Raw genomic sequence first — 106,963 nt, forward strand, 5'->3', positions numbered from 1 at the left:
CCGAAAGTTGTGATAATTCAAATTTTTACAATTTTACCACTACGCCCCTTTCAAAGGGATATGGGGGTCAGAATCCATTAAATTGCATGTAGGTACATTCATTGTGGGGAAACTAGCCTATTAAAAAAAATATATATTTTCCTCCAAAATCCTGAACCACCCCGGCCCTTACCATTTCGCCCTGAAAATGGTGTTTATTCAAATTATCACAATATTTGCCCCTACGCCCCTTTCAAAGGGATATGGGGGTCAGGATCCATCTAATGGCATGTATGGACATTCATTGTGGGGAACGCTCCTATTAAAAAAAAAATATATTTTCCTCCAAAATGCTGAACCACCCCGGCCCTTACAATTTCGGCCGAAAGTTGTGATATTCAAATTTTTACAATATTTGCCCCTACAACCCCTTTCAAAGGGATATAGGGGTCAGGATCCATCTAATGGCATGTATGTACATTATTGTTGGAAACTAGCCATTAAAAAATATATATTTTCCTCCAAAATGCTGAACCACCCCGGCCTTACAATTTCGGCACGAAAGTTGTGATAATTCAAATGTTTACAATATTTGCCCCTACAACTCCTTCAAAGGGATATGGGGGTCAGGATCCATCTAATGGCATGTATGTACATTCATTGTGGGGAAACTAGCCTATTCAAAAAATATAATATTTTCCTCCAAAATGCTGAACCACCCCGGCCCTTACAATTTCGGCCCGAAAGTTGTGATAATTCAAATTTTTTACAATATTTGCCACTACGCCCCTTTCAAAGGGATATGAGGGTCAGGATCCATCTAATGGCATGTATGTACATTCATTGTGGGGAAACTAGCCTATTCAAAAAAATATAATATTTTCCTCAAAATGCTGAACCACCCCGCCCTTACCATTTCGGCCTGAAATTGGTGTTTATTCAAATATCACAATATTTGCCCCTACGCCCCTTTCAAAGGGATATGGGGGTCAGATCCATCTAATGGCATGTATGGACATTCATTGTGGGAAACGCTCCCTATTAAAAAAAAAAAATATTTTCCTCCAAAATGCTGAACCACCCCGCCCTTACAATTTCGGCCCGAAAGTTGTGATAATTCAAATTTTTACAATATTTGCCCTACAACCCTTCAAAGGGATATGGGGGTCAGGATCCATCTAATGGCATGTATGTACATTATTGTGGGGAAACTAGCCCATTAAAAAAAATATATATTTTCCTCCAAAATGCTGAACCACCCCGGCCCTTACAATTTCGGCACGAAAGTTGTGATAATTCAAATGTTTACAATATTTGCCCCTACACTCCTTTCAAAGGGATATGGGGTTCAGGATCCATCTAATGGCATGTATGTACATTCATTGTGGGGAAACTAGCCTATTCATAAAATATATTTTTTTCCTCCAAAATGCTGAACCACCCCGCCCTTACAATTTCGGCCCGAAAGTTGTGATAATTCAAATTTTTACAATATTTGCCACTACGCCCCTTTCAAAGGGATATGGGGGTCAGGATCCATCTAATGGCATGTATGTACATTCATTGTGGGGAAACTAGCCTATTAAAAAAAATATATATTTTTCCTCCAAATGCTGAACCACCCCGGCCCTTACCATTTCGGCCCGAAATTGTTGTTTAATTCAAATTTCACAATATTTGCCCCTACGCCCTTTCAAAGGGATATGGGGTCAGGATCCATCTAATGCATGTATGTACATTATTGTGGGGGAAACTAGCCTATTAAAAAAATATATATTTTCCTCCAAAATGCTGAACCACCCCCCGGCCCTTACAATTTCGCCTGAAATTTGGTGTTTATTAAAATTATACATATTTTGCCCCTACGCCCTTTCAAAGGGATATGGGGGTCAGGATCCATCTAATGGCATGTATGTACATTCATTGTGGGGAAACTAGCCTATTCAAAAAATTAATATTTTCCTCCAAAATGCTGAACCACCCCGGCCCTTACAATTTCGGCCCGAAAGTTGTGATAATTCAAATTTTTACAATATTTGCCCCTACGCCCTTTCAAAGGGATATGGGGGCAGGATCCATCTAATGGCATGTATGTACATTATTGTTGGGAAACTAGCCCATTAAAAAAAATATATATTTTCCTCAAAATGCTGAACCACCCCGGCCCTTACAATTTCGGCACGAAAGTTGTGATAATTCAAATGTTTACAATATTTGCCCCTACACCCCTTTCAAAGGGATATGGGGGTCAGGATCCATCTAATGGCATGTATGTACATTCATTGTGGGGAAACTAGCCTATTCAAAAAAATTAAATATTTTCCTCCAAATGCTGAACCACCCCGCCCTTACCATTTCGACCCGAAATTGGTGTTTATTCAAATTATCACAATATTTGCCCCTACGCCCCTTTCAAAGGGATATGGGGGTCAGGATCCATCTAATGGCATGTATGGACATTCATTGTGGGGAAACTAACCTATTAAAAAAAAATAACATTTTCCTCCAAAATGCTGAACCCCCGGCCCTTACAATTTCGGCCCGAAAGTTGTGATAATTCAAATGTTTACAATATTTGCCCCTACACTCCCTTCAAAGGGATATGGGGGTCAGGATCCATCTAATGCATGTATGTACATTCATTGTGGGGAAACTAGCCTATTCAAAAAAAAATTTTTTTTTCCTTCAAAATACTGAACCCCCCGGCCCTTACAATTTCGGCCCGAAAGTTGTGATAATTCAAATTTTTACAATATTTGCCACTACGCCCCTTTCAAAGGGATATGTGGGGTCAGAATCCATTTAATGCATGTAGGTACATTCATTGTGGGGAAACTAGCCTATTAAAAAATATATATTTTCCTCCAAAATGCTGAACCACCCCGGCCCTTACCATTTCGGCCTGAAAGTTGGTGTTTATTCAAATATCACAATATTTGCCCCTACGCCCCTTTCAAAGGGATATGGGGGTCGGATCCATCTAATGGCATGTATGTACATTCATTGTGGGGAAACTAGCCCATTAAAAAAAATATATATTTTCCTCCAAAATGCTGAACCACCCGGCCCTTACAATTTCGGCCTGAAATTGGTGTTTATTAAAATTATCACAATATTTGCCCCTTCGCCCCTTTCAAAGGGATATGGGGGTCAAGATCCATCTAATGGCATGTATGTACATTCATTGTGGGGAAACTAGCCTATTCAAAAAAATTAATTTTTCCTCCAAAATGCTGAACCACCCCGGCCCTTACAATTTCGGCCCGAAAGTTGTGATAATTCAAATTTTTACAATATTTGCCACTACGCCCCTTTCAAGGGATATGAGGGGCAGGATCCATCTAATGGCATGTATGTGTACATTATTGTTGGGAAACTAGCCCATTAAAAAAATATATATTTTCCTCCAAAATGCTGAACCACCCCGGCCCTTTCAATTTCGGCCGAAAGTTGTGATAATTCAAATGTTTACAATATTTGCCCCTACACCCTTTCAAAGGGATATGGGGGTCAGGATCCATCTAATGGCATGTATGTACATTCATTGTGGGGAAACTAGCCTATTCAAAAAAATTAATATTTCCTCCAAAATGCTGAACCACCCCGGCCCTTACCATTTCGACCTGAAATTGGTGTTTATTCAAATTATCACAATATTTGCCCCTACGCCCCTTTCAAAGGGATATGGGGGTCAGGATCCATCTAATGGCATGTATGGACATTCATTGTGGGGAAACTAGCCTATTCAAAAAAATTTATTTTTCCTCCAAAATGCTGAACCACCCCGGCCCTTACAATTTCGGCCCGAAAGTTGTGATAATTCAAATTTTACAATATTTGCCACTACGCCCCTTTCAAAGGGATATGAGGGCAGGATCCATCTAATGGCATGTATGTACATTCATTGTGGGGAACTAGCCTATTCAAAAAATATAATATTTTCCTCCAAAAATGCTGAACACCCCGGCCCTTACCATTTCGGCCTGAAATTGGTGTTTATTCAAATATCACAATTTCGGCACGAAAGTTGTGATAATTCAAATGTTTACAATATTTGCCCCTACACTCCTTTCAAAGGGATATGGGGTCAGGATCCATCTAATGGCATGTATGTACATTCATTGTGGGGAAACTAGCCTATTCAAAAAAAAATTTTTTCCTTCAAAATACTGAACCACCCCGGCCCTTACAATTTCGGCCCGAAAGTTGTGATAATTCAAATTTTTACAATATTTGCCACTACGCCCTTTCAAAGGGATATGAGGGCAGGATCCATCTAATGGCATGTATGTACATTCATTGTTGGGAAACTAGCCTATTAAAAAAATATATATTTTCCTCCAAAATGCTGAACCACCCCGCCCTTACAATTTCGGCACGAAAGTTGTGATAATTCAAATTTTTACATATTTGCCCCTACACTCCTTTCAAAGGGATATGGGGGTCAGGATCCATCTAATGGCATGTATGTACATTCATTGTGGGAAACTAGCCTATTCAAAAAATTAATATTTTCCTCCAAAATGCTGAACCACCCCGGCCCTTACCATTTCGACCTGAAATTGGTGTTTATTCAAATTATCACAATATTTGCCCCTACGCCCCTTTCAAAGGGATATGGGGGTCAGGATCCATCTAATGGCATGTATGGACATTCATTGTGGGGGAAACTAACCTATTAAAAAAAAATAATATTTTCCTCCAAAATGCTGAACCACCCCGGCCCTTACAATTTCGGCCCGAAAGTTGTGATAATTCAAATGTTTTACAATATTTGCCCCTACACTCCTTTCAAAGGATATGGGGGTCAGGATCCATCTAATGGCATGTATGTACATTCATTGTGGGAAACTAGCCTATTCAAAAAAAATATATATTTTCCTCAAAAATGCTGAACCACCCCGGCCTTACCATTTCGGCCTGAAATTGGTGTTTATTCAAAATATCACAATTTCGGCACGAAAGTTGTGATAATTCAAATGTTTACAATATTTGCCCCTACACTCCTTTCAAAGGGATATGGGGGTCAGGATCCATCTAATGGCATGTATGTACATTCATTGTGGGGAAACTAGCCTATTCAAAAAATTTTTTTTTTCCTTCAAAATACTGAACCACCCCGGCCCTTACAATTTCGGCCCGAAAGTTGTGACAATTCAAATTTTTACAATATTGCCACTACGCCCCTTTCAAAGGGATATGGGGTCAGATCCATTTAATGGCATGTAGGTACATTCATTGTGGGAAACTAGCCTATTAAAAAAATATATATTTTCCTCCAAAATCCTGAACCACCCCGGCCCTTACCATTTCGGCCTGAAATTGGTGTTTATTTCAAAATATACAATATTTGCCCCTACGCCCCTTTCAAAGGGATATGGGGGTCAGGATCCATCTAATGGCATGTATGTACATTATTTGGGGGAAACTAGCCCATTAAAAAAAAAATATATTTTCCTCCAAAATGCTGAACCACCCCGCCCTTACAATTTCGGCCTGAAATTGGTGTTTATTAAAATTATCACAATATTTGCCCCTACGCCCCTTTCAAAGGGATAGGGGGTCAAGATCCATCTAATGGCATGTATGTACATTCATTGTGGGGAAACTAGCCTATTCAAAAAAATAATATTTTCCTCCAAAATGCTGAACCACCCCGGCCCTTACAATTTCGGCCCGAAAGTTGTGATAATTCAAATTTTTACAATATTTGCCACTACGCCCCTTTCAAAGGGATATGAGGGGCAGGATCCATCTAATGGCATGTATGTACATTCATTGTGGGGAACTAGCCTATTCAAAAAAATATAATATTTTCCTCAAAATGCTGAACCACCCCGGCCCTTACCATTTCGGCCTGAAATTGGTGTTTATTCAAAATATCACAATATTTGCCCCTACGCCCCTTTCAAAGGGATATGGGGGTCAGGATCCATATAATGGCATGTATTGACATTCATTGTGGGAAACTAACCTATTAAATGAAAAAAAATATTTCCTTCAAAATGCTGAACCACCCGGCCCTTACAATTTCGACCCGAAAGTTGTGATAATTCAAATTTTTACAATATTTGCCACTACGCCCCTTTCAAAGGGATATGGGGGTCAGAATCCATTAATGGCATGTAGGTACATTCATTGTGGGGAACTAGCCTATTAAAAAAATATATATTTTCCTCCAAAATCCTGAACCACCCCGCCCTTACCATTTCGGCCTGAATTGGTGTTTATTCAAATTATCACAATTTTGCCACTACGCCCCTTTCAAAGGGATATGAGGGGCAGGATCCATCTAATGGCATGTATGTACATTATTGTTGGGAAACTAGCCCATTAAAAAAAATATTATTTTTCCTCCAAAATGCTGAACCACCCCGCCCTTACAATTTCGGCACGAAAGTTTGATAATTCAAATGTTACAATATTTGCCCCTACACTCCTTTCAAAGGGATATGGGGGTCAGGATCCATCTAATGGCATGTATGTACATTCATTGTGGGGAAACTAGCCTATTCAAAAAATTAATATTTTCCTCCAAAATGCTGAACCACCCCGGCCCTTACCATTTCGACCTCAAATTGGTGTTTATTCAATTATCACAATATTTGCCCCTACGCCCCTTTCAAAGGGATATGGGGGTCAGGATCCATCTAATGGCATGTATGTACATTCATTGTGGGGAAACTAACCTATTAAAAAAAATAATATATTTTCCTCCAAAATGCTGAACCACCCCGGCCCTTACAATTTCGGCCGAAAGTTGTGATAATTCAAATGTTTTACAATATTTGCCCCTACACTCCTTTCAAAGGGATATGGGGGTCAGGATCCATCTAATGGCATGTATGTACATTCATTGTGGGAAACTAGCCTATTCAAAAAATATAATATTTTCCTCAAAATGCTGAACCACCCCGGCCCTTACCATTTCGGCCTGAAATTGGTGTTTATTCAAAATATCACAATTTCGGCACGAAAGTTGTGATAATTCAAATGTTTACAATATTTGCCCCTACACTCCTTTCAAAGGGATATGGGGGTCAGGATCCATCTAATGGCATGTATGTACATTCATTGTGGGGAAACTAGCCTATTCAAAAAATATTTTTTTTTCTTCAAAATACTGAACCACCCCGGCCCTTACAATTTCGGCCCGAAAGTTGTGACAATTCAAATTTTTACAATATTTGCCACTACGCCCCTTTCAAAGGGATATGGGGGTCAGAATCCATTTAATTGCATGTAGGTACATTCATTGTGGGGAAACTAGCCTATTAAAAAAATATATATTTTCCTCCAAAATCCTGAACCACCCCGCCCTTACCATTTCGGCCTGAAATTGGTGTTTATTCAAAATATCACAATATTTGCCCCTACCCCCTTTCAAAGGGATATGGGGGTCAGGATCCATCTAATGGCATGTATGTACATTATTGTGGGGAAACTAGCCCATTAAAAAAATATATATTTTCCTCCAAAATGCTGAACCACCCGGCCCTTACAATTTCGGCCTGAAATTGGTGTTATTAAATTATCACAATATTTGCCCCTTCGCCCCTTTCAAAGGGATATGGGGGTCAAGATCCATCTAATGGCATGTATGTACATTCATTGTGGGGAAACTAGCCTATTCAAAAAATTAATATTTTCCTCCAAAATGCTGAACCACCCCGGCCCTTACAATTTCGGCCCGAAAGTTGTGATAATTCAAATTTTTACAATATTTGCCACTACGCCCCTTTCAAAGGGATATGGGGGCAGGATCCATCTAATGGCATGTATGTACATTCATTGTGGGGAAACTAGCCTATTCAAAAAAATATAATATTTTCCTCAAAAATGCTGAACCACCCCGGCCCTTACCATTTCGGCCTGAAATTGGTGTTTATTCAAAATATCACAATATTTGCCCCTACGCCCCTTTCAAAGGGATATGGGGGTCAGGATCCATATAATGGCATGTATTGACATTCATTGTGGGAAAACTAACCTATTAAAAAAAAAAAATATTTCCTTCAAAATGCTGAACCACCCCGGCCCTTACAATTTCGACCCGAAAGTTGTGATAATTCAAATTTTTACAATATTTGCCACTACGCCCCTTTCAAAGGGATATGGGGGTCAGAATCCATTAATTGCATGTAGGTACATTCATTGTGGGGAAACTAGCCTATTAAAAAAAATATATTTTCCTCCAAAATCCTGAACCACCCCGGCCCTTACCATTTCGGCCTGAAATTGGTGTTTATTCAAATTATCACAATATTTGCCCCTACGCCCCTTTCAAAGGGATATAGGGGTCAGGATCCATCTAATGGCATGTATGGACATTCATTGTGGGGAAACTAACCTATTAAAAAAAATATATTTTCCTCCAAAATGCTGAACCACCCCGGCCCTTACAATTTCGGCCCGAAAGTTGTGATAATTCAAATGTTTACAATATTTGCCCCTACACTCCTTTCAAAGGGATATGGGGGTCAGGATCCATCTAATGGCATGTATGTACATTCATTGTGGGGAAACTACTAGCCTATTCAAAAAAATATAATATTTTCCTCAAAAATGCTGAACCACCCCGGCCCTTACCATTTCGGCCTGAAATTGGTGTTTATTCAAATTATCACAATATTTGCCACTACGCCCCTTTCAAAGGGATATGGGGGTCAGAATCCATTAATTGCATGTAGGTACATTCATTGTGGGGAAACTAGCCTATTCAAAAAAATTAATATTTTCCTCCAAAATGCTGAACCACCCCGGCCCTTACAATTTCGGCCCGAAAGTTGTGATAATTCAATTTTTACAATATTTGCCACTACGCCCCTTTCAAAGGGATATGGGGGTCAGAATCCATTAAATTTCATGTAGGTACATTCATTGTGGGAAACTAGCCTATTAAAAAAATATATATTTTCCTCCAAAATCCTGAACCACCCCGGCCCTTACCATTTCGGCCTGAAATTGGTGTTTATTCAAATTATCACAATATTTGCCCCTACGCCCCTTTCAAAGGGATATGGGGGTCAGGATCCATCTAATGGCATGTATGGACATTCATTGTGGGGAACGCTCCTATTAAAAAAATATATATTTTCCTCCAAAATGCTGAACCACCCCGGCCCTTACAATTTCGGCCCGAAAGTTGTGATAATTCAAATTTTTACAATATTTGCCCCTACACCCCTTTCAAAGGGATATAGGGGTCAGGATCCATCTAATGGCATGTATGTACATTATTGTTGGGAAACTAGCCTATTAAAAAAAATATATATTTTCCTCCAAAATGCTGAACCACCCCGGCCCTTACAATTTCGGCACGAAAGTTGTGATAATTCAAATGTTTACAATATTTGCCCCTACACTCCTTTCAAAGGGATATGGGGGTCAGGATCCATCTAATGGCATGTATGTACATTCATTGTGGGGAAACTAGCCTATTCAAAAAAATTAATATTTTCCTCCAAAATGCTGAACCACCCCGGCCCTTACCATTTCGACCTGAAATTGGTGTTTATTCAAATTATCACAATATTTGCCCCTACGCCCCTTTCAAAGGGATATGGGGGTCAGGATCCATCTAATGGCATGTATGGACATTCATTGTGGGGAAACTAACCTATTAAAAAAAAAAAATATTTTCCTCCAAAATGCTGAACCACCCCGGCCCTTACAATTTCGGCCAAAAAGTTGTGATAATTCAAATGTTTACAATATTTGCCCCTACACTCCTTTCAAAGGGATATGGGGGTCAGGATCCATCTAATGGCATGTATGTACATTCATTGTGGGGAAACTAGCCTATTCAAAAAATATAATTTTTTCCTTCAAAATACTGAACCACCCCGGCCCTTACAATTTCGGCCCGAAAGTTGTGATAATTCAAATTTTTACAATATTTGCCACTACGCCCTTTCAAAGGGATATGGGGGTCAGAATCCATTTAATTGCATGTAGGTACATTCATTGTGGGGAAACTAGCCTATTAAAAAATATATATATTTTCCTCCAAAATCCTGAACCACCCCGGCCCTTACCATTTCGGCCTGAAATTGGTGTTTATTAAAATTATCACAATATTTGCCCCTTCGCCCCTTTCAAAGGGATATGGGGGTCAAGATCCATCTAATGGCATGTATGTACATTCATTGTGGGGAAACTAGCCTATTCAAAAAATTAATATTTTCCTCCAAAATGCTGAACCACCCCGGCCCTTACAATTTCGGCCCGAAAGTTGTGATAATTCAAATTTTTACAATATTTGCCACTACGCCCCTTTCAAAGGGATATGGGGGCAGGATCCATCTAATGGCATGTATGTACATTCATTGTGGGGAAACTAGCCTATTCAAAAAAATATAATATTTTCCTCAAAAATGCTGAACCACCCCGGCCCTTACCATTTCGGCCTGAAATTGGTGTTTATTCAAAATATCACAATATTTGCCCCTACGCCCCTTTCAAAGGGATATGGGGGTCAGGATCCATCTAATGGCATGTATTGACATTCATTGTGGGGAAACTAACCTATTAAATGAAAAAAAAATATTTTCCTTCAAAATGCTGAACCACCCCGGCCCTTACCATTTCGGCCTGAAATTGGTGTTTATTCAAATTATCACAATATTTGCCCCTACGCCCCTTTCAAAGGGATATGGGGGTCAGGATCCATCTAATGGCATGTATGGACATTCATTGTGGGGAAACGCTCCTATTAAAAAAAATATATATTTTCCTCCAAAATGCTGAACCACCCCGGCCCTTACAATTTCGGCCCGAAAGTTGTGATAATTCAAATTTTTACAATATTTGCCCCTACACCCCTTTCAAAGGGATATAGGGGTCAGGATCCATCTAATGGCATGTATGTACATTATTGTGGGGAAACTAGCCCATTAAAAAAAATACATATTTTCCTCCAAAATGCTGAACCACCCCCGCCCTTACAATTTCGGCACGAAAGTTGTGATAATTCAAATGTTTACAATATTTGCCCCTACACTCCTTTCAAAGGGATATGGGGGTCAGGATCCATCTAATGGCATGTATGTACATTCATTGTGGGGAAACTAGCCTATTCAAAAATAATTTTTTCCTTCAAAATACTGAACCACCCCGGCCCTTACAATTTCGGCCCGAAAGTTGTGACAATTCAAATTTTTACAATATTTGCCACTACGCCCCTTTCAAAGGGATATGGGGGTCAGAATCCATTCAATTGCATGTAGGTACATTCATTGTGGGGAAACTAGCCTATTAAAAAAAAATATATTTTTCCTCCAAAATCCTGAACCACCCCGGCCCTTACCATTTCGGCCTGAAATTGTGTTTATTCAAAATATCACAATATTTGCCCCTACGCCCCTTTCAAAGGGATATGGGGGTCAGGATCCATCTAATGGCATGTATTGACATTCATTGTGGGGAAACTAACCTATTAAAAAAAAAAAAAAATTTCCTTCAAAATGCTGAACCACCCCGGCCCTTACAATTTCGGCCCGAAAGTTGTGATAATTCAAATTTTTACAATATTTACCACTACGCCCCTTTCAAAGGGATATGGGGGTCAGAATCCATTAAATTGCATGTAGGTACATTCATTGTGGGGAAACTAGCCTATTAAAAAAAAAAAATATTTTCCTCCAAAATCCTGAACCACCCCGGCGGCCTTACCATTTCGGCCTGAAAGTGGTGTTCATTCAAATTATTACAATATTTGCCCCTACGCCCCTTTCAAAGGGATATGGGGGTCAGGATCCATCTAATGGCATGTATGGACATTCATTGTTAGAAACGCTCCTATTAAAAAAAATATATATTTTCCTCCAAAATGCTGAACCCATCGGCCCTTACAATTTCGGCCCGAAAGTTGTGATAATTCAAATGTTTACAATATTTGCCCCTACACTCCTTTCAAAGGGATATGGGGGTCAGGATCCATCTAATGGCATGTATGTACATTCATTGTGGGGAAACTAGCCTATTCAAAAAAATTAATATTTTCCTCCAAAATGCTGAACCACCCCGGCCCTTACCATTTCGACCTGAAATTGGTGTTTATTCAAATTATCACAATATTTGCCCCTACGCCCCTTTCAAAGGGATATGGGGGTCAGGATCCATCTAATGGCATGTATGGACATTCATTGTGGGGAAACTAACCTATTAAAAAAAATAATATTTTCCTCCAAATGCTGAACCACCCCGGCCCTTACAATTTCGGCCCGAAAGTTGTGATAATTCAAATGTTTACAATATTTGCCCCTACACTCCTTTCAAAGGGATATGGGGGTCAGGATCCATCTAATGGCATGTATGTACATTCATTGTGGGGAAACTAGCCTATTCAAAAAAATAATTTTTTCCTTCAAAATACTGAACCACCCCGGCCCTTACAATTTCGGCCCGAAAGTTGTGATAATTCAAATTTTTACAATATTTGCCACTACGCCCCTTTCAAAGGGATATGAGGGGCAGGATCCATCTAATGGCATGTATGGACATTCATTGTGGGGAAACGCTCCTATTAAAAAAAATATATATTTTCCTCCAAAATGCTGAACCACCCCGGCCCTTACAATTTCGGCCCGAAAGTTGTGATAATTCAAATTTTTACAATATTTGCCCCTACACCCCTTTCAAAGGGATATAGGGGTCAGGATCCATCTAATGGCATGTATGTACATTATTGTGGGGAAACTAGCCCATTAAAAAAAATATATATTTTCCTCCAAAATGCTGAACCACCCCGGCCCTTACAATTTCGGCACGAAAGTTGTGATAATTCAAATGTTTACAATATTTGCCCCTACACTCCTTTCAAAGGGATATGGGGGTCAGGATCCATCTAATGGCATGTATGTACATTCATTGTGGGGAAACTAGCCTATTCAAAAATATATTTTTTTCCTTCAAAATACTGAACCACCCCGGCCCTTACAATTTCGGCCCGAAAGTTGTGACAATTCAAATTTTTACAATATTTGCCACTACGCCCCTTTCAAAGGGATATGGGGGTCAGAATCCATTTAATTGCATGTAGGTACATTCATTGTGGGGAAACTAGCCTATTAAAAAAAAATATATTTTCCTCCAAAATCCTGAACCACCCCGGCCCTTACCATTTCGGCCTGAAATTGGTGTTTATTCAAAATATCACAATATTTGCCCCTACGCCCCTTTCAAAGGGATATGGGGGTCAGGATCCATCTAATGACATGTATGTACATTATTGTGGGGAAACTAGCCCATTAAAAAAAATATATATTTTCCTCCAAAATGCTGAACCACCCCGGCCCTTACAATTTCGGCCTGAAATTGGTGTTTATTAAAATTATCACAATATTTGCCCCTTCGCCCCTTTCAAAGAGATATGGGGGTCAAGATCCATCTAATGGCATGTATGTACATTCATTGTGGGGAAACTAGCCTATTCAAAAATTAATATTTTCCTCCAAAATGCTGAACCACCCCGGCCCTTACAATTTCGGCCCGAAAGTTGTGATAATTCAAATTTTTACAATATTTGCCACTACGCCCCTTTCAAAGGGATATGAGGGGCAGGATCCATCTAATGGCATGTATGTACATTATTGTTGGGAAACTAGCCCATTAAAAAAAAATATATTTTCCTCCAAAATGCTGAACCACCCGGCCCTTACAATTTCGGCACGAAAGTTGTGATAATTCAAATGTTTACAATATTTGCCCCTACACTCCTTTCAAAGGGATATGGGGGTCAGGATCCATCTAATGGCATGTATGTACATTCATTGTGGGGAAACTAGCCTATTCAAAAAAATTAATATTTTCCTCCAAAATGCTGAACCACCCCGGCCCTTACCATTTCGACCTGAAATTGTGTTTATTCAAATTATCACAATATTTGCCCCTACGCCCCTTTCAAAGGGATATGGGGGTCAGGATCCATCTAATGGCATGTATGGACATTCATTGTGGGGAAACTAACCTATTAAAAAAAATATATATTTTCCTCCAAAATGCTGAACCACCCCGGCCCTTACAATTTCGGCCCGAAAGTTGTGATAATTCAAATGTTTACAATATTTGCCCCTACACTCCTTTCAAAGGGATATGGGGGTCAGGATCCATCTAATGGCATGTATGTACATTCATTGTGGGGAAACTAGCCTATTCAAAAAAATTAATATTTTCCTCCAAAATGCTGAACCACCCCGGCCCTTACCATTTCGACCTGAAATTGGTGTTTATTCAAATTATCACAATATTTGCCCCTACGCCCCTTTCAAAGGGATATGGGGGTCAGGATCCATCTAATGGCATGTATGGACATTCATTGTGGGGAAACTAACCTATTAAAAAAAAATAATATTTTCCTCCAAAATGCTGAACTACCCCGGCCCTTACAATTTCGGCCCGAAAGTTGTGATAATTCAAATGTTTACAATATTTGCCCCTACACTCCTTTCAAAGGGATATGGGGGTCAGGATCCATCTAATGGCATTTATGTACATTCATTGTGGGGAAACTAGCCTATTCAAAAAATATAATTTTTTCCTTCAAAATACTGAACCACCCCGGCCCTTACAATTTCGGCCCGAAAGTTGTGATAATTCAAATTTTTACAATATTTGCCACTACGCCCCTTTCAAAGGGATATGAGGGGCAGGATCCATCTAATGGCATGTATGGACATTCATTGTGGGGGAACGCTCCTATTAAAAAAAAAAAATATTTTCCTCCAAAATGCTGAACCACCCCGGCCCTTACAATTTCGGCCCGAAAGTTGTGATAATTCAAATTTTTACAATATTTGCCCCTACACCCCTTTCAAAGGGATATAGGGGTCAGGATCCATCTAATGGCATGTATGTACATTATTGTGGGGAAACTAGCCCATTAAAAAAAATATATATTTTCCTCCAAAATGCTGAACCACCCCGGCCCTTACAATTTCGGCACGAAAGTTGTGATAATTCAAATGTTTACAATATTTGCCCCTACACTCCTTTCAAAGGGATATGGGGGTCAGGATCCATCTAATGGCATGTATGTACATTCATTGTGGGGAAACTAGCCTATTCAAAAAATATATTTTTTTCCTTCAAAATACTGAACCACCCCGGCCCTTACAATTTCGGCCCGAAAGTTGTGACAATTCAAATTTTTACAATATTTGCCACTACGCCCCTTTCAAAGGGATATGGGGGTCAGAATCCATTTAATTGCATGTAGGTACATTCATTGTGGGGAAACTAGCCTATTAAAAAAAAAATATATTTTCCTCCAAAATCCTGAACCACCCCGGCCCTTACCATTTCGGCCTGAAATTGGTGTTTATTCAAAATATCACAATATTTGCCCCTACGCCCCTTTCAAAGGGATATGGGGGTCAGGATCCATCTAATGGCATGTATGTACATTATTGTGGGGAAACTAGCCCATTAAAAAAAATATATATTTTCCTCCAAAATGCTGAACCACCCCGGCCCTTACAATTTCGGCCTGAAATTGGTGTTTATTAAAATTATCACAATATTTGCCCCTTCGCCCCTTTCAAAGAGATATGGGGGTCAAGATCCATCTAATGGCATGTATGTACATTCATTGTGGGGAAACTAGCCTATTCAAAAAAATTAATATTTTCCTCCAAAATGCTGAACCACCCCGGCCCTTACAATTTCGGCCCGAAAGTTGTGATAATTCAAATTTTTACAATATTTGCCACTACGCCCCTTTCAAAGGGATATGAGGGGCAGGATCCATCTAATGGCATGTATGTACATTATTGTTGGGAAACTAGCCCATTAAAAAAAAAATATATTTTCCTCCAAAATGCTGAACCACCCCGGCCCTTACAATTTCGGCACGAAAGTTGTGATAATTCAAATGTTTACAATATTTGCCCCTACACTCCTTTCAAAGGGATATGGGGGTCAGGATCCATCTAATGGCATGTATGTACATTCATTGTGGGGAAACTAGCCTATTCAAAAAAATATATATTTTCCTCCAAAATCCTGAACCACCCCGGCCCTTACCATTTCGGCCTGAAAGTTGTGATAATTCAAACTTTTACAATATTTGCCCCTACACCCCTTTCAAAGGGATATGGGGGTCAGGATCCATCTAATGGCATGTATGTACATTATTGTGGGGAAACTAGCCCATTAAAAAAAAATATATTTTCCTCCAAAATGCTGAACCACCCCGGCCCTTACAATTTCGGCACGAAAGTTGTGATAATTCAAATGTTTACAATATTTGCCCCTACACTCCTTTCAAAGGGATATGGGGGTCAGGATCCATCTAATGGCATGTATGTACATTCATTGTGGGGAAACTAGCCTATTCAAAAAAATATAATATTTTCCTCAAAAATGCTGAACCACCCCGGCCCTTACCATTTCGGCCTGAAATTGGTGTTTATTCAAATTATCACAATATTTGCCACTACGCCCCTTTCAAAGGGATATGGGGGTCAGAATCCATTAAATTGCATGTAGGTACATTCATTGTGGGGAAACTAGCCTATTAAAAAAAATATATATTTTCCTCCAAAATCCTGAACCACCCCGGCCCTTACCATTTCGGCCTGAAAGTTGTGATAATTCAAATTTTTACAATATTTGCCCCTACACCCCTTTCAAAGGGATATGGGGGTCAGGATCCATCTAATGGCATGTATGTACATTATTGTGGGGAAACTAGCCCATTAAAAAAAATATATATTTTCCTCCAAAATCCTGAACCACCCCGGCCCTTACCATTTCGGCCTGAAATTGGTGTTTATTCAAATTATCACAATATTTGCCCCTACGCCCCTTTCAAAGGGATATGGGGGTCAGGATCCATCTAATAGCATGTATGGACATTCATTGTGGGGAAACTAACCTATTCAAAAAAAAAAAAATTTCCTCAAAATGCTGAACCACCCCGGCCCTTACAATTTCGGCCCGAAAGTTGTGATAATTCAAATTTTTACAATATTTGCCACTATGCCCCTTTCAAAGGGATATGGGGGTCAGAATCCATTTAATTGCATGTAGGTACATTCATTGTGGGGAAATTAGCCTATTAAAAAAAATATATATTTTCCTCCAAAATCCTGAACCACCCCGGCCCTTACCATTTCGGCCTGAAATTGGTGTTTATTCAAATTATCACAATATTTGCCCCTACGACCCTTTCAAAGGGATATGGGGGTTAGGATCCATCTAATGGCATGTATGGACATTCATTGTGGGGAAACTAACCTATCAAAAAAAATATATATTTTCCTCCAAAATTCTGAACCACCCCGGCCCTTACAATTTTGGCCCGAAAGTTGTGATAATTCAAACTTTTACAATATTTGCCCCTACACCCCTTTCAAAGGGATATGGGGGTCAGAATCCATTAAATTGCATATAGGTACATTCATTGTGGGGAAACTAGCCTATTAAAAAAAATATATATTTTCCTCCAAAATCCTGAACCACCCCGGCCCTTACCATTTCGGCCTGAAAGTTGTGATAATTCAAATTTTTACAATATTTGCCCCTACACCCCTTTCAAAGGGATATGGGGGTCAGGATCCATCTAATGGCATGTATGTACATTATTGTGGGGAAACTAGCCCATTAAAAAAAATATATATTTTCCTCCAAAATGCTGAACCACCCCGGCCCTTACAATTTCGGCACGAAAGTTGTGATAATTCAAATGTTTACAATATTTGCCCCTACACTCCTTTCAAAGGGATATGGGGGTCAGGATCCATCTAATGGCATGTATGTACATTCATTGTGGGGAAACTAGCCTATTCAAAAAAATATAATATTTTCCTCAAAAATGCTGAACCACCCCGGCCCTTACCATTTCGGCCTGAAATTGGTGTTTATTCAAATTATCACAATATTTGCCACTACGCCCCTTTCAAAGGGATATGGGGGTCAGAATCCATTAAATTGCATGTAGGTACATTCATTGTGGGGAAACTAGCCTATTAAAAAAAATATATATTTTCCTCCAAAATCCTGAACCACCCCGGCCCTTACCATTTCGGCCTGAAAGTTGTGATAATTCAAATTTTTACAATATTTGCCCCTACACCCCTTTCAAAGGGATATGGGGGTCAGGATCCATCTAATGGCATGTATGTACATTATTGTGGGGAAACTAGCCCATTAAAAAAAATATATATTTTCCTCCAAAATCCTGAACCACCCCGGCCCTTACCATTTCGGCCTGAAATTGGTGTTTATTCAAATTATCACAATATTTGCCCCTACGCCCCTTTCAAAGGGATATGGGGGTCAGGATCCATCTAATGGCATGTATGGACATTCATTGTGGGGAAACTAACCTATTCAAAAAAAAAAAAATTTCCTCAAAAATGCTGAACCACCCCGGCCCTTACAATTTCGGCCCGAAAGTTGTGATAATTCAAATTTTTACAATATTTGCCACTATGCCCCTTTCAAAGGGATATGGGGGTCAGAATCCATTTAATTGCATGTAGGTACATTCATTGTGGGGAAACTAGCCTATTAAAAAAAATATATATTTTCCTCCAAAATCCTGAACCACCCCGGCCCTTACCATTTCGGCCTGAAATTGGTGTTTATTCAAATTATCACAATATTTGCCCCTACGACCCTTTCAAAGGGATATGGGGGTTAGGATCCATCTAATGGCATGTATGGACATTCATTGTGGGGAAACTAACCTATTAAAAAAAATATATATTTTCCTCCAAAATTCTGAACCACCCCGGCCCTTACAATTTTGGCCCGAAAGTTGTGATAATTCAAACTTTTACAATATTTGCCCCTACACCCCTTTCAAAGGGATATGGGGGTCAGAATCCATTAAATTGCATATAGGTACATTCATTGTGGGGAAACTAGCCTATTAAAAAAAATATATATTTTCCTCCAAAATCCTGAACCACCCCGGCCCTTACCATTTCGGCCTGAAAGTTGTGATAATTCAAATTTTTACAATATTTGCCCCTACATCCCTTTCAAAGGGATATGGGGGTCAGGATCCATCTAATGGCATGTATGTACATTATTGTGGGGAAACTAGCCCATTAAAAAAAAAAAATATTTTCCTCCAAAATGCTGAACCACCCCGACCCTTACAATTTCGGCACGAAAGTTGTGATAATTCAAATGTTTACAATATTTGCCCCTACACTCCTTTCAAAGGGATATGGGGGTCAGGATCCATCTAATGGCATGTATGTACATTCATTGTGGGGAAACTAGCCTATTCAAAAAAATTAATATTTTCCTCCAAAATGCTGAACCACCCCGGCCCTTACCATTTCGACCTGAAATTGGTGTTTATTCAAATTATCACAATATTTGCCCCTACGCCCCTTTCAAAGGGATATGGGGGTCAGGATCCATCTAATGGCATGTATGGACATTCATTGTGGGGAAACTAACCTATTAAAAAAAAAAAATATTTTCCTCCAAAATGCTGAACCACCCCGGCCCTTACAATTTCGGCCCGAAAGTTGTGATAATTCAAATGTTTACAATATTTGCCCCTACACTCCTTTCAAAGGGATATGTGGGTCAGGATCCATCTAATGGCATGTATGTACATTGATTGTGGGGAAACTAGCCTATTCAAAAAAATATAATATTTTCCTCAAAAAGGCTGAACCACCCCGGCCCTTACCATTTCGGCCTGAAATTGGTGTTTATTCAAATTATCACAATATTTGCCCCTACGCCCCTTTCAAAGGGATATGGGGGTCAGGATCCATTTAATGGCATGTATGGACATTCATTGTGGGGAAACGCTCCTATTAAAAAAATATATATTTTCCTCCAAAATGCTGAACCACCCCGGCCCTTACAATTTCGGCCCGAAAGTTGTGATAATTCAAACTTTTACAATATTTGCCCCTACACCCCTTTCAAAGGGATATGGGGGTCAGAATCCATTAAATTGCATATAGGTACATTCATTGTGGGGAAACTAGCCTATTAAAAAAATATATATTTTCCTCCAAAATCCTGAACCACCCCGGCCCTTACCATTTCGGCCTGAAAGTTGTGATAATTCAAATTTTTACAATATTTGCCCCTACACCCCTTTCAAAGGGATATGGGGGTCAGGATCCATCTAATGGCATGTATGTACATTATTGTGGGGAAACTAGCCCATTAAAAAAAATATATATTTTCCTCCAAAATGCTGAACCACCCCGGCCCTTACAATTTCGGCACGAAAGTTGTGATAATTCAAATGTTTACAATATTTGCCCCTACACTCCTTTCAAAGGGATATGGGGGTCAGGATCCATCTAATGGCATGTATGTACATTCATTGTGGGGAAACTAGCCTATTCAAAAAAATTAATATTTTCCTCCAAAATGCTGAACCACCCCGGCCCTTACCATTTCGACCTGAAATTGGTGTTTATTCAAATTATCACAATATTTGCCCCTACGCCCCTTTCAAAGGGATATGGGGGTCAGGATCCATCTAATGGCATGTATGGACATTCATTGTGGGGAAACTAACCTATTAAAAAAAAAAATATTTTCCTCCAAAATGCTGAACCACCCCGGCCCTTACAATTTCGGCCCGAAAGTTGTGATAATTCAAATGTTTACAATATTTGCCCCTACACTCCTTTCAAAGGGATATGTGGGTCAGGATCCATCTAATGGCATGTATGTACATTGATTGTGGGGAAACTAGCCTATTCAAAAAAATATAATATTTTCCTCAAAAAGGCTGAACCACCCCGGCCCTTACCATTTCGGCCTGAAATTGGTGTTTATTCAAATTATCACAATATTTGCCCCTACGCCCCTTTCAAAGGGATATGGGGGTCAGGATCCATTTAATGGCATGTATGGACATTCATTGTGGGGAAACGCTCCTATTAAAAAAAATATATATTTTCCTCCAAAATGCTGAACCACCCCGGCCCTTACAATTTCGGCCTGAAAGTTGTGATAATTCAAATTTTTACAATATTTGCCCCTACACCCCTTTCAAAGGGATATGGGGGTCAGGATCCATCTAATGGCATGTATGTACATTATTGTGGGGAAACTAGCCCATTAAAAAAAATATATATTTTCCTCCAAAATGCTGAACCACCCCGGCCCTTACAATTTCGGCACGAAAGTTGTGATAATTCAAATGTTTACAATATTTGCCCCTACACTCCTTTCAAAGGGATATGGGGGTCAGGATCCATCTAATGGCATGTATGGACATTCATTGTGGGGAAACTAACCTATTCAAAAAAAAATATTTTCCTCAAAAATGCTGAACCACCCCGGCCCTTACAATTTCGGCCCGAAAGTTGTGATAATTCAAATTTTTACAATATTTGCCACTACGCCCCTTTCAAAGGGATATGGGGGTCAGAATCCATTTAATTGCATGTAGGTACATTCATTGTGGGGAAACTAGCCTATTAAAAAAAATATATATTTTCCTCCAAAATCCTGAACCACCCCGGCCCTTACCATTTCGGCCTGAAAGTTGTGATAATTCAAATTTTTACAATATTTGCCCCTACACCCCTTTCAAAGGGATATGGGGGTCAGGATCCATCTAATGGCATGTATGTACATTATTGTGGGGAAACTAGCCCATTAAAAAAATATATATTTTCCCCCAAAATGCTGAACCACCCCGGCCCTTACAATTTCGGCACGAAAGTTGTGATAATTCAAATGTTTACAATATTTGCCCCTACACTCCTTTCAAAGGGATATGGGGGTCAGGATCCATCTAATGGCATGTATGTACATTCATTGTGGGGAAACTAGCCTATTCAAAAAAATTAATATTTTCCTCCAAAATGCTGAACCACCCCGGCCCTTACCATTTCGGCCTGAAATTGGTGTTTATTCAAATTATCACAATATTTGCCACTACGCCCCTTTCAAAGGGATATGGGGGTCAGAATCCATTAAATTGCATGTAGGTACATTCATTGTGGGGAAACTAGCCTATTAAAAAAAATATATATTTTCCTCCAAAATCCTGAACCACCCCGGCCCTTACCATTTCGGCCTGAAAGTTGTGATAATTCAAATTTTTACAATATTTGCCCCTACACCCCTTTCAAAGGGATATGGGGGTCAGGATCCATCTAATGGCATGTATGTACATTATTGTGGGGAAACTAGCCCATTAAAAAAAATATATATTTTCCCCCAAAATGCTGAACCACCCCGGCCCTTACAATTTCGGCACGAAAGTTGTGATAATTCAAATGTTTACAATATTTGCCCCTACACTCCTTTCAAAGGGATATGGGGGTCAGGATCCATCTAATGGCATGTATGTACATTCATTGTGGGGAAACTAGCCTATTCAAAAAAATTAATATTTTCCTCCAAAATGCTGAACCACCCCGGCCCTTACCATTTCGACCTGAAATTGGTGTTTATTCAAATTATCACAATATTTGCCCCTACGCCCCTTTCAAAGGGATATGGGGGTCAGGATCCATCTAATGGCATGTATGGACATTCATTGTGGGGAAACTAACCTATTAAAAAAAATATATATTTTCCTCCAAAATGCTGAACCACCCCGGCCCTTACAATTTCGGCCCGAAAGTTGTGATAATTCAAATGTTTACAATATTTGCCCCTACACTCCTTTCAAAGGGATATGGGGGTCAGGATCCATCTAATGGCATGTATGTACATTCATTGTGGGGAAACTAGCCTATTCAAAAAAATATATATTTTCCTCCAAAATCCTGAACCACCCCGGCCCTTACCATTTCGGCCTGAAAGTTGTGATAATTCAAATTTTTACAATATTTGCCCCTACACCCCTTTCAAAGGGATATGGGGGTCAGGATCCATCTAATGGCATGTATGTACATTATTGTGGGGAAACTAGCCCATTAAAAAAAATATATATTTTCCTCCAAAATCCTGAACCACCCCGGCCCTTACCATTTCGGCCTGAAATTGGTGTTTATTCAAATTATCACAATATTTGCCCCTACGCCCCTTTCAAAGGGATATGGGGGTCAGGATCCATCTAATGGCATGTATGTACATTCATTGTGGGGAAACTAGCCTATTCAAAAAATATAATTTTTTCCTTCAAAATACTGAACCACCCCGGCCCTTACAATTTCGGCCCGAAAGTTGTGACAATTCAAATTTTTACAATATTTGCCACTACGCACCTTTCAAAGGGATATGGGGGTCAGAATCCATTTAATTGCATGTAGGTACATTCATTGTGGGGAAACTAGCCTATTAAAAAAAATATATATTTTCCTCCAAAATCCTGAACCACCCCGGCCCTTACCATTTCGCCCTGAAATTGGTGTTTATTCAAAATATCACAATATTTGCCCCTACGCCCCTTTCAAAGGGATATGGGGGTCAGGATCCATCTAATGGCATGTATGGACATTCATTGTGGGGAAACTAACCTATTAAAAAAAATATATATTTTCCTCCAAAATGCTGAACCACCCCGGCCCTTACCATTTCGGCCCGAAAGTTGTGATAATTCAAATTTTTACAATATTTGCCCCTACACCCCTTTCAAAGGGATATGGGGGTCAGGATCCATCTAATGGCATGTATGTACATTATTGTGGGGAAACTAGCCCATTAAAAAAAATATATATTTTCCTCCAAAATGCTGAACCACCCCGGCCCTTACAATTTCGGCACGAAAGTTGTGATAATTCAAATGTTTACAATATTTGCCCCTACACTCCTTTCAAAGGGATATGGGGGTCAGGATCCATCTAATGGCATGTATGTACATTCATTGTGGGGAAACTAGCCTATTCAAAAAAATTAATATTTTCCTCCAAAATGCTGAACCACCCCGGCCCTTACCATTTCGACCTGAAATTGGTGTTTATTCAAATTATCACAATATTTGCCCCTACGCCCCTTTCAAAGGGATATGGGGGTCAGGATCCATCTAATGGCATGTATGTACATTATTGTGGGGAAACTAGCCCATTAAAAAACTAGATGGAACTTTGACTGCGCGCAGTCGAAAATGATGCCTCCGTCATAGAGCAAGTTTACAAACCAAAACAGATTTTTTTTTTAAAATCAAGTTTCATTGAAATCCATTAACAGGTTCTCAGAATATTGTTATTACAAGCAATTACTCATATACATATATGACCCTTTGATCTTTGACCTCATGGCCCTAAAATCTACTCAGTTCATTGGCTCTGCAAGATGTCCTGAGTTAAAGAGTAATCCAGCTGTCAGTTCTAATGAGAATGCGATTACAAGCTGTTTTTGCATACATAATGAGCCCTGTGACCTTTGACCTCGTGACCCCAAAATCTATTCAGTTCATCGGCTCTGCAAGATACATACATGACCAAAGTTTGGCAGAAATCCATCAATCGGTTCTTGAGATAACGCGATCACGAGCTGTTTTTGCATACATAATGAGCCCTGTGACCTTTGACCTTTGACCTCGTGACCCCAAAATCTAATCAGTTCATCGGCTCTGCAAGATACATACATGACCAAAGTTTGGCAGGAATCCATCAATCGGTTCTTCAGATAACGCGATCACGAGAACGGGACGTACGGACGTACGGACGGACGGACGGACAACCCGAAAACATAATGCCTCCGGCTACTTCGTAACGGAGGCATAAAAATAGTCAAATCTGATACCAACTAAATTTAAACTTAATGAAAACTGCTCATGAACAGATGACTTTTCAGTCTGTTTTAGAATTGGTCAACTGTGATTGCCTCCTTAACAACATCAGGTATTCTGTTCCATATGTAGTCAAGTCTTTCATGAACCATACATGTACATATATACAGGATGTCTTTGGCATAAATGTTATCATTATTATTTTGCTCCTCAATTCAAATTCATTCAATACGTATTCATTCACAATGAAAGAGGAGTCTTGACAATCTTTCAAAACCATAAATATCTCTATTTTCATCATGTAAAATTAAAACTTCTTGAGTTTCAGATAAAATAAGTATCACAGTTGGAATGCCATCTCACCTGGTATGCTATGCCTCTGCCCTTGTCTTCCTCTGGCTCCTATGGCAGGGGATTGGTCTCCCGCACCTATACACAAAAAAGGAAAATAAAGGTAAAGGAAATCTTGAGTACTTCAAGTGATATACAGATAACTTCACTCAGAGAAAACTTGTTCAAAGTGCTTCTGAATTGTCTATCCTTCAAAAGTGGACTGTTTAGACCAGCACAATATATAAAGAAACTAACAAACGGGCCCTCTTCGGATCTGTCAAACTCATACCTCAGTCACACTACCAAACCCACTCTAGCGGCTTTTGATAGCTACAAAGTGGTAGGCTATTTGGGGTTGCCCATCCAATTGATTGAACTTTTTTAGTTTGGTCTATTCACTATGAACACGACGGACAAAATATACAGTTCCTCAGGTAGACAAAGGAACATCCCTTCACTGCTATTATGTAAAAAGGTGAATATGCATGTGACACGTGTTCTACACATTTTTACATAATAGCAGTGAAGGGATGTTCCTTTGTGTACCTGAGGAACTGTATATTTTGTCCGCTTTCTTTGTCAGTCATGTTCATAGTGATTGTCATTTTGGTGCGACAAGTTTATCAAAATTAAACTGCTCATTTCACTCAAATGCCTTCTTCACTTACCTGCATGAGTTGCCACATGTCTCTTTTTGATTGGTCCTCTCTGGATCTGTCTAGCTCTAGACCCAAAGCCCAAGCACTGCAGAGTCTCTGTTAGGAAACGATGGGTTGGAGATACACAGCATACCACCAGGAGCTTAGCATCTCCACCTGTATGAGTGGATAATGGCTCAGTGATTAAAGGTACCGTAATGCATCGATAATGGCTTAGTAGTTTATAGGGTAGGGGTCTTAGAAGTAACAGATCGTTGGTCAGAGACACAGAGCATACTTCAAACCACAAGATCATGGGTTGGTAATCTAGGGTAGGGGTCTTAGAAGTAACAGATCGTTGGTCAGAGACACACAGCACACCACCAGCAGCTTAGCATCTCCACCTGTATGAGTGGATGATGGCTTAGTGGTTAGGGTAGTAGACTTCAAACCACAAAATCATGGGTTGGGAATCATGCATGGATATGGCTTAAAAGTAACAGATCGTTGGTCAGAGACCCAAAGCCCAAGCACTGCAGAGTCTCAGTCAGGAAACGATGGGTGGGAGATACACAGCGTACCACCAGGAGCTTAGCATCTCCACCTGTATGAGTGGATAATGGCTTAGTGATTAAAGGTACCATAATGCAAAGTTTTGGGAAATTTCGAAAATTGGATGGATAGTAATTCTTCAAAATTTTGATATATTTGGATGCCCCTGTGGATGTATTATAATCGCTAGAAAATTTAGCCCCTAAAACACTTCTACTTTCGAGAGATTGAATATTAAAAAATTTACGGGTGTTCCAGGTAAATTTCAAATATTTCAAATAGCGCCTAAGGCCATTCCTTGGTAGCTGCGACCATGAAAATCTCAGTATATGCAGTTCTGATACATAATTTCCAAATGGGAATAGCATATCGGCCGATCGTAGTCAAGAAACATTGTTTTAAAGCTTAAGTAATATCAGTCTTGAGAGGGTGCTATACAACAAAAAGAGTTTATCATTTACAATTTTATCACTTTAGACTCAATTTCAACCGCAACAACGATCACTGAATATTGTAGGATCGCATATATGCTTCCAATATGTTCATTTGATCCTAATTTATCACCCCATACCAAAACTTTGTATTACCTTTAAGGTAGTAGACTTCAAACCACAAGATCATGTGTTGGGAATGATGCATGGATATGGCTTAGACATAACAGATCGTTGGTCAGAGACACACAGCACACCACCAGGAGCTTGGCATCTCCATCCGTATGCATCGATAGTGGCTAGTGGTTAGTGTAGGGGTCTTAGAACTATAAGGTCATGGGTTCAACTGAATCCTTTATTGTCACACTTGAAGGTCATACAGGTTCTGGTAGGTTATCACCACAGCTCTCTTTCTCTCTTTATTTATTTGGGGAGGGGGAAGAGGAGACCAATCAGCTTTCTCTCCAGGTACTACAGCATATACTTGTAAAATCACATGAATAATGACAATTACCTTACTTTATAAAATATATCTCTACATGCAACATTAATTTCTTTGATTTTTTCCAAAAATCTACTGACCAACAAGTACCCTGGACAGCATAATGCTCTCTTAACAAGGGAATCGCTATTAAGGCTGCAGTAACTCAGTTTTCAAACTTAATACTGGAAATGCAAGCCAAGGGACAATGGCATTGTTTGCACCTGGCTAACAACAATAGAAGAGTTGAATTCCAAAAGGAGTTTAATCCACTTTTGATGAAAATTAAGTTATTGATATCAGAACATGGTTTACTTCAGTACCCACCTTTCAACAAAAGTATTTACAAATTTAGTATTTGAGCAATTATGAAAAAAATGCACCTTCTGTTATCACTTTTCCATAGATGCCTGTACAAAATCTGGTAAACAAATACATTTTTTCTCTCAAGTTACAAAGATGGATTTAGCTCCTTTTGGAATTAACCTCTTCATTTGTTTAACATACATGTACCTATAGAGTCTTTCATAAGGTGTGTGAGTCTTGAGTTCCTGTAAGGCACATGACCTCTGCCTTCAGCCAAAGCTCCTAAGACATCAGCCAACGCTGACAGACTTCTGTTGATGTGAGATGTCTCTCGCAGCGCAGACCCTGTAACACCAGACATACCTGCAAGGGAGTGCAGTAGACATACGGGTAAAGCATCTACCACCTTGAATAATAAGTCAAACATTATATTGGAGAAGATCCAATGCAATGCAAATGCATTTTAAAGGGGAGAAATCACTCAAAATTATTTTCTGTTTGTCTGGGATCCATGCCATTGTTTTATTCAAAATGTCAACTTTGAATATATGAAGAGAAATTAAGAGATCTTAATTTTGGTGATTGGTTCATGAACTTTGAAGTAAACTGTCCAAAAGGGATTGGCATTCACTGTTAGCTAGATCTACTAGCTATTCTGAATGTTTTTCCTTTGCCATGAATACAAAAATAAAATGTGGAAAAATTCTCAAATAAAATCACATCAAGTTATGGAGATTTCTAAAGATCCTTACCAACACATTCACTGCCAGCTAGGTCGACCAGTTGTAGCTTAGTTCTAATGACCTCCTGCTCATCTCTCATAGACGATGAACGAGACGGGGACTGACTTCTAGCCCTGGATGAAGGCCTGCAGGAAAACAGAGAACAACAATGAGGATTATAATAAAACCACAAGTTATTCATAAAGTAGAAAGCCCAAGATACACTTTGGATGAAAAACATAACACACATATCTCTAGAACACTCGACTGGTTCAATACATTATTGAAATGAAAGCTCATATGAAATGGAAAAGATGGAAAGTTATTTTTTTTATTATATGTGCAGCAAACTGTGAGGAAATTGTGAAACACTTTATTACAGTTAGGAAAAAGTATTTAAATTTTTTCTTTCATGGTTAAAGTATTCAATGTCACATGAGCCATTCGTGGCCAATCCTTGCACTGGAATTTTTCGACATGGGATATAAAATATACTAATGAATAATTGAAAAAAATTCTATTTATACACATCTACAAGTAACTCCACTTCACAGATCTTTTCACTGGTTACAGGCAAAGAAATTTCAAAGTTATTTCATCTCTTCTGGCAGCCATCAGACTGCACCATCTCCTCCTTCTACTCGCCGGAATGTATACTCATAGGCTCGACAGTAAAAATCATACTTTTCTACCATAAATTCTTACATCTAATTAATGCTATGCCTAAGAGGATATAAATACATGTCTACACAATTACTTGTGAGATGGAGACTGGATGAGAGTGACAGTTAATGTAACAACGAGATGTGAACGACTGGAGTGGGCGTGAACCTGGGTCGCATCCTCATGGCGATAGGTCATTCCATGGCGCACAAGGTCAACGATCTCTACAGCGGTCGTTACAGCTCTACAAGAAAGAACCAAGGAATGATTCAATGTGAGTCAATTTCAGATGCAGTTTGAGTGCTTTAGAAAATAAGTCATTCCATTCACAAAATAGGGTTAAAGAAACTATAGATCATAGTGTAAGTCAGCCAAAGTACCAGATTATTGTGAAATGGCTTAAAATCATGAGTTTGACTCTCATGTCTAGTATCATTCAGTATCATACAACCCTTCCCTGAGTTGTTGTACATGAATTCTAGGATTTAAATCTTACCCTACAACACGTTTTAGACAACAAGAGAGTGACTGCCAGCCACTATTCCCTAAAAAACGGAACATTTATCTTAGTTGTAAAGACTGGTCAGAGAGCAAGAATAATGATAATGATTATGAAGATAACAATGGTCTATGTTAAATTGTATTGGATCACAGATTTAAGTGCTGAAGGGTCATTAGCATAAATTGGTGATTTGGACTATCATTCGTTTTGTGTGTGTGCTACGAATGTCCCCTGATAAGATCTAAATCACTGCTGTGTATACTTACCTCTGAGTTAAAGAAGTGACCTCCATTGACCCGTCATCCCCTGTGAAGATGTCATGGCGAGATGTGGCAGGATTCAAGGTCAAAAGGTCACGGATCTCGTTATTGTAGACTTCAACAACAGACACTTCCACGGTGTGTGTGTTGGGCTTTTCTCTCAGCAACCTATCAAAACACACACACAAAAATTCTAATTCTGTAAAGTTTTATACAGTAGGCTTAGGGTTGCACCATGTGAGAGAGAGGGGGTAGGATTGAAAAGGACCGTCAGTAATCTTTCTTTCTTGAATGTGTGTGTGTGTAGTCTTGAAAAAGACTGTTGGTAATGAAGTAGTTTACAGAATATGTACCTTTTAAGGTAAAAGAAATCAAAAATTAAACAAACAATTTTATTTTCTCATTCTGTAAAGGCTTGAATTTAAGCTTGTAACATGAGTTAGTCTACAGAATATGAACCTTTTAAGGAAGAAAAAATCAACAAATCATGAGTGACTATGCAAACACAGTTTAACACACCATGCACAGAGTTAACCTGTTGACTATGGGAACCGGGTGGCTACTGTATAAAGCCTATTGGACTGAATGAATCCAGTAGTCAATGGGTTCATAATCTTGATCAAGCTTGGCCCCAATGGAAAACATCAATGCCCTGCATAGTGATTGCCAACTTCTGAGATATAGTGATCAATATAAAGTTATTCAATATTAAAGTCTTAGCAGTTGCATGATCAGGCACAAATATTTTCTGTACACTTTTTCTTGTAGATAATCTGCCTCCTTCAATACTGAAGATTCTTGCACTTGACAATGAATCTAACATACTTGTATCTCTCATATACATTTATTTCAAAGTAAACAACTAAGGAGCACATCATCAGCTTTGATTATCAGCAACTGTCTTGACTTGACCACTACTTTCTCTTAGTTTATTGTGGTATTGTATTGATTAAAATGTATTATATTTTCATCTTTATTGCCATCTTGTACTTGTTACACCTGTCTGTTTGGCTCACTATTGTATATTTACTGTATCTATAACTTTATTGTATTACTTGTAAATATGATCAGTTTCAGTCCTTGGACCTTTGAATCTTGTATATTTATATGTATTTTTAAACCGAAATAAATAAATAAATAAATAAATAACTGTTTCTCCACACACTAACCTGAATAACTCCCTGGCAGCCCTTGGTACCACCCCATCTTCCTCACTCTCATCCAGAATGGTTCTCGTCTGCGTCAGTCCTTGTGTATAGCGCCCTCCCAGCATAGTGTGCGTCTTCCCGCTACCTGTCTGACCGTAGGCCATGATGCACACATTATACCTGCGGGGTGTTTCACAAAGATACCAAGTTGAACTTTATACTCAAAGTTGGACTTAAATATTATGGAGAGCCATTTGTAGCCTTAAATAAATTCCACATCAAGAACACAAAATCTCCTTGATAATAGAAAATATAAATGATTTGAATCAACATTTTAAGCCTTTTAAAACAAATTTTACAAAATATTTTGATACTGTAGATGCTAATGGCTTTCTAAAACGGCATATTATTGATATTAATGTTATCTATGACTTATGTTGATACACAATTCATCTATAATTTTTCACTTTCAACATGGTCTTTAGTAATGATATTCTTACCCATCTAGAAGAGATGTGAGGAGTGGCTTGACTTCATTGAATACTTCATCTTGAGATTCACTCTGGTTGTACACTCTGCAATAAAATGTGATAGGATTATTCTGGGGATAAGCCCTGACACAACTTTACTTTTTTTTTCTCTGTATGTTTATCTCTATATGGATGTATTTCTATGTATTTTATCATGTTAATCATTTTATATTTTCATGTTTTTAACTGGAACATGGAAAACTTCTTATACTTCACATACATGTACAGAGGACACATAACCATTTTCAGATTCACTGCTGAAAAGGGTTGAGTCTGAACTCAATCCAAATTGACAGCTACCCACTCAAACCTTTTCAGAAGAAAATATGAAAGAGATATTCTCAAGTACAGAGTAGACCATGATATTTTTATAATGTAGAGTTCAAATTGTCTTGCCATGAAAGTGTCAAGTTCCTTAACTTGTTTAGAGACAATTCATTAAACTACTTCTGGTAATATTTTGAAATACTTCATAGAATTTGGCCAAATACAATCTTTATAATCACAACTTTTGTGTACGACTTTGACTGTAATATGCCTCTCACTGGTCTATTTACTTGCAATAATTCTGACAAAAGCACGATCACAACTACATACAAGCTATGAGATATATGCTTTACTGTATTGTCGAGTCTATATGACTGTGTTCTTACCTTTCAAATTCAAACTGACGACTGGTTTGAGAATGGCCTGGTCTGTTACAATTCACATTTACAGTTTCCTGCAAAAGAATTCAATTTGAAGAATATATTGATGCAAAGAATATGTTCTATTATCGAAGCCCATGTTCTACATTAATCAGGACAAAAAAAACCTGTGAATACATGAAATGTTCTGGCCTTTCTTTAATACAAAACTTCAGTTTTGTTATATACTTCAAAATATAATTCATATACTTCAGTATAAGAAAGATTATAATGCATGAATCATATCAAAGGGAACAAATACAATATACAGTGAATATTACCCATGACTGAATGTCATCATTTTACACAAAACATCATGCAAAACTTATAATGATAATAATAATAATGGTGTCGGTTTGATACACGTATCAATCCTTTAAATTAAGACAACAAAGAGAATGGCTTACATCATCATCAACATGAACCACTTCTTCAGGGCTGTCAAGATGTCTAAAAAATGAAAACAGAAGTAAAATAATAAAATTGATTGATTTACTACCTTTTCAGGATGAAATAATTCATTGCTATTTATCAACATCAAACACAATAAAGTGGAGAAACTAGTTTAACTACAAACAGCATGCTTATTCTGGATTCTTGAACAGTGAAGTGACATTTTCTTTAATTTGCATCCAATTTAAACATGCGTAATCAATATCAATACATAATATGCGACCTAAAAAATTCAATCATAGTATTATATTGCATTTATTGAAATCAGAAATATTCTAGTTACCATGTAAACAAAACCTCTTTAATACCACTTCTTACTCCAAAACATATTCAATATATTATCATTTTTTCTTTGTTTAGATATAAAAGCTATGAAATGAAAATGATACCCCACATATCGAAGTAGTGAAAAACTAAATTGTAAAACACAGTATCCAACAAGCCCTGAATTGATAGTTACCTGCTAGAAGTTGTCTGAGTACCACTGTAATCATACTCAAGAACTGGTCGCACCCGACAGTGAACTCGAATGTTTCCACGTAGCTCCTAAATTCATGCAGAAAATTTGGAAAAATAACTTGTTAGGTAACCCGATTTAAAGAATGGATGGAAATGGTTTTAATTCACACAACAACATATCAAACATTTGTCAGACTAACATTAGAAACACCCCTTCTTCAGATCTGTTTATAGAGATCTTTTTTCATTAGAAGAAAGACCATGACGTGTGATTAAAAGTGTGACTCTGTCTTCCTTTGCCGTTTCGTGCCTGTCAAAGAAAGTACATGTATAATATCCAGTATTTCTGGAGATTAGATTTTGCATTGATCACTTTAATCTCATTTAAATCACAGTTATCTTCTTTTTACTCAAAAATTACTGGCTCATTTTTTATAATTAAAAAAAAAAAAGTCTGAACTTTAAAACATAAATAATCAGATGAGTACTGTACAAAGTAGCTTTAGCCATGGTAAAAAAAAAAAAATCATTAAAAAAAATCTAAGTTTTACAAAATCAAATCAACTATCCCCCCCCCCTTAAAAAAATTAGCCATGTTGATACTGATTGATCGCCTACCACTAGAGTATTATGAAGCTCTCTCCTTCTGCATTTCTCTCTCATGTATTTATCTTGGGCCGATGTCAGCTCGCTCTGAAAGGTGCACACTCTACGCTGTAACACTGAACAAATAGAAAATAGACAAGTGTGTACAAGTGTGCACTAATGTCCTTTGGCAAGACATTCATCTACATTTGCCACTCTCCACCCAGGTGTTAAATGGGCACCAGCAGGAAGGAATTCCTTGAATGCTGGGAGCGCTGATATGGTAGCCTAGCAGACCCGGGGTACTGTTGGAGTGCCTTAAGCACCTTACTCGGTGGATATTTATGTATATATCAAATATTATATTATTATTACGTCTACAAAGGGCAGACAGACCATGAAGAAAGATAGGTGGGTTATAGAATATAAAAGAAAAAAAATTAATTTCAAGGGAAATAGCTACACTATTGATGTTTAAAAACATAATATAAAGATTAGTCTGTCTTCTCTCTATGTTTTATACAGCTTTTCGGAAATGCATGAGGAAACCATAGTGAGATGTTTGCCACAAAAATCATTTCACAATGTTTTTGCTTTTTAGATTACATTGCTGCCCATAACACTCTAATAATTTCAAAAGGCTGCTTCAAAACTTACAGTTGAAATCAACACTTTCAGTATACAGCGATTGCTTCAATCTCTCAGCTTCTGATAAAGCCCAGTTTTCAACACTCTGAGTTACTCTCGTTGGCATGGTAACCATTGCAGACCTCAATGACCTTAGGTCATCTTTGGCTTCCTGGTGATTGAAATATATTTTGTAATTAAAAAATTGTCAGTAAATGAAATTCTGAGTCATTGTTTTCATGTAAAGAAGATATCATACATAGGCTAGGCATGATGTGGGAAACATACAATTTAATTTTTCACTATTCTTTTTTTCTTCTCCCTAAGCCTGTCTGCACTAGTTTGACCAGGGGGAGTAGACCTCCCTGCAAGGTCACTGACAGGTTGTTATCTCATCAAATCAGCTCTCAATTAACATAAGAAAAATAGTATCTTAGGGGACCAACAGGCACCGATTAGGCATTGTTTGCTATATATAGAGGCTGCAAGTAGCTATAAGTATTGCAGTGGGGCTTTAAAAGAAATGACCAAATAACCAAAAGAAAAATTCCTTAGAGTTCTTGAGGTATAGTTGATACAAAAAATTAAAATCCTACAAAATATATGATACATGTAGATTACCATGACCTTTCACCTAATGGATCTAAAATCTGAATGGCTAATGGTTGTGTTACTTTCCAGTTTGAGTTTAAAGTTCACATAGCTTGCTGAATTCAAATGCCACATTACCTCAAGCTGGAGTTTATGGAAAATATATATCATACCAAAATCAAATCATGTCCAACAAGTAAATTCAAAAGTAATTTGGCAAATTGTAAACATATCACATATGTACTAATTGGCCGTCTACAAAAACATTTGTCTCTTATCATTCCATAGAGTATGCCAATTACATAAATACTGATGCTGTACTGAACATGCATTTCGATATGGAGGCAAAGATACCTTGATTTGTTTAAGAATTCCTCCTAGATCATCTGATTTCATACTATCTCTCTGCTTTGCAGTGCTAAGTGATGCTTCCATGCATGATGAATAATTCCTTTCCTCCTCAATCTCTGTCTGAAGCTGAAAATATATATATTTTTAAAGACCAACAGGTGACAGTATTGAATCCAATGAGCTTTCCAGTTTTGTAAGCAAAAATGTCTTTAATATATTTATAGATCATACACTAATTATTGGACCTCAAATATTCACTCATTTTTAATGCCAATGAATTCTGCTTTGTCCATATAATTAAAACTGTCACTGGCTTTACATGTACACAATACACATACTTTATTTTAATAGGAGTACACAATGTTTATTCCATACAAATTTAATGAAATGGAATATGTTCTTCACATTGTATAATCTAATCCAATAATCTTCATTAAAACTTATTAGAAATTGTTTTATATATGTTCAAATAGACTGATTGCTTTATCATTTTGTAGCTTTAACCAATGACTACAATTAGTTTAAATTTTCACACAAATATCAACTACAATTATGAGAACAAATTTGATCTACACAGAAAATAATCATACTTAATCATGCAGCCTAATTTTTCATGTATTTTTCAAAAAATAAATGGTTTGATGAAAGCATGAAACAAGAAACATCTTTAGATCCATTTCTGTTTATTAGATCGTCTTAATGACAGCTGCTATATGCAGCCTCGTCTATTTAATATTTGCCTAAAACTTCAGTTAATTACATTCAGAAAACCACAGTTAGAATGTTATGGTAATTGAAAATTAGTTAAATTGATTAGTTAGTATACTGTATATAGCACTACTCCAGTAGAAGGAAAAAAGATGTAGAAATGCTCTCAATTTACCCTAGATTGCTCTCAAAAAAGGTATTTGGCTTTGTAAAAATTAAAAATTAATTAATCAACAAAAAAATGTCCTTACCTTAGCGAGTTTGAGATGAAGAATTGCATTTTCAGTTTCAAGACATACAATCCTCTCCTCTTTCTCCTGAAAACATGGGGAAATAAAACAGAATGTCAATACCGATGCCCAACTTTGCCAATGCATCCAGTGTCTACAGTTTTGAAAATGGTCTGGGCAAGTACCGGTACTGTAAAAGTGAACCTGTTGAGTATTATTTCTATGCTGTCCCACCTAGCCTGGAAGACATGGCATAATTGTTGCTAAAGGGTAAACAGGCCCCAAGTTCACATTTAGCAGGGTTCCTCAGCACGGAGTGAGTCCCAGCATGTTCTCTTCTCGTTGTCTTTCAGGCTAGCTAGTCCGATCCTGTCATGATGGAACTGAATAGAGAGGCTTATTAAATATTAAAACCTGCCTTCAGAAGTTTTCATAAGTATCCATAAGTAGGTAATGTAATACTTTGAATATTTGCAATGATTCATATCATTCAATTATATAAAAGCATGAAAACAAGAAAACAATGCATATGTTAAATGCAAACATGAATTGGTCTAAAATTAAAAACAATATAATGAGAATGATTATTAAAGAGAATGAGTAAAGATGGACCAAGAAGATAGACCTGGAAGCTCTACTGCTGCCTCAGCATTCTTCCAGTATTTGCGGTAAAGTAACGATCAATGACAAGACTCAAACTAGACCTAGGTCTACATCTGATCTGATGAAAACAGTAACAACTAACACTAACAATAACATTGTGAAACAGGTGAAAGAGTGTCATATAACTAGACTCTACACTAGACCGAAAGCTTCAGTCTCTCTAATCGTCGGTTGTTCCACTGAGACTACGTCTGGCTCCACTAGACCTCCGATTACAGAGACTGAAGTCTGGGGACCTCTTTCTGTGAGGCACTGTACGGAACAAATGGTTCGGTTCGACCGGACCGCGATGAATGAGATATGCAACGAGATTTTCACTCTTTACATCCTCATAACTGCTGCAATTATAACACAAATTAAAAGTAACATATATATAGCTTATTTGACTTACGATAGCTTGCTCATTTAGATCCTAAATTAATGATTAATCCGAGAAAGTCTCGTCGTCAACATTATCCGTCTTGGTGTTAGTTGATGAATATTCATTTTTTCTTTTCGAACGTCCAATAGCTACAGTAGCTACGTACGAGTAAGCCCAGCTTGACCAACGAACTCCCACGAAACGAGTGCTCTGATTGGCCATTTGGCTATGTTTTGGTAGGTTGACCCGGAAATATTTTGGCCGCCGGGTCATATAGCCCTATGTTCCGAGTGCATGAATGTTCAGAGATACAAATTGGATAATTCATATAAGTAAGTCCGTAAATTATCAATTTAATATTGAGTTATCAAATTTTGATAACTGTAATTAGGACAAATGACATACCGACCTAATTAGATCTAAATAAAGAAAATCGGGGAGAAAATGTCGTGGACGAAAGTATGCACATATAGGCCTATAGCCATCCCCACGGTACGAGATCTCTGGGTTGCCATATGTAGGCTATTGGGGAATGACAACAAATGTCAGTTTTATTAAAGAAATGACCCAAATCAGATGGTTATTGCTGTCTAACTCTACACTAGACCGAATTTTCCGTCTCTTTCGTTCGTTAGCCTCTTATTGGGGTAGGGTCGGCTCTCTCTTTAGAGACGGAAGCCGTTTATACACATGTCCTTGCTAACGCCACGGCCAGTTCTGGTCGTAGCGTTTTGCCCCCAAAATCCCCCAAAATGTCATTTTACCTCGAGCATGTTATATTGTAAATTAGGCCTAGGCTATAATAAATCAGTTCCACTTACCAACTTGACTGAAATAATCAGTTTAATAGTCCCTTTTTAGGAAATTATGGGTCAAAATCGGAATCCATGTTGAAAAAGATTTTCAAAATGGATTTCGATTTTGACCCATAATTTCCTAAAAAGGGACTATTAAACTGATTATTTAAGTCAAGTTGGTAGGTGGAACTGATTTATTATAGCCTAGGCCTAATTTACAATATAACATGCTCGAGGTAAAATGACATTTTGGGGGATTTTGGGGGCAAAACGCTACGACCAGAACTGGCCGTGGCGTTAGCAAGGACATGTGTATAAACGGCTTCCGTCTCTAAAGAGAGAGCCGACCCTACCCCAATAAGACTAAGAGGCTAACGAACGAAAGAGACGGAAAATTCGGTCTAACTCTACACTAGCTACGGTACTTCAGCACTGCATGCTTTTTACCTTTTCATAGTTGTAATATTAGATAATAGAAACGAGGTGGGAGTAGCGGAAATTATAGACCCTTTTTTATGCAGGTCGAGGGGATGAGAAAGTCCCAGAAACGGGAGGACTTGATGGAGCCAGCGTCGCCTCATATGCGCTACGCCTCAGCCACGGGGCGGGCGCGGCAGGCGTTGCCGTTGGCACGGCTGTGGGAAGCCGCTGAAACAGAGACGAGGATTGCGCTGAACCAATTTCACATCTCACATACATGTACGGGTAAACGAAAATTTTGAAGAAAAACAACCTCAAATGTTTACCCTAAGCTTTTTCTTGCACTGCTTCACTTGCTCTGGAATGAAGTGTCTTGAATCAAATTCTAACGGCATCTTTTAACCACTGGCCCACTCTTTTCACACAACAACAAATCTGAGACATGTTGTTGTTGTTCGTTTGGTATTATAGTCTAATGGCTATTAGTCAAATTTGACTATTGTTGCCAATTTCATCGCATCTCTTTCTTTTAATGTCTTGGTAAAATTATTATTTCTTTCTTTCTTTTTCCAATGTCATTTTAATATAATATTAGTCATAGTCTACAAAAAAATAAAAACGAAAAATTATTTCAAATTAAACCACGATCCGCACACAGTTCCAACTCACGCTGGCCCTGTCCTGTTTATGGTACGCAAAAAGGGCAAAACGAAATGAAGAGATAAATGGGCTTTTACCACAATATTATTATGATCCCATTTAATAACATTTAATTCAATTCAATTCAATTCAAGACTTTATTCCAGACTCAGCTGCAACAGCAGAGGTCCATACAACATATTTACATTTAGATATAAACAATGAACAAGAATAAGAGAGCAACATAATATTACAAAACTGACATAATTTTCAATATGGAGCTGGCGGCATAAAGGGTATTTTTTTAGGTGGCCTGACTTGGCCCATCAATTCACGACATATTTTTTTTAGTGGACGTCCCCCCTCAATTTGTTTAGGGGGGGTGGTCCCCCCTCAAAATTTGAAAAAGTGCACACAAAAATGTATAACAAATACTGACTAAAGATTGCAAAACACTTTTAGGCTCTGGAGGGCCCAAGAGTGCAGCGTGTATAGACAAATAAAAATGCAACAATCTTCTCACTCGGTAGCTACGCTCCCTCGCATAATATCCTTCAAAATGTACAAGTATATACCGAGAAAAGTGAAGTGTGAAAAAGGATATTGCTTGTTTATACTATAGTTTTGCTAAGGAATGTAATTTTTTTAATACAACCAAAACTTCAAAAACCTGTGAGGGGCCCGGGTAGTCACTTCCGCACCTTCACCCTTCTCGTTCACTATGCTCCCTCGCACTAATTGCGTATCGATGGGGGAGGGGGAGCTTGGGGGAAGTTCCCCCCTCCAAAAATAAAAATATAATGTGGTTTATATCTTATTCGATACGAGTGATTTACAAAATTGCTGAAATGGCTTTTTTTTCTTCCCCACCAAGGGCCCTAAGGCGGGCCCCTGGTTGCTCATGAATACCTAAAAACCCCGAGCTTCCAGGGGCTCTGCCCCCTGGACCCCCACCAAGGGCCCTAAGGCGGCCCCCTGGATGCTCATCTGACCGTAATTAAATGTCTAAAGTGCCTGCGCTTCGAGGCTCTTCCCCTGGATCCCACCAATTGCCCTAAGGCGGTCCCTGGATGCTCATCTGATTGAAATTTATCGCCTAAAACCCCTAAGCTGCCCCCTCGACCCCACTCCAATTAGTGACCTGCATGTCAGTACATGTTAATAAGGTATCATGCTTATCTGACCGTAATTAAATGCCTAAAACCCCTGAGTTTCTCGGGGCTGGGCGCCTTGATCTCCATCGGGGCTTTGCCCCTGGACCCCACGCCAATTTACGATCCACTTGCTTCGCTCGCTTTGCTTTACCTGATCGTAAATACTTTAGCCCCTCCCTCCCACTTTGAAAACAGTTGCCATGGTCTGCGTAACATGTAAGAATGGTGGTGATGCGGACTTTGCCCCCCCCCCCCCCCCCCCTCAAAAAAAAAAAAAAAAAAAAAAAAAAAAAAACGTTTTTGCTCATTACGCCACTTGCTCCCTCGTCCCTCGCATTTCGTCCACCCCCTCCCCCCTCCGGTCATGAAAAGAAATCGCCGCCCCTGGTAGTGAGCGTCTGGAAAATGGCGCCAGGAAAGCTCCCCATGGAGTGGAGAATGTGCATATATCGTGAGCGGGCAGGCAAGCTGGGGTAATAATGTAGCTGTATAAAGCGCTTACAGACACCACCGATGTACTATATAAAGCGTTATATAAAAACGGAATATTATTTTTAAAGCCGATTATTATTATTATTATTATTATTATCATTAATATTATAATCATTTCAAGTAAAAACCTGCCTCTATCATGCAGATTAATATAACTTGTTACGCCAAACATGTCCATGACAATATTCACTGTCTTATTCCCACTTCCCTGGGTGTTCCAATCTATTTTGAAACGGGGGGGGGGGGGGGGTAATATACGTGTAATTTTGTCGGTGGGTATGATTTGTATCAAAAAATAAAAAAAATACTAGGCCTATCCTGTATTTAAATCTTAGAAAGCGATAGAGAGAGAGAGAGAGAGAGAGAGAGGGGGGGCGGCGATAGTGAGATATATAAAGAGAGAGGGAGAGAGAGGATGGGGAGGAGGGGATAATGAGAGCCAGAAAGAGATGTGCGAAGAGGACAATATACCCAATAAAACGAATAATGTCAAGTATGAGAAACTCAACCAACATATTTGTAATTATTTCTAATATTTTGGCATGAAAGCTAGATACTATAAATAATTTGTTACTTTCCCTAATAGACTATTTTGTTGTAATGTAATCAAATCTAATGCATTTTACATTATTGTTTCGTTGACCTGTTACAAAATTGTCTTTTAGTAGTCAGAATGCGCATTGCATGCATTAGTATTATTGTTGCTCTATGAAGGACAAACGTTATGACTTGTCCTACTTTATATACAATACGTAATGTATGCAATTCGAAAATGGGCTATTTTGCCAGTTATACAATAATTGTTATTGTTGTTGATGTAGCGTAAAGGGGACTAAAATACAATATGTAAATATACGATTTCGTAGTTAGCACATGGGTCAACTGACCCCAAATATCCACAGATCTTTTACTCATGGAGAAGTCCCAATTTGTGTATTTTAGAATAATCAATGCCAAAGTCATGTATGTGCTTCATGAATAGCTTATGTTTGCCCTCTTGTCACTATGAACATGACGGACAAAGAAAGCGGACAAAATATACAGTCCCTCAGGTAGACAAAAGAACATCCCTTCACTGCTATTATGTAAAAATGTGTAGAACGGGTGAATTAATATGCATGTGACACCAGTCCTGTTCTACACATTTTTACATAACAGCAGTGAAGGGATGTTCCTTTGTCTACTTGAGGAACTATATATTTTGTCCGCTTTCTTTGTCCGTCATATTCATAGTGTGTGTCATAGAATGTACCGTAGGTGCACATATGAATAATGATTACATAACATGAGCACGTATTCATCTCGGTGGGTTTACAGGGAATTCCACGCATATTGAATTAAATAGACTGAGTGTGATACTTATAGACTACTCATCAATCCATAAAAATCTCAACAAAAAATATATTTAATATGCCTCCGTGCGTTCCACCGTACGGTCAATAAAACATCTCATTACATAATATATTGAACCGCCTCATATACGACATCATAAACACAGCAATACTCATTCCAGGTGATTAAATATCACAAACAACATGCTGGATAAAAATATGGAAAAAATTCCGTGTTATTATATAGCGGTAATTATATATACACTCTGAATGTCTACCAATCTCCTAAAGTCGTATAATTATGAATCAATGCCACGCCTAAAAAAATGCAAAGCCGTCTGTATAGACGCAACACAAATCAAGTCAAGCTATAAAACAAAACTTTCATGTTTTAAGATAAGTCGTATAACATCACTATTCCTATAATTGCATTGATAGCAAAGTAAAAATCAATTTTATGTTTAATTATCTCTACATACCTGTGTATAAACTGTAACAAAATATATACAGGCTACCTTGACAGCTTGAATGACATAGGTACGACCATGGTGAAACTACCGGCTTGGTTTAAAGCCCCATAACACTGTCCTACTTGTAGCTACCTCCTCCCTCTATATATGTTTTTTTCTTATGTTAGACGAGAGCTGAGTTAATGAGATAGCCACCTGTCAGTGACCTCGCTGTGTGGTCTAATCCCTTCTGGCCCAGTAGTGTTGACGGTCTTTAATTTAAGTGGACGAATGTCGGTTATACAAATGCCCATCAGGCCCTTGCCTGACATACCTCCACCGGCTCCACGTCTATCACGTTAATCAAGGGACTACGTTGCCCTTAGAGTAAGTATACAAGGCCCACGTGATTATAAAAGTAATGTAACACGAATGTATAAATCAACCACACCCAAAGTTATGTAGGGTGTTCTTAAAGAAGTTTGGTCACTACAAGATCATAATTGAGAGACCAATGGTGAGAGCAGCCAGTGGCATGTCAATGTCCTGCCACAGTTAAGTCCAACTTAAAGTCGATCCTATCTTTGTGAAACGCTCCCAGCAGGCGCGTAAACAGGGGGGGGGGTTGGGGGGTTAAACACCCCCCTTTGGTATTTTTATGTGTGTAAACCCCCCCCCCCCAATCACCCCCCTAAACCCCCCCCCCCCTTTGGATTTTTTTTTTTTTTTTTTAATTATTAATTATTATTCCCATGGCTGACCTAAAAAGGTGACCTTACCCCCCCCCCCCCCCAACGGAGCCAAAAGTCAAATTTTCAAATTTCGAGACCAAAAAAAAAGAAAAAGTGTCCTCTTCCCCCCCCCCCCCCCTCGCTTATTTAGCGACTGGCTGAGTCGTTGCGATTTTTTTTGGGACCAAAAAAAAAAAAAAAAAATGTCCTCTCACCCCCCCCCCCCCCCCCCCCCCCTCCCCCCGGTTTATTCAGAGGCTGGCTGAGTCGTTGCAAAATTTTCGTTTATTTCCCACTTAAAGACTTTGGCCTGCAAATGGGACATAGTAGGCCTACCTTTAACAAAAAGAAGGGACCGAACTACATAAAGAAAAAAACAGTGAGACAGAGTGGTCTTGTGGATAAGACTGATCGCTTCACAATGCAAAGATATGGGTTCGATTCCCAGTTTCTCATTTACCCTTATTTTATTTTGTATTTTGTATACATGTAGCCCATGATTTTTAAAATATGTTAAAAGGGACCCCCCCCCCCCCCCCAACTAAAGAAGAATGTACCCTCTGTGCATAATTGAGTAATGATTACATAACATTCAGGAACAACATTCGTCTCGACGGTTTTAAGAATTTTTGCCAAAATACTTTCTCCGAAGTGGCTACGACGACTCAGGCGTGGCGAGATTTCAATGGGCATGATTTACGATCTGTAATCGGATTGGATGAAAGTTTGCGCGCAGCATGTGACGTCACCAAACTTGATCCAAGAGATACTAGTCTGCCAGTGCATACGCAATTTTGACTTTTTTACAAAAACTTAGAAAAGTCGAAATCAACCTGAAAAATGCAGAACTCGTATGTCTGAGTAGCATAATGATGTTTTGTTCTTCTTCTTCAAACAGGGAATAGAAGAGGGGCCGTGCGGTGGGGGGGGGGGGGGGGGGGGGGGAAGGGTCACATCACTTTGGCTTTCAGGTATAGCCCATAGGCGAGGGATTTATTGCCTGAATTCATTGATTTAGCTCCATCTTATCGAGTATTGTTCTTCCAAGGAAGATGACTTAGCAAATAAAATGTTGAAACACTCAGATTTTGGTCGGCCATTCCATTGGATTCGTGTATATAATATTCTCGATTTGACTCAATAATTCTTGTTTATATCTTCTTGATGTATAAATATTGGGAATTTTTAATTTGATATCATCCGGGGATATCATAGAATGTCCATTGCTACCACATACAAGCTTACTGTCACAATACAAAACATTGTGCCTTCGAAAGTCCAGACTACCCGGATCCCTTAGTCACATGCGCTATATAGCGAGATCGCGCTCGCTCGATCGCATACACTGTATAGATTCTACATACTAATTGCAGCCATTAATAGTTGGTCGACCTTAATAGTTTCATGTACGTGTGGAATAAGTGCAGTCCCAGCTCAGGAGCACGTAAATCTCATATTTTGTGTTGATTTGATTTGAAGGGAAGACTTACATCTCGCCATGTCTACGGAACCGGGAGTAGAGAGTATGTATTTTAAAATTATTGACGAACTAGATATGCGTGTGTTTAGAATAACTATTATAAGGAGTAATTGTGTTTGTGGGCAATCTTGAGTGCACTAGCAGATGACAGCTCTGATCATTATGCATTGGAGTGATATTAGCAGGCTGTACAGGCAACCAGTTGCAATACTACTAGTATAGTGTACTCTTCTGCCATTTCTTTGTATTTCAGTAGGCGGCACAGCCTCATCGTCTGCAAGCACAGACTTTGTTTTGAAGTTGTGTTTTGTTTGTTACATGTAGTTGTTCCAATAGTCGGTCTCTTTTTGTAGTGTAATCAAAATCTAATGTAGATCTAGACTCTAAAAAAAAGTCTAAGACTGTCATAGTTACTTGGTAGTTAGTAAATGTACAGACAACTTTATCAAGTGCCCGACTCGTTCTACTCTTCTCGTGTGCTTTTGCTTTATAGTTGCAGGTCAGAGAGTAAATAGGGACTTTTAGATTTGCGTGGACTGAAACGTGTGACGTCCATTCAAGACAGTGCATTAAAAGGACGTCGATCGTAGCATAGACCTATTGTCTTGGTGTGAATCTAAAAGTCCGTAATGTTGGACTTGTTCCTACCAATACCGATAAGCTCTCGAGCTTTCGTGGGTTATCCTGTTCAAGCTGACTTAACTTTGATCTGTTATTAAATTGTATGTTGGAAGCTTGGCCAATAAAAATATATCAATACCAATCACCAATGCTTGCTTGTAGGCGTACTGTGTAAATACAGCTTCTGATAGTGGTAGGCAATTTTTTAATTTGTATTAATATTTGCCTTGTTGATGGCCTGAATGGCCTATGGCACTCAAACTAATACAAAACACAAAGTCAGTTCAAAGTCTTCTGATGCATCAAATAAGATAACCAAAAAACAAACACTGATTGAAATCATTTTCTCACAGAATTAGATTGATAGTGATAATTACAAACCTTTCCATTTCTCTGTGTGTGCCAAAAAGACTTCTAATATACCGGTATATACTTGTTTTACATTCAAATTTGATATTTTTTTAAATAAACTGTTCAAAAGGTTAAAGGCATATTAATACATTGTAGATTAAGACTATTAAAGTCCATCATTTTTTTTTTTTTGGGGGGGGGGGGGGGTAATTAGATACTGCATGGACCTCAGCAGATCTTGATGATATTTAAATAATGAAGAAAACAAATATTGTACACAGATCTATATGGGCATAGAAATGCTTTTGTAAAGGTGAAATATTTCAAAAAATGTTTGTTGCTGATGATATTTTATATAACTACAATTAAACACTTCTATGAGCTGTTAGTTGTGTTTGTACATGTAAATATATTGTTCTGGAGTACTGTCATCAGAAAACTGTAAATCTAGCATGTAATTAGTTTGCTACACTATGGCTTAATTTACACACCATGGGAAAGCTACACAATATGACAACAGTCCAATTTCTTTAAAAAAATAAATATATAATATATAATTACAGATTCTTATATGCTTCTTATAAGTATCGGCTTGCATGATGCAACCGTAAGCCTATACTCATCTACTGTATAGCTTCTTAAATGTATGATAAACTGGGGCATCAGGTTGGTTCTGCTTATGTGTCCTTGATCTGCTTTTGTGTCCATTGTGCAAGACAGCATGAGGCAGTTCGTAATCAAGAACGTGATTGTTGTCCTCCTTCTTCTTCAAGATAATCTGCCTCTTTCAATACTGAAGATTCTTGCATGAGGAAAGAGGACACGTTTATCAAAGTAACCATGGTTTCATTCATCACGTTAGTGTCAGCTTCACTGTGGCGTAGCGCTATTGTCCATTGGATAGCTTCATGTAGATTGTACCTTGTAATTTCCTCTGACTTATTTGGTTTTAATGAAAAAATGTAGTCTTGCTCCCAGGCCCATGGGATGATTTTCTCCTGTATCATTCTTCAGTTAATTCTGAATTCAAAATGCCTCCGGCCCTCCAACTAGAAGTATAGATGTAATTTATATCTGTGAGACACCCCCCCCCCCTCGTCCTCCCCTATCAATGGACACATTTGTTGTAAAAGTAGGGAGATTTAATTTGTATACTTTAACAAAGGATTCGTACATCTTTGTCATGATCTAAATTTCTTGTTGGTTTTCTAGTTACGATATATATTCCCCCTCAATTTTCTGTGGATTTTCTGGATTTGAAAGTAAAAGAATTTTTTGTCCAACTGTTCCCTACCCCTAAGATAGATATGATATTGCTATCATTATTTGAGACTCAATATTGTGTGTGACCTTCATTAAAATGTTCATGTACTGTCTGTTTAGAGCAAGATGGGCATTAAATCATTATTCTACACAGGGTTAATACCTTTCTAGCTCAAAATAGAGTATATTTTCATCCATCATTCAATACAATCATACCTCTCCACACTCATGAAATTGTGTTCGTGCATAATATGAAGGTCATGCATACCATCAAGGTCATGCATAATATGAAGGTCATGCATAATACCAAGGTCATGCTCTAGTCTGAAGGTCATATCGTCCAAATATGGTATAACTGGGCATCGGTTATTGTGAGCGTGCACTGATGATTGGCCAGCTGTCTATATGTCAACTGGCACCTCCAAATAATCAAATGATTATCAGTCCTTATGAATAGTAGACAAAATGGGCATTGGGGAATGAGACCAACTAGAAATTAGACTAAATGAGCAGTAGACCAAATAGTACGTAGACTAATTGGAGAAAAGACCAAATGGAAATTAGACCTTATGGCTATTAGCATAAATGGTCATTAGACCAAATGATAAGTAGACAAAATGATTATTAGACCATGTGGATAGTAGACGGGCTGGGAATAGACCATTTGGTAGTAGACACCATGGTTATAGGCAAAATGGCAATTCACCCTCTAAGTATGTTTGTCTGTCTGTCCCCAGAGGTGCTAGTAACAGGTGCTTCAGGGTACATAGCAACTCACATCGTGCAGCAGCTCCAGGAAGCTGGGTACAAGGTCAGAGGGACTGTCAGGAGTCTGACCAATCCCAAGAAAGTTGGACCACTCAAGGAACTCTGTCCCAATGCAGCTCATGAACTGGAACTGGTGGAAGCCGACCTTACCAACGAGGCATGCTGGAAAGAGTGAGACTTGGCATTTTAATTTGAAAACATGACAATTGTGAATTTAGTTTAGAGGTCTATATTTTTATTATCTTGTTCAAGGTTTCTTGGACAGTAAGATAAGGAAAACAGACACTGATGAAACATCCCCCCCAAAACATGCTCTACTTAATTAGAAATTTGTTAACACAGTGATAACAACTTACTTTGGACAGTCAACATAAAAAAAAAGAAGGCGATGGTGTTTTGAAAATCATATCACACCTTTATCCTCCAAAGAAATAATCATTATACTCAAAAGAAAACATCTAGTTGCCTTGTGGTTCAACCCAGAACATATCAGGTAAAAAGTTATTCCTTGAATGTTTCAGCGCCTTAAAAGCATCATTTAACAATGTTAAATCTGCGATAAATGGCCATACCTGTACATGTTATCAGTGTCTGTGATATGGTGTAATATTTAAGCCCTAAAAAATTAGGCTTTAAAATAATGATAAAGTGCCTCAAAAAAGTATAACTCTTTGAGTAACCGGTTTTACTGTACTCATTTTCCCCAATAGACTATAGTGCTATAAGGAAAACGAAAATGAAATTTCGATTTCCAATCATAAATATCTTGATAAACAGACAGGTGATCTGCTTGTAAAAGTCATGGGGTTCCTGACTGACCTAAAGGTTTTTAATTATGATTGCAGCATGAGCTAAATCCAGGATTTGTTCAAAATCTGAGGCAATGTTACCAAGTCACTTTAAGGCAGCTGGGCTAAAGCAAGGACTATTAGACACATTGAACATCCTGGATATTCGCGCAATTTTAATGTAGCCATTAGTAGGGGTGAAACAATTAAAATGTTATTTATTTCCTCTTTTTTCTGTGATTCATTTATTCATCATTCTGACCGAATATGTGATTTTTGTGACCAGTTTTTTAATTTTGTATCCACTATTATTATTATTATCAATTTCCTTATAAACAACCCAATTTATATAAGTACCTACCCAAATTCTCTCAATGTTAAATACAATTATGAAATATTGTACTCATGAGCTTACATTCATTTGTTTGATAATGAATGTGGAATAATTTGATTGTAGCACATTATTATTCATTTATTTATGTGATCAGATTTTCTGTGACCTTGTGTACGTTATTTCTACCATTATCTATCTGTTTGTATTTTTATTTTTATTTGAAATCCAACCTCAAAGTTTTGGTTGCAATAAATAAATGATGATTAAAATCTCTTTGCTCTATATCAGTGCTGTCCAGGGGTGTAGCCATGTCATCCACACCGCCAGCCCTTTCCCAGACAAGAGCCCTAAGGATGAGAACGTAGTCATCAAACCTGCTGTCGAGGGTACTACCAACGTTCTCCAAGCATGTGTGGATGTGGGTGGGGTCAAGAGGGTGGTATTGACCAGCTCTGTCGCTGCAATCAGTGGTAAGTGATATCATCTTTGACCAAATAAAAGTAGTAATCTGCTTTTCCTCTTGTTTCTTTGATTTCTCGTATTTTATTTTATTTTCTTCATCCTGTTGTTCATCATCTTCTACTCTTTATTTCTTCTGCCTACTTCTCTTGTCCTTTTTGTATTTTCCCTTTCTTCATATTCCCATTGGTATTTTTGTTGTTGTTATTCGTCTTCTTCTTCATCTTATTTTACTTCCTCTTCCTCTTCTTTTTCTTCTTTTTATTATTTTGTCCTTCTTGTTTTTAATAATGTTTACATGTATATCTGTATTTGCATCAAGTCATCCATTTGTACTGTTAAGTTTTTTTTTTATTTTACCAGGCAAGCAGGACTATTTATTATATAATATGGACTGGCCTTGAGGGAGATACAACATATATTTCCCAAACTAGACTCATATTGCCCCGAGTCAAAGACGAGAGCAATATGGGTCTTGTGAGGGCAATATATGAGGTATCTCCCGAAAGTTAAGCCTGTCAATATTGTTATTGTTATCCAAATCAGACATCTAGAGCAAATACATAAATCAACCATGACAATCTCAAAGATCTGAAGAAACTTTGTCAAACCAGCACCGTGCATCCAGTGCTTGACAAAATTTTCGATAATAATTGCGCCTCGAAATAGAATTTCTAGGTAGATGGCGCTATAGAAATGCCTATTGATATTATTATAACACTGCAACCAGTGTGCATTTGGTGTGATTATTACGTCACAATAGAGTGCGCGCAAAATGTGCAGGTTCTTGTACGCATAATAGATGCGCAATGAAAATGACGAAATACGGCGCAGTGAATATGAGACTTTATTTCCTCCTTTTTTAACACGTGAAGTCCATAGGCTTTTTCATGAGAGGGTAATATGGTCTTATATTTACTGATTAGCTCTTTTAGGATTACAAGAAGTGTAATATGATTTTGTAAAACCACTGCTCAGATGTCTGATACAGGTAATAATGATTGTTATTACAATTGCTCATCCTTTTATGAAAGCTTATTATTGTTTTTTTCTTCAAATACTTCATTCTTACCCAAACGCAGGCTCATTTAAAATGTAATGCTTTCTTGTTCCTTTTTAGATTTAACAGAAACTAACACAGAACCTATAACAGAAGAAACATGGAGGAATATGAACAGCCCTATGGAAGATGCTTATGGGAAAAGCAAGGCATTAGCAGAGAAAGCGGCATGGGACTTTGTAGAGAAACTACCAGGTACATATGCAGATAGTTTTACATCATCTGTTTTGAGCCAGTAGGGTGTGAAGTCTGTGTTAAAGCATATGAGTTTATTCCATTCTGACTTGCAGGAGACATAATCGAGGGGTCAGTGACACAAAGACTTAACTCCATTTTGGCCACTTTGAGAAAAAGTGGTTTATGTGTCACTGAGCACTTGGGCCTTGAGGAGTTAAGCCTATGTTTCACTAGCCATTGACTTCAATGGGGTGTTAGGTAGAGTTAAGTCTTTGTGTTTCCTGGAAAGCCCACATTTTTCTGAACATTTTGATATCAAATACTCATTTTGGCAAATATGGAGTTACGTCTTTGTTTCACTGAACCCTCGATATATCCTACCAGGAAATGAACAGTTTAGTAAGGATATAAAAGTATAAACAAACATTTCTTTGGATTGTCAAATCATTCAAGTTTCTGAAGTCAGTACTGTTGCCGTGTACGATTGTACCGATTTAGTTATTTATAAGTCAAAGTATTTTGTTTCTGGAGATTCCCATGGAGTTCAAATTTCCTCTCTTTTTAAAAGAAGGAGATTGATATACGCATGGTGTAAATAACCATATATGTGGTACAACCTCAAATATTGACCTTTGCATATCCTATCTGTAGGATTGATTATGATTTTGGCTTATCTTTAAATCAATGTGTTACTATGTCGTACAAAACAAAAGTATCTGTATTGGTGCATGACAGGTGGTGGAGTATGCCAAAGTTTAATATGGGTCTTCATATTCAAAGTACAAAAAAAGAAAAAGAGAAGATAATCAATGCAAATGATCCTGTGAAAGAAAGTTTTCAGACTCTGTCTATACCAATCTTGCACACCATTCTTGCACGCTCTCTCATACCTGTTCAGCTGAATCCAAATTTGAGTTGGCTGTCATCAACCCATCCATGGTTCTTGGTCCTGTCATCTGCGGAGTTCCAGGAACCAGTGTAGAGGTGATCCGACGTATCCTAGAACGAGACCCGCCTGCCATTCCCAAGCTGAACTTCCCTGTATGTGATGTCAGGGATGTTGCTAAGGCTCATGTCGTCGCTATGACACACCCTGATGCACCAGGTATCAAAGTCACTACCAAGTTTAAATTCAAAATGCAGTTGAACCTGTCTTAAAGGTATAGACCAGTTTTGGAAAGGCCCCCGCCCCCTCTCAAAAAAATGAAAAGGTGATTATTTTAACAAATGGAAGCTATCGCGCCAAATGGAAGCTCTTCTTACCAATCATGTGAAAGAATATGTTTTGAGTAATACGTGATGATACAAATTTTGCCAGGAAACCGCCTACTAATTGATATATTTGGTAAATTATTGTATCTATCCAGACTGGATAGATATATCGTGTAGTCCCATATACATCTTTCTGTGAACAGTACTTGTAACTTTACCAAGACTGGGCCGAATTTCTTATCATTTTGATAATTCCAGAACTAGTATGCAGTACACACCAATACTTATATGCTAGATGATCGACCTTTTCTAATCGATTCCACAACGTTTCTTTCACAATGCAATCGCATGTCCAGAACTGGTCTATACCTTTAACAAATGACCTTTTGCGACACGTTTGTCCTACTGACTAAACAAAGCAACTGTTATTTTGCTCAAATTTCACACTGTGTTTTTATTAGAATACAAAGAAACTTTTCCAAACACATAAATGCTTCATACATTGTAAATATGAACAGATATTAATTCTCTTAAGTCTGAACTACTAACAGTTCTGTTGTCAGATGTTTTCCTGTTAATTTTTTACACATTTCAGATAACCAATGGTACATTCACATTTTTCACTGTAGATGGATAAATTGTCTTGCCTTCAAATTTAAAACATATTTAAGCACACACAACAAAAATATAAACGTTTGTGAAAAGTCTGACAACTAGTTGGAAAGTTATTATTTCTTGTACATACTTAATGACTGCAATCTATCGGAAGATAGACCAGTGTCTGAATCTTCTTTTGAAATGTTTTCTAATTTTTTTCATCTTTCAGGTCATCGTCATATTGTTTCTCCACACAACATGTGGTTTCGAGAAATGGCAGATGTTCTCAGGGAGGAGTTTAGAGACAAAGGCGAGTATCATTTTATTTTATTTCATTTCATGGTGAAAGAAACCTTGGCCATTCCTAAAGCATATTTTCAGAGATACGGTACTAAGAGATTATCCAACTGGTACAATTCATAAAACATATATAATAATTTATTGCGCAGAAGCTAATCAGAGTTGTAGCATGCATAGTGTAACATGAACTAGGGAGGCACATCTCCCTGCTGGAACACCAAAAGTATATACTTGCTGATATTTTTGTATAACATTATGTGATGTAATCTTTCTTATACCTGAATGACAAGTTTTGGTGTAAAGTGGCGTGATCAAAGTAGTATGGGTATTTATACTACCGATTTAGCTCATGCTGCAATGATAATTATAATCCTTAAGATCAGTCAGGAACCCCATGACTTTTACAAGCCGATCGCCTGTCTGATTATCAAGATATTTATGATTGGAATTTGAAATTTAAACATTTGTTTTCCTAACGGTTTTCATAACCCTACAGTCTATTGGGGGAAATGAGTATGGTAAAACAGTCACTCAAAAGATTTTTACTTTTTTTAGGCACTCTATGATCATTTTGAAGCGCAATTTTTTAGGGCTTCAATATCACACCATATCACAGACATTGATAACACGTAGGGCCAAGCATCTCAGATTTAACATTGTTAAACAATGCCTTTAATTGTTTTTGATTCCTGTATAGGTTACAAGCCCCCGAGAATGATGGCTCCACCTCTACTACTCAAGATGGTCAGCTGGTTTGATTCCACTGTCAAGTATATCCTACCACTCCAGGGACATAAAACCACATTGTCTAATCACAGGGTAAATATCTACCATTATTTATACCCAGGGGCATTTCTAATGAGGGGGGGGGGGGGGGAGGTGGGGGTTCAATGGGGGAACAAAATGTAGTTGAATTCACTCCTAATAGACCATGTTCATAATTTAATCAAATTTAATGCATACATCTTTGTTATAAGTGCCATGTTACAAAATATTTCATTCACCTCTTATGAATAATTGTATTTCAGTAGTCAGAATGCAAATTGCATACATTAATTGTTGCCAGGTAGGACAAACATTATGGCTCGTCCTACCTAGCAACACTTAATGTATGCATTTGCATACTGACTACCGGTATTGAAATATAATTATTTGTAACATGTGAATGAAACGATTTGTAACAAGTCACTTAAAGATTTGTGCATTAAATATGATTACATTACCAAAATGGCTTATTGTGCAATTGAAAAAGATTAATATTCTACTTTCTTGCTGCATTATAGTTTACTCCATCATGAATCCTTCTGATTTTATTGATTTTATGATATCTTTTTTGTACCTTAAGGACATGAAATCTTACCTTCCAGATATATTATCAAGTTGACACTTTCTGTGTTTTTTTGTTGTTGTTGTAAATTGTATATAATAAATGTAGTCCAAATACATACAAAGTTGCAATTAATTGTGCAAATTTATTGATATTTTATTTAAAGTGGCATGATCAGATTAGTTTAAAAATCTAGAAGCTCTTTCAGAGCAGCAGAATCTTCAGAACATTTAAATAACTGGAGATACATTTTTTTCTTCATGTATCTGTTCATGTAAATGCTTTATTTTATCTTGAAATATTTCATGTTCTCTAATTCATGTATCTGTATGTAAAATCATTTTACCAGCATCTCTCTGTGTCTCATTTTCTGTACCTACAGTTTGTTATTTAAACAAAAAGACAAGACAAGCTTTGCATTATTATGTCATCTTCAATCAACAAAAAGGAAATTCATTCCGTGAAATTTCTTCTTCTTTTAATTAGTTAACTGAAGTACTTGGCATCAAACCATACGAGCCCAAGGAATCGCTGATAGACATGGCTTACACCTGCATAGATAAAGGCTTCATCGTCAGGAAGAAAGAATATGTCAATCCCAAGACTCAACAAACACAAACAACAGAGGGCGCTAGTGCTTCACCTTAGAAATCTGACTTGACCTACAGTGCAACTCAATCATACAAGTATTATACAAACCTTTTTTACAAAGCCTTTTGATTGATCATAAAGTTAATATTGAGCGTAAATCTATGGCTCATCATCAAACTTCAAACTTGAGATCAATCATGACTCTTTATAAAACGCGGCCGTGATGTGATTATTATTTCTATGTTAAGAGCAATCATGATCGCAAGAAACTTGAGAAATCAACTGCAGGCGTTTTCAATGGCCTTGCCCAACATCTTTTATGATATATGCAAAGTTTGCATTGCAAATACAGTCAAACCTGTCTATAGCGACCGCCCAAGGGAAACACAAAAAGTGGTCTTTGTAGACAAGTTCTTTAAAGGTACTATGTCCCTTTTGCAGCCAACCTCAAATTTTGTAGAATTCTTGTTGCAGGAATTATGAATATGTCATGTATGTCCTATCTGTGAAATTTAAACGTTAGCAGTGTCCTCATATTCAAATTATGCAAAGAAACCTGTTTACTTGCTAGACTTCACTGTTAGACACTATTGAGTGACTGACTGGCTTTTTTTCTTCTTTGGTAATAACATACATGAAAAGAGTTGTAAAGGGTACATGAGCATTTGTCTACATCAATAACCCACTTCTTGTGATGGCCAAGATTAAACTGATTGAATCTTTGCGCAGCATAAAACGTATGACCATTCGGTACAATTGTCTGAAAATCAAGACTATTACTTTTGGGCTCTATAGCCCTAAAGTCGATTTGACTACTAATAGTCATTATTTTCCCACTTGAAGACATTTTAAAGCCCCACCTTTTTTTAGGGAAGTTCTAAATTAGTATTATCTTTCAAATGCAGTTGGAATTTAACTTTTTAATTTTTTTGGCCTGCAAATGGGACATAGAACCTTTAAGTACATGTTTCAATGAGAAACCATTTTCAAGGGAAACAAAAAATGTGGTCCTTGTAGACAGGTGGTCTTTGTAGACAGGTGGTCACTAAAGCAGGTTTGACTGTATTAGAATAACATGAAGTAATCAGAACATGATTCCTAAAGACAACGTGATTACCATATTGAGATTTTGAATTTGATAGGTGTCAGATTGCTTCATCATGTCTATCTGGAGTTTGGACAGCTGTAGTAGGTTTGTCAGTGTATAAAAAGTTCTTCTTCATATTCATATAGCATCATCTTCCATGAGATGGCTCATCAATGAATTTAATATAAAGCCTCAATTTGTTCTAACAGGTACTAATACATACACTAGTACTACTAATAATAATTGGATTTCTATAATACCAGGCCTGATAAAAACCCGATTTAAATGGGTTTTCTGATTTTTTTGTATTTTTCCCGATTTTTTCCCGATTTTTTTTTTCTTCCCGATTTAAAAAAAAAAAAAAAAATCTGGTTTTTTTTTTTTACCAGATTTTTTTTCTTCTTCGCTATTAATTTTATCCTGATTTTCCTGATTTCCAACTTATTTTCTCTGTTCTACCCTATTTTTTTCCCAAATTTCCCTATTTTTTCCCAATTTTCTCACTCGAAAGGGGGGAATGTTGTAAGATGCCATTTTTTCCCCGCGAATCCTCTTCTTTTTTTTTTACTCAAAGGGGGGCGTGGTTGAGGGGAAAACAAAAAACCTATTTTTTTTTTAGTGCTCACTATCACCCCTGTAATACATACTAATAATGATAGCTCGTTCTTATATAGCACTTTTCAGGACCGCAGGCCCTCTCAAAGCTCTTTACAGATATATATTAATACCTGAACTGAGTGAAGGAAAAAAAGCCCAAGTTTTTTTTAAGTGCATCAAATTTAATGCTATATATCGGTGTGTTGGCTCAGTCAGTAGAGCGTCCGCCTCACAACCAGGAGGTCGTGGGTTCGTACCCCAGCCTGGTCATACCAAAAGATGTCAAAAGACGGGAGTTGCTGCTACCTTGTTTGGCGTTAGCAATAAAGGATAGAGCAACGTCGATCTGTCGCTGCTCAGTGGCTGAGCTCACGATCAATTGGGCAAAAAGAATTTCCATTTTTCGGTTTAACTCAATAAAATTTGGAGTGGACTTTAAAATATTATTATTATATTGTACATGTTTATTACCGGTATACAAGTTAGTTGGGTCACATAGCATGTATGCCGCTTGAGACAATATATGAGAAAATGCAAGTTCTTTTCTGATATCTGTTAAAGCTAGCCCTGATGTGCAATTTTGTTATTAAAGAGCAGCTGATCATTATGCATATAATGACAAATCACGGGAAGGATTTTACTAGCAATTGCCCCCTGTCCAGAACTTGTTTCTGAGTTGTATTGTTTACCTGTTATTTTGTATTTGGCCTGGATAACATACTGATAGATACCTTTGATATAGTTTAAACATATTTTAAGTTGCTGTTTGTTAAATTATGAAGAAGTATAACCGATTCAGGTGTTGTAGCATGTGCCAATTTGTAGTCATTGCTGCTTTTGAAGGTAGTGTCTGCTGCTATGCAACTCAGTACTTTTTAAGTTACTAATAATAATAATAGTTTGTTTTTTATATAGCGCTTTTCAGGACCAAAGTCCCTCTCAGAGCACTCTACAGATGTATATAATTACCCCAGTCATTGGATTTAGGCTTACCCGCAAGACAACGTATGCACATTCTCCACTCCCTGGGGAGCATTCCAGCCAGGTGTCATTTTTACAAGAGCACACTTGCTCTCGAACCATATTAGCTTTCGCATCGTACTGGGTACACAACTAATACCTGGGTGGAGAGTGGCAAACGTAGATCAATGTCTTGCCACAGGACATTAGTGCCGCGGTGGGACTTGAACCGCGGACCTTGTGATCCACAGTCCGGTGACATATCCACTCGACCACAACACCTCTGCTATGTTAGTCTTTAATGCTGGGATGGCCTACGATGAATAATTTGTAATTTCTGATAGATCTCTGGCCTTTGTTATGGTATTAAACAACTCAGTAGCTGCCAGAAGTTTATTGCGCCTTAAGATTATTACTTCACTTTATATCTGAATCTAAAACAATGACCGAGTATATATGTATGTGAAGCCATGTAAATATAATGATTATAGGGTTTATGAGTATGGTTTAGACAAATTGGAGATGAGCCAAGTGGAATTGACAAAGATAAAATCTAGTGTTCTGTTCTTGTAGAGAGAGGTTTACCATATCATCTTCTTGTTTTTATATGTTGTTGTTTATCTTTGTGGGGGGGGGGGAGTTATTTGGTTTGGTCCCCCCCCCCCCCTTAACCCCCTCCCACCTCCATATTTTAAAGGGGTACATGTCATTTTATTCCTTGTAGGGTAGGTTTTCATTCCTCAGTCATAAAGGACAATGACTTGTTGTGCAATGATACCTTAAGAGGAGAGTGTGAATATCTTTTGAATGTCTTATCTATTTCTATAAATGTGATATAAGTATTTTCTTGAATATTACTGCAACACCAGTGGAAACCAAATATCTATGTAACTTGTTTGCAAAGACCAAATAAAATATCTTGTATCTTATTGATATTGTAAATTCTTGTGCCTTTTTCATATATTATATATATGTGACATGCACGCACGGTACTGCCCAATGTATGAGAGATGGATGCACTGTATAGTATTATAAAGCCAGCCATTACATTCCTAAAGAGCATTAACAATGTGTGCACTATCTTCACTCTCTGCAGAGCATTTAGAAAAAATAAAATGTGCATTGTACAGGGTAGAGAATTTACTTGAGATCAAGACATTAGAGGCCTTCACAAGTTTTCACTTGGTCTCGATTTAAAAACTTTTATGCAAATGTTTATGATGTTGTTTGACTATGATATGAATAACAAGAAATGAATTGAATGTCCTTTTGCCATCTATGTAGGTATATTGGATATGCCTGCTAATGCTATGCATTTTTGGGGAATTTCGCTGAAAGATTGCTTTTAAATTAGTGGTACTCGGAGTGGTTAATTGGCTAGAAAACTTTCTGCACATTTAACAGACCAACACTTTTTGCCTGGTTAAGCATCTGGCATTACCAAATTAATTGGTATTGGTAAATTATTTATAATTTTTCTTTTGATTGAAAACCTGTAAAAAAAATAATTTTATTTTAAAGTAAATGTTGAAATTTAAAGGTATTTGAGGAAGTAAATGAGTGGATTAAGCCAAGATTAACTTTGAGAATATCAGCAAGTGATTTAAACAAGTAATATATTATGATCAGGTAAACATATTTATCACTTACTATTTTTCAGGATTTGTGTTGTCGATATAAGATTATATAATGCAATTTATGACAGTCACTATATAAGATCTGTAATTGTTATTTTACCAAAATTGTTATTTTACCAAAAAATTAAATTGATCTTGCCAAAGGTTCTTGATGATAAAAAGGTTAAATCCCCCATCGGTCTGTGGATATATTTTCTGTATATCAGCATTTTTTAATCTCTTATTATTTACTCTTTAATGTGTCTTTTACTTGACTGGCAAAATATTCTGAGTGTCTTTTCAGAATATTTTGTATTCATTGGTTGTAGTGTTAAACAGTCCAAAGATATGAAGTTTTGTCCTGAATCAAAATTGCTACACTTTTCAACTCAAATCTGTTAATGTATGAAAAAATATAGTTCATATCGTGGATTGTGATCGAGTCAATCTATTAAAAATGTTGTATTGTATATTTTTGCACTGTCGGTTACATTGTAATTATTGAGAATAAAGTTGATTATCATTATACTCACGTTTACAAATAGAATGAACATTATGTACTTCCTTTAAGACTACAGTGCGTGGCAAAGAAGAGTTATCAAACAATAAGAAAGATCTGATGGAAAGAGAGAGGGAGAGAGAGAGAGAGAGAGAGACAGACCGCTTAGTCTTGATCAGATAGAAAGCAAGATGACTTACTATACAAAACAAAGGGAGGAGAGACGTCAAGAAAATTACTCTCATATATATATTTTCTTTTACTCATCTCTCCTCCTTTTGTATTAATTTTGTGTTTGTGATTTCATAATATTCAATAAACTGCATCATGTACGGTGCATCTCCTCACGCACAACAACATGTAAGCTAAAGAAATTGAGACAATATGAACATATGTGTAAGTGTATTCATGATGAAATCTGGACAGTTTATTATCAAAAACATATACAATGAATGAAAAGAGGTTCTCGTGAGTTGTAAAGAACTAATGAAAAGATATTATTCATGCAAAATTTAAAAAGAAACGTTAAGTTTTTTAAACTTTCATCCGCAAAAACCATACCTACACATTGATTAAAACAAAAAAATCTAAAATAGCCGAGAGATGTTTCAAATATAAATTATATGCATAATTTTGACAATAAATATATTAAAAACGTGAGAAAATGAGAGCATGAAGTGGAAAATAATATAGCCGTTGTTTTATTATGCAGTAAAGAATAGGATACATGAACTCACAAACGAACCTAATTCTGAATAATCAAAGACCGTATAACACAGAAAACTTTCATTGGTTAGGGTAATCATAAGATATAGTTCAAGCTTCTACCAACCTTTAAATTATGTAGGCAAGGTTTCGTTCACTCCTGTGGACTTTCTCAAGCCAATTGATTATTCACACTTTTTGCTGTCTGTGAACTCGAGGCAGCAGGCAGCAGGCAGCAAGATAGTGCTTGGATAATCTATTTGCTTGAGAAAGTCCACAGGAGTGAATGGACGAAAGCTTGCCTACTAAATGTTAAGGTTGGTAGAAGCTTAAACTTCATGTTATTATGTTTTTATGCAGTCAGTTTCTTAGTAGTCCTTTCTCTATCTCGTATGATATTCGTTTTTAAAGTAATATTGACACGCCTTGAAATGAGTACATACCATACGTGACACAAGACTACAAACTATTATGTTTAACATTATATATACAGAACCATCTCAAAGTCCTCCATGTTTAGTTTAATAAATGTACAATCAGAGGGTGCGTTCCCCAATATAACTCATGCATTAGATGCGCTAAAATAATATGTATTGTGTTCATGGAATGTTCTGAAACATTGCACTAAAGGAAATCATTAAAAAACATAATATTCTTAATTTCTTATCCACTGTCTATGTTCTCTTATAAGAGAAGTTTAGATTGGTCCAGGGAAATGTTATTGCTTACAAACGCATTGTTTGAATGTACATGTACAAAATAGTGAGAGAAAAAAGTTATAAAACAGCAGATTTTCTCATCGTGCATGATCTAATAATCATATAAAACTAAGAAAATGCGTTCTGAGACACAGTTTATCAAAAACAGGAGCATAGAGATCGTCGAGAACTTGGCTAAAATCATTAAAATAAACCCAACATGGTCTAGATAGGAAAAACCTTATTTCGTCAACAAAAATGACTTAATTAGGACATACCTTCGGCAGTGGGGGAAGGGGGCAACGTCTCTTGCCCGGATATTATTTCCAGTTACACTTTTCCGAGCGAGCTAAGCTAAGCGAGTATAACAAAAAGAAGACAATGTATAATGACAGTGACAAGGTCATTTTGTCTTTGAAATACAGATATAAAACTTAAGAAACCAAAAATAAAAAAAGAAACACACCTTCCAGCCTGAATTTGAGGTGACGGCAGCTCGATTACAAGGTGACGATTGCGCGAATATGGTTACTTAAAAATTACACTTTCCTGAATGTTCGACATTTACATGCGCAACATTCAATGAGTGATACAAAATATAATCTTTCGTGAATTGCACCTACAGACGCAAAGGAAATCGAGAATATGCTTATTGTCTTTGATATGAAGTGATTTGATTTTGAATATTTGAATATTAAGATTAAAGAGTAAACGATTTAAGGCACTAGGAAATCAGAAGAAAGAAACGTAGCATCATTGTGCCTCCTCACTGATTCAAACGTTAATAAATTAATATTGCATGCATACATCTACAGAGAGAAAGAATTCTTTTTTTGTCTAATATTCATCATCATCTTCGGCCTCCTCCTCGCCATCAACCGAGTCCATGCCGACTTCTTCGTAGTCCTTCTCAAGAGCAGCCAAATCTTCACGAGCCTCGGAGAACTCTCCTTCCTCCATACCCTCTCCGACATACCAATGGACGAAAGCACGCTTGGCGTACATCAGATCGAACTTGTGGTCAAGACGAGCCCAGGCCTCGGCGATGGCGGTGTTGTTGCTCAGCATACAGACGGCACGTTGGACTTTAGCAAGATCACCACCAGGGACGACGGTGGGTGGCTGGTAGTTGATACCGACCTTGAAGCCAGTTGGACACCAGTCAACAAACTGGATGGTACGCTTGGTCTTGATGGTAGCGATGGCGGCGTTGACATCCTTGGGGACGACATCACCACGGTACAGGAGACAGCAAGCCATGTACTTGCCGTGACGGGGATCGCACTTCACCATCTGGTTGGCGGGCTCGAAGCAGGAGTTGGTGATCTCAGAAACGCTCAGTTGCTCATGGTAGGCCTTCTCAGCCGAGATGACTGGGGCGTAGATGACTTGGGGGAAGTGGATACGAGGGTAGGGCACCAGATTAGTCTGGAACTCTGTCAGATCGACGTTCAGAGAACCATCGAAGCGTAATGATGCAGTGATTGACGAAACAATCTGTCCGATCAGACGGTTGAGGTTGGTGTACGTCGGACGCTCGATGTCGAGGTTTCGACGACAGATATCGTAGATGGCTTCGTTGTCGACCATGAAGGCGCAGTCGGAGTGCTCGAGGGTGGTGTGGGTTGTCAGGATGGAGTTGTAAGGCTCGACCACGGCAGTTGAGATCTGAGGAGCGGGGTAGATTGCGAACTCGAGCTTGCATTTCTTGCCGTAGTCAATGGACAGACGCTCCATGAGCAGGGAGGTGAAACCTGAGCCGGTGCCACCGCCGAAACTGTGAAACACCAAGAAACCTTGAAGTCCTGAACACAGATCAGCCTGAAAAATATTAAGTGATTTTAATCAGTCAACCTTGTTTTGGGTGGGTCTAAAGAACTTTATGTTCATGACAACGGTGACGTCAGTTTGAATCAAAATACAAGTAGACGAAGGAATTTATTACGAAGAAAACATGAGCAGATGGGCTACATTGATAGGAAGAGGAGAATAAGAAGAGGAGGGAATAGGAAACAAGAAAAGGCGAGGAGGAGAAGATGGAGGATGATGAAGAGTAAGGGAAATGGTGGAAGAGTAAGGGGTGGTGGATATTGCAAAAGAGGAGGTGGAAGCGTAGGAGGATGTGGAAAGGGATGACAAATAGGAGGACGGTTGAGGAGGAGATGAAGGAGAAGATAAAGCGTACGTAGGAGAAAGGGGTGCAGAATGGGAGCTAAAGGAGGAGGAGGAAGAAGCGGTTGTGATGGTGATGGTGAAGGAAGAGAAGGAGGAGGAGACTAGGAAGTGGAGGAAGTGACAAGTTTGTGGCTGCTTTTGATCGGTAACTGGGTCATGTGGGGGTGGGGGGGAGGGGGGGACCTCGATCGGTCCCATAAACCAAGATAATGCACAAACCAGGTCCCGATCATTTTCATCCATAACAGTGATACAACACCAACTCTAATGGATTCTTACCAGCTTTCTGACTCTATCGAGGACGATATCGATGATCTCCTTGCCGACGGTGTAGTGACCACGGGCGTAGTTGTTGGCAGCATCCTCCTTGCCGGTAATCAACTGCTCGGGACCGAAAAGCTGACGGTAAGTACCGGTTCGAACCTCATCTGGAATGAGAGAAAAAGGATGAAAGAGGGTTCTGATTATTTTTCATTTACTAGGTGACGAAGGAGGGATGTGTGGATATGGAAATGTGTAAGAGAGAGAGAGAGAGATAGAGAGATAGAATCAAATCTAATGGAGATGAAATAATGTTAAGGGGAAGGAGGGTTAATTGACGACGGATGAATTAGAAAGTAACAGAAATGTGGAAAGAAAAACAAAATACTGTATCTTAATGTAAACTCTAATTCAGCATTAAGTTAATAAGATAAACCCACATTACAATACTGAAGGCGAAAGTATTATTGTCACAACCATATTGATATTAGATATCATAACAGCACATTAAAGCGAGAGTAAAGCTATTCACAGGTGTATTTGACGAGGTGTATAGTATTTGATTACTTTCACTGATGCATAAACAGGAATTTTACAATGAAAACACACGCATAGACATCCATCGCCTTCGGTCCTATAATTTTTCTCGCGCAATACTAAATTAAGCAATGTCATGTTATGGAATGTATGTAGTCCTTTATGATACACAAGCAGGTGATATTTTGATCGCTACCATTATCCTGCTATCGATCATAAATGGCGGGAAAACAAAAGTCCGAGGGTTTTGGCATTAATATTGCGAAATACATAAAATTTCACAACTCTCTCGTCATATTTCTTCCCGTATAACCTTGTTTAATACAGGAAGATATCAAATGAGCTCCATAGAGTATGCATGTAGGTTTACATTGCATTAATATTTACTTACATCAATATTGCCACGGAGTCTATAAATTGTTTTTTATACTGTCTAGGGTGCTTTGTTCTATTTTTCATGTTTGTAATAAGTCACTGTTCGAGGAAATCAAATGTGATATTCTTCACAAATCTCATGTGGCGCAAAACTAAACAAAATAATAACCCCCTCCCCTACCCCCCCCCCAAAAAAAGTTGTCTTCCTGTATATAATAAACTCTTCGCACCCTACTCCTATGTGTATGGTCTGATTGATGTCCTGACAAAGCGCCCGCCCGCCCCCCCCCCCCCCCCCCCCCCCATTGGCTAGACCACGACAATTGGTGTCAGGAGTGGGATTCGAGCCCTGCGCCCCCACTAAACAAAACAAAACAAAAAAGGGGGGGGGGGGTCAGTGAGTGCATTACAGCAGCTCACAAGCTGTCTTGGTCAAGCGACTTTCGCCAAGTAGGGGCGCAGCCTCAGATTAAAAATGTATATGTTACGGCTCCCCAGTTTTGAATATGACGAGTAGGGGGGGGGGGGCGTTCCATGATATTTTATGTATATATTTCTGGATATATTTCAACACAAATTTCCGTAACCATATTTCATTTGTATATACACTTCAGAGGCTCAAACAAATGTGAAATTCTGTTATTCCTTTGTCTAGATGTCTTCAGATTGTTATCAATTTCATTTCAAAATAAAGATATAAAGTAACAGAAAATTGAGGGGGTCGAGAAAGGTAACGAGGAGGGGACGGGAAACTTTAAATCGATTTCATTTAGCCGACATTATTCTTTGAATCAAACATAATAACGAACGGCTAAAAGTTAAATTACTCCAAAGTAAACACTATAGGTACAAACGGTAGCTGTGTATATAGATTTGTTATGACCTGTGTACTGCTAAATTAACGGACGATAACTATATGAAAAGCTCAAATTGTATTTTTTTTTAAAGCCTATTCTTTAGTAGTTAAAAAAAAGATGAGACTTAATATATTGTAGGAAAGGGAAAGGAGAGGAAAAGAGAGAAGGAGAGAAAGGGAGTGGGTATAGATGAGGAGGAAGAAATAGAGGAGAAGAGGTGTATAGGAGAGAGGTATAAAAAAAAAAAGATCAACGAGGGAATCAGGAGGGAAAACGGAGGAGATAAAGAAAGGAGGAAGATAGGAGAGGAAAAGGAGGAAGAGGAGAAAGAGAAGGAAGAGGAGGAGAAGGGAGAGCAATGAAGGAGGGGGAATGAGGATGGAGGAAGGGTGGACGAGGCAGAGGGGGAGGGGTACGACGAATAGTATCAAAGTTGGGTACACCCCCGTCCCCCGCCCCCACACAGTGTTATTTATGGTACGCATGATGTTCCCTCCTTTTGAAAACACCCCCCCCCCCCCCAAGTCCGGTGTGTAAAGTCAATACGGGCCGGATTTTTGTGTACTACGAGCCGTGCTTTGGTGCGTGAAAAGTACCCCTTTACCGGACATTTTGGTAACACGCATGGTATCCCTCCGTTCACGGAGTAGGGGGGGGGGGAGGGGTACACCTCTGTAAAATAAATCAATTGACAGTGATGATTAATTCGAAATAAACCTGAAGTATTAAAAATGGACAACCCGCAGCGACAACAACCTAATTGAATGGGATAATCATTGTGTTCATCAGCAAATTGTTGCAATCTTTATTACTTCTTTTCATGGCATAATTCTGAAAATATGGTTTATCCTTGACAGATAACGTTTAAATCATATCAGAGCTTCATTGATCAATCTGATGCGTCATAGACATTTATCAATAAAGTTCTGATAAGATATCTATAGATTATGTCTATATCAAGAATCAATCATATTGTCACGATCATGTCATGAAAAGAGGTAAGAAAAAAAATTATATAATGGGAAATAGTGTATATTGTGTGTTATACATCTCCCTGTGTTTTTCTTCTTCTTCATATTGTTTTTAATAAACCACACGTCATGACACTTTGGACAGCAAGTTTACCTTCATCTTTTAATCTGTTTGTATTTCTGTTACTACATGATAACCTTTATAGTTTGGTATCATTATGTCAATGCTATTTCAAAACTAATATCATGAAGTATTTGCTCCTTAGTAACATAAGTTTTTTTTCAATAGGGAGATGGGAGAGATCTCCCTAGGTTTACATATATTTTATAATTCAAAAGAACGTGAAAATCCACGGAGATGGAACAAAAGGATTATACTAAGGACAATACATTAGACGTTAAACGAGTTAAAGAGACTGTTGTTGTTGTTGTTTTTCCCAGGAGTTCTGAAAACTGTTAACATTTTGAACAGCGGGCCCTGTTCGTCGTCAGGAGTAATCTTGAGAGCTGAGCAAAACTCATCTGAAAATACATTATAGGACTAATATTACAGAGTGCATAAAGCAACATGTATCAACTCTTTGTATTTCATTGGTACCCAGCTATATAATAAACAGCGAAGCAGCCGGATTGTACATACATGTAATATATTTTATTCGTTTTTTAATTAGTCTATGAATATGATAATTGGGATCATACGCGCATTTATGGCATCTTTGTGGGAAGAAAAGAACAAGTAAACACATTATTTAATGTTACATTGTATTATAGTTTGGAAGGAAGTATAACATACAATCGTATTTTCGTTCCATTGTTGTTGTCATGCTTTTGTGCATGCTACCAAAGTTGACGATTTCTCGTTTCCATGGGAACCGGTAACAGATGTGCTGGAAAATTGCGTGTACTGCACGATTTTAATACCCTAATGAAAGGTGATAGTCGCAAATAAAAGGATTTTAATCTAGAAGACGACACGACTTGGAGATATCAGACGATAACGGCATAATTTCTCACGTAATTCTAAATAATTTAGAACGTTGACAAAAATTAAGTGCCTACGTACTATACTTTGAACAGAACGAAAGGGAGAAAAGGAGGGAGAGAGAAAAGGGTACAGAGGGTGGCTTTTTATAAAAGCAATAACGAAAGGAACATAAGAAAGACAACAATTAAACTTAAGAAGAGGTATCACCCCTTTAGAGGCACAAACAATCAAATAAAACATTAACGATGGCGTGATTTTTAAACAAGAAGAAAAGAAAAAAGAAACGTCATGAAAAGAATCGGAAAAGATAGGAAAGCCATGGACAAAAAGAGAGAGAAATGATGATAACACCTTAGTTAGTAGGTGAAAGAGAGAGAGAACAAAGAGAATGACTCATCAAACGTTCTAAAATATGTATGTACCAGCATGCGTTACTAGGCGAGTAACTCCATGATCTATACCTATACTTTCCTGTCAACTCTTCTTACACCATTTCATACCATAATCTCCTAGGGCTTTTTTTTTTTCAAATTTCGAGTAATTTTCATGAAATATGGAGTCGTTTTAATATAGCAGGAAAAGAAACCACGATCCAAGTTGACTTTGAATGCCTTTTGTCTTTCAAAATACATACATTAAATAAAAAAAGAGGAGAAAAGGAAGGTGGAGAGGAAGTAGGATGGGAAGAAGGAGAAGAAGAAGAAAAGGGGGAAAGGAAGAAGAAGAAGGAGGAGGAGAAGGAGAAGAAGAAGGAGGGGAAGAAGGAAGAAGAAGAAGAAGAAAAAGAAGAAGAAGAAGAAGAAGAAGAAAAAGAAGAAGAAGAAGAAGAAGAAGAAGAAGAAGAAGGAGAAGGAGAAGGTAAAAGGAGGATGGGAAGACTTTGAATGCCTTTTGTCTTTCAAAATACATACATTAAATTTTAAAAAAGAGGAGAAGAGGAAGGTGGAGAGGAAGAAGGATGGGAAGAAGGAGAAGAAGAAGAAAAGGAAGAAGAAGAAGAAGAAGAAGAAGAAGAAGAAGAAGAAGAAGAAGAAGAAGAAGGAGAAGGAGAAGAAGAAAAAAAAAAGAAGAAGAAGAAGGAGAAGAAGAAAGAAGAAAAAGAAGAAGAAGAAGAAGGAGAAGGAAAAGGAAGGGAAGGAGAAGAAGGAGGAGACGGGTATAGGTGAAGGAGATGGAGAGGGAGAAGACAGACGAAGAAGAATAGAAAGAGGAAGAAGAAGGAGGAAAGAAGAATACAGAAAAAGAAAGAAGAAGAAATGAAAATGAATGCAAAGTAGAAATTCTGGATCATTTCTTTTTTTCAGAACGCATTTGGAAAGAGGAATCACCATGACAGCATGAATACGATGTTATTGTACTTATTTAAGGTACAATCCTGCTCATCATCATTATCTCGACAAACATTTGTTACATGTAAGAATAACGAGAGTACACAAGGGGGATCAGTACGAATCGATCTCGGTGTCGCAAAGTGCCCTCTTATTTACGGGTGGATTAACTAGATAAACAGGGGAGGGATCGCTGTATGTACCGGTGGATTAAGGGATTAGCTAAGCCATTGTCCTCGAATGGACTCTGGGGACCGCTGGCAACTTCTTTCCGCAAACAACCTCGAAATGAATGAAAGAGTTGACTTTTAGCGCCGACTTGATATCAATAAATGAGATAAAAGAGGCAGTTGTAACGGATGAAGCTCCCGTGTTTTATGGACAATTTACAAGGTTGTTCATAGATCTGCTTTGTGTTGTCAACAAGCCCTTGTGAAAATTGGTCGTTAGCCACTTCAAGTCAGAAAGACACGGAGGTAAACGGATGTTTTAACTTGTCACAATATGGCAGGGGTGGAGGGAGGGGGGGGGCACTTCGGAATTGATATTTAAAAACTACAACTACAAAAACTACAATTAAATTATAGAGAAGGGAAATGAAAAGGGAGGAAATCATTCGTACAGGTACACACAGAATCTTGTAGATAATAATAATTTAGTAATATTAATGTTGAGATAAGAATTGTTAAGTCAAGGCGAGTCTACATCTCTCAAAATCTGGGTCCACATTTTTAAAACCGGATCGAAGAAAGAATAGATTTTGACAAAATTCAGCGTAATGTGAATTTGCTTCACACAACTTATACTACCTGTAGCATTACGTCTTGCTAAAACAAGTTTTTTTTAAAATTGCCGTCTATAAATAGGATGCCCCTTTTCTGTTTGTAGTCATTTACAGAAGCTATTAACAATATTTCCTTTTGGAAGAGTAGGGTGAAAATTATGCTAAAGGACTACATGAGATTGTCAATGTCTCTCAAAGATGAATGGATGAATGGAATGAATATGCAAAATTAAAAATTATCTTTAAAGGACACCGCCCCTCCCCCCCCCCCCCCCCATTTCATATCAAAATCATAATACCACCAACCTATGCAATTACTCATGTACACCCTGGTCATCATAAGCCAAGTTCAGCTATTACCAGCGGGGCATTTCCGTTCTTTACAGCTGCCTTTTGCACTAAGCTGCTCTATAAACTGGACTAGATTTACGCTTCCACTCGCATTTTTGTCACTGGTCATCGCATATCGCCTTTTTTTAAAACTCCTCTTTTCGAACATGGCAGGAGGCTTTATTTCGAAAACACATGCTATATCGACCGCCGTTTTGGCTATGAGATTGAGCATTCTTTACACGGCCAATATTATGATGCAGAAGGGAATAGTTGTTTAGTCATTTAAAAAAGTGAGCATTGGTTCAGGCCTTCAGGGTCAAATGAATATTTTTATGTATTTTTTTCGTTTTTGAAGCTCAGAATAATTGTAATGTCAAATCAAATGAATGTGTAATAATATATAGAACATGTATAAAAGTAAAAGAAGATGAAGAGAGATAGAGAAGGGGAAGAGAGAGAGAGAGAGAGAGAGAGAGAGCAATAGAGGAGGTAGAAGAATGCGGTTAATAGAAACAGAAAGATGAGCAAAATGATAGGAGTATAATGGTATAATCAGCTGATCAGTGAGATGGTGAAAACACAGGCATAAAGAAAAAAAAGGGGGAAACCCATAAAAAAAAGGATAATCGTCATGCCAAAGAGACTATTCCTTACCAATCACGGTGGGTTCTAGATCAACATAAACAGCTCTTGGTATGTGCTTTCCAGCTCCAGTCTCACTGAAGAAGGTGTTAAAGGAATCGTCACCACCTCCGATGGTCTTGTCTGAGGGCATCTGTCCATCGGGTTGGATGCCGTGCTCCAAACAGAACAACTCCCAACAAGCATTGCCCATTTGGACACCGGCCTGGCCGAGATGAAGTGAGAGGCATTCACGCTAAAATATTTTTAAAAAATAGAGAGCGAAAGAGAGAGAGAGAGAGAGAGAGAGAGAGAGAGAGAGAGAGAGAGAGAGAGAATAAGTGCACAGATGTGATAATTTCATATTTTCAAAAGTTTTCTTCTTTTAAGTTTGAGACAAAATGATAGTGTGTTGCAAAAGATAGTTCATTTCATTCTTCGTAATCTGTTTTATTCATCAAATGCTTAGTTATAAAGGCGGTGTGATGCTTGCAAATATCTATAAACTTCATTTCTATTCTCGAATGAATCACTATCCAGAGAAAAAAAATAGAAGAGCAATGACAAAAATATAATATGTGTTTTGCTAGCAAAATCTTAAACATAGTGATTGTCATTCATCTTGTCTAAAAAAGAGTTTCATTACATTCATTTGGATCTTTCCGTTTGACACACACATTCTTATTCTGTAAAAGCGAAGCGATAATTGTGAATATTTGTTCATTTCTATAGTTGAAATTATTCATTTTGTGTTGATTTATTAAATCAAATTCATACTGCCTATTTCATTTTCTATAATTTGGGCTTATACCATAGTGTTTGGTGTTTGTGAATAACTAGCGCCTTTAAATCTCATTCACAATTAGACTGAATCCATAATCACAGCTCAAGGTCTATCAAAAGATATCAACCGTCATGTTATCGCGAAAAATCACAAAAATGCAAACATGACGGGGGCAGGAGACGCGATTTAAAAAATCGAAGTTCACTTCCAAAAAATCAAATGATTATTGTCTGCACGTCGTTGTCATGGTGATACTATACAACCCAGCTTACAATTACCATACTTCGGTATACTTCGCTACCACGTGAATGCTACCTGGAGGATTAGCGTGTGAAGTGTGGAATCAAATGATGTGATGAAAATCGATGAATGTGATGAAAATCGATAGTGAATAGGTGCTTTACAAAAAATCAATCTTGCAATGATAACGGACAGATTGTTGGGCTGGCAAATTCCATTGATTCACGTTTTCCCACGACCAAGGTGAATACTTTCACATATCAGAGAAGCTCATGACAATGATTTTCGTCAAATTCACAAAAGCCCGATCTTAAACATTCTTTTGAGTGAACTTCGCATTTTCATCGATCCCCAGCTCCGTTTGTTTTATTCATATTTGCATTTGCACCAATCTCAAAATTGCAAACTCTTCATAGTTGCAACAAACGGATACAATATATGTTCGCAAGTTTCATAATGTTTTTTTTAAGTATCAACAATGTTTTCGATAAAGCGAATTTTGCACAATTCACCAGTGAGTAAATTTCAGAAGAAAAAAGATCGATTCTAAAAGACCTTTCGGCAGAATAGATACTGGTTTAATCAAATAATTATAAATTTATTATTAATTTTGACCTTGGCAGGGAGAGTAAACTCAGTAATGAAATCCACAGTACTTTAATGCAAGAAAAAACTTGGCTTCTGATATTTTTGTTTATTCAACCAGTAAATTCATCATGAGATAATCAAAACTTACCATTCTGTCCTTTGGAAGAAAGTTTCTAATCTAAGAAGCAATGGTCGAATCGACGACAAGGCAGTGTAACAAAACTTCTTGTATTCCTCCGAAAATTAAGTCACTCTAAGACGAACGTATACACCTTTTCTTTTTTAAAGTAATTCTTGTTTTCTTCGATTTATCGAATTTTCAAACACGGTTAAAAAAGAGAAGATTTTGAAAATTGTTGAGAGAGCTCTCACAACCAAACAATCAAGGAGTTATGGTGAGACCAAATGATAGTGCGATCGGCGCTATCGGGGTTTTTATACCGGCACACGCTGTCGTCTGCTCGCTACGACTTGTAACCTAGGAACAAGGCGTGAACATAGTAACTCCCAGTGAAACGGCCAGGCAACGAATAATGGTCGTGGCAAATTTCAAAATAGGTTGATACAAGGACCTTTTGCTTGAAGTATACGGTCATAAAAGAAAAATGATACAGAGTATACTCCAATCACTTTGCTGGTCAGGTGCTTATGCGGAAATGTGCTACCAGCAGAAGTAGGTTATCTTTGTAACATGTAAAGAAAAAAGCTAACGATTTTACTAAGCTCTAAAGCTGTTTGTATAATAGTATTTTCCTCGTTTTATATCACCCTTCTTAGCGAAGCACAATCAGGACAATGCTCCCACGATTCTACGCATTCAACTAATGTTGTTCATCATGATAAAGTTTCTTTGTTAACTCATTAAACGTCTTTTTGTTCTTTTATTCTTTTGAAAATCACGATGTTTACAGGTATAAAAGTGAAAATCTCATGAAGCTAAGGGTTGCAAATATTTATGTGTAAGACCCATATTATATGCTACAATGACACAATATGAAAAGGATCTATATTCTCAAATGCTGCAAACTTTATGCACCCTAATCTGATGTTCAGAACAGACTTCTAGCCTTTATAACGATAACCAATCAACTTATTCCATAATACTTTCATCTCTTAAAAATGATATATAACAACAATATCATCAATTACACATTTTGCTTGTATTCCTAAACAGAATACGAAGGAATTAGCATTTCATTCATTTTGTCAAAACCTGACGTAAGAACTATATGTTCATTTTCATATAGTTGGCCTCTGCATTTATCTTGATTATTTTACTTACCCCAATACTTTCATGCTTTTAATTATATGCATTTGTATGTGTGTGTATTTAAGTTGTCACTCTTTATGTAAATCAATTATATTATTTGAATGTTTTATATTTGATTTTTCAATAAATGCAGAAACATCTGCTTAACAAAATATATATATATATCGCAAAAATTTAAAATGCAATTTTGAGGAAAACTTCGTTGATTCCACATTGATCTTGACATTTTCCATTTTCCTTCTGTTTCTTTCATTCTATTTTCATCTCGGAAAGTACTCCCACTTGAAATGAAATAAACACACATCACGTAGTGATATACCCCCTTCTAAAGGTAAGCGTTCTTAATTTATATACCCAAATTTCATATTGCATTAAATCGTGACGCGATCACTTTTTCAAATCGGGAGGTAAGGAACCAATTCAAATGTTTCGGCAAAGTTGAGCAAGAAACTTTAGGTTGATATTCTCACTTCGCTAACGGCGTGAGAGGACCGATATGATCCAGGTTTACAAGATTCTTCATGGTATCGACAGACTCAGTCCAGAACATTTCTTCAAGAGACCAGATTACCAATTCACTCGTGGACATCCTGTTTAATACTCATCGCAAGCTTAATGTAAGAGGCTGTTTCTTCAGTAAACGTGTCATCGAGCTATGGAATAAACTGCCATAATCTCTAATCACTGCACGTAACATAGGCATCTTTAAAACTGGCCTAGATAAACACTGGCTGTTTAAACAATTTCATATCACCTGACATCCACGTCTTAAATCGCAAACTGACAATTGAACATATATCTTGGAAGACGACCGGGAGACCTACAGGACTACCTCACTCCCGTATATCGACGTTGACGATATCATCATAACTTTACATAAACCGACAAATCTATCTATACAGACATACAATTAAAATAACAATGTCCCCCAAAAGTAGCGCTGATACTTCATCCAAGTTTCCAAATAGTTATACATAAAATTTGAACGTATTATGAAGCAAATTTGCTTGATATTGAAGTGAACGCTATAGTGTGAGATTGTAGGAATACTTCAAAACCCTACTTCTTACATCGAATTTCATATCTTACTCAATTTCTTGTCAACTAATTGAACCTGGAGTCCCTACTACAAAGAAACTGCTTTTCTTTGAAAGGTTGGTTCACCTGATTTTCTCAGTGTTTTAATGTTTGGAGAGGGATTTATATCCTTGCTGGTAGGATTAATGTATCTGCAGCTTGGGACACGATACTGTTCACAAACACATTAATGTCGCTAATTCATTGATGGGCACTACCTACTAATCTCTTGTACAAGCATGGTCATGGTGGTACCACAACCATTCAAGTATGTGTATCCTAGTTCACACAGCAGCAACGACACGTTGCAAAATTAAATCAATCAATATGGCAAGCAAACCTCAGGCAAATTTCATGCCATCGCGACGCCTTAAGAGCAATTGTGTTGAAAAAAGCGTAAAAGTTATATGTATTCAATGTATCAGTAAATTATTTGTGTAGAACTGTAACATTATTTTCCTACAATTTTGAATAAATACTCGTTCTAAATTTCATAATAACGTAAAAGTCAGAAAAAAGTCTAAAAACACAAGGTAATTATAGAAAGTTGATTATTGCTAATTCGTCTAATACTTTTGTTTTCATTTCTTTTGTTAGAAAAAAGAATAAAATCAATCTTTAAATCGACCCGCCTTCATGATGATGTTAGTGCACTTGTTGCCACCCTGCAGTCATGGGGGCGTCCCCCTCCTTAGAATGGACGCTTTTGTTCGACAAATTGTGTGAGTAATATCAGAGCATGACAAAGACTAATACATAGTTTGATAAATCTGAAATGGATTATTTGTATTCCAGTTTCTTGCACAAGTTCTGACAAAGTGCAAACAAAGTGATTTAATTGGATAAGCGGGGGAAAATCTACAAATTAGTTTTCAAGTGTAAAAGGAGCCCACTAAAAAGATCTGTCAGTAAATGATATATAAACATATCATATAAGTAGATGATGACGCACACATTATTTTACAAGACTGTAAAAGAATCCTTCTCGTCATGACTAATTGATTCTGATTGGCTAACACATCGCGCCGTTGCCTAGCGACCACCTGTTGTTCTTTGAAGCTGGTCGTCTGGTAGAGTTTCTGTCGCCAAGATTGAGAGCGCTTTATATCACTTCATATAGCACTGCCATACTCAATATATTTCACGCCACGAACCCTGTTTCCTTTCCACTTTATTCCATTAACATCTTGTTTATCTGGATTCCCGGCCCCCCCCCCCCCACTCAGTGTTATTTAGGGTACGCATATGCTCGTTCCCTCTTTTTGAAAGCACCCCCTATCTGAGGACTGCCAACATTTCCGAACCCCCCTTTCGCGGGCTTTTCGCGGGCTTTTCCTGCCTTGGAGACCCCCCTAAATCAGGAAAAATGCTCAATGTACCCCCCTAAATTCGGAATAATTTCTCAGGAGTCCAAAGAGATGAGAGAAAAAAAAGAAAAAACACCCCCTTTTTAAAGAAATCTCCGGGTGAAAAGTCAAATACACCCCTTTTTTTTACAATTCTCGGGCCGGACTTTGTCGCACGAAAAGTACCCCTTTACCGGACATTTTGGCAACACGCATGCGGTCATTTCGAAACCTGAGTGGGGGGGGGGGGGGGGGGGGCCGGGTCTGGATTAATGGTTTGTGAAGTCAGAATAATGGCACCTTATCTACAGCCTACTAGATGCAAAGTTTGATCGTTGAATATTAGAATCGGGCAACGATAGCCTTTAAAATTTTGCCACCCGTTCCTAATAACAAAAGTTATTGTCTTGTGTTAATCAACATGATTGATAGATGAGATCATGAACTCGCCTTATCATAATCAGGTATCTGAGAAACAATTCAGCGTAGATGGAGACATCATATATTCGACAACAAACATGTACTTTTTAATAAATGGTATCACCATCGTCATCATCACCATCATCATCATTGGCATTATCATTGTCATCTTCATCATCCTTCTCATCATCATCAACCACATTATTATCATCATCATCATCATCATCATCATCATAATCCTCATCGACGTCGTCGTCATAATCAACATCACTACCGTTCCCATCGCCCTCTCATATAGTCGTAATAACTACCAATATCACCACAGACACGGCAGACACCACCACACCGCTAAAAGCTTTTTACTCTTCGCCCCATTCTATCATTGTAGTATTTTTTGCATTTAATGTATTTTACTTTGATTTCATCATCTTTGCCATCATGTATCTCGAAATGATACATGAGTTAGTGATGTCGATAGTTCTTTTTTTTTTTTAAAGAATTGCAACACATACACACACACACACACACACACCATAAATAAAGAACATTTGCTAATATGAGTAATGGAGTGTTATTAGTCAGACACGAACCGAGGATTGTGGCGCTAAAAGTACATTTCTAATCAGTGCCCTCACTGGATTTCGAAGCTAGAATCGGTTAATGACACTGACGTCATGTAAATTAATGGATTTACTTGGCATTAAAAACGTGATAATTCTTTTGTCTTGATTTGACATTTAAACAAACATCACCACACTATATACACAATCTGCGGTACAATGGCTCTTGAGTCAATGGAAGGGGGAGATAATGTATGCACTTTGACACATAGTATGAGTAGATTCAGAATCTAATGTACACAAATCATTTCAATGAAGAATGTCTTATTACATGAGAAAAATTAATCTTGTAACTAGCATGATCAATTCAAATTGCAAATTGGGAATATGTGCTGAACCTCCTTTGGGAGACGCATCCTCCGGGAAAAGATCAAAGGGGTAAAGAAGGGGAGGGGGAGAGAGAAAAGGGGGGGAGGGGGAGGGAGGGGGGGGGGGGTGAAAGTTATGATTAAACCTAATACGATTCACAATTTCACTAGGATAATAATCGTGAAGTAGTGAAGCACATTAGGCACTTCCAAATCCGTACTTAATACACGAGAGGTGACGAAATATACATAAAGAAGAACGATGCAATCAGAGAATTTATTTCCAAACTGATGTTTTTATACACCGTACTGATATTGGATAACTCTGTCGTAAACGGGTCTAGGACACCTACCCCCTGGACATCCATCCCCCGGATAACCACCCCAGTCAACTACCCCCTAGGACAACTACCCCCTAGGACTCCTACCCCCTAGGGCAACCACCCTCTAGGACGACTACCCCTGGGACAACTCCCCCCCTAAAACAACTACTCCCCGGACAACCACCCCAGACAACTACCCCCTACGACAACCAGTCCTCTAGGACACCTACCTCCCCCGGACGACTATCCTAGGGGCTAGTTGTCCGGTTTGGTTGTCCGGTGATAGTTGTCCTAAAGGGGTAGTTGTCCTTGGGGGTAGTTGTCCGGGTGTAGTTGTCCAGGGGGTAGTCGTCCTAGAGGGTGGTTGCCCTAGGAGGTAAGTGTCCTAGGGGGTAGATGTCCTATAGAGGGTTATTGACTGGGGGTGGTTATCCGGGGGTGGATGTCCAGGGTGTAGGTGTCCGGATTCGGTTAGAACCAGGAGAGCATATGGGCGCGATACAATCAATGACTTAGCCACGTGTTCGATGGTCATGCAGCTTGATGTTGTTCAATGACTGATTTAATAGCTCAGTAGACGGCAAATAGCCTTCAAGATGTAGTTTGTTATCGAAGGGAGGGTGTGTGTGTGTGTGTGTGTGTGTGTGTGGGGAGGGGGGTTCTTCTTTACACGCTCATGACTTCCTGCCGCTTCCTCTTATTTTACATCTTAATTTCATTGTCAAAACGATCGCACATACTTTTGAGAAATCAGCTCAAGGTCAAGACCCGCGCATTCAAGTTAACACAGTGATTTAGTGAACTTCTTTCTGGTATTCACTTTCATTTGTAGGCGACAAAGTTGCCAATTCGAGCTGTTAATTTAATGGATATTGTATTTTACTGGAAAATAACGGGAAAAGGACCTGCCCGAATGGCAAGTTGACTGCATATACGTAGAGATGAATTCTCCTGGCTGACACGTGCTCTAAGACGAGTGCAAGAAAAATAAATTTGAGTGAAAAAATGATTGATTTGACCGGGAAAACCTATTATCGAGGAATAAACACTCTTGCCAATTTTATTTTATTTCTTTCCTTTTGAAGGGGGAAGAAAATTCAGATTTTTATCGGTGATGGCGCTATTATAGTACCATCAAAGAGCTATATTAGTTCCATGAGTACCATAAATATAAATATACGTTTATGTCAGCAGAGAGGCAAAATCCTATAGAAAGATTTTTTATTGTACAGTGCTTGATCTTTTATTGACCTAGGCCTATTCATGACATCCAGTATATACCTGTAGGCCAATTCGACTTGTTTACAAAGATTGACAATGATTGATAATATACGTAGAGCATTGTAGGGAATTTCGGCTTTATTGATACCATTTTAGTAAGCAATGCCGATATTCTCTTTAAAATAGCCATCACATGTTATTTAAAGGAGATGGGCGTCAACAGCAAACAGGCTATATTCTACCAGCACTTCCACTTTCTTCCTTATTCATTTGGTGTTATATTTCTGGAAACATGACGTCAGCAGGATTTATGATTCACTGTTTATCAGGGATGTACTTGTTTTTGCCCCTGTGCAGACATACTATTTTTCTCCGTCTGGTTCATCAGGCGGTAGTGAAAGAAGCTCCGCATAGCCTTGTATTGCATGGTAGTGTGTGCGCGGGAAACGTAACTATGAAATTATTTCGGCTTAATACACTGTCGGTCAGCAAGGGTCAAGTTCGAAGAATGAACGAGGTCATCGTCTCGACATCGTCTGCACTAGACCGCCTAAATGCGGACGTGTGCAATGAGGAACCCATAAAACCCCATCTTTACCAAACGACTGGAACAGCGAGCTGGCGAGTTGTGCGTGTCCGTGCTCTACGTTGAGATACATAATCATATATTTATGCATGTTTATTAATGCCTGGTGTAGCGATCGTGGTGACACAATGGAGCTAACACTTCCGGACGATTGCCGTTCTACAAAAGATATACAGGATCATAATTCTGAGGGATTACTGGGAGATATATACAGAGAAGGATAGCCATTTAGCCAACATCTATTCACTTCAGTACATCGCACAATAAAACATACATGCATGTAGGATGATCTCAAAACATCCAAACCGCACAGTCCAACATTGAACCGACTTGATGTTGTGCAACGTTACTTCAGTTCCAGAAAGCTTGACCACAATCTTTGACCCAAGGATTTTTGAACTTACAGCGAAGAAAAAAGAAGATTTGAGGTTTCCATCCGTCTGAACGATGAGGTGCATGAGTAGGACACGTTGCTCATGGCTGATCGTTATTATCATATCGTCTGTGGCACTTTCTTGGTTATATCTCACGCATTCTAAACAAGGTAAGACGTCAATTGGTTATTGTGCTGCAAAAGTTTGTCGGAACTGCAAATATCACAATTACTGAGTAATCATAGTCTTTTGAAAGTCAAGCCTTAATAATAAGATGCCCATTTTAGGACAGAAAGGGGGAGGGTGGGGTACTACCATTCTGCCCCCCCCCCTTTAAGCACGTTCTCGCATTATTTATTGCTCCCCCTTAAAAACAGGCTGAATTTCCGCTGCTCGGTTAACCTCGTGTATTTATTTATAGTAACCCATCGACAGAGGCACTTGATTGTAATTCTATACCCGTGTCTCATGCACATGACCATATAACGGGGGATCCCTTGATAATAAGATTACATGTCCTTAAGATAACTTTTGATCATATGAACTTAACCTGTTGACCTTACATGACCTTCTGACAGGATGTATTTCAATCACATCAAATTCATCCGTTTGGTTTCCTGTCCGAGTACAGTGACCTACTTTATTTTAAATGGCATTCCCATTTTGATAGGGAGTACAAAAGCGAAGAAAAGCGATATCAAGCAAAGTTAAATTAGACCCCTACTTGGGATTATATCTCATTCCTTCCTCACCTCGCTATTTAAAAAAAACTGCAAACTTTGCATCAGCTTCATTATTTCTTATATCCACTACAAATCGGAAAAACATTTCACGAATTATGTTAGGGTTTACCCGACTTCTTTGACACCTTTAACCGTCTGCTACAGACCTTGTCACGTAGCCAAGTTGAACCACACATGCTGATGAAATTGTAGTTAACATAATACAATTACAAGTACACGTATCCGTTAAGACTTTATGTGATACGAGAAACAGACGACGGGAACGGGATGACAGATGCAGATGAAGAGAAAGAATATATTAAGTGGAATATATTGAGGGGACTTTGATAACAACTGAGATACAGTCTCAACTGTCCGTTTAAAGAAAAGGTTGAGTTCTGGGAAGAGATGAACAATAATTTTATGAGCGTTTTCATTGTTATTATGCAAATGTGGAAGAACATCAGATAAACAATGTTTCCTGAAAAAACATGGCTCTTCAAATGCTTTCATATTCTAAATATGGCATGTAACAACATAAAAATCGAGACGAATTTGTATGCCACGTGTCCGTGTAGCCCCGTATACACCTTTCTGTGTATAGTACTTGTAAATTTACCAAGACTTGGCCAAATTTCTTATCATTTTGATGATTCCAGAACCTTACAGTACATACCAATACTTTTATGCTATAGATGACCTTTTGTGATCGATTCAACACCGTTTCTTTCACAATACGATGGCATGACCAGAACTCAACTTTATTTTTAAGCCCACCGCACACTATACAATCTAACTATATATACTTACTTACTTACTTTTTATACTTGTTTGTTGAGGCTTGAAGCATCAGCTTATGAGCCCATCATGACAATCGCAGCATTATTACGTTGATAAGGGTTATATTTGAGAGGATGGTGATGCCAATGCTTTTCTAGTTCAGATTTGAAGCGGTTAATAGATGGCGCTTGGACTGTCGATTTGGGTAGCCCGTTCCAGTTGTTAATTGATTTAGTTTTGTATTTTATTGAAATATATTTATTCAGGATAACAAGAATCAGATAAACATTGTAGATACAAAATCTGTTTTATATCATGGTCCTGAACAGGATAAAAATGTAGTACACGGAAATATAAATAATGAATATCACCAAAGCTCACAAGCAAAGGTAAGAACAGTATAAAACTAACATATAAACATAATACGCATTAAAAGTAGTAAAAAGCACATAACAAAAAACAAAAACGACAATGTAATAATTGAAATTAACAGCGAACAAAACATCAAATCACTTTAATAAAAGGCATTAAAATATCACCATAAAATAGAAGAGGAGAAAAGATTTAAGGAAACTGGTAAAGGGTAAAGGAGGAAAGAGGGAAAGAAAGAAAGAGGGGAGAAGGAAATGGAGAGAGAGAAAGAGAGAGAGAGAGAGAGAGAGAGAGAAATAAGCCATGTCAAAGCAGTAAAAATGAATCGGCATTGTATCACACAGGTTTAAAAAAATTGTTTAAAAACATCGATAGATTTAGCATTTTGAAAAGCAGAAGGTAAACTATTCCAGATTTTACCTCCAGCGTATCTAAAACAATTCTTAAAACATTCAAGATTAGGCTTGGGTAAAACAACATTCAGCGTATTGGCAAGTCTAGTGTTAAAACCATGTCTGTCAAAAACCATTTCCACTTCATTGCATAATCGTACTGGGGCTTTTCCATGAATACAGTTGTACATACATGATAAAATAGTTCCGTCTAGTATCAATGGATTGCCATTTTAACGAATTCATTATATTCAAGCTATTTACATCATAATCGAAATTCCCTACGACAATACGTGCAGCTCTTTTTTGTAGTCTTAAAAGAATATTTCTGTTTTGTAAAGAACAGTTTCCCCATACGGAACAAGAATAATCTAAGATTGGCTGTATGGTACATTTGTATATTTTATTCAAAATGGAAGAGCTTTAAAAAACTGAGCTTTCTCAAAGTAAAAATCTTATAACTTAATGATTTGGTAAGAGATTTAATGTGGATATCCCAAGATAATCTATCATCAATTTCAATCCCTAAATATCTGATACTTCTTACTTGTTCTATTGTTTCAGTATCAATATGCACCTTCAGACTTAATTCATCGTTACCTCGTGTGTTACTACTCAACAGCATACCATTACTCTTATTAGTATTAATTACGTAATCTATTTTTACAATACCATTCATTTATAGGATATAAATCTGCTTGGAGCTTAGATGTAATGACATTAATATCCATATCAGAAACATATAAGACAACATCCTCAGCGTATATATTACATGTACTCAACCGTAAGCAATCAGTTATATCATTTATAAAAACAAGAAAGAGGGAGGGGCCTAAAATACTCCCCTGAGGAATTCCTATAGTAATGTCCTTTGTTTCGGACAGTTTACCATGACAATAAACTGCTTGTTTCCGACCAGATAAAAAACTAGAAAACCATTTAAGTTCAGTATTTAAAATACCATACTTATTCAATTTGGACAACAAAAGTTCATGGTCAATACAATCAAAACATTTTGAAATATCAAGAAAACATGCACCAACTTTTTCCTTTTCTTTAAAAGATTCGTACCAATCATCAATGACTCTATGTAAACATGTATTAGTTGAATGATTTGGAATTGATCGTATTATATACGCTCTGATTTTAAAAGCATTTGCAAAAGCATTTGATACGAACGTTCAAACATGAACAAATCAAAGGTCTGAATAGTCATATAATTAATAAAATGAAAACTCCAGGGGATTTCATGCTTCCTTAGAACAGAAAAGGCTATAAATCGGCTAAAAACCGTAGTAACGTCGGACCAGTAGTATACTGCGATCGTCTAGGATTAGAAACCGATTCGGCTTTTTATCCAGTTTACTCTGACTAGAAGAGTTAAATGCACTAAAGTTTCGGCTGTTAGCATTCTTATTATTAAACTTCCATGGCTAATAATATCGCAATTTCTTTGAAAATCGGATCGCAGGAGGATCGTACAGTGCGAACATCTCAACTTTGTATGTAAAAGGGGGATACATGTCTCTAAAAGTGCTTATTAGCTAAAAGGGTCTCTAAAATGTCTCTAAAAGTGCTGATCGCCGGAAAGTGGCGTGATGGATCAGGTGTTCCCTATGTTTTAAGATCTAATCGACTAACAAGAGACGAGGTCATGTAAGGTTATGTTATACTACTGTATTTGTATAATTATCATTTTGTTGCCATTTCTCTTCCATACATTTGCCAGGTTACTTAGCTCCCAAAGAAATAAACTTTTTGTTTATGACAGAGATTGTATTATACAGTAGTCTTGCGTGTGCACCATGTGAGAGACAAGGATGATTGAGGAGTCCTGAAAAGGACTCTCGGTAATCTTTCTTGAGGGTGTGTAGTCCTGAAAAGGACTGTTGGTGAAGTCTTAAAAAAGACTGTTGGTGAAGTCTTAAAAAAGACTGTTGGTTATCTTTCTTAGCTTATAGTTCTAAGGAGAATTATAGCGCTTGGAGAGGATGAGTGGCAGGAGTGGCTCGACGTTTCCAACAGGTTGACTATCCGTCGTCAGGAGTCAGGACCCAGGAGTCTCTCCTTCTAAGACTTTAATTCACCGAATATTAATTTTGCAGAAGCGTGCATTAAGAAAGTCTACTTTCGTTCCCACACTAACCGCTTATTTTTACAAGACAAAATTCTTAAACTTGATAAATCGTATTCTTGGTACCTCGGTATCTTTATGTTCTAACTGAACAATAACGAGTTACCTCTCCCGATTTCCTCCATTTTCCAAAAAAAATAACGAGATACATTCATACCCCACAAAACAGTCGAACCACTTCCACACTCCTCGTATGAGAACAGCTTTCGCACAAAAACAATTATTTACACCGGTCCAGTATTTTGGAATAACATAGATCCATCTCTTAAACAAAGTACCAGTCTATACACATTTAAAAAGAAGATAAAGATTAAACTTTTAAACACATACATGATCGATTCTCGGTTTGTTTGACTCTCGACCCAATCTCTTTCACCCTCTTTTTACTGATCTAATTTCCCTTTTCTAGAGCTTTTGCAATCATTCATTTTCCCTTTTTGTATCTTTCGTTCTTTTTGCCTTTTCCTATTTTCCTCCATTTTTATTATTATTTTTTCCCCAATTTTTTAAAGAATTTCTTATAATAATAATATTGGATTCTTATATAGCGCACGTATCGACCTTGCAAGGTCCTCAAGGCGCTCCAACATTACCCGGCTATGCTAGGCTGCCGATTTCAACGCTCACAGCATTAAAGGAATTCCATCCTACCGGTACCCATTTAACACCTGGGTGTAGAGTGGCAAATGTAGATCAATGTATTGCCATAGGACATTAGTGCCGCGGCGTGACTCGAACCGCGGACCTTGTGATCGACAGTCCGGCGACGTATCCACTCATCCACGACACCTCTACACCTTAGTTACATATTTTTCTATTTATTGATTTCCAAGCATACTTTGTTCATGTTATATTGTAAAACAGCATCTGAGGAACTAACATTTCAACAAGCTCTGCTTCCAGTTAGTTCCTCTTTTCTCGTGCTATATCCAACATCTTTGTCGTTTCATTGCATATTTTTTGTGATATAATTATTCTTGTATTATGTTTTGCATGAGAAATAAAATCATTTTGAATCAAACAATAAAAAAATAAAAAAACACACGAACAAACAAATCAAAATAAAATAGCAACTCCGCCAACAGCTAAAAAGCAAAGAGATGAAAAAAATATCCCTGACAAGTAAAATCCGATAGTGGACAATGTTCCCTGTTATTTGGTGAGATTATTTCTGTTCTCGATGTTGAAGGGCAACCAATATTGGCTATACATATTGTCAGAGCCGAAAACAGGGTATTTTTAAACCAGGAAATGTAATGTTTCCATTGTAGTTAATATCGTGGGTTAACTAATCATCAATAGTAAGCTTCATGCAATATTAAATTTATATAACATTGTTGAGACAAATAAATGCAAATTTATCAGTAGAACCGATATATGCCACGCCTCCTATTTCACAATGGACCATTTTCATTAAATAGTACGTTCGAAAGCTGTAGGCCTATAAGTACAAATGAATAGACAAATATCTCCGAGGTATCATATAACATGTGCATCTTCTCAACTCCAGATGTATTTCCTGAAATCCACAACTCCGTGTCACGTGAAAAATGCCCATGTGCTTCTGGAGCCAGGATGAGCACTGACGATGAACCCAATTTGGCTTATAACAAGCCCAACGAATCGCAGACACTGACTGTAGTAAAGCAATGCGGATCACGCTATGGGAAAGCGGTTCTAAAAGACGTAAGTTTTGTAAAGTATTTTTGAAATAGTATTCAGAATGAAGGACGCCATTTATAAGAGTAATAATAATTTTAGCTTCAAATTTGGGGAGATGATTGAATTTAATTCAATTATTGTTTTCAAAAGTTTGCACACACACACATATATCCCCACCAAAGAAATGCGTAAAAGATTTCAACGTATCCAGGGGCGTCATAATTATTGGAGGGGGGGGGGGGGGTAGTGAGCACTTAATTCCCCCCCCCCCCCCCATTTGAAAAAAAGTGCAGACCAATATTTCGGGGGGGGGAGGGACTAAAAAAACAAACATTTTACCCCCGACATTTGTTTTTTTTTGGCCAGCCCAAGGGTGGAGGGGGTTGATCCGCCCCTGCACCTATAATAATTGTATCAAGTAATACGAACGTGATTTCTATAATAGGTAATACAACATGGAATTGAAATTGCTATTGAGTTGATTTCTTGTAAGTCTTTCTAATCGCGTTGAACTTGATTTGAAAATGTTGATGACTTCTCGGAAATATATCCTTTTTCACTATGACTCTTTTCTGACCATGTACCGTCTTCGAACCCGAAGGACATCACTGTAGTCTACAACCGAGTCCCGAAGTGTGGCAGTAGAGCGCTCCTTCAGTGTGTCAAGAGCTTGGTGAAGAAAAACCAAATTCGTGGTCCTATACCCATGGTACCCCCGACATTCAAGGTGAGGGTTCAAGGTCGGTGTTATCAATTAATTTTTCATTGTGGTGGTGTATCCAGCTTAGGGTGAAGCAAGCCTCAACCCCTCTCGGTGAAGATGAGGAAGAAGAAGAACAAGATGAACAAGAAGAACAAGAACATGTAGAATAAAAAGAAGTAGAAGTAAACGAAGAGGTAGCAGAAGAAGTAGTAGAGGTAAACTAAGAAGAAGAAGAAGAAAAAGAAATAGAAGAAGAAAAAGAAAAAGAAATAGAAGAAGAAAAAGAAAAGAGCCCTTTAAAAAAAATCTTGCAATGGGTCCACATCGAGAGGGGTTATTTAAGTGCATTGCCCCCCCCCCTCCAATTTATCACCATCTGTATCCGCCTCTGCACTGGTTTCATTCGCCTTCATTTATTTTCTATAGATAGAACAGTTTCGACTTTTGAGCCAACTTGAATTCGCCCACATACATGTACATACCAACAAAAGTCGGGTAATGGTTTCGAATCGTAACATGCCTAGTTTATGATGTTGAACCTTGGTGTGTGAACTCCATGCTTCGGTTTTGCTAAGTAATGTGTGAATACATTGCCAAGGCCTAACAGGTCGCTTCTGTTCCATTATTATTATTATTTTGTCACCCCCATCAAACATTGAAAAGGATAGTACCTTTTAATGAATATTTTTTCTTTCATTATTGAGTTGATTTGGGTGAAGAAAATGGTTGTATATAAACGTCGGATCCCGGCCGTTAACTGCGATAGGTGCTTTTTGACTGACAAGCAGTTTTAGTCAGTCGTCCAGGCGCGTACGCAGGGGGGGGGGGGGGGGATGTTTGGGGGGTTAAACCCCCCCTTTGGTATTATTATGTGTGTAAACCCCCCTAAAAAAAAACCTAAAACCCCCCCCCCCTTTGTTTTTTTTTAATTATTAAAAAAAAAAAAAAAAAAAAAAAAATTACCCCCATGGCTGACCTAAGAAAGGTGACCTTATCCCCCCCCAACGGAGCAAAATGTCAAATTTTCAAATTTCGAGACCCCCCCCCCCAAAAAAAAGTGCCCTCTTAACCCCCCCCCCCCCCCCCCCCCACTCAGCGACTTTTTGGCCGGCGCGATTTTCAAATTTTCCTGAGTCGTTGCGAAATTTTGGACCCGATTTTAAACCCCCCCCCCCCCCCCTTGAAAAAATCCTGCGTACGCCACTGCAGTCGTCTGAGAAGATAACAAAAAAGGAACCGAGTCATGAACTCAAGATCTGATGCTAGGATATTTTCCATATCGAGTTGCATGGTTCAGATCAACAAACCAAAAACAGCACAGAGGGCGTAGAGTCAGTCCAACAATTGAGGGGGGCACTGACATGAAGGGGGACTGGTTATTCTATGAAATGAAATGGGAATTCACAAGGCTACTGATGGTTGAGGTGGTTGTTGGAATGGTCCCGTCTTCTTTTCTCGCCTTTGTCTACTGTTTCTTTCCTCTTTTCTCATGTTTTAATTTTTGACCATTCTTATGGGGCGTGTCCCCTGTGCCTTCTTGTAAATACGCCACTAACTTCACACACATGTATATCAGCGGTTAAATCTAAATTGAATTACGATTGATGTTGAGAATGATATTGGAACATGGTGAGAAAGGTTGACAGATAGGTTTGCGATCAGCGGGATGTGACAACTTTTAGTGATGTGATTTTATTCCTGTAGTTGAACCCAAAAGAACATGACACGAGATTAGAAAAGTGTTCATGGCGAATGATATAGTTACGGAATCTGGACAAATCAGCGAATTCCATCTATTAATCAATACATCAACCAACAAACCCAATAGCAATTCCATCAACTAACAAACCATCACATGTACCCTGAACCATCCAATTACCACGATCATCGAAAAATCAATCATTAAACCATATTGCGAGCATATACTAACCAAGTAGCCATTTAACCAACCAACCAGCTGACTCACGATCGATAAGATATCCAAGAAATAATTCACTCATTATCCAATTAACTGAGCAATCAACCCCAACCTACATACCAATCATAATCCAATGAACCAACCCTAAAATCGAACGACCAGCCGCCCATCCAACAAAAAGTCTTATCAACCTGTAACCACTTAACTATCAACTGTTAACTATTAACCAATCACCCACCCAAAGGTACCTACCGACCATTCGAAATGCATGAACCACAAATGTTTATCGTACACAATTTATTATATTTTGTATGTTAAAATTAATAAAATTATTAAGGCATAAATATTCTTAATGAATGAACGTCCAACGCCCAAACAGCAACAACTGACCACTTCAATATCTTTTCCTTTATCACTACCATTAGGCTGAACTGGCTCTCTTGACACGCACAGTTGAAGGGGTTAGGTCACAAAGGAGGGCGTTCCTCGAAGGCCATGTCCGATTCAATCACTTTCAAGAGTAAGTCCGTCGATTCCATTTATTTTTCAGAGTTTTATGTTAAAGAAGTTTTGAACATTGACTTGTAAAATGTCTCGGGTAGTCTTGAAAATACATTGTATTGAAGGGTTAAAACACATCAATTTTGTATCATTGTTTACTAAGGCAATATTATGGTATTGCAATGTAAAAGAGGTTTAGTCATACAGTGTATTTATCTTCTCTCATAGCTATTTACTTAAATCTTATCAGTCAGAGATTTAATTTTAGTCAAAACAAATCATCGATTCTTGAAGAAAACATGAGTATTTTAACTCCTGATGGGGCTACACTGTTGAAATAAAACGAAATAAATAAATAAATATTAATAGTCAAGTGATATTTTTGAAGGGTTATTAGCCTGGGGACTCAAAATATTTCCTCCGATGTCATGTGAGAAGTGTTTTCATTAACTCTGATAAATTAGGTTAGGCCTTATTCAATGTACACAATATGATGAAATACCATTTGACACAAATTCACACTAACACAATTCAGTGGTGTAATGGTAGGCCGATTTATCCTGCGAAAGTACCGAATCGTCGGCGTACACGCTTCTGTCATATTCGGAACACGCTAAATGCGCAGAGTGACAACCTATATGCTACAAACATCGCTTTTATGAACTGAATTTTTCATTTTTCTTTATGTATTGTATTTCGCTGCAGTGAGAGGGTGCATTACATCAACATGATCCGAGATCCGCTGAATCGCTTGGTGTCCAGTTTCTATTTCAACCGCCACGGTGACGGGTTGCTCTCTCCTCGACAACTCGCTGACGTCCGGAACAGAACCAAGCCAGAGGTCATTGATGAGGTCAGTTGAGGTCAATCACCTGCGGTTACGTAGAAGAAGAGAACTGTGCGATAATTACTAATATTTCCAAAGATTTGTAGTATCTCTTTGGTATTTCCATGTACATTTTTAACGGTGTCACCCTTTTTAAAACTAGCGAACTGATCCTAGTCGTAATTGCCATGTAGGAAAGGGGGATGCCGATTCTTTGCCGAAATGTCGTCTCACTTTTTAAGAACTGAAAACAGCGTGTACACGATATTGGATCAGCCAAAACTTTAAACCATGTTTTAAAATATGCAAAAATATCATTAATAGTGTAATCTAACTCTAAATAATGAAAGTCATCAATTTTTGCGATATCAGCGAACGCTCACTTAGGTCGGTGCCCGTGCGGAAAACGCCCGGGCACCGAGCGCATTTTAGAGCCCCGCCGATCACCGGCCAGCCGCCGGGCAATTTCTTTAAAATCAGCTGGTGGGAGACCGCTCGGGAATCGGTGGGTCATCAGTCGGTCATTGCCGGGATCGCTGAGGCTCTACAGCCTGGACGACTTCTCCAAAAATCGTTGGGCGATGCCTAAATTCCAGCGGCGACCGAGCAGGCTACTAATCGGTCGGTCGCCGCTCTGAGTTGTGACCATAGCTTAAAACAGCGGCGTTTTTTAATATCATAAAGACATAAAGTCTAATACGCTTCACATTTCTATTTCAGATATACCAGAAAGCTCAGTAAATACACACATTTGCCATTTATTTACAAGTAACAAAAACGGCGGTTTACCTCGCTATAGTTATCTGACCAAGCCTTAACTCTTTTGTTTTATGTAGACCTTTGATGAATGCGTCAGTCATGAAAGGTTATCACGCACCGTTACCTCGTTTTATCTGACCAAGCCTTAACTCTAATGTTTTATGTAGACCTTTGATGAATGCGTCAGTCATGAAAGGTTATCATGTACCGTTACCTCGTTTATATCTGACCAAGCCTTAACTCTTATGTTTTATGTAGACCTTTGATGAATGCGTCAGTCATGAAAGGTTATCACGCACCGTTACCTCGTTTTATCTGACCAAGCCTTAACTCTTATGTTTTATGTAGACCTTTGAAGAATGCGTCAGTCATGAAAGGTTATCATGTACCGTTACCTCGTTTATATCTGACCAAGCCTTAACTCTTATGTTTTATGTAGACCTTTGATGAATGCGTCAGTCATGAAAGGTTATCATGCACAGGACCTCAAGTCTTAAGCTACGTGATCGGATTCTTCTGTGGGTTCCATCCTAGGTGCAGGTAAAGAATTGTCTTTTCTTTTTCCATATTTAGTTAACCTCAATAAGAAAGATTATTATTGTGTTATAGTACTCGTGATGTGGTGTTGAATATTTTGATTGACAGCCCGCTGATTTCAATTAAGAAGCGCACTCACAAAAAAACAAAACAGATTGAACATTTTGAGGGAAAATTTGAAAATTGTTGAAGTCTCAATTAATTGTTTTAAATGAAGAACGATACTACTGGAAAACTCTTGTATCATTGTATCCCCCAAAACGCGTTTAGGCCATATTAGTAATGCAAGGTGTAAAGCTTTTTAGAGCTTTACAAATCTTACTTTAAAGCTTGCCTCTGAAGTGCTATTATTTGTTTTCTTGTATTTTGTCGTTATTATTACTGTTATTATGATTATTATCATCATTATCAACATCATCAGCGTCGTCACCATCATCATTATTAACATAACAAAAATCATTTTATTGTTGTTGTTGTTGTTGTTATTGGTATTTCTTCATAAATATATTATCAATATCAATATTAAAGGAAAGCAACACAGTGGACTTTAGACGAGGCAAAGCGGAACCTCGATTACTACACTGCAGTCGGTATCGTAGAGGAGTATAACTCATCTATGAGGGTACTGGAGTTTCTTTTTCCATCGATGTTTACAGGTTTAGTGAAGAGATACACTCGTCTGAGTAGAGACACAGGTAAGTGAAAAAGTGTTGACATACATGTATAGGCCCAATATAGCTGAATGCATGTAGATGGCATATAGAAGAAGAATGGATTAGGCCTTTAAAAAAAATGTATTGCCCTTTGCGACCGACCCCAAAATCATGAAATGTACGGTCGGCTTTAAATTTTTTTTTTTAAATTACCGTTTTTTTGAGAAAAATAATATCAGCCCAAAGAGGAAGAAAAAAGAAGAAAAAAAGTTTAAAATAGAAAATCCCGACCGACCGACCCATGTTTTGGCACCTAAAGGGCAATACAACAGCTTTTTTAAAAGGCTTTATGGGGAGAGAAAGAGTGTGGGCGAACTAGGTACAGAGGGCATGGGGACGCATACCTTATAGCAAGAAAAAAAAAGAAGAATAAGAAGGTACATGTAATAGGGAAAGGAAGTTGAAAAGGATACAAAACAACACTTACCTTACCCTTTGGACCTATTAATTTCATCCGTCCCAAGACCCAGTTATACATGTATTATGCAGCATTTGTCTTCAAATTATGATTTATTTATTTTTTCCTTGTTGGTTATTTGTTTCAAAGTAAAATCAAAATCCAGAGAAAGTTAAAAGTCCCTCCAATATCGTCTTGATGTGTTTTCGAATAGAAACCTACATTAACGTTCATAATATAAAGCTATTTCAGCATCCTATTCTGAAAAAGACCACACTTGACAATGACTAATAGTTCTTCTCTTCCTTTTCTCTCTCTTTCCTTTTCTCTCTCTTTCCTTTCTCTCTCTCTCTCTCTCTCATTCTCTCGCATTCTCTCTCTCTCTTTCTCTCTTTTTTTTTTCTCTCTCTCCCTCTCCCCCTCTATCTCCCTCGTTCGATTTCTAGATTTCCAGGTTAAAGCCCACGCTCACCGGTATGTCCCACCCTCTCCTAAAGTCAAGGCATATATGACAAAGAAGCTGAAACTAGAATATGAATTCTACGAGTATGCAAAATCAAGATTCGACATGCTACTGGACGAGTTGCATCTGAGAGACAGTGATGTGAGATGACGATGAAGAAGGTGGGCTAGGGACAATGAGCAATGTAAGGACTTGTCAAAAATATGAATAGAATTATGATGGAGATTGGATCGGAAAATACTATGTGCTATTATGTCAAAAGATTGATTGTAGCAAATGGAATCACGTTGGCCGGCTTACTTCGAATCAGTGGGTCGTCGCGTTCGGTCGGGTGGTCGCGTTACACCTTTTTTTAAACGAAGGATTTTTACGTCAATTGTCAGGTAAATTAGATCAGACCATTTGTAGATGAGTGAGGTTTATGTCACAAACATTACCCCCGATATTTGGTGAACAAAGGGGCATGTTTTCGCCAAAGGTCGGGTAACGCGACCAACTGACTCGACGCGATGACCCGATGATACGAAGTAAGCCTCTTTGGCCACATTTGTAGACGGAAGGATGATATGATTGAAAAGATAATTATGCAAGGACGCAGTGAAGGCCAAAGGAGACGAGGCAGGCAGAAGCTTGGTTGGCAGATGGAATAAGACAGGTAAAAGGTTTATCACTCGCCTTAGCCAACCGTATGGCTCAAGACAGAACATAGTGGAGAACCATCATCGGTCATGACTCATAGGACCACCATGGAGATCTCTAAGGAGATGACAGTCTATCGGAGAAGTATTCAGGAGACAGATATAAGAGAGAAAGAAGACTGAAAGGATCTTCCTATGCACCATCTCTTCAACCCAACCTGTTGGGGACAAGAAGACGAGTAAACGTCACCGGTGATCTGAGGCAAGTCAATTTGACTTATCTGTGATGGTTAGATGAAGAGCAAAGCTCACCATCTAGACCGACGAGATTGCGAGATGTCGTAATGTCGACTTGCCCTTAGCATCAGAAGACGAGTACAAAAGACAGGATAGTGGATCTCATTATTTGGACTTCCATGGGGACGGGATGTCGAGAGATCAAAGCCGAGATCATTGATGTCGTAAAATCAATCTTTTTGGTACCAGGAGACAACATTTTAAAATCATCTACACAAAGTCATGCCGGCTTCTAAGTTGTAAAACGGTACTTATGATGCAGGAGAGCTGAAAGAAGAAAGAGAAAACTTTGCAAATACGTTGTGATTTTAGATTTCTGTACCAGCCCAGTTGTATTTTCACTGAAATGACCATTTATTGAAATGAATCAATTCATATTGTTAGTTAATAGGTTATGCATTAATTGAAAACCAAATTTTTAACGTATTATGTTTACTATTAAAAAAAAACATCAAATCGTAATGGTACATTTTATTTTTAAGTATGAGGTTGGAATAAAATCCTGTTACAAAATATCAATTGTTAAATTATTTTTTTGTTAGAAGTCAAGAACTCTCCCCCTGAAACTGTAGCTTTCAAACAGTGACGTACTGGCACTGGAATTTATAATATTCTGAATCAAAAGGTAATGCTAAAACACCACTGAGAGGAGACACTACACTGATATTGGGTTAAAGATACTATGTCCCTTGTGCAGCCAACCTCAAATTCTGTAGAACTTTGCAGGAATTATGAATATGTCGTGTATGTCCTATCTGAGAAATTTAAACGTTAGCAGTATCCTTATATTTGAATTACGCAAGGAAACCCGTTTACTTGCTAGACTTCACTGTCAGACACTATTGCCAGTATTGAGTGACTGACTGGCTTTTTCTTCTTCTTTGGTAATAACATACATAAAATGAGCTGTAAAGGATTTTTCTACATCAATAACCCACTTCTTATAATGGCCATAATTAAACTGATTGATCTTTGCGCAGCATAAAACGTACGACCATGTGGTACAATGGTCTGAAAATCAAGACTATTACTTATTGGCTCTATAGCTCCTAAGTCAATTTGACAACTAATAGTCGTTATTTTCCCACTTAAAGACATTTTCAAGCCCCCCCCCCCCTTTTTTTTTAAAGAGGAGTTCTAAATTAGTATTATCTTTCAAATGCCATTGGAATTTAACCTTTTCATTTTTTTTTTGCCAGCAAAAGGGACATAGTACCTTTGAGGGAGCGCTGGCATCATGAAGGGGGGGGGGGGACACCGGTCTCACTCAGTGTGTGGAATACGAATTACCATGCATGGCTACTAATAAGGCTAATTATGGTTCAGGGGAAAGACGCAACCTATAACCATGAACATAAGACATCGCGGAAAGCGAAAAAAGGAAAGGTAAGAGAAAGATATATATTTTAAAGTCCATCTTATTTCCGCATATTGTGTCCTTTTAAAAAGTATATACGTATACAAATCATAAAAATTCCATCCGATAAATATAATTCAAGAAGAAAAATTATAGATGAGAATCTTTACGTCTGTTTCTGCACAGAGAGTGCCTATTTACAAAATAGAATTACATACATTTATGAGAAACTATAAAAGCTTTATTAAACATTACACTGTAACACTATGATATTTTGCAATGTAAATAGTAAACATATCTATCACTAGAGTACATGTCGCTATGAAAGCAGAACTATCGTTTATCAAAAGTTTGTGATACAGACTCCCTTTAACAATTTATTTTTAAACGAAGTACAAATACCTGAAATTTCAAAATATTCCTATTTCCCACAGGGAATTATATAAATGCAATAATACAGTACGTTGAAGCCAATTTTCCATCACCTGTTCCATCAGCTTCTATTTTAAAACAAAGATCCTTAAACACTAAAAAATTAAGATTGTTGCTGTAGGAAATTTCAATCATAAAAAACGAAAAATCTTCGAAAGAAGCTACAAATAAAAAGATGAAATTAGGAACAGCACCCGGATATTATGTACAAATCATAATTATATTTGCTCGTGAGACATCTGCTCCGGGCTTGATTTCATCAAATGTATGTGATCACATTTAGGGTTGTAATTCATTCTTATTTTAGGATTATGGTTGGGTTAGGTATAGCGTTGGCTCCTGGGTTGAAGGTGCGAATTCGGTTAGTGAAAGAAATCGACGCAGAGCAATTGTCGCAAGAGCAATAGCAATACAATCTGCACATGCAGTAATAAAGAAGTGAGATTTCCTACATATATATTTCTACTCTATCTATGGCATGCTTTTACGGTGGAATATAAATCAAATCATCAATATATAATGCAATATCAACAGGCGGGGATAGTTTTACCATCGTAGTAACTATACTAAATGGTCAATATAAAAATATCTAAAGCACTTAATTTGCTCTGTAAACATCGAGAGGAAAATTGAGAAAGACTAAATCAGTAAATCACCAACAAATTATTCATAAAAATGTATAACGTTCACAGAATGATCCCATCCGAATTTAATCAGTAATAAACTTCTACATCCAGTGAAACTGTGTGCAGTCATTTCATCTTGGAGCTAATTAAGTCATACTCTACCTCACCATTGCAAAAGAACTAGCAGTAAACTAAAAATTTATTTCGTGGAAAAACAGTTACTTAAACGTATAATGGTGACAGTCAGGCGCGTACGCAGGGGGGGGGGGGGGGGGGGGGGGGGGTTTGGGGGTTAACCCCCCCCCCCTTTGGAAATTTTTTGTGTGTAAACCCCCCTAAAAAAACCTAAAACCCCCCCCCCCCCTTTTGGTTTTTTTTTTTTTTTTTTTTTTTTTTTTTTTAATTATTAAACCTTACCCCCCCCCCCCCAACGGAGCAAAATGTCAAATTTCCAAATTTCGAGACCAAAAAAAAAAAAAAAAGTGTCCTCTTACCCCCCCCCCCCCCCCCCCCCCCCCCCCCCCCCGCTTATTCAGCGGTCGGCTGAGTCGTTGCGATTTTTTTGGGACCAAAAAAAAAAAAAAATGTGTCCTCTTACCCCCCCCCCCCCCCGCTTATTCAGCGGCTGGCTGAGTCGTTGCGAAATTTTCGGACCGAATTTATAAATGTTAAAACCCCCCCCCCCCCCCCCCCCTTGAAAAAATCCTGCGTACGCGCCTGGTGACAGTAATAATTAATCGAAGGAAGTATACCAAATTATGTTTCTCTCCGAGGATTGATACCTAGCAGTATTTCATCTTCTGGTACGCTAACAATCCGAAAGACTGGTGTGGAGTCACGGACCAAAGTAAAGCCGAACTTGTCGTAAATCCGAATCGCTGCTACCTGTATCTCCTGTAGTGCGAACTGTTGCGCGATGCAGTTTCGAGCACCTGCGGAGAAGGGAATGAAAGCGAACGGATCTCGGCCTTCGACGTTCTGGCGGTCGAAACGACTTGGTCTGAATGTCATATGGTCATCGCTCCAGACGTCAGGGTTGTGATGGAGCTGATAGGGGTAGATGGCAAGATCGGTGCCTGCTGGGACTGTTAGACCGTCGACGACCAGGGGTTCGGTCAGCAAGCGGCTTGAGGATACGAACGAGTACATGCGCTGACTCTCCTTGACACATTTCATCAGAAATGGAGTACGATGGAGATCTTCACTGCATAGGGAAAAATATTATAGTTTTTTATGTATAGTTTTAATACCTGTTTCACACGAGGCGTCATTTAGACTGTTCTCTCACCAGCGCTTATCAATTAGCTTGACTTTAGAATATAAGTGCATGTGCCAACCATGATTAGTTTAAACGTTTGCACTGTTTTACTTGTACTGTATGATGCGTCAAAGGTTGCGCCAAATTGAGATTTTTCTTCGTCAATAGAGACGACGATGAGCAGACTCTTCAAAACGTTAAAGTTCTACTGTATATTAACAGTTCTTTTTAGAACTCTTGCCGGAAGAAGAAGAACAGTCCTTTTAAAGAGAAGGTTGAGTTCTGGGAAGAGGTGAAAAATAATTTGTGAGCGTTACTCATTCTTATTATGCAAGTGTGGAAGAACATCAAATAAGACATGTTCCCTGAAAAGCATGGCTCTTCAAATGCCTTCATATTCTAAATATGCATGTAACATCGTAAAAATCGGGGGGGGGGGGGGCCCGGCTTTTTACGCCACTTGTTCGTGTATTCCCATATACATCTTTCTGTGTACAGTGTTTGTAACTTTACCAAGACTTGACCAAATTTCTTATCATTTTGTTGATTCCAAAACCTTGCAATACACACAAATTCTTATATGCTAGATGATCAACCTTTTCTGATCGGTTCCACACCGTTTCTTTCACAATGAAATCGCATGACCAGAACTCAACTTCATCTTTAAGGACATACATGGTGTTTCCGTATAAACTTCCATATACTTCGAAATATTGAATCTTTACATAGAATTGAGTTCTAGTCATGCCATTGTATTGTGACAGAAACTCTGTGGAAGCAAGTGGAAAACGGTTTGATGATTTAGCACACAGTCATTAGTGTATACCGTGTATTATTGATGTTCCATTGATTTGCTATTATTGTAAGCAAAATTATGTTACTGTTTGAATATTGAATAAACATCTCTAAGAGGCAAAGAGAGAAAAAAATTAGTGTATACCGTGAGGTTTTAAGGAAACATAAAAATGCTAATAATATAAATTGGTCCAGTCTTGCTAAAAGCCCCATGCACTATACATAGAAATGTATTCATGGGATTACACAGACATGTGGCATGAAAATATGGCTCACAATCTCTAGCTTTAACATGTCATATTTAGAATATTAGGGCATTTAAAGAGCCATCCTTTTCAGGGGACGCTTTTTATATGATGCTCTTCTACACTAACATAAGAATAGATAAGATCACAAATTTTGTTCTCCTTAACCTTCCTCATTGTGCAGGTGTCAAGTTACTGTCTGTATATCATTCAAACCAATGAACAGGACCTAGTTCTAAATAAGGCATATTTGTTTACCGGCGAACTTCACGAATCTCACGATCTTGGAAGAGTTCATCAACTTCCTCCTGGATCTTGGTCTGGTATTCTGGGTGAGTAGCCAACAAGTATAACAACCACGTGAGGGCGCTGGACGTTGTATCAATCCCGCCGAGAAGGAAAGTATTTACCTTTCCACGATAAAATGATACAAATACTGTGTTTGATTATTTCCTTATTCTTGGTAAAAACCAACTGGACGTTTTTAAATTATGGGTTCAGTAGTATTGATCATGTCCTGTTGAGTAGTACAAATCAAAGACGTCTGCTTAAATTTTCATGACGACTTGAGTATGGCGGATTAAACTTAGTTAATGTTTGTATTTGCTGGTGTAACCATTGTATATGTTCTACTATGTTTTCTACTTTAAACAAAACGAAAGGGAAATAGATGTGTCTCAATTATTGGCCTCCAAAGATTCATATACTTACCTCGTCTCTCATTTCTCTATCCGTTAGTCCGCCCTCTGCGTCCTTTGCCAACATGAGAGTATCCAAGAAATCCATGCCTTTGGAAAATTCCTATATAAAAAAATGAATTTATTTAGGCATTTCATACACACACACACACACACACACGCACGCTCCCCCAATAAAGCTATACAATGCAAACGAATGTTATTATTGAATATTTTACACATACACTCGTACACACATCCCTCCCATACCCACACCATACCCTGCTATGTTTATAACGAGATTAACTTTGTGTCGGATGTTGGAAACTTTGCGCTGTCACATGACTTGTTAACAACATGGAGAAGGTTGGTGTAACTTCTGTTCATTTCGCTGCACCACATTTGTGAGCATCGCATTTTAATTATTTGGCAATGTGAAACTATACAAAAATCGCTCCCCTGTTCCATTTGTACCTTAGTTCCTGCTTACCGTACATCCGGTCTGTCTGTGTTGCTCCCTACGATCAGAGATGAGTTTCTCCTGAAGTCTATGAAGGACGTCAATCTCTTTTCTCCAAGACTTGTAGAGTGAAGATCGTCGGAAGATGAAGTCGTAGAGAAGGGGTGGGCTCAGAGACCTTCAACAAGAACATATAAGTCAGCAGTTACGTTGCGTGAGCCCACCCTTTGGTGATCGAGCGAGGACTCGGTCTTTTCTCGGAAATCAATTGTGAACGTACAACTTATTAGGGGGAGGGGGAGGGGACGGGAGTGGGAGGGGAGGGGAGGAGGGAGGGGGAGGGGGAAGGAAGCGATCCAATTCCCCCCGTCCCTTTCCCCTTTTTCTCTTTTCTCCCTTTTGTTTCAACACTCGATTGAGGGGCACACGCCCCAGTGTCATCGAACAGTCTCTGTATCTGCAGTGGCATAACCAACATTGGGTGGTACTGACATTGGGTCCTTCTACGCACCTGGCCCACTACCATGTACCATATAATCCAACGTAATTCTATTTAGGTATCCTACCCTAAGCAATAGTTCCTTCAAAGTAACGATTCGGTTCTCGAAAGCACTGGACCTCAATTATTACCTATCAGAAAAACGAAACAAGTGATTTTCTTTAAAAAGATAAAAGACTACAAGCACCGAGCAAGCGGTCTATAGATTAAAGTAACCATCGTTATTACTTTAAAAAACAATTATACTAACAAGTAAAAACTAAGTACACCCCTGTAAAAACAAGCTTTCGTGAGAAAGAATGAGGCTTGTTCATCCTCGTGTACTTCCTCCTTTCACATTATGTGGCCAACACAATATCACCAAATGATAAATATCCATTTGAAATTTTATCTTTCGTATGGACAATTCTAAGATAATTGGTAATTTGCTGTCCCGTACTTTACCAGGAACAATATAATGGAAACGGAACAAACGTCAGTTGACCGCGAAAATGCAATTTCCCTTACTCTAAGGTTTAGTAAGCAAATGATTCGAAGCTGTTGCAGAGCTATCAATTTGATATTATAAGCAGAAATACTACATTAGAAGATCTAGTCGTTAACGTTTGGGAAAATAATATCTTCCACTGTGTCTTGCATGTAGTCAGAATGCTAGCAGGCAGGGGCGGCGATTTCTTTTCATGACCGGGGGGGGGGGGTGCGAGGGACGAGGGAGCAGTGGCGTAATGAGCAAAAACATTTGGGGGAAGGTTCCACGGGGCAGAGCCCCCGGAAGCCCAGGGGTTTTAGATATTTAATTACAGTCAGATCAGGACATTTTGATACCTTATTTGTGACGCTGGAATACAGGTCACTAATTGGAGTTGGGTCCAGGGGTGGAGCCCCCATAAGCGCAGGTGGTTTAGGCATCTAATAACGGTCAAATGAGCATACAGGGGCCCGCCTAAGGATCCTTGGTGGGGTTCAGGGGGGCAGAGCCCTCGGAAGCTCAGGGAAAAAAAATCATGCTATTTTAGCAACTTTTGTAAATCAAGAACGAGAGGGGTAAAGGTGACGGAAGTGACCAATTCACAGGTTTTGTTGTATTCAAAAATTACATTCCTTTAATACCAAAACTTTTGTATAAAAACAATTTTTTTTTTCACGCTTCACTTTTCTACAATGTTTACTCGTACATTTTAAAGTATATTATGCGAGGAAGCGTAACTAGAAGCGCGAAGAATTTTGAATTGGTATTAGTCTAAACGCGCACTCTTTGGCCCTCCAGAACCTAAAAGTGTGTTGCAGTCTTTAGTCAGTATTTGCAATAAATTTTTTTCTCACTTTTTCGTAAAAAATTGAAGGGGGGACTGTCGACCCTCGCCCCCCCCCCCCCGGGATTGCCGAAGCGAGAAGAATTTTGCATTGGTATTAGTCTAAACGCGCACTCTTTGGCCCTCCAGAACCTAAAAGTGTGTTGCAGTCTTTAGTCAGTATTTGTAATACATTTTTTTCCTCACTTTTTCGTAAAAAATTGAAGGGGGGCGTGTCGACCCTCGCCCCCCCCGGATCGCCGCCCCTGCTAGCACGAGTTATGTTCTGTGTCGTACCTCTTCATGAAAATGGTACCCAAGGTCGATACAGATTTCATGTATTCTGAGACACCCTCCTGGCAGCCTGACTCGTAAGAAAAGGCACATTGTAAGATGACGTCACTGGAAAAAGCACTCGTGGTTTTGTGGAGTTCGAGGAGCTCTCCCGCCGCACCTCTTTGTGAGATCACTGAAATCAGGGTGTCGGCAATCTATATTATATATATATATATATATAGTCGTGAGCATTAGTATAAGTTGTGTACAGCCTGTTGGTGTATTGGGGCCACTGATTCGAGAGGACTACAATCTATACAAATCATGTGCAGATGAATAACATACTAATAATATGCAGAATATAGCAAAATGAACAAAGACTGAACCCAGTTATGTCACCTATCATCTGAATACAAACATAGTCTTAATAATAAATCTTTAACGTGTATCTGGTGATATCTGATATGACAATAATTATTGTTCCTACACAAACTTGCTACAAAAATATAAAGAATTCAATAATGTTGAATAAAATTATCTTAATACCTGATTCATTTTAGGGATATAACTCTTGAGAACGTTGAAATGGAAAGAGTTTGTAATGAGTTTCCGATGTCTCTTCCATACTTTGCCGTCTGTTGTAACCAAACCGTCGCCAAGCCATTCATCAAATAGTCTATACACGTCACTCTGTTAGACGAACAAAACAAAAGAAATATTACGTCAAATGTATTTGGTGACTTGGTGTTTAATGCCTTCCTATAAAATTCCTAGTAGGGAGAATCTAAACAAAGTTATTATTAAGTGCCATTTTTCACGTTATATATTGTGACACCCATGTTCCAGTAGGAATGACATTTTGATCAAATCATCTAGTATACCGTTAACGAAAGTGACAAAATACCATGGAACTGCCCAAAATAAAAGATTTTACGTATGCCCATGCAGTCTCAATAGGATTGATATCAAGTTTGTGATTTCTCTGACCTCATTCTAAAAGCACAAGATGCAGTTCTTCATCTGCTCTTCAGAATGAGCACCATCACTTCAATCATGTTAAGATATTGCAGAGAACAGCCAATCATGCTAGCATAGGTCAATTGAATAGGCCTGTATTTTGCCACTTCGCTATTTATCAATTGCATTGTACCGCTTCCTTTAAACCAAATGCACCAGTATCACGAGCAAAGAAAATAAACAATACCCTATGATATCATTATGTTCATCCAAGTTTTATTTATATACCGTTTAATTTACGGGAAAAAAATTGATGATGATGATGACAATAATCAATAATAATAATAATGATGATGATGAAGATGATAATAACTATAATAATATTAAAAATGATAATAATAAAAATAATATTAATATATTCCGAATTCTACGCAAGCGTACATTTTCAATTGTTATAAGTCCATTTATTTTCTAATATTATTCCACTATGTAAAAACGATAAAACTATATCCATGTTTCCATATGCTTTATGTAATGCCGACAAACTAAAATTCAAAATGGACCAATAAAAGTAATCTGAATCTGAATTATACAAGGCCAAGATATGTTCCGAGGTATTTTTCCTCATCTATACCATAATGACCTTTTATTGCTTTACGTTTATTTCACGTTCACACTCCGATTGTTGCTTTCTTCATCTTTCTGCGCGGTCGCTCGTTTACCACATGTGCATTTTTGCCCAAAACAATAGTCACCAATTGAAGGAAGGACCGCTTTGCGCAATAAATGGATTTCCAAAATTACTCATTTTCTGTCTTGATTATAGCGCCATAGCAACCCTTTTAACGCGGGTAAAGATTAATCTTGCACTGGAAACAGTTAAATAATCTTGAGGCCTTTGTTGTATCTATCCTAAGTTAAAGAAGTAGTAGGTTGTGGCAATGCACAGCTCCCAATGTTTGTCTTCCGGACAGGAAAGTCGTATAGCTCCGATTAGTCTCATTGGACAACGCCCCCTATCATCAGAGTCCAGCAGCCTAACACGTTAGCCTATGGACTTTTACCCAAAAAAAACTCCTTAAAAAAAAATTATTTTTGTCTGTTTAAACAGGGATGTGATGGAGAAGGACTGGAATTAAGCCGCTCTCCTTTGACCCCATGCTCCAAGCCGCCGAAAAGTTATATGCGCTAATCTGCAACTGTTGACCAGGTGGTGAAATAAAAGAGCGCATGACATTTCAGGATTTAGATTTCCTACATGAGAAATGGTATCACATAAACTGTTCGCTGGCCCTTCATTGATTTCTCATCAATTATTAAATGTGTAATGAGTAGAGCAAGCGAACACAAAATTGTGTAATTTCATCCTTTTTCCAACTGCAAAAATACAGAAAACACGCGAAAACTCGCATTAGCCAACTTATAGTTATCGAAGATTGTATAATATGGATTAAATAACGGGCATTAAAACACGCACAAATTAGCGCATTATCCTAAAATATTGACTTTTCGTCAGGATCTAATTTTTCTTTTACTAACTCTGGCACACACATTATAGAAAGGGCGGAGTACTAATTGGAAAAATAGTTTGATGCACTATTCCCATTACATTCCCCGTACTAAAGTTTATAACTACACTGAAATTTTGCCGGTAATTTGACATTTTGTAATAAATGTGAAACTGGTGCATGGTCTCCGAAATTCCCCGCAGTGGAAGAGCGGTTCGGAGCATGGAACTTCAAAGCCAAGTCGAATATTACACATCCCATTGTTAAGCTTTAGAAATCACGAATGCGTTTGAATAGATTACAAGAGTTACCACACCTTTCTTTCACCTCCCTGGTTTACTACAAAAATCACACCCACCCAACGTATGTTGACACTAGCTCTCTCACTGGAACCCTCATGCCCCATTGACTTTCGAAAGTTCACCCACCGTAGTTTGATCAAGACAGGTCGCCAGGTCGCCATCTTTGCCTATACCTGTATAACACTAGCCTCTTGTCGATGGCCCTAACGCTGTTGGAGTCGGAGTCCGTAAATTCTGGCTCACTTCGCTCGCCAGAGAAACCGAGGCAGTTGCCCACCCCCCCCCCCCAACCAAAAAAGTAGTGGGGGAAACGCATTTTTGCCCCCAAACCCCCTCCAAAAAAAAAAAAAAGGAGTAAAGGAGTAAAGATGGTTTGTATTTTTACCCCCCAAAAAATAACAATAATAAAAACCTGAAGTAAATCACATATGAAATTCCATTCAAAGAAAAGGAAAGTTAACAGGAATTTAATTTCCTAAACATTGCTCATGCCACCTATATTTATCAATGGACGTTTTTATAATAGCGATACGCGCATATCGTGGGCATATTGTGAGAGAATGGGAAAGCGTGTCAGTTTTTTTGTTATAGGGGTAAGAAGACATGAGCCCCTGAACACTGATGGGGGGGGGGGGGGTATTTCTTATTCGATACCAGTGATTGACAAATGTTGCTGAAATGACATGATTTTCCGGTATTTTTCTCAATTTTTTTTGTAAGTCATACTTTTTATGCGTTTGTTGGAAAATTAGAAATTCCCAAATTTACAGTCGGGCGAAAAATATGCTTATTTAGAAGCCTTTATGTCACGGTCTGCAAAGCGGCTGGGCTCGGGGGCTCGAGCCCCTCTCACTTTTTGAAAAAGTATATTACAGAGAAAAAGAAAGAAAGAGAGAGAGAGAAAAAAAGTAAGTGGCCTGCCAATGTCACAAATGAGGTATCAAAATATGCTCATCTGACCGTAATTAAATGCCTAAAACCCCAATACTTACTGGGTCTCTGCCCCCGGACCTCACCGAGGGCCCAAAGGCGGTCCCCTGGATGCTCATTTGACCGTAATTAAATACCTAAATCCCCTAAGCTTGCGGGGGCTCTGCCCCCTGGACCCCACCAAGGGCCGTAAGGCGGCCCCTGGATTCTGACCGTAATTAAATATTAAAACCTCTAAGCTTCCGAGGGCTCTGCCCCCTGGACCACGTCAATAGCCTTAAAGAGGGCCCTGGATGCTCAACTAACCGTAATTAAATATCTAAAACCACTGATCTTCCGGGGGCTCTGCTCCCTGGACTCTCCGCCAATTAGTGGCCTGCCAGTGTCACAAATAAGGTATCTAAATATGCTTATCTGATTTATTAATGCCTAAAAACCCTGAGCTCCGAGGGCTCAGCCCCTTGACCCCCGGCCGAGGCTCAGGCACTGGACCCCACGCCAAATTTACGCTCCACCTGATCGTTAATCCGCGTGGCCTGCATGTAACGTGTAAGAGTGGTGGTGATGCAGATTTTTCTTCTGTCCCCCCCCCCCTTCCAAACGTTTTGCTCATTACGTCATTAACCCTGGAAGGTTAGCCCCCTGGAATGTTTGCCTGAAAACTCGTCGGATTTTGATTGTTAATTGTGGTTGTGCAATCTTCTTCAGACATAATGTCTTCTTAAATTTTGTGGAAACAGGCAACGGCGTTCTTTTCGGTACATATTATCATGAAATGTACAAGTTTTAAAGATGTCCCTTTTGCAGCCAACATCAAATTCTATAGAACTTTGCAGGAATTATGAATATGTTATGTATGTCCTATCTGTGAAATTTAAACTTGAGCAGTGTCCTAATATTCAAATTATGCAAGAAAACCAGTTTACTTGCTAGACTTAACCGTCAGACACTATTGAGTGACTGACTGGCTTTTTTCATCTTTAGTAATACATAAAATGAGCTGTAAATGGTACATGAGCATTTGTCTACATCAATAACCCACTTCTTGTAATGGCCAAAATTAAACTGATTAGATCTTTGCGCAGCATAAAACATTCGACCATTCGGTACAATGGTCTGAAAAATCAGTCTTACTTACTGGCTCTCTAGCTCCTAAGTCGATTCGACAACAATTACTAATAGTCGTTATTTTCCCACTTAAAGACATTTTCAAGCCCCCTTTTTGTAGGGAAGTTCTAAATTAGTATTGTCTTTCAAATGCCGTTGGAATTGAGCCTTTTCATTTTTTTGGACCTGCAAATGGGACATAGTATACCTTTAAGGTCGCAAAATGAAATACGTTATAAGGTATCTAATACAAGAAAGTCTAAATATAACTTACTTTGACCGTACCAACACGGTCATTGAGTACATTCCGTACAGATTCAGGATGGTTCAGTATGACAATGGGTTTCCATCCTATCCAAAAGACACAAAGTCTTCGATAGGTCTTAGGCATGTTACGATGCCACTCAAACCCAGGAGTCACGGGTCCAGGTTCTTGCAGGATATTGCCGAACAGCCAATGAGGTGGAGCACCTGGAAGAGTGCGCCGAATGTGAACGATTCGCTTTACTTCTGTCCATACTGCGATCATACAGAGCAGACATCTGTACCCGAGAAAGCTGAAAAGCACGGATAACACCAAAACTGAAACTGGGGCAAGATTCCATAATGCCATAATTGCTGCCCCACTTTTCACCGCGTTGATAGTCAAGAGTAATATCACAATGATTCTTCAAGAAGGCCGATTGCATGGATAAGTGGAGAATATCTAATCTCTTCTATACCGCGAGCACATCTGAGCTGCCGTATACAGACGCCAGCTCATTGACTTGCACTGTAACTTAATACTCATATTTATAGATTACTCATATTCATAATATAATGGAATAGACTTGTACGGACTACAATAAACGAGCTTATTTTCAATTCGCATATTCAAGACAAAGAAACCATTAAAGCGCAACGATCCACGCACAGGAAAAACAAGTCTATAGGCGGTGTCACACAGACGCCAAACATCCGGATTTTAGTTATCCGGAAATTATTCGTAGCCTGTCTGTCACCAGTCTGTCACCGACGTAAATGAAAAAAAATAGATTTCTAAAATCTGGTTTATTCAAGATAGGTCGGGATTTTTCTGTGTGACACCGCCTTATATAATCTTCTATATAAGTAATATGAACAAATTTCACCCACATTCGGCCTAAAGATCAGTGTACCTCCCACACAAACGGCGAACGTTTGAGTGCACTAGAGCGTAACACCAAGGTACCGGATATTTATGAAATAGGTTTATCGTAGAAAATTGGTGAGAGTGTGAATGTCAACACCGCTGTGCGTGCGTGACTTGTCAACTCTCTCTCTCCCCTCTCCCCCCCCCCCAAAAAAAATAAGGAAATTATATATCTAATTCTAGTAGATGCGGATGCACATCACAATGCATAAGTCCATTGTCATCCCTCCGTCTAAGATGGCCGGGATCACCCTGCAATATGAATATGCGATTCCTTCACAAACAGATATATCCGTGAGGATTTAGATCTGCTCATGCAGCGAGTTTAGAGTGCCATTAATTTGCTAAATTTCAGGAAAACTAAAGAACCTGTGTATCGGGAGAGATAAAATCTAAACCCTACACACCTTTTTTTCGTAAAATATCGGCCATAATGTCTAAATTCCCTTCTGTAAATTGCCGAACAGTCAACTATATTCTGTT

General features: G+C 38.2%; 5 protein-coding genes across 5 annotated transcripts; 2 read left to right on the forward strand and 3 right to left on the reverse strand.

The window, feature by feature from the left end:
- Positions 1 to 24,653: 24,653 nt before the first annotated feature.
- Positions 24,654 to 38,542, reverse strand: LOC589837 (kinesin-like protein KIF25). The gene is made up of 16 exons (XM_030995434.1): positions 38,431 to 38,542; positions 35,885 to 35,950; positions 34,929 to 35,051; positions 34,014 to 34,155; positions 33,390 to 33,493; positions 32,773 to 32,858; positions 32,267 to 32,309; positions 31,827 to 31,894; positions 31,144 to 31,218; positions 30,665 to 30,823; positions 29,502 to 29,663; positions 28,828 to 28,977; positions 28,101 to 28,216; positions 27,556 to 27,711; positions 25,609 to 25,755; positions 24,654 to 25,036 (listed from the first exon to the last, which is right to left on the reverse strand). Exons 1-16 carry the CDS (start codon positions 38,497 to 38,499, stop codon positions 24,948 to 24,950), a joined length of 1,755 nt encoding a protein of 584 aa, XP_030851294.1. The 5' UTR covers positions 38,500 to 38,542; the 3' UTR covers positions 24,654 to 24,947.
- Positions 38,543 to 44,249: 5,707 nt separating this feature from the next.
- LOC577256 (putative NADPH-dependent methylglyoxal reductase GRP2) lies at positions 44,250 to 54,668 on the forward strand. Its single transcript, XM_003730402.3, has 8 exons — positions 44,250 to 44,423; positions 47,353 to 47,554; positions 48,794 to 48,975; positions 50,085 to 50,219; positions 51,100 to 51,306; positions 52,240 to 52,320; positions 53,008 to 53,129; positions 54,124 to 54,668. Exons 1-8 carry the CDS (start codon positions 44,399 to 44,401, stop codon positions 54,283 to 54,285), a joined length of 1,116 nt encoding a protein of 371 aa, XP_003730450.1. The 5' UTR covers positions 44,250 to 44,398; the 3' UTR covers positions 54,286 to 54,668.
- A 5,252-nt stretch (positions 54,669 to 59,920) lies between these two features.
- Positions 59,921 to 71,825, reverse strand: LOC577314 (tubulin alpha-1D chain). Its single transcript, XM_001176244.4, has 4 exons — positions 71,378 to 71,825; positions 69,651 to 69,873; positions 62,845 to 62,993; positions 59,921 to 62,211 (listed from the first exon to the last, which is right to left on the reverse strand). The coding sequence occupies exons 1-4, from the start codon at positions 71,378 to 71,380 to the stop codon at positions 61,228 to 61,230; spliced, it is 1,359 nt and encodes a 452-aa protein (XP_001176244.2). The 5' UTR covers positions 71,381 to 71,825; the 3' UTR covers positions 59,921 to 61,227.
- A 6,326-nt stretch (positions 71,826 to 78,151) lies between these two features.
- LOC584399 (uronyl 2-sulfotransferase) lies at positions 78,152 to 93,103 on the forward strand. The gene is made up of 8 exons (XM_030995228.1): positions 78,152 to 78,944; positions 84,685 to 84,860; positions 85,438 to 85,563; positions 87,883 to 87,977; positions 88,664 to 88,811; positions 89,983 to 90,083; positions 90,609 to 90,775; positions 91,637 to 93,103. Exons 1-8 carry the CDS (start codon positions 78,848 to 78,850, stop codon positions 91,801 to 91,803), a joined length of 1,077 nt encoding a protein of 358 aa, XP_030851088.1. The 5' UTR covers positions 78,152 to 78,847; the 3' UTR covers positions 91,804 to 93,103.
- Positions 93,104 to 95,726: 2,623 nt separating this feature from the next.
- On the reverse strand, positions 95,727 to 106,061 carry LOC591706 (cytochrome P450 4F6-like). Its single transcript, XM_030994125.1, has 7 exons — positions 105,584 to 106,061; positions 101,052 to 101,195; positions 100,527 to 100,720; positions 98,469 to 98,616; positions 98,013 to 98,102; positions 97,560 to 97,711; positions 95,727 to 96,207 (listed from the first exon to the last, which is right to left on the reverse strand). The coding sequence occupies exons 1-7, from the start codon at positions 105,920 to 105,922 to the stop codon at positions 95,760 to 95,762; spliced, it is 1,515 nt and encodes a 504-aa protein (XP_030849985.1). The 5' UTR covers positions 105,923 to 106,061; the 3' UTR covers positions 95,727 to 95,759.
- Between the last annotated feature and the right edge of the window lie 902 nt (positions 106,062 to 106,963).

The sequence above is a fragment of the Strongylocentrotus purpuratus genome, unplaced genomic scaffold, assembly GCF_000002235.5.
Source record: "Strongylocentrotus purpuratus isolate Spur 01 unplaced genomic scaffold, Spur_5.0 spur5_scaffold_21, whole genome shotgun sequence".
Classification (NCBI taxonomy): Eukaryota; Metazoa; Echinodermata; class Echinoidea; order Camarodonta; family Strongylocentrotidae; genus Strongylocentrotus; species Strongylocentrotus purpuratus.

Coding starts and splice junctions, on each gene's coding strand:
- LOC577314 (XM_001176244.4), bottom strand. Junction 62,994..69,650: donor TCTAGAACCCACCGTGATTG/GTAAGGAATAGT, acceptor CTCTCATTCCAG/ATGAGGTTCGAACCGGTACT. Junction 62,212..62,844: donor TCGATAGAGTCAGAAAGCTG/GTAAGAATCCAT, acceptor AATATTTTTCAG/GCTGATCTGTGTTCAGGACT.
- LOC577256 (XM_003730402.3), top strand. CDS start 44,399: ATGTCTACGGAACCGGGAGTAGAGA. Junction 47,555..48,793: donor AACGAGGCATGCTGGAAAGA/GTGAGACTTGGC, acceptor GCTCTATATCAG/TGCTGTCCAGGGGTGTAGCC. Junction 48,976..50,084: donor CTCTGTCGCTGCAATCAGTG/GTAAGTGATATC, acceptor GTTCCTTTTTAG/ATTTAACAGAAACTAACACA.
- LOC589837 (XM_030995434.1), bottom strand. CDS start 38,499: ATGCCGTTAGAATTTGATTCAAGACACTTCATTCCAGAGCAAGTGAAG. Junction 35,951..38,430: donor AGTGCAAGAAAAAGCTTAGG/GTAAACATTTGA, acceptor CCATGTTTTCAG/GAGAAAGAGGAGAGGATTGT. Junction 31,895..32,266: donor TGGTTCATGTTGATGATGAT/GTAAGCCATTCT, acceptor ATTCTTTTGCAG/GAAACTGTAAATGTGAATTG.
- LOC591706 (XM_030994125.1), bottom strand. CDS start 105,922: ATGGCATTATGGAATCTTGCCCCAGTTTCAGTTTTGGTGTTATCCGTG. Junction 101,196..105,583: donor ACCGTGTTGGTACGGTCAAA/GTAAGTTATATT, acceptor TTCGTCTAACAG/AGTGACGTGTATAGACTATT. Junction 97,712..98,012: donor ATAGAGAAATGAGAGACGAG/GTAAGTATATGA, acceptor TATCGTGGAAAG/GTAAATACTTTCCTTCTCGG.
- LOC584399 (XM_030995228.1), top strand. CDS start 78,848: ATGAGGTGCATGAGTAGGACACGTTGCTCATGGCTGATCGTTATTATC. Junction 88,812..89,982: donor AGCCAGAGGTCATTGATGAG/GTCAGTTGAGGT, acceptor TGTTTTATGTAG/ACCTTTGATGAATGCGTCAG. Junction 90,084..90,608: donor GGGTTCCATCCTAGGTGCAG/GTAAAGAATTGT, acceptor TCAATATTAAAG/GAAAGCAACACAGTGGACTT.